Source organism: Solanum lycopersicum, chromosome 1 (genome assembly GCF_036512215.1).
Source record: "Solanum lycopersicum chromosome 1, SLM_r2.1".
NCBI classification, from domain to species: Eukaryota; Viridiplantae; Streptophyta; class Magnoliopsida; order Solanales; family Solanaceae; genus Solanum; species Solanum lycopersicum.
The window spans coordinates 89304153-89439611 of NC_090800.1; the positions used below are offsets into that span (position 1 = coordinate 89304153).

The window sequence follows — 135459 nt, forward strand, 5'->3', positions numbered from 1 at the left end:
TATTAAATTCAATGACTTGAAAAATATAATGGAGAAATAATTACAATTAATGATAAGGATAAATTTGAACTAAATATAAATTTATTCATTTATTTCATAAAGTGAAAAAATATTATTGAATGAAATAAAATAGTATAATCGATAACTATTATTAGATGAAAAAAATATATTCATTACTTAGATAAAATCGAATTATCCTCCTATGTATACTAGTCAATAATGGACAATAGATATTATTAGATAGAGGAAATATAAATTGGCTTCCTTCACACTTCTTGTTTATCAATTTTTTTTTTCTTGGCAAGATTACGGGCAGGTGTTTAAATATTTGATTTCGATATTTTTAAAGCTTAATTTTAATAATTAAAAATTAAAAATAAATATTAAACTAACGAATTATGATGTAATACAACTTATATAATATTATTATTATCCAACATGGTAAGAAGACATCTGAAATGACCATGGCTACCACAAATAAAAAGCCTGACACAAGATTTCTAAATATGACCTTCTGGTATTTTATTTGGTATTTTTAAAATTCTGTAATTAAAAATAAATATTAGATATCAAAATTTGATTTATACGATAAATCAAGTTTTTATCTAATAAGATCTTATTCAATTCAATGATGCAATTTTTCATAATTTAGGCCCCCTCTAAAAAATATAATTTTATATTAAAAAAAAATCTCGAATTTAAATATACAAAATTCTAAACTAATTCCAACATTTACTTCTCAAACAGAAAATATTTTTATCTAAAAAAAAAAAAAAATCTTTTGAGGAAAAAAGGAAAAGTAAAGGGCTATTTTTAACATTGAGAAACAAAACGTCATTATATGAAAGCTGTCTTACCTGACTTTCTCATACTCATTGAAGTCTCTCATTTTATTTTATTTTTTAAAAAATATTAATTATAGAAATCATTCCTAGGTTCAAGCATACTCGATATCTTTAATTAAGAATAATCAAATTCTAAAATTATTCATTGCAACTCAATTTTTACTTTTGTCTAAATCAAATCTTGCAGGAGTATTGTATTAAAAATTATTGCTCACGATATGATTCTCTTATCAATTACGTCCATTTTTCTAAGTGCATATTGATTGCAGTATATAGCACCACACAAAAAGTGGGATCCAACATATATAGTTTATTTTTTCACTTTGTATTAGCATTCAAAATATCTCTCATACATTGATTCATTTAAATTAAACTTATTTGCCTAGTCATATTAATATTTTAAAAAATAAAAATATATACGCTCTAGAATATATACCGGAATATCTTTGCTTTATTTGATCATATTGTACAATATATGAAATGATTAATGAAATTATTTTGAACATTAAGATATGAATAAATATCTTTTTTGATTGCCCTTATGAGTTGGAATAACACACGAATTAAAAGCAATACACACACAACATATCAACTAACTTTTGTTACTAATATTTAATTTATACTCTTAACTAATTAATTTATTAGCATGATCATGTGATATTGTCTTTGTTATTAATTATTATACGTACGTTTTTAAATTGTTATTAATCAATATTTAAAAATATAAAATATTAGTAAATACAAGTAAGAGGGGCAAGTGCAACATATAATTGTTAATACATTATGATTACGATGATACAATAATATCGAGTTAATCTATTCTTCAATTCAATGAATTTATCTAGTGAAGTTATTTTTTTATTTTATAATAACAAAATTGTTCAACTAATACTTAATTACACATGAATTTATACCTATACAATGTCCATCGAAAATTCAACCTTTTATTTTAAATCACTATGAACTGATAATGAATTAATACAAGAAACGTTAAATACGTACAAGCAAAAAGGTACAACAATTGTTACTTAAAAATGCATTTGTGATAAGGATAACCAAAATATTACACTCAACATTATTCATTTAGTTTCTTAATTATATGATTAAAATATTATTTAATCAAGGTAGGCAAATACTAATACATCATTGGCATCTGGCGTTATGCATATACTCGTGTCACATTCTTTTGGCGGAAATTAATCAGGTTCTTAATTATATTGCTGAAAGTGATTAGTTTGTTCTATATGTACTTTAAAAATTGCGTAAAGTCATTATCAGATTAATGACAATGAGAATTTGCTTAATCAATTAGTCATTTATAAAGTGACCCTTTAAATCCTTAACTAATCACCTCACCGACAACGTTCAAAAATGTTATTGGAAGTTTTCTATGAAGTGTAAAATAAATATAAAAACAAATCTGGCAGATGGTTTTTGTCTATTGAATTTTAATTAAATTTTTTGAAAGAAGACCAGATTCGGAGAATAGTTCAATAGCATCACGGACCAAATGGATAACAAAAATAATCATTTTTATGGTGACGCGCGGTATCTTAAAAATACGGATAAAATAATTACAAAAAATTAAAAAATATTAATTTGATTTAATTAACTTTGGATTACAAATTACAAACTCAATTTACAACTATCAGTAGAGTGCATAGTTTACACAACCACCTTTTAGGAAGGGTTATGTTTCAACCAAGTATCGAATGTAATACTTATAAGGAGCAGTTGAGTTATTTGGATAGTATTTATTATTTAAGATAAAATATTAGTTAATTAGAACTTGATCGAAATTGAAATAAATCAGTACGGTACACCGGTATCAAACCTCGATAATGTGCCGTTCTATGTCCCGATTTAGAATATTCCTTTTCATCCCGTAGACAATCGAACTGAAACGAACCACGACAATAGCAAAATCGATATCGATACATCCCATTCTGTTGCCTGGCCTTAGCGGGATTCAGTGACGAAGACATAATTTTATTATAATATATATAATAAAATAATATTATCTGAAATAATATCAAATAAATATTAAGACTATATGTTTACCTCAAAAGAGAGAAAATTTTAATATTTTGTAGGAAAAAAAATTATACATTCGATCGATGAGAATTATATAATGAATACTTTTATTCTTTAGATAAATTGAAGAATTAATAAAAGGATAAGGAACATATCGTATGGTCCTCGAGTAAAATGTCACATTGGTTGGTTACCTAGAGACAAATTTTGTCAGTGCATATGAGAAACTATAGCATGACATTTATAGACTTTAAATAGATAATAGAAAATAACACATATATTTCACTTCGAAAAAAGTGAAATACACTGTATATACGATAGTAACAAAGAGATATCTTTATTAAAATCTGATTAAATTTAGATTTATATCGTGTTAGAAAAACATGTAAATGTTAACTTTTGAAGGAAATATATTTTATCTCTTGATACAACTTAGACATGTTTATGAATAATATATATTGATTAAATTGACAAAGTGAGATGTCTAACTATAGAACAAATAACAAATAGTCACAGATATACCTCTAATGTTATGGAACAAACACTATTGAGTAGTTTTCAGTGGAGAATTATGAACCTGGTGAACAATCAACTTTTGGGAAGAATTTATATATGATTTATTCTTTCAAACTTAATTATATTCCAAATTGAAATAAAAAAATAATATAAAGATCTTTAAGTGAAAAAATTAGTGCAAGAATAAACATCTGATGATTTTGTCACATGGGAGGTAGTCCCAATAAAAAAGCTAATAGAGAAAAATCTTATGTTAAAAGAAAAAAGTTGCAAGTTTATCCACTAACCTTTTCTTTTGAATAATATTGCAGACCATAATATTAGAAGAAAAAAAACTACTACATTACTTTAATCTTCATAGAGTTTTCAATGCATGGTTTGGATCACGTGAACTTGATTGGCTTATTAAAGTTCGATTGAATTTAAATTTATATATTATAAGGTAATATTTTTAAAAATGTTTTTATTTATATATTTATCTCAAAATTTTCGATACCAAACTTAGGTAGGCCCAATATATTTAAAGTAACTTGATGGGCAGTGTATATTCTCAAACTCAATGGCCTATTCAGAAGAACCAATCATAAATCCTCAAATGGCTTCTTCACTGAAATTTCTGACCAAATTGACCCCACACACCATGCTTTTCTATTTCCTTTTTCTTTTGGAATAGTACATTTTTAGCTCAAATTAACCTTAATTATTTTTAGATGAAATGATTATTAATGATGAATGACTGTTCTAATTTGTGAGTGATATTTATTTATTCAAAAGTAAAAATAAAGTGTGGTTCACATCAATTCATTCCAAAAAAAACTGTAATAACCTGGCTTGATTCTAATCTAACTCATAATTAGAGATTTTAAAAGAAATAAATTGCAAAAGGAAACTCTAGAATCGGATAAATTGATGACAGTTTCATTAAAAACAATATATAATTAGGAGAAGGCCATATTAAACAGTTAGATATTTAATACTATTATTTAAAGCTTTTAAAGTCTAAAACATATTAGCTCATACAAAGAGTGAAAATAATTGACTAGGTAATTAGAGCAGTTGAATAAAACATGAAGATTTTCATACCTTTTGACCAAAATTTCTTCTTTTTTTTTTTCCTCCAACTAATTAATTACCTATATATAAGAAATTGTGAAGTATAAATACATTCTTTCTCCCCATTTTATCTTAGGGTGAAAGGGGGTAGGAGTTGGTTGGATGGGTGGTTAGCCAATCAATTTCATCATTATATATTTTTTGCTCTATGATCACTTGCTTCAAATGGATGATTTTACCAAATAATTATGGAGCCTTTATGGACAAGAGTCTATTTTACATATGATTTCTCCAGCTCAATTACTTTTGCTCAAATTTCGTATATATATATATTAATTTTTTTTTTGTAAAAATGCAGCTAACGTTATAAAGCTATTTGAGAATACTGTATAGCACATAAAATTTTTAATTGTGAATCTGCGTCTGATCTTAGTCTAAGAGCCTGTTGAATGGGCTTTTAAACTGATCAAACCGACTTAAAAATTAATTTTTTGTTTTATTAAATTGTTTGACAATCATCAAAGTTACTTATTTTATGTTCAAAACAACTTATTTTAAGCCAAAAGTTAAAAACTAGGTGTGGAGTGTTTTTTAAACTTAAAAGCCTTTTTATGTTGACTAAGTATATTACTTGTTTGCCCTTAATTATTATTATTATTATTATTATTGTTGTTGTTGTTGTTATTATTATTGTTATTATTATCTACAATAAGTTGCACATACAAAATTAACTTAAATAATAAATTTATATTTTTCTTATAAATAATATATGATGATAAAGAAATATGTGAATGATAGGAAATGTTATTACTTATGAATGTAAAATATAAATGAATTCTGTTTTAATTTTAAAGCATAGAAACTTTAAGTCAATCAACTTTTTATCATGTTAACAACTTTAAGGGTATTTCAGATATTTTGACTAAAAAAAGTGTTTATCAGCACTTACATGTCAAACACATCAACAATTTTTTTTCAACTGCTGCACTTTTATCCAATTGCACAACTACTTATTTTTAAAATAAATTTCAGAATAATTTTAAATTTAATTTTTTTTTTTTAAAATCAATCCAAACGTACCCTAACTCCGTGTTCAATGTATGTTCTCATAAAACTAAATATAAAGAAATGGACCACTTTGGGGACAAGAAAAGTAGACTTGAGAAAAGCTTATATGGCCCATAATTAAGGCCCAAAATTTCATGCAGGGACCCATCAGTGATCATTAAAAAATTTCATCAAGTGGATAATATGGAAAAGCAAGTATAGTGGTTATGTCTAGAGAAACAATTATTTGTGAGAGAGTGACAGTGATATTTTAAGTTTATTATTGCTTCAATCTTATCCAAAGAGGGTCCTCCATTTGCAATGATTTTAACTTGGGATGAGAGCAAACTTTTGTACTGCAAGTTTCTAAAACATCAGACTTTATCTAATGAATTTAATCGAAATAGTCGTCCATCAAGATAATAGTAAAAAGAAAAAAAAAAGAGCATTAGGAAACAAAAGGGGAAAAATACACTACACTGCGTATTCGCCCATCAAAATAATAGCTGGAAAAAAAATAATGAAGAAATAAAAAAATATATTTCACCTTTTAATCACCCATCAAAATAATATATTTCTTTCGCTTAAATATGACAAACAAATGGGGGAAGTAAAAGGAAAAACTACATTGCATAGTCTTCCACCAAAATAAGACCCAACAAATGTATGTTATTGTATATATACATAAAATATACATATTTAATTTTTGATAAAATTTATATAATCATCTTAATATAAAGAGTAAATTACATTTATCTCTTTTTTCTTTAATTACAGTAATCTCTTAAAGTTTTTACCTTCCAGATATAACTAAAGAGTATCTCGGACACATTATAACATAAATCAAATACAGAATATATAACTCGTATATATTTATAAAACAAATCGAATACATAATATGTAGCTCGGATATATTAAATACTGGCTCGGATACATTAAATACATTAGACAAAAATAATATATTTTAAAGGTTTTTAAAAATATCAGTAATTTTTTATCAACAAATATAATTATTTTGATCGATTGGACGGTATTTTCCCTTTCCCAAATAAAAGGGGTCTTTTATTGGGCCGGAAAAAGAAAAGGTAGGTGGGTCTGTGTAAAAAGTTTAGATAGTTATAAATTGGGCCTATATTTGCTGATTGTTGGGCTGGTAAGGATGTGGGCTACTTCTAAAAATTTAATGGGCTTAGATATGCAGGTCACATCATACTTGTCTTTTCCAACACTGCCAAACAGACGCAACTCACAAAGTCATAAATCAACTGCGTAGACCCTATAATGGAGAAGGTGCAGTTGAATTTAGTCTCAATAAACACTATAATGGTTTTTACTTTATTTTTAATTATTATACCTAATATACATACAGTATAAATTAACCATCATTAATTACAATAGATATTGAGAAAATTGTATATAATAGCAAATCAATAACCTAAAATAAATAGAGTAGCTAGGATTTGATTTAATTGTGCTCCATAGCAAACGTTAGCCAAAATTTGTCAGACGTCTCTCTCCCAAAAATCTCGCTCGCCGCTCTCCCTCCTCGCCTCTCTCGCTTTATACACAGAAGTGTATAAATTCTATTTCTATTTTGCATAAAGCGAGAGAAAATTGTATATACACATGTAAAAACATATATCTTCGTGTTATACACTTAATTATACAATTTACAAACATTTTACTTCAATTCAATTGTAGACAAATGAAAATTTTATACAAATATAGCAGAGAAAAAGGCCAACGAATTAAACAATTGCTAATTATACAATTGCAGTGAAATATAATTTTCTCTAACTTTATACAACATAAGTGTATATATTGTGTTTCTGTTTTGTATAAAGCGAGAGAAAAACATATATCTTCGCGCTATACACTTATAATTATGCAATATACATATATTTTAATTCAATTCGATTCAATTGTATGCAAAGCAAATTTTATAAAAATATTGCAGCGAAATAGGCAGCGAAATATACCATCGTGCATTATACAATTGCAGCAAAATAGGCCAGCGAATTATACAATTTAGGCCAGCGAATTATATAATTGTATATGTATAGCGAATTATACAGTTTTATGTTTGCTATAGAGCGCAATTATACAAACTTTGCCATAGCATACAAATATGAATATTTTGTTTTCTATATGTGAAAGTTGCCCATAGATATTTACGTAGCACATGTAAATTAACATTTTCCCCATCATAGTTAATGATTAATTAAACTTTAGTAAATGCTAATAATATCGTTGGGGGAGACATATATAATTACACGTTTATTGAGTGGTTGTATAATATATGAACATTCAAAATAATTACGATTCTTTGAATATGTTTAATTTGTATACCTAATAGCCAGACGAACATCATCATGCACGTGCACTACTTGCTTAAAGTGAAACGCCAGAGATAAAAGAAAAAACAATAATGTTTTAGGACCTAATCATCAAATTAACTTTATGCATTATGAATATAATGTAGCGGATGAAGCTGATTTTTTATTAATTAGATATTTCGGGTTGAAAGTTTGTGTATGAATTTTTTTTTAATATGAAGTGCTTCCATCCGAGTGAGGTTTTATATGATACAAATTTGAATTAGTTAGATTTCTGTGTAGATGATCAAACAAATAATAATTAACTTTATTCGTATGGACAAATAATAAATGGTGGAATTCACCGTTACTTTAACTACTCCTTTCCCTGATTAATCTTTTTATTTAATCTGTTCTAATTAGTATAACTATTTTTCTTAATTCCCTTGTTAATACTTTAAATTATCTAATTAATGTCTAAGGAGAATAAGTAACTTTGTGTTCACTTTACCTTTTTTTAATATCGTTCTTTTTTGTTAAACTCAACTTTCTTTTAGTTCAAACCATATGAGACACCTAAAATTGGAACTTGTCCTACAAAAAGAATTATAAAATATGCTAATTAAGTTGGAGTAATAATTAATTAATATGAATTTTGTCCTACCAAAATAAATATAACTAATTGATATGGACCGAATATAATTGCGGTTGTTATTCAAATTTGAATTTTCACATCACATGTTAGAGTTAAATTAAGTAGGTGATTGGTCATGTCACATTTGACCTAAAGCTAGAATTTGAAGTTTTAATTTGTCTCTTTGGAGACATTTGATAAAAATAGAATGATATACAAAAATAAGGTATGATCCTTGAAATTAGTGTTTATTTATGAAATTTGAACAAAAACTTCAGTTTTAAATTTAAATTTCAGTTTTTTCTGTTTCTTTTTTTTTTAACAGTAAATTTAAAGTTGACGCATATGTTTATATTTTAAAACTAATAATTCTAAATTTTACGAAAAAAAGAAGACTTATGCTCAATGTGAAGGAATTATATGTAACCACATGAGAGGCTTATTACAAAATAACTATTTACTACTATTGTTAATTTATTATAACATATAACTATAAAAGTTTATTTATAAATAAAAATGCGGAGATGTGTGATTTATTAATACGATTCCTTGAGACATTATCTTGTTTATGAACCATGATATGTTCAGATTGTAAAAATGTGGAAATTAGAAAAGTTTTAATAATTCTCATAAATTATGAAATTCTAATGTTTATGATAAAAGTTTTATATATGTAAAAAAAAAAATCAATATCAAAACATGACTTAAAATCACAACCAAACTAGCATTTATGGCGTACCATATAAATTAATTTATCTTATCATTCATTTTTTAACGGATTATTACTATTTATGCTCAATTTAATTTAATACATCCATTTAACACTCTTGATTTACTCGCATTATAAGAATAATGTTTAGACCTTCAAAATTGTCCAATTTGTAAGCCTCCAATTTTGACTTTTATATATATTTAACATTAGAAACATGTTGATTTAACAAAGTTGTTAATGTGTTGAAACAGTGACCATTACTCTAACACAAAGGGTCTTTGGAAAATGGCTTATCATCAAGCTTTATTGAATAGTCACATTTTATGTATCAATGTAAATACCCTTTTCTACAACATAATTATTTTAGCACTCAACTTTATGAAGCATTTGTTCTTCAAAGTCTTCACAAAATAAAAACCATAGAGAAACACACATGCCTAACTTCCCCTCCTTTTATAAAGGAAACTATAAAATGATTTGTCCCCTAATTTTGGCTTTGCTTACTTTTAATACAAATCTAAATAAGATCTATAAATAACAAAATAAAAATAACAACCAATTTTTAGATATGGATTGTGACAAGGAATATATAATTAGGAGATAATTTTAATCCAAATATACATATAATTAAGTAATGGACACATGAGTTAACAATTGATTCCCTTTCGCAATGAATAATAATATGAAAAAATAGATAAGAACAAAATTAACTCAAAGACGCTCTTATTATTATCTTCTATCTCAAATATTCTTTAACGTTTAAAAATATTCAAATATGCTCCCCCCATTTTGGACAGATTGTAGCGAATACAATTATTTAAAGTATTTAGATAAATTTCAAAAATCAAAACATATCTAAATATATTTCTAAGCAATAAAAAAAAGTTTGAATATGCACCTCGCATCAACGATAATATAAGTTATAAATGAAAAACTTTTTTAAAAAACAACTTTAAATTAAAAACACTATTTATTATGTTGATAAAAGTCTCATATCGGCGATTAATGAGATGAGTGAACTCCTTATAAGGCTTGAGCAATCCTCCTCCCTTCGAACTAATTTTTGAGGTATGAGTTAGGCCTAAGACCTAATGTAACATATTATAAAACGGAAACGTAATTAAAAAAAAAGGCACTAGAGTTGATATGGATTGTGAGTTGGAAAAAATGAGTAGGGTAATTTTTCCACAAATGAAAACAAATACATTAAAAAATTAGTTTGAAATAAGGGGAAAGTATGAGTCACAAGAACAAAGCTGCTTTCCAAATACTATTCATCCACTATTGTTTTGGCCCTACACATTGGGCGTGCGTCTTTGACTCTAACATCCCCTTTTAACCTATATATACATATCAACCACAAGATTATAGTAAAAAAAATCATTAATTTATTTCCTAATCAATAATTTTTCCCACAAAACCTTTTTCTAACTTCAACATCAATAACAATAATAACATATTTGCATAATCATATAAGTGAAATTTGAGGAGAGTAAGCATATATAAAATTGCAGATTTTATTTCTATTTTGAAATATGAAATTCTTTTTTGATAAGATGTATACGATATCTCTAATTAAGTAAAACAAAAATTATACGTAAAATGAATTGACACATAAGTTAAATACATGATAAGTAGCAAGTAATAAAGATTGACTTTATTTGTAAGAAGTAACGAAAATAATAAAAATATCTAGTATAATATATTATAAATTAAATATAGAGAAGGTAGGATGTACAGTAATTTTATTTGTATCTTTATAAAATAGAGATATTATTTTCAATAGATTTCAATTAAAAAGAAATGTTTCTAAAGCAAGATTAATATGACAATAAAATACCATGTAGTAATACACATAAAAGAATAAAAGACTACAGAACTGCTAAGTAACTCCTACCTCTACCTCTCGTATAACTCATGTTACAACTTGCTTCTTACAAAATACCACGTTCCTCTTCTTCAAATGTACGAATTATTTCAATCTCAGTTCAGTTACCTTTTCACCGTGGAGGTCACTCTCACTATGTTCAATATGCTATATTCATCTTCTAAACGTGAAGATTTTATTGTCTGATCAACTCTCCCTCTATATAACAATATTAATTTAATTATCACTTTATAAAATATACTTTTAAACCTCAACTGACATATTCATATTCTTATTTTATGTACTCTAAAAGCAACTTCCATTTCATCATATATGATCATTTATCTCTCCCATTTTTAAAAATTACTAACCCAAATTTCTTGGAAGAATTGACTTTGCTACAATACTAATTAAATAAATGAGTAGGGGTGAGAGTTCTACATATTATATTTTTTTCTCCCTATGTAAAATAAGAAACTAACTTCCTATTAAGTGAGTCTCAAAGTCTAAATAATTTAAAATAGTTTTCAAATAGAAAAAAACATGTCATTAGTTCCGAGTGGGTCAAAATTTAGCAACTGAAATAAAGAAATGCATAAAAATGTTAACCGAAACAGCACTAATTTTATTTTATTTCGTAAGTAGAATAGACAACTGCGAAAGCACAACCTTTGACCAAACATCTCTCTCTCCTCCTCTGTAACGACGACTACTACCATTCTTCACCTTAAACCGTCCAATTTTACTCTTCATTCCATAAGTTTCAACTGTAACAAAATCCACTATTACAGTTTCAATCTCCTCTGATTTATCTGCCATTTTTTTTCAATTCTCCAAGAAAATTCAAGAAAATCGTTTCTTGATCCCTTTTGCTGTTGTGTTATACTGTTTTCTGCTACTTTTGGTATTTCAGATTTGAAGACATCCATTTTCTTGGATTGGGGTTTTGATTATTTTTTTTTGACTTATTGGAGATGTGGAGTTAGTATGTGAAGATTGTAATGAGTAAAATCTAGGTTTTTAGCAAGTGGGGTTGTGGTGAAGAGATTAGGTGGGATGATGGATCAATGGGTCTTGGGGATCTTGGGGTCTGCTTCAGTTTTTCTTTGCTTAATTGGGCTGTTGCTGGTTCCTGTATATGGTAACACTGAAGGTCTGTTCTTGAACTTTACATTTTTAGTTTGGTTGCTTTCAATTAAGTTAAAAGATGTGGACTCTTTCTGTTCCTAATTTGCTTGAATCATGGTTTGTTTAACAATTGAACTTAAACTCTACATTCATTGCATTAAACAGTTGAACTGTAGTTAACTAATACTATTAGGAGCTTAATTTTGCTAATCATTGTCTGTTTGGGCTGTTGGGGGATGGTGGCAGAAAAAAAATCAGTTTGAGTATAACTAATGCCAGGAAAGTAGCTATTTAATATTCTAACCAATAAAGTGGTAATTTTAGTTAAGAAACAGCTTTAAGAAAGTGCTGAACTATTACTGATTACAGTATTCGTTTACTAAGGAGGTGCGAGGACAAGATAATTACTGATTGTTAATCACTTCATGTAAGACAGGTGATGCGTTGAATGCGCTGAAGACAACCTTGGCTGATCCTAACAATGTTTTACAGAGTTGGGATCCGACCCTTGTCAATCCTTGTACTTGGTTTCATGTGACCTGCAACAGTGAGAATAGCGTAACTAGAGTGTAAGCTACTGAAAACCTAGGTATCTCCCTGATGTTTCATGCTACGGGGTTCATTTACCAATTTTAGCTCCATTTGTCTTACATGCAGTGATCTTGGAAATGCAAATTTGTCGGGTCAACTCGTTCCCCAGCTTGGTCAACTCTCGAATTTGCAATACTTGTAAGTTACCTTTTGTGATAATTGAACTGGTTTTTTGTTTCCTTAACTTTTAGTTTTATTTGTAATTTGTCGCTATACGAATGTCATATATGTATCTGCATACCTATGTTTAGTCACTAATGTTTGTGTACCTTGAGTTGTTTGTGGTTGGATAAGGTCAAAATAATCCTAAATAGGTGTCAAGAAAATTAAAGTTAGTGCATAGCTGTTATTAGGACCCAGCAAATCTATTCACAGATCATGAATGACTCTCACTCAAGGACTGGAAATATGAAATTGAAAGAGTTCATTTCTTCATTCAATTTTCACCAGCAGCTTTTAATTATATTAAATCCTGACAATCCTTATGTTCTATTCTTCTGGTTGAAAAATTATGATATGTTAAGTAGCATTTCCTATTATGTTATACTGATGCTTTTTGTGCATTGAGTGGGTACGATAAGATACATCGTCATTTATTGAACTCGTCAGTGAACTTCGGTTTCTCCGCGGACATGATACCAAACCCCAAATTAATCAAAAATGTTCATCTTGTTTTTCTAGAGGTATAACGTTTCTAGTGGATATACATACATATTCCCTTAATGAGATGATGTACTTCGCCTATTAATATGTCCGAATCTACATGGTACTTCCTCCTTGGCAAAGTTTGCAACATTCAAGAATTGAGTTACTGCACTGATAGTCCCAGTTTCCATATATTTTTACTATTTAGTCCAAGCACTGGGAAGGAGTGGATTTATTTGACAGGAGACAGACGTTCTATTTGTCATGTTCCATTTATGCACTATTAGGCTATGTGTTTCTGGTATTAGTATTTTACATTTTTTCCAAATTCTCATGCCAATGAACCATTTCTTTAATTATTTTTTTTGAATGATGGTTGTGTCCATGTTAGCTTGTGTGCACCTCGACTATTCCATTGGATACTTGATATCTCCCACCAACACACGAGCCGTTTAACTCTGTCTACCAGGGTTTAGGCAAATAGCAGATGGAAAGAATTTACCTAATGTATTTTGCCATCACGTGATTTGAACCTGAGTCATTTCTTTAACTTTTTTGGGCATAATTTCTGTGAGTTAATTCATAAGAGCTGTGGTGTCATTGTGCTTTGAACTTCACAGTTGTTAAATTAATTTTAATTTCTTGTGCACTTTTGAATTGGTGGGCCAATGAGAGTGGATCATAAAAAACTCTCTGCTTCTGTTTAAACTGATCTTAACAAATACATATGCTGGTGATTCCTTTGAACATAAAATACTTGAAACCTTCTACATATAGTTTCATTTCTTGCTTTCTAATTTGAGAGTTGATTATACTACTCTCAAATTAGTTCAGCGACTTCTACGTTTCGTACATCATGCTGATAATCATATCTATAGATTGGAAAAGCAGTATTATGTGGAATAGCTTAGAAGTTGTATGGGTCCTTTCAAATTGCAATAAGATTTGACTCGAATTATTTTTGTTTGAGGTAGCAAGATGAGTGAGTGAAGATGTTGTAAGCAGTAATGAAATACTATTTTCATGGACAGAATCCCTCTCCCGCAGATTTTCCCATTGACAATTTAAACACATTTTGAACCTCCTTTTCTTTTCTCTCAAAAGGTGTAGCTTGTGGATGCACTTATTAATTTTTTATGTGGTACATAGCTATGTGATGACTATTGTATAGCCCTTTATTTTTACAGATTGTGTGGTCTGTAAGTTTTAGAACTGATTTGCTTACGACCTCTTTTTCCTAATTGCAGGGAACTTTATAGTAATAATATAAGCGGAAGAATTCCTTATGAACTGGGGAATTTGACGAATTTGGTGAGCTTGGATCTTTACCTGAACAAGTTAGTTGGTCCAATCCCCGACACTTTGGGCAAGCTTCAGAAACTACGTTTCCTGTATGGGCTACACATCCTTCTTCCTCTTCTATATGTTTTTTTTTTCTTTTGCTTGGCCGAGTAATTTCTTAAGCCATGAGCTTTTATTTCTGAAGATTTTCCTTAGTCAAGAAATGCTACTTTTTATTTTAGATCATGTTAGTGGCTCTGTACTCTGTAGTACTATTTCTCTTGTTTAGTTATTTGGATAATAGGGATAGACTTTGCTCCTTATTGGCCAAGTGACAGACATGAAGATAAAAAAAATTCAAACACGTGGAGTATTATTACCAATGAGACAGCATCATAATTTTCTCTGTGGCTTAAATTATTCATAAAGAGAGAGAGAGGAAGAGGAGGCGGAAGAAGAAAAACCTGAAGCAGCTCATAGAAGTAGCCAAAGTTGATGTCTTAGGGTGTCCAAAGTGCAGGACATGCATGTCTGAAAATTCAAACAATATACTGAAAGTTAGACATAGACATGCTCCTTGTGTGTCCAACATCAGTACTTGACAATGAAATTCGTCCATCATACTTGGCAGTCATTGTTCCTGATTCCCTTATATAGGTTGGCAAAAGGCTAGGTGGATTTGAGTGGTTGCTGCTCTCTATAAAGGCTCATCGGCGTGCTGTTCAACAGGATAAAAAATTTACATGCTATTCTTGTTATTATCCTAAACTCTGAAAGCTAGATACTTGTGAAGATCGTATATACAAACATAAATCTTAACCTCCTGATAGTGTCAGGAAGCTTTCTTGCATATTGAGCATGAAATTTTTTGCATCTTCTAATTCTAGTATTTCTTCTTCATTAGTCAGTATTTACTACAAGGTACACATGGGCTGATGAACTAGTCGAGTTGTCTGTTTAAGCTTGATCAAACTTTTTTCTTCGTATTGTTAATATTTTATTATTTGCTAAATTGAAGGAGGCTTAACAATAACAGTTTGACTGGACAAATTCCGGTGCTTTTAACCACAGTCACTTCACTTCAAGTGCTGTAAGTATAAAGCTGCACTTTTTTATCATGTGCTTTTTTCGCCCTCAGTATTTTCTAATTCTTAGGTACTAATGTTCATTCTTCGCAATGCAGTGATTTGTCAAACAATAAATTAACAGGACCTGTTCCAGTCAATGGTTCCTTCTCGCTTTTTACTCCTATCAGGTCTGTGAAAGCACTAAGTTTATATTTAAGTTCTGTCACTGGAATCGTGAATAAGGAAATTCTCACATCTGAATGTCTGTCTATATTTCAGTTTTGCGAATAATCCATTGGAAACTCCTCCAGTTTCTCCACCTCCACCTATTACTCCAACACCCACTTCTCCAGGTTTGTTAAAATAATTTATGTTTTATGGGTTAAGACACTGCAAACCCCCCCCCCCCCCCCCCCCAAAAAAAAAAAAAAGCTTGACTGCTTTAGGCGAAGAGACTAAACCCTGACAAGATCTTTCTTTTACAAGCTATTGATTTGCACATTATAATGACTTCTAGTAGTGTATGTGATATAAATTTACAGGTGATTTTGGGGTTATCTAATGTTTGATAGGTTTGAATAAATAGATTAGACGTACAAGTGATATTGAAGAGTGGATAGAAGTGTCCTACATCAGAAAATGCAACTGTATGCATTGAATATCGTGACTATAAAAGGACCCAAACTTCAGAATTTATTGTCATGCGTTCTCTCAATTCTTTTCCCATAGGTCTTATTTCTCACATGGTATCAAAGCTTTGGTGAGAAATTAGTTTCAGTGTATTTACCAGCAACATGCGGGAGAAAAATCTCCGTGCTGTGCAATTCTCATTGACCATGGATGCTGTCAAAATGTACCTTGCCATCTCTGAGTACTGTACATAAATCAACACCACCAAAAGCCGAATAACAAACAAGTACCGGACTGTTATAAATAAACTGAAGGATCTTTACCCTGCATCTTTTCTATTTTGTAGCACTTTAGCTTTACAACATATTCCTCAGTGTGAGTGTAAATGGTGAAACTATCATATCCCTTTCTCAAATTTTTTTGAACTACCTGTGTTACGTTTTTGTCGTCCGTCAAAAAAAGGGAATTAAAACTTAAATTTGGAAATTCCTAGGTGTGGGAAACAGTGCAACCGGGGCGATCGCTGGCGGTGTTGCTGCAGGGGCTGCTCTTCTGTTTGCAGCTCCTGCGATTTTGCTTGCTTGGTGGCGTCGAAGGAAACCGGAAGACCACTTCTTTGATGTTCCAGGTGGGAAGCCTCAATCAAACATCTGAATTAGTTTTTGTTTTCAAATTTAATTTTAATTTAATGAGTTCTTGCAATTTTACATTCTTTGCAGCTGAGGAGGATCCAGAAGTTCATCTTGGACAACTCAAGAGGTTCTCCTTGCGCGAATTACAAGTTGCAACTGACAATTTTAGCAACAAAAATATACTCGGAAGAGGAGGATTTGGCAAGGTTTACAAGGGCAGGCTGGCTGATGGCTCTTTAGTTGCTGTTAAAAGATTAAAAGAGGAGCGTACTCAAGGCGGAGAGTTACAGTTTCAGACAGAAGTTGAAATGATTAGTATGGCCGTGCATCGAAATCTACTTCGTTTATGGGGCTTTTGCATGACAGCAACTGAACGGTTGCTTGTTTATCCATATATGGCAAATGGAAGTGTTGCTTCACGCTTGAGAGGTATCTCTTAGTCATGGATTTTCCATCCTTATTTTTCTTTGCTCCATTGAGTCGAAATACATCAGATCAAGCACTTGAAAAAACTGAAAAATGATAACGCTTTTTTTTTTCAACTTTTAAGTTATGGTCTGGTAATATAAGTAATTTGGAGAAGTTACTGCAGATGTGTACATCATTGTGTAAACTTGGCATAATTGGATATTATCGTGGTTGTATTAGGAGTTAGTTTGTTATAGTTTAGAATATTCAATCCCCTAGTAAGAAGTTGTTCTTCTTTGTGATTTTACCCGTGGTCTATCAAGCAATTTCAAAAGCGTTGCTATCCTTGATGTCCTACCAAATATTAAGATTTCCATTCAAGTTTTTTGTTCTGAATTCATAATGTCAGATATGGGAAGTAATCTTCATTTATGTATGAACCACAATATATCAATTAATTAAATTCCATTCAAGCTAAAATGGGAACTTGCACTAGTTAACTTGACATCTTGAACTTGTCCTTATGGTGATTTTTTTTCTTGTAGAGCGGCCAGAATCAGATCCACCACTTGGCTGGCCTATAAGGAAGTGTATAGCACTTGGATCTGCAAGAGGCCTTGCTTATTTGCATGATCATTGCGACCCTAAGATCATCCACCGTGATGTCAAAGCTGCAAATATATTGTTGGATGAGGAGTATGAAGCAGTTGTTGGGGATTTTGGGTTAGCCAAACTCATGGACTACAAGGATACTCATGTTACTACTGCTGTACGTGGTACAATTGGGCATATCGCCCCCGAGTATTTATCCACCGGTAAATCTTCAGAGAAAACTGATGTGTTTGGCTATGGAGTTATGCTTCTAGAGCTCATAACTGGGCAAAGGGCATTTGATCTTGCTCGACTTGCAAATGATGATGATGTCATGTTGCTAGATTGGGTAAGGATTTACTAACCTACATGCTCTAGTTGTTCTACTTTCTAGCTTCTTTTTTTTTCTCTTTTCTTTATAAGTTGAACCTTTATACTCGTTACAATTGCTTGTTTTTGTCGTGCAACTGACTTCAAACATGGAAGTGAGCACGGGTGAGAGGATCCCACTTTCCTGCATGCATCTATCTCCCTATAAGCAGAACACTGTCATTGCTGCACTCAACATGGTGAAAAAGCTGATTTGTAGACCCACCACTACAAATTAGGACTGGCAAATAAGACATTGTCATGTCCCTTCTCTTCTCCTGCCTTTTCCTCTAATATTCCCAATCCCTTTCCTGTTCTGTTATCCCTTCCTTACCCCTGTACTTTACCCACATCCCATATTCTCGTTTTATATCCTCTTCCATCGATGAGAAATCTTCGTTTTATATTACACACAGTCATAGCTCTCTTTGTTCTTTACTCAAGTATCAGGGCTGTAGTTCTGTTTAAAGTAAAATGTTTTATATTGACCCCCTGTCATATTTGATACTACATCATACAGAACATTCATATTTCCAATATAATTTGATTCCTGGGACTTGTATTTGTGCACATTCTTCGTGTAATCTTTTTGTTTCTTTTTCTAGAACTTACTTAACTATCTTGCGAAAACAGTTGTTGCATTAGCTGTATTGTCAGGGTGGATCACTTTCATTATCGTCTAGTAGCAGATTGTTCTGGAATTGCTTTTTAGTGTTAATTCTTTTTTCCCTTTGGTTAGCAAAAGCACCATATTGCTATATCAGAAGATTTAGATACTTCTTCCATGCCAAATTGACTGTGGCCTTCCGTGCAGATAAAACTATCTCTTTTTTCCCCTTTGTATGGAATTGCTAATCTATTTCTCTGTATTTGCGTCGGAGAGTAGGCGAGATAGCGGATACGCTTTTCCTGAGGGGACTTCTTAGGGAGGATCCTCTAGAAAGGGAACCCACCCTTTAGGTCTTGGGAGTGCAGAAGATGGTCAACTCTTTCATTATGGTTGAAGTAAATTGAAGGTATCGAAAATTGCAAGACAAGTGACTATCCGATCATGGAAAGTAAATAAAGTGACTATCTGAACTCGGAAATTCAATATGTTCAAATATGAGCACAGAGAATCGTGCTCTCTGATTTTCTGTCTTTTCAGTCTCCCTATAGGGCTGCTTATAAAAAATCTCCTCGTAGGGCTGCTTATAAAAAATCTCAACAACTTGTATGGTGAATGCTTTCTTACTTTAATGATGAAATTAATTATTTGTTGACATGATGAGGGAAGTCTGCATACACTGATTTCTTTTTAAGAAATGGCAGTCATGTGAAAAAAATGGGTATGTACCTTATCTGACCTCAAAACTTGTGTTAAAATTTCAGGTCAAGGGACTTCTAAAGGACGAGAAGTATGAAACATTAGTAGATGCAGATCTTCAGGGTAATTATAATGAAGAAGAGGTGAAACAGCTTATTCAGGTAGCTCTACTCTGCACACAGAGCTCTCCTATGGAACGTCCAAAGATGTCGGAAGTGGTCAGAATGCTTGAAGGTGATGGCCTTGCCGAGAGGTGGGAAGAATGGCAGAAGGAAGAGATGTTCCGCCAAGACTTCAACCATGCTCACCATCCTCACACTGATTGGATTATTGCAGATTCCACTTATAATCTACGACCCGATGAGTTATCAGGGCCAAGATGATCTTTCAGCTATTCTTCCAGCAGCACATATAGGACTCTTTCAAGGGAAATCCTTTGTATTTGTAATAGCCAATTTTCATCTTTGTGCATATTTATTTTCCTTCTTTTTCATACTCTCTTTTTCTTTTTAAGATTATATTGTATGTCAGGAATTTTGATGACATCTGAATGTCTATAGTTTACTCTGGGTCAATTAAAGGATTGAATGTGGAAGTTAATCCACAGCAAGAATGGGCGTGGAAGCACAAATGTAATATTTCTTTATGGATGCATCAGATAGTAATTGTTTGTTCGGCAAATAAACACGTTACTCTAGTCACCTGGTGAGTTGTGTGTTTCAAAGAAAAGGTCTTGGTGAATGTCAGGTAAGGGGGAGTAAAACTTGCAATGGTTCAGATATCTCATATGCAGAAAACATCAGAGTTCAACAAACCATCTGTGTATCATTAAGGCAAATAGAACAATGATATCAATATATCAATCATTACAAATAATTCTACATATATAGTTCATAAAACAGTCTTGAGTGTGCAATGCAACCACAATCACAATATTCTGCACCACATATTTCTTTCCTTTGTGTTAATTCACAGTTAGATTCCATTCCTGCAAAAAAGAAAAAAAAACACTATGGAATATATGCATCAGCTGTATGGTGGTTGCGGAATTACCTCTACGATCTTTCCTCAGCAAAGTGGTTATGCCATCTTCCAAGTAACTCACAAGTCACAACGAACAGATGATTGACAAAAACAGTAATTCATTCGCCATAGCTTCCAATCGTAAATTTAAGTTTTTTGTTTTTCTAATCCGCAGATTATAAAACAAGTACCTAATGATCAACTTTGTTGACCACAAACATGTACTAATCTATTGCCTCTTTTATCAGACATGCACAAAAATCTCACAACATACTTTATCCAAATTTATAATATATGTAATATAAATGTTTGGAGGTTGCAATATTAACAGTGTTGCTATTTCCTCAAGACTCAAGCTTGAAGTAAAAAACTAACTAGTTGTATTAACTGAGGGGAAAAACAGAAAGGCAATATCAAAACAAGGGGAATAGCAACCTTGTGTGACATAACTATACATCAAGGATTTGGCAGCTAACCAGCTCTGCAGATCCACCGCTTCTCAAAGCAACAACTCTCCACATATTTGCTTCAGATCCTAAAACCGGCTCTGGAACTTCGTGTAGGTTTTTTTGTAAAGAGTTTGCTGAGGTTGATGGAGAAGGAGCTGAATGATTTTGCTTATCAGCCTGCATGACCATGATATTGTGATTTGCATCTTTAGTGATCACATGGAGCTTTCCAAGAAAACCAGCAAGAAGATAAGGAGACTCTGAATTGTCATTAATAGGTATATCTCCTTCAATCACCTTCCAGGTGTCATTTTGATGATCATAAACTTTTATTCTAGCACTATCTAGCGTACTAGAGGGATCCAGTGCATACAACTCTCCTTCAACAGTGACACTCAACTTTGTTCCTGCCTGCCTAGCAGGCCAGCCATCTCCCATGCCAAGTGGCATTTCAATCCATGCATTTGTTTCGGGATCGTAAACCTCTCCTCCAACATCAACAAAAAAAGGCCAGCAATACAAACTTTGAGGAACATATAGTTTACCGCGATAAGATGTCATCCCTGTAGCTATAGGCTTGAGTAGATCAGCTAGAAAAGCAGTGGGTAGCATCTGAGCTTTTGAAAACGGCATGCTTGGGACTTCAGACCAGATACCAGTATGAGGATTAAATACTTCTGCAGATTGAAGGGGAGTAAGTCCCCCACGATCCCGAGTAACACCTCCTACTACATAAAGCTTTCCATTCAAGACACCTGTCTTGCAATAAGCTCTTGCAGTAGACATAGGACTTACTTCATTCCAAGCATTTACAATGGGGTCATATCGCCAGACAGATCTCATGGCTGCAGCTCTGAAGAATCCCCCAAGGGCATAGAGGCATCCATCGACAGCTCCAATAGCACAACCACAAAATGGAACTTGATCCAGAGCACTTTTCCTTCCAAGCCAACCCCTTATGGCATCAGCAATTCTCATACTTGAACCTGCCATGTTCCATGCCCGAAGTCCAGATAAACCACTTCTAGGTTCATCATTGACCGCAATTGCCGGCATTGGTGGCAACTTTTGCCATCTCATGGAGATCGGATCAAAAGCATACCACAAAAACTTATCACCTTCAGTCTTTGTCAAAAGATAGAGCCACTCTTCGGTTGTTCCAAGTTCTTTTCTACACCTATAAAGTTCTGGACTCATAATAGCAGCTTTCCAGCTCGCCGAAACTAATTTTGCATTTAAGTGGTGTGTTCTAGGAAGTCTGGCGAGGATTTGAATAGATATTTCATCAGGCAGGCTTGGAATTAATCGTGGGCTATGCTCCCAGAAGCTATCTGATGTCCTTTGTCTCTTGCATGATGCACTTTGGGAGCCCTCAATAAGATCCCCCACATTAGAGTTGTGGTTACTCCGACTCAATATGCCACCCATTAGTCTTTCCCCTATTATGCTGCAACCTTGATAATCTGCACCTACCAATTCAGTGCATGCCTTCTGCTAAAATGCCCCAAACCCATAAAATCCAGCTAGCCACACATCAATTCAGTGCGTACCTCCAACTAAAAACCGCAAAACCATTCAGCTAATATCATAAAGGGGAAAAAGAAAAGAGGAAAAAGATCAACTGAGACTAAATTCAAAACTAGGCCAACTGAAAAGTAATTAATCGGAATAACAAGCTCTTAAGGAAACGATCTCCTAATCACAGGTTACAACTTACAATACATAAAAGTACATGAATTGCAAGAAATTTAAATTTCAAGATGAAACAACACAAATCTTCACTGATAACACAGAAAAACGGGGGAACTTACTAGTATAACATATACTCATCAATTCATCAACAAATTCCTCCAGATTTTCACAGTTACCCAACAAACAAAAAAGGTACCTAAACAAGTAAAAACCTCAAAATTGAATATTTCACAATAGAATCCCCAAAAGCCCCATAACACCCAAATTGAAAAGGGGTTTAAGGATCCTATCCATACATCAAAACCCACAAAGGAAATCTGAAAATTACCATAAGTAAGAACAGTTACCTATTCAAAGATGAAGAATAAGTTAAAAGGCGAAAACTCATCATTAGGGCTTTGCCGATGAGCTTTGAAGGAGTGGTGGGGTGGGGTGGGGTGGGGTAGGGTTACAAGACTAAAGGGTCCCGAAGTGAAAAAAGTCTCAAAATTGTTACCTTTTCTGTGTTCTACAGCCATTGCTTCATTGGCTCTGTAATAGAGACAACGCTTGTGGTAGTGCTGTGAGCCTGTGACACTAATAACACTAATGAAAAACAAAAAATTATTATCATATGATGTTTTCCTTTTTTCCACCGCGGTTCCGTTTGAATCCGAATAATTTTAATTTTACTAATGGGTACGAGGAATACAAATAAATAGTAATAGTATAAAATTTTTATTTTTAAATTATTATCACGTTTGAAATAATTTATTTGAATATTTATATAATAATGATCTGATAAGTAATCTCAAAATATTTTAATTTGCTCTTTTACCAAGGCTGTTTCATATATTAAGTAAAAAAATTATATATTCCTAGAATACATGAAGATAGAATTGAAAAAAAACTCTGTACGAAAAAGACTCTGTGCGTAGATTTTTAATTTGTCACGCATTTAAATTAACGTCAAAATATCATTTGCAATTTGGTTCTTGGAAGAAACTTTACGTTTTCTTTTTTTATTAGCTGTTTATTGTAGAACTTTGCATTATATTTAAGAAAAGAATCCTTAAAGCTTTAAAGTTTCACTATTAATATATATAAAAATATAAACAAAGAAGTATAACAAAATCGAGTAAAAAACAAAATATGGATTAGTAGTTCGTCATTCGTTAGAATAATGTAATGAAAACGACATACTTTTATTATTACTTTAATATAACATAAAAATTACGATAATATTAATAATCAAGGTATCTGATTTAATTTAGATATACTTCGACTAGTTAACAGATACATGTATCAACTTTCACCATCAATATAGATCAAATAGGTCCATTTAACAAGACAAAACAAATAAGAAGAAATCACCTAATATTTACTTTATATTAAATGTGGCATTTTGCTCACAAACTTTTTTCTTAATCTTTAAAAATGATTTTTTTTAAAAAATAAAACAAACAAATTAACGAAAAAAATTCTGGTAAATAATGTATTTTGCACCTCTAAAAGCAAGGCAAATAATTATATATCATTCATTGCTTACAAATTATTTGTAAAGAAGCATAAATTTTCTGAGTAAACTACCGATATCACCTATATATAGAGCTAACACAAATAAAAAATTTTTAAGAAAAGGCTTAATCATAGATTTGCCTTTTTGTTAAAGGAAAAAGGATAAATAATATTCCTCTTCCATATATTTTATAACTTTGAAAAATAGGATTATTTATAACTTATATTATAAGCTTACTATTAAAAAATTATCTCAAATTCATATTTAATTTTGACGGAGCTTCAAGTAGAAAGGCGAATTTGAATTACTTTTCCTCAAAACGTCTTCACACGTAAAACTCAATTGGTCTATAAAGAAGTTTTGTTAAAATTATCTTGTGTTTAAATATATGATATGGACTGATAATTTTGAATTTGTATTTGAATATATAATTTGAGATATTTATTTAAAATCCAAATTATCATAAGTATATGAAATCGTGATTTCACAACTTTTTAAAATATAAACTTGTCCCATAAAATTATAGCATTTTATTTTTAAAATATGATCAATTGAGAATTATTTTTTTCGTAGTATTTATAGTTGAGTAATTTTCACATACAACAAATATAAAAATCATATTTGTATGTTATAGTTATTGTTTGCATAATTGTGTTTCATAATAGTTAACATATATAAAAACAGTTGTATAATTCGTTATACATATATAAAAGAAAGCAGTTGTATAATCTGTTTCAGTATACATATATAAACGATTAATTGTATAATTTGTGTTTTTATAAAACGAGAAAGACAAAAGAAAACTGTGCAGAAGAATATTTCTATTGTATTATCATAAGTGTATAGGACGAAGATTTATGTATTTGCATGTGTATATGCAATTTTCTCTCGCTTTATACAAACAAAAACACAATTTATACATTTATTTTATGTATGTATAAGTGAGAGAGACGAGGGTGACGAATGATATATGAGAGAGAAGAACGAAAATATATGTATATATACAATTTCCTCTCGCTTTATACCAACACAAACACATTTTATACATTTGTATTTATATAAAAGCGATAAAGGCGATCCAAACTGCCACTAAAACGAGAGTGACGAGGGAGATTCCACCAGAAAAAGAGGCAAAAATAACAATAGTTAACTATAAGGTACAATTAAACCAAACTATATTTATAATATTTAATTTGAATTTACATTTTGCAAATTATATACTACAATTTTTCCTATATAGTTTGTATATGAAAACAAATATAATCTTAAAATATCAAAATTACACAGTCCAAGAGTACAAATAGTTCCCTTTTTCTTTTTTCCACTCATCTACTACTGAAGGATCCCATAATTATCATCCCGCCTAATTTCCTTTTGAAAGCTTTGATTCCCAGAATTTCAATCCGTGTATGGTGTTAGGAGAAGCACCAAAAAAAAAAAAAATGGTTGGAAAACGAAAAGGCAAGATTATCAAGAGAAGAGGTACCCATTTGCCCTAATTTTGAATTTTGAAGCCATTATGTACTTTTTTTGAGAATCTTTGTGTTTTTTTTTTTCCAGTTAAATTCAAAGAAAAATGGAGAACCAAGAAAGATGAAGGGGTTAGTCCACTTGTAAAGAAGTATTGGGTCCAAAGATATGATCTTTTTTTGAGATATGACCAAGGCATTAAGATGGATGAAGAAGGTTGGTTTTCCGTTACACCAGAGAAGATTGCCCTCAGGCATGCCAGCCGCTGTGGCGGTGGTGTCGTCATTGATGGTTTTACTGGAGTTGGTGGCAATGCTATCCAGTTTGCCACTATGTATGTTGTGTTTCTTGACGAATTTCTTTGTGTTCATTATTTAGTAATCCCTTTTTCTTGCACTGTTATATTTCTCTATGAAAGATTTTATTGAAGTTCTGTGAAGAAATTGAGTAAATTTTGTAGACAGGTGAATTTCTGTGACAGCATAGGTGTTAGTCTAATTGCTTATGTCTACAATCTCAAAGAATTAGTAGAAAGAAACAGTAAACCATGCTATGCATTTTAGGCCTGCTTTTGAGTTTTGAATGCATTTTACTATCTTCAAATTTTCTTACTTTGTATATATTCCCATGGTTTAAGAGGAGCAAAGGATTTCCCTTACTCCGTTTAATTGGGAATGGAACATTGCCATGTGCCAAAACTGTGTCCGTAAATTGTATAATAACTGCATAACCTAAGATATATTCCTCTTTGTAAGAGTTCATATAGTAGATATGATTGTTAGAAGTTGGAGTGTTGAATCCCAAAGGGATTTTTTGTTACTATTATTGTTCCAACTCTCTTTGCCACATTGAGAACCCATCAACTCACCCCTTCATTGCTACGCCAAGACTTTGGCTTTCTCAGCCCAGTGTTGAACTTCATATAGTAGCATGTCGCAAAAACCAGCAACAGTGATCACCACAACTTATCTCCCTTCTGTATCGCCTTGCAGTTGGATTTGGTCCATTTCTTTTGCCTTGCATGTTGTAAGTTGTCAGTTTGTCTTTGGATTAGGACAAAGAAATCTCATCTTGTACATCTAAAATGAAAGAGTGGGCAATGAATTTTTATATGCGAAACTTGTAGAAATAAACTTAGTGCAGAAATGCATGTGGAACCTCATTTATATTGTTGTCCGAATAGTGAACTGTGTGGAATATAAAATTGTGCATTTTGCTGCTGTGGGTCAATCAAGAACTTGTCATTTTGATTTCTGATGTTTCAATCTATATTAGTAGCAGTAGACTGATGTCCATGTTCTCGTACATAGGTGTCATCACGTCATTGCTATTGATATTGATCCTAAAAAGATCGCACTGGCTTTTGAAAATGCAAAGATATATGGTGTTGAAGATCATATTGAATTCATTGTTGGAGACTTTTTCCAACTGGCCTCGTCCTTGAAGGTACATTTCCTCTCTCTCTCTCTCTCTATATATATATATATATCAATTGATTGATTGATAGTAGGTAATGCATATGTCCTCTCTGTTAGTAGCTATAATTTCTTTATCGAGGTGAAGCCAGTAGAAGTGATAACCTGGATCCTATCCAATACTAGTTGCCTCATATATTATATTGGTGGTTCATGCTTTCACTTTGTTAGAGTAACCTTCTATCTCTAGCAGCTTTTAGCTTTTAATGATTTTCACATTTGATACAAGGTTCTTGCTGCATCGATATTAAGATCTTACAAACCAGTGTGTGGTTTTCAAGATTTAGCTGATAGCAGCATTAAGACTTCTGCATTGTGCAGTTTGCGAATTGTCAAATGTGTTAAGCCTTTAACCATGGACACGAGTGAGGCTGTTTTCATGCTTCAGGCAATTTGGTATTTAGATCGATAAACAGTTTTGATTCAGTCTTTGTAAACATGATGACTACTGATTCGGAACTCTTGAATTAGAGATCCAAGTAACTTCTGCTTCTTGTTGGCAGTTGAGTACTTGAATAACACTTGGCTGTAAATATGGTTCTACAAAAATGATAATCATGGCTCAGATTAATGAAATTTTTAATTTCTGGTATCTTTAGATTGTACTCCGTCATGTTAGAAATTATGTCCACACCTAGTTTTACAATTTTGAAAACCAAAATGATTTGAAGAAATTTATGTCTAGCAACAAATTTGAATTTTGTCGTAGGCAATAACAAGGTATTTAAGTGGAGTAGGGTAGAGGAGCAGGCAATTATCCACCGAGTACCGCAGCATGTGCCTCTTGACCCTCGGTGTTTTTTTTATTATCAAAAAAAGAAAAATTATGTCTATCAAACTGTCTTTTAAAACATACAATTGTGGCAAGGCTAAACCCTAAGCTGTTCTGCAAGTGATTGGTACATCATGGCATTTGAAAGTAAATGACACAGCATCGTGTTTTGTCTAGTGATTGTTGTTTCCATGTTAAATATATGGTTTGATTACAGATTTGTCTCTACAAAAGGTTGTTAACTTCTGTCACTTGAAGGAGCCTAAAGTTCTATGTACTATTGTGATACCCTCTGCTTACTTATTGCTGGAAGCAGCCTTATGTTGCATAAAATAATATGACATTGGATGTATACAGTAGTTGCCTTAATCACGTAGACTTTGATGATAGATAGTACCCCGTTTCTTAAGTAGCAGATAAAACTTATAAATGCAGAATTCTGACCTTTACTAAAGAACATCAGTTCATCTTCTTAAAGTTTTGAACTGTTTGAGGAATTTCGACTACTGGGTGATAGATTTTACTTCTTGTTATGCTATTGTTCCACTTGTGTTGGAGTTGCGTGAAACTAAAGCATGTTAGATCTTTACGGGTTGGATAGCTGCATATTGGATCATCGATTATGTATGTTTGCTCCTTCACCAATCAATATGTTCTCAGCAAAGTAATGGTTTTTTGATTTCAAAAAAATGAGGCCATTGCAAGGTTTTTCCAGTATTGCATGTCCACAAAATTCAGGAAAACAGAAATGTAATGCCCCGTGAGGGACTCCTATTCAATGCAATTTTATTTTGCTGTTTCTCTTCCTAAATGTTGCCATCATCTTTTTACTAGGGGAACGTAGTATTTCTTTCACCACCATGGGGAGGTCCGTCATATAGCACAAAGGAATCTTTTACTCTTGACTTGCTGAAGCCAAAAAATGGGTATGTTCTGCATTTGGTAAACTAATTGTTTATATGTCACTCTGGCTCATGCTATATGGTAATTACTTTCTTGTCTTGTGTATTAAACCTATCAATCATCATCGGTTGGATTATTTAGTAAGTACAATATCTACTCTCTTTTCAGTTTTCACTATGTAAGAATATTTTTCCATTGTTGGTTATTGGTGTGGCTGAAAATCAACTGCATACTTCAGAACTGTAACTTCTTTTTTTTCATCCATATCATTTCCCCTTAGATTTGGTCTTAAAATTACCTCAAGAACTTTTCTGTAGATGTAAATATGCCAAAAAGGCCGGTACAGTTAAAAGGAATTATTAAGCTATCTAGAGCTTGATTGTCAGGCTTTGACTTATATAAAATTTCCCTGATCCGGTGTGAGGTTGAGAAGTGGGTCTAGGTGGGAAAAGGAGGATTTAGATGAAGAACATAATTAATCCGATCTTCAATTTCTGTCAACGATTTATCAGACCAACTCTTTTATCTCTTGTTTCATCATTAATCTGAGTTTTCATTCCTTGTGCTCTGCCGTTGTGCAATTCTATCTATATAGTTCAGATTCACCTTATTTCTGTCAAATAGACAAGTGTGTGCTTTGTTGACGAGACCCTTTAAGTTACTTATTGTGCAGTTATTCATTATTCCAAGTTGCTCAAAGCGTAGCTCCAAATATCATTATGTACTTGCCTCGTAATGTTGACTTACTGCAAGTTGAAGAGCTCGCTTGGTTGTCTTCTCCCCCCTTGAAAGTCGAGGTAGTCTTCTTCTCTTTGTTGCGCTAGCATTGTCTGTTATACAGTTATACTAGAGCTTGCTTGCTTCCTTCCTTATGCAGATGGAAGAGAATATGCTTCATGGAAGGTTGAAGAGCATAACTGCTTATTTTGGTGACATTGCATTCTCAGACGTCAGCATGTTTCAACTCTAACCAGAATCGTTACTTCCATGCATCTCTTAATCTATCAAAGTTTTTATTAATACAAGATTAGAACAGTATGTACATATGGATACTAGTGACCTCTAGTTTACCCTGCTGTTTAAAAACATCATGTTGCAATGGTTTAATGTTGTATAGCTGACTAATGAAGATAAAGCTACAGATTTGCTTTTTAGTGGAAAAAGAAGCATAAAAAAGCGTTGGCTCCAATTGTCATTTTAATGTACAATAGTAGATTTCTTTTTTCTGTGGCCTCACTTGTGAGATTTTTACTGGTATGTTATTGTTGTAAAAGTATATATATTCCTTTTCTCCTGGCTAGAAGATGGAAAGAATGGTCCTAAGGGGCCGTTTGATATAAGGGATAACAATTCTGTGATAATGGAGAATTATATTATCCTCCGTTTTGTACGAGGTATTAGTTAGTGTTTACAAATATGTTAAAAGGAAAACGATGTGTGTATTAATCTTAAACCAACTAATAAATATTCATGGACATGAATTTTTAAGCATGGGTTGTTATCACGGACCACCTAAAGGAACTAGCTTTTCTGACTTTGGGAGTTGCTGCTTTCTGCAATGCCAATAATCCCTCAGTAAAGAAGGAAAGTGATGCATTAACTTTGGTTGCAATAATGTTAGGTATCACTTAATAATAAATATTATTGCAGCAGCCTTTACTAAACTCCATACTATGTAATTAAAATCACGCTGAGGTGTTATTATTTCTATAGTTTTTGAGAAAATAAAGTGGATGGAAGATGTAACACTATTACTAGGAAAATATTCGAAATCATTAATGAAGAAAAATAATAGAATGTAGGTATGTGGTTTTACAATTTAATGTGATAGCTAAGTTCAATTAGTTAAGCATTTGTGGACATTAGAGGAAGGGGAAACTTTAGTACTTGAGATGAGAGAGAAGAGTGTCTAGGTTAAACTACCAAAGGCAAGACAATGAATTAATATGGGCAATGCAAATGCAATAGCAAAATCAATGATTAATTAATGCAACAGATCAAAAAGGTTGCGGTAGAGTGTTAAATACTATTCACTTCTAATTAGAGGCTCAAATTCGAGTACTTGAAATAAAGTTGTCATTGATAAAAGAGTAATTTTTACCACCTAAAACAATGATGACATTCATCGAGTATTTTAATCCGAATTAGCTAGATGGAAAAACTAGTATTAGACATCGAGTTTAGATTAACATAATAGTCTAAAAGAATCAAAAGCTTGAAATGGTCTGAAATTTGCACTTTTGTACTGTTCTATCATGTTGGGCTCCATTAACAACAAAAAATTTCAATCTCTGAAGCCACTGATCAGTTCAGTTGTACACTTGGTACTGTTTTTTTCTTAAAAATCTTGACCTTTTTGTCATCATTTGATCATCCAAATTCAAATCTTATTATATATTCAGTAACAAATCTTCTCTGCTAATCATCATCATATTAAAATGTGAGAATTATTTTTTCCCATTGGTATCCAAAGATAGGGAGTAATAAACATTTGATGACACCCTAATAAATATAGTTCTCTAACTAACTTGCTATAATAAATTACACACTAATATAAGATGGAAATTTATTGTAGAAATAGTGTGGAGTATACTACTCTGCCACTAGCAAGCCCCACCGGTTGCTAAAGTCATTAAGAGTAGCATTTCCTTTATAACTTCATTTTTTTACTATCTTTTAGATAGTACAAGAAAATAGTAAAACGAAAAATGAACTACAAGAAATTAGGAGGATACAAGAAAATGAGAGGATTTATGTGCCATCCTCAATTCTCAACTGCAGTGTGTTTGAGTTGTGATTCAAGGTCAGTTGTCGTGCCTGCGCCGCCGCGACATAGAATGTCGATGGAAGAACATACAAAATTAATTAACAAGGGTACGAGGTTAGGGGATGTACCTCGTACACTTGGTTCAATGCCTATAAGCAAGAGATCAAGAAATGTTGTTGCTGGTTCCTCTGTTTTGACAATGCCTAAGAGAGATCAAGAAAATGGTTGCAAAATTGTTCCTTCAATACCCTATTCAGATAACTCCTTCCAGGTTAGTACACATTTATTTTATAATATGATGTTTTAATATTCTTAGAATTGAAAAAGAAAATTTTATTTATTTATTTATTTATTTATGCAGGTTGTTGTGATGAGAGTGTCACTTCATTGTCAAGGCTGTGCTGGTAAAGTGAAGAAACATCTCTCCAAGATGGAAGGTATTTAGAACATTGTTTTAATACATTTTTTTGTTTTTGATAGAGAGTTTAACAGAAATAATTCTTTTACACCATAAACGTAAGAATAAAGGTCATATCGTGTTATTTGTTGATTATGATCTTAAATACAACATAGATGTGACAGATTAATATAGCCAACTCTAATTTATGTAGGATTCAGACACAGTTATTGTAGCCAAATTTTAAAATAACGTAATAATATCAGTTCAAAATTTATTTAGAAGTAATAGGACGCTTATATAATTAAAGTATCGATGTATCGTTTTTTCTTTTATATATTTTGTTGAATGAGCAGGGGTGACATCTTTCAGCATAGACTTGGATAGCAAAAGAGTAACAGTGATGGGACACTTGTCACCAGTGAGTGTGTTGGAAAGCATATCAAAAGTGAAAAGAGCTGAATTTTGGCCTATAAATAGTTGTTGAAGAAGAGAAATGGCCATTGTGTTTTTTATTTACATGAACAAGAAAGAGTGAAAGAGAGACTTATTACATAAAAAAAAAAGTTGTTTTTGGCATTTGGCTTCTATTTAGGTAGAGTTCTGCTTTAAATCCTATGGTTTTATCATCATTCACCAAAAAGATCTGTTGTGCAAAAATTGTTGAACTCTCATCATGTGAACAATGCTAGTACTGATGCTGATTTCTTTGTCCCACTTAAACCAATTTTTTTGTACTTTTATTTTTATGGTTTATTGTTTCCAATTATTCTCAACGGAGAAAAAAAAACATTTTAATAGATCAAATCCGATAAATGTGAGTCATAACTCAATTCGTTTAATAAATAATTCGACGTGCATTCGCTTTGTGTGGTTACTAACAGGAGTCCAGTTTACATATTAGACCACTTGTTCATGGGCTGTTTTCTGCAGTTTATGGGCTTTGTTTACAACTACTTTATGTTAAATCAAAAAAAGTTTGTGCAAATGAAATGGCTTCCGTAATTTTTTTATTATAGGCATTTGTCACAAATTCTAAACTCTTCATTCTTCCATTGACTGATAGCTAAGCAAGGCCTCTTTTCAATCTTAAAATAATATTTTTGTTTGGAATTATAAATATAATCTCAACTGCAACATGCCTAAGGTTTTACAACTGATTGAGACTTATATTTCAAGTGATAAATTCTATAAATGTAATGTATACTTGAAAATGTGTAAAAGTTCTCCAAATTTGAACAGCAAATGTCTATCAAAATTACTTTATCGATCATGTATTAGGCCTTTACATTGAAATTATTTTCTATCAGCTGTTTGATTCTAACACATTAATATGTGTCGAAGAATTTTATACGTAAATATTTGAGCACGTTAGAATCCAAGAGAGTTAATACTGCAATGGTGGTCCTGCTAACAAATACAGGCAGGCCTCGTTTGACCTTCACAGGGGAGGGCCAAACAAGAAAAAAGTATTACTGACATTATCATACACATATATACTTTACTAAAACGTACAGTTACCAGACCTTCAAAATGTAGTAAATAAAGAAAATGGAACTGTATACTTTCAGTAGTACATGAAAAAGGCAAGCTAAATAAGTACCAAAATTCACTATAAAGCCTTATAATAACCAAACACAAAAAGGAAAAGGGACTAAACTTTCACCATAACACGTTGACAAATATAAAGGGCAAGTTAACAGAAAATTTGCCAGAATGAAGTAAATAACTAATGAGCATGATAAACGAAAACAAATGTAATAAGATTTGAGAAAAAAAATATATCATCCAAATAAGAACGTTATCAGAAAACAAAGTGATCCCTATTTACGTGGTCTCACAAAATTTACCTACCACTCTATAAATAAAATTTCGAGTACACCAACTAAGCAAAGTTTAATGACAAATATCACAACAACAAATCTGTGCGTGCTCCCAGAAAACGCGTGATTAGAACCAACACAAAAATATGATCCTAAAACCAACAGAAAACTGCAACCACTAGTGTCAAACCCAATTGTCCAATGGATAGAGCTGCCAATGTAGTAGAATCGGAGGTTCCTGGAGCTGGCACTGGAGTGACCGCATTCACACCCGCGGTTGTGGCTGGAGCAACTGCTGATATGGTTGGTGATCCAGCAATTGGAGAAAGAGCTGTATCAGCAAATAAACACAATTATTATATTTATGAGAGCAGAAATCAGTTTTGTTGAGAAATAGATTCTGACTCTAACTAAAACTCGAGAAGAGGAAGCAAAGATTGACCAAAGCCTTATAAAGATACCACCAATCTCATTAATCACCTATGTCACACTTTCTTCAGAAAAAATGTATGTGACATTAGAATGGTACATCACACACATCCCCACAAGAAAAAAGAGCAAATAGTAATCAAACTTTTGACAAGACAAGTTCACTGAGCGCTTCTAAACTTTTAGGAAGATAAGGACAGGTAGAAGATCTTGTTGGAAACAGTCTCCCAAGGTTGAAGACACATCCTCCCAGACCTGACTTGTGAAATTACACTCATGCGATACATCTTGTTATTCAGGATATCTTAGTTAAGCATGATCATAAAATTAATCTACTGATTACATTACATCAGTTCTGTTATCTAAGTTTATTTTGTTTTTTTGAACAAGAAAGACCACTTAGTGATCAAACTAAGACCATCTCCCACTTAACACCTAATTTTACACCAAATAAATCCTTTTTTGGTGTAAAATTTAGTATTTTGGAGCTCCAATCCAATACCAAATTTCACTTTATTGAATACTTTGATATTATTTCATTATAGCGTTTTAATTAAACATTATATAAATTGTATGTATGTGAATTGCTACTTTGTTGAGTATTTATTATTTTCGGTTATTTTTAAGTACATTGTATTATTTATTTAATAATTTATATGTTTGTATTTTTAATTTTTGTGAAGGTTAATTATAGTTATATCCAATTATAATTTATCGTAAAATTACCATAAATTTAATTTCTTAAAAAAGTCATATATAGAAAAAATAATTTATAAAAAAAGCTAACTTTTATAACTAAAATTAATATTATAAAGATATTCTATAAAAATAATAAAATATACAAGAAATTAAGTGAAAACATATCATTTATACCATGTTTATAATAAAATAATATTAAAATATTCAATAAAGTGAATTTCGTGTGATGAAAGGTGTTAGACCAAACACTATTTACACACCCAAAATGTTATAAAATTTGGTGTTCGGGTTGGCTCAATCAATTCAATAATTGTGTGTAATATAATTTTAAAGAAATAAACAAAATGAACATTTCATGAGATTCTTTTCTTCCATCCTTTGTATTTTTTTGGTAGGTGGATTGCAGTATTCAACTATAGGTTCAGATCTAGGGACAATACACATTCATAATTTTCTTTATGTATTAGTATGATATTTAAACCAATTTTAAACAAGTAAAGAAAATGAAACATTTAATCCAAAACAGAGACCACAGTCAAATAAGGAACTAAAAATACTATTAAGCGCCAGATCTGTACGTACCAGGCGCCGCGCCAGTGTCAGTACTCACTGTACAAATAAAAAACAAAATTAAAATCTTCAAATTACATAATAATATTACTGTTTTTAAGTCTTAATAACAAAGTAAATGTTATTAGTAAGAATTTACAAGTAAAAAAACTCACATCCACAGTTGCTGACAGAAGGAGCAGATACATGGCAAGCAGCAGGAAGAGCCATAGCTTTAGTGACATTAAGAACAACACCCAACTGAGCACTGTTTTTAAAACCCTCACAAAGGCATTCAGCGTCAGTTTTCAATACCATTTTAAGGCCTGAACAGCAAGTACCTTCTGGTTTCTTCTCTGTACTTCCATTGGTAACAAAAGATAAACAGTCAGCCAAGTTCAATACCAAGTTATTGCAGTCTACTGCCGGAGCAGGGGCAGAACGAGAGGCTGATTCTACACTTGTACAAGAAAAAAACAAAATTGAAATAAGGCAAAATAGAGCAAATGAGTTCATTTTGGAAGTAGACATAGTTTCAGGAGAAAAAAGAATGGAGAAAATTTTCACAACTTTTCAATTTTGGGGTTACAGAATGGAGAAGAAAGGTTGGAATGAGGGTATAAATTGAGTAAAAAGAGAATGGGGCAGGGTAATGGTTGGGTCGGGTTTCTATCATTTTTAAAAAAAATTGAAAAAGTTTTTGGAAATAATATTTATAAAATTAAACAAAAATACATTATTATGTTACGTAGTACGTGGGTGTTATTTATTTTACTTTGTATTCAAACTTGAAAACACAACATCGATTGAATCAAGTTAAATGATATATTTATATATGATATATGATATATATATATTTAAAAAATTATATAAAAAATATTATAATTTATAGTCATTAACCACTTTAAAATATAAAAACCACGTAAAAACATTTGAAATAAAAGTTAAATGCGATTGACTGGTACATAAATAAATCGACGGAAAATAAACATGAAGAGGTCACGCGTAGAGAACACTGAATTAATGTGTCTTCTTTTCTACCGTAAATTTTATTTTAATATTTATTGCTTTAGTCTATTTTTATTTATTAAATTTAAATAAATTTATTTTATTTGAAAACTTCAAAAATATTTTATTACTAATTTGCTTTTATTATTTTATTAATTGATTTTTAATATGTCATGTTAAGGTAAATGTGGATAAATAAAACTGAAAGAGGGAGTATACACTGGATAGAGAACTCTATTTTTTGCATTTTTTATGACGTTTAATTGCTTGTAAACAATATATGCTAAATTACGTGACTACTTTTCACTAACTATTCGTTTGCCTACAAGATTTAGTATTTCGATACAGTATTTTGGCACGTAACAAATTTAAGAGATGGATCAATTTGACAGTAACGGTTACGATACGTTAAGATTTCAACTAATTACACTACTTGTAAATACGTTTAATAACCAAAATTATTGTTATGGAATACCAAAATTCCAAAGACTTTTGTGAGGGTGTTTTTCTTTAGTAAAGAATTGAAACTTATAGAGGAAAAACATAATCTCTATTCCATGTTAATTGTTTGTTTTTAATTTTTTGAATAAGTATGACAACATGAAAGTGAAGAGTGTTATTTTATATAGTACAAAATAATATAATAAAGATAATTTTATTATATTACCTTTTAAATATATCAAATTTAATATTTTAAATTTTTTTTAGATATTAAATAATGGATATATTTTTTTAATTAAACAAATATTATTAAATAACTATTCTGTTTTAAAGTAGTCCGCATACAAGTAAAGATAAATGATGAAAGGAATTTAGATCTCCACTAATAAAAGCAACAACTTTAAAATGGAGAAAATGTTCTCTAATGGGATATTATTATGTCAGTATAGAAAATTTAGGTAGTTTAATTGATTAGTAATCTGAATTTATATTCGATGAGAGTTTGATTTTTTTATCGATACAATTCTGTAAACCTATTTTTATTTACTCTCCCAAAGGATATGATTTTATTGATTTTGGGACCCACAATTAAACTCTTAATTTGGAGAGAAAATTGACTAAGGGTCTGTTTGGATAGGCTTAATAAAAATAGCTTTAAAAAAGTATTTTTGAAAGTGCTGAAATTTATTTTTAAAATAAGCACTTATGCGTTTGGATAAAAGTGCTGAAGTTAAAGAAAAAGTTGTTGGTGTGTTTGGCAAATAAGTGCTGATAAACAGCTTTTTAAATCAAATTGTCTGAAATACCCTTAAAAGTTGTTAACATAATAAAAGTTAATTAATTTATATTTTACAGCCATAAATAATTATATTTTACTATCATTCACATATTTCTTTCTCATCACAAATTATTTATAAGAGGAATATAAACTTATTATAGATTTTAAAGATATATAATTTGAATAGATTAAAGAACGATTTAAGATTTTATTTTAGTTTCATCCATAGGTAATAATAATTGTCTATCATTCACATATTTCTTTATTATCACAAATTATTAATAAGAGGAACATAAATTTTTATTTAAGTTTTATGTGCAACTTACTTTACATTTTAATAATATATAATTTAAATAGATTACTTGAAAGATTTAAGATTTATTTTATTTTTCATTCATTAGTAATAGTAATTGTCTATCATCCACACATGAAAGAGATGTTAGGATTATGTGGGTAATTTGGAGATTGTATAAAAATATTAAGGGCAAAAAGGTAAAAATGTGGTCAACTTAAAACAGCTTATAAGCTGAAAAAAGCACCCCTACCCCAACTTTTAGCTTTTGGCTTAAAATAAGTTTTTTTAATTTAAAATAAATTATTTTGAGTATTGTCAAACTGCCAAATAAGTCAAAAACCAACTTTTAAGTCAGTTTGATCAGCTTTTAAGTTGAACCAAACGGACTCTAAAAGTTGGAAGAAGTCGAATGAACTTGGGCAACGGCTAAAAATGAAAAGGAAACGCCGTATATCCCTAAATTTGAGCTGAAAAGGCCAAAACCTCTGTTTTGTTGTGTATGTCTGGCAGCGAGGCTCTCAATGTTAATATTAAATATATTATTTAATATATATTTTTAAGTATTAACATAGCTATAATTCTGTTGCTGGAATAACGTAGGATGAATTTTTCAGATGGTTAAAAATAGAAAGAATAAATATGATTTTTAATACTCTATTTATGTACAATTATAAAGTATCAAGCATTCTAATTGGATTAGATTAATATCAATGCATACTTTATCAGTCATTCATTGAATCATAAATATTTAAATAACAGAAAATCAAAAGAAAATAGTAACAAGAATGAGTGGAAAGGTGAAAACAAGACCAGATCAAATTTGATCATTATGAACAAATTCAAAATCTTTACACCAATCTAGAAGATTAAAGCCCAGATAGTTAGAAAGTTTTGTGATTAGAAAATTCAAGTAATTACTATCACCATACTTTGATAAAGTAGAGTATAAACACTACAACTCCATTCATTGGCAAATATCATGTACCGTGGAATGGAATTAGAAAATAACAGCGGGTCTTAGTTCTTTTCACGAATCTGTAGCAAGAAAACGCAGATATTTGCCGATTGAGGAAAACCTTATATGGCTTCAAACAAGTGAGAAAAACTCTTTCTATTTTATTAGTCAAGCGCCCTAGCTGCAATTAAAAAACAATTATATTATTTCAATAATTTATAATATATATAAATTAATAATTGACGATTATTATTAGACCGACACACATATGAAGTACCAGTAAACACATAAACAAATTAATTGGAGTATAACTCACTGACCATTGTTGAATTTTTCTAATTTTTTCTGGTGTCCTTCCAATAATACTCTGACGACATGAGATCTAGTGCTTGTTACGATTAAAAAGCATCATCATCCATGCGTAAAAGTGGAGGGAATATTTGGAGACAGCTACCTAATAATAAATAGAAAATGAATGACTTCTTTTATTTGATAATTGTCACCTCAAAAAGACCAACCAAATATTCCTTGGCATGCAAATACTACTATGATGATATTTGATGCACCATGCATGCTCAATTTCAAAGAAATATAGGAGTTACATTAAATTGGACTAGTTTCTTTTACATTTGATAAGGATAGAGTGGGACACTTTTAAGTTTTAAAAGTTCGCAATTGTAAATATTAATGTTGATTATTTGAATTTTTATTTTGTTACCGAGGATTCTGTTCTCACGTTGTCATTTCTTTCTTTACCCCAGTCTTTTAAAAATGATAAAACATGAATGGGACCCACTTTAATTGCCTCAAAATGATTTCAAATACTTCTTTATCTATTTCAATTTAAGTATTTTAATTTTATTGGATACAAGAAAAATAATTGCATCTTATGATTCTAAATTAAAAACGTGTCACTCGTATGATCCTTTAAATTTTGTGTTTATGAAGTAAACTATTTTTTCAATATATTTAAATTGAGAATGAGGAGAGGGACTACTCTCTTTGTTATACGATGCCAGATATTATGCGGCGAAAAGTTGAAATTGCATTTTCAAATTTGGTCAGCCATTTTTAAAATTAAACTTTTCTAGTGTTCAGTAAATGCCACACGTCACATCTTGCCTACTTCCACTCACTATACTTCATAATTGCATGAGCATGTGAATTTTAAATTTTGAATTTGTACTGTGAAATTTTTTGAAGTTAAAAGATGTGACATAATTTATGAGTCCCCCCTCCAAGTGCTTATGCAATTATAAGCACATTAGTTGGAAAGAAAAAAGTAATTATTACTGATAACAGCATATTTCTCTTTCAAAGAGCAGGATTGGTAACTTTGATTAATTTTTTCACAATTGTTAATTAATCAAAGTGAAGTCCACTTTGAGTTATATATATTGTACGTACTGCTTTTTTATTGACCGGTTGTTGAATCAGAATAAAGTTCTTTTGGATTTAAAAAAATATTTACAGTCAGTCATCGCTATGATTGATTTTGTGACAAAAAAAAATAAAAAGTGATGTGTGAGTGGGTTGTGGCTACTTAATTTCTTTGTGTTGCTACTCCCGTGATTGGTGATGCCTTCATGGTCCCCATCAAATTTGTATCGCATTTTTTAAAATAAATTTTATACAATTACATAAAAAATATTATAAATCATAATAATTAATAATTTAAAATATTTAATTTATTTGAATCTCAAAATCTAAAAAGTATTATATAAAATAAGACGAAGGGAGTAAATAAAAATGGAAAATTAACTTTTTGGTATATATAACGTTTGTGTGTGGAATTGGAGTGTAGAACATTAGCTTGCAGTTCCAGCAGAAAGATTTCATTTTTTTAAAAAAAATATATACCTTTACAAGGAGAGGGAATAATTTTTAATCCCAAAAATGATTTGGTCCACACAGGTTTGGGAATAAACTTACTCCCTATAGTCAATAAAAGATGTTCAAATATATCAAAAAGTGTGACTTTGAGGTTCTTTGGGACCAATCCAACTCACATTCCAATCATATCACAAGCATGCCTCAGGGTTTAATTGAGTGAACTTTAAAAGTAAATTTCAAGAACTGCATATAATAACATTCGAGATATAACTTTTGAATACCTAAGCCTTGATAGACAGAATTATTCAGTAGTACCGATACATGTGCTTGTGGAATAGTCCAGATATGTGCAAGCTGACCTTGACACCATAGTTATAAAAAAAAGATTGGGAAGGATCTCGTTAAGAACACATAATGATTAATTAGAATCATTCTAGAGCAGCCATGATGGTGTAGAAATAGGAATCAGATGCCATAAATTTACATTTCAATGAAGCTTACTGAACCCCATCAACATAGATGTTACAGTTACTTTCTTTGAGACATCAAAAAACTGCTTACAAAGTGGAAGGGAAACATTAAAGAATTTACGTGGAACTAGGTATATACATGTATGTATATACCGCGGTGTTACTAGTTGTTATTTGACACGATTACCTTTTGAACTACTGATACAATGGCAGCCACATCATCGCGCTTGCCACCAGTATACCCAACATATCCGGCTGCTTGAGCTGCATCAGCAAATGGACTTCTGCCCGAAGCAGAACTACCCACTTGTTGCACTCTTGTTGCCAAAATCTCCGCAATCTCCTAAGGAAGAAAAAAAGATCCACTGCATTACATACTAGAAATGTGATTAAATTACACGATGGATTTTGGACGAGTTCTCCTAAACTGTATCTGAGAGTCTATAAGAAGTTGTACCCTTCGGATAACTACCACAAGATAAGAAAAGAGCAGTAACACTTCATAGAAGGTAAGATAAGAAAATGTAAACAAAAATAGCATAGGCACCTGAGGACTTTTGTCGGCTTCCAGTGACCTTGAGGCGATTGATACTATTTCTTGATCATATAAGTTGTCAAAAAGTGCATCCGTTGCAGTAACAATGATGTCCCCCTCATCTAACTCTATCTTGTATTCCTGAAGCATAAGGTGAAATACACAAGAAATGGAGTAATTTCTGAATACAAGCTTGGATACATCTCTCAGACGGATTGCCTCATTAAACATGTCCACATACATACCTCCAGAAGTTGATATGGATCATCGCCTTTCTCAATTTGTATGGGCAAATTGAATTCATGAAGCATGGGTGATGACTTCCTATAAACATTGCCATTCCTTACTATGATAAATCCAGAGTCGCCAATATTAGCCACATGAAGAGCCTGTTAACGATAAATTTTCATTTCAAAGTATGTTCATGAGTGAGCATTGGTAAATATTTATTATGATCTTTTCTGGCGTATAAGAAAATTGATGAATTGAAGATTATTCCAGTAACATGTCAGCAATCTATATCTTAGAAAAACATTCTCACTGTATACCAGTAATAACTTCCTGATACTGTTTACTCTTATATTTTTATTAAGTGCACACACATGCTAATGATATCTTTTAGATGAAAACATTTAGCAAGTTTTTGAATGAAAAGAATGAGAAAGGAAAGAGCAAGATAACATAAAGAATTCAAATTGAGACTCCAGCTTAATTTATTGAAATCTCAATCCATTATGAATTTACAAATGTATTGGTGTGTGTGAGCTGGAAGCGAGCCTTGGAGCATCAGTAAAGCTGTCTCCATGTGACTTATAGCTCAAGGGTTCGAGCAGTGTAATCAGCCAATGATACCTTTATTTGTATCAGGGTAGGCCGCCTACATTGCACCCCCTTGAGGTGCGACACTTTCTCGAACCCTGTGTGAATGTGGGAAGCTTCTTGCACCTGAGATGCTTTTATAGGTATGTGTGAGCTACGGGAACATCCTTCTTTCATATGCATGTGTGAGCTATGAGAGCATCTTTCTGTTTCAGGAAGGTACTATAATTGAGGTGTTTTGTAGCATAAGACATATTAATTTGGTAATGAATATACCTTTCCATCAAAATGAGCAATCAAGACTGTTGAAGATCCAGGGGAATCTGTTTTTGAGACGCTCAGATTAAGGACTTGCTTAGGGTCATTTATTGAATCCTTGTCGCACTGAGAAACAATGGATTGACTATTTTGCATGAGTTCTTGGGCATATACTCCTGGATCACTCCCTGAGTAATAAAAGGCACATTCTCTTAAAATAGATATATACTAAAATGCTTCTGGACTTGCTCATCATTCAGTTGGATAATATCACTATGTGCCTCTAACCTTCTAAAATTCCATGGAAGTTAATTCATGAATTCCAGACTGAAACTCAAGGCTATACAGGTGCCATGCACGATAGGAAAACGAGTTGGAGAAGTTTTACCTTCCAATGACCAGGAACCAACTGCATCGGCTACCCCTAGCCACTTCCCACAAGCAATAAAATATGCTTCATGTCCACCTGCGAACGCCTGGTTTATTTATTGTTTTTCGAATTTCTTACTCATAAATCAAGATGTTTTATTTGCTACAAGAAAATAACAATCAATATCTTCTGACATATATTCCACATTCAATTTTTAATGAATAAACATTTATTTCATCTGGAAATTCAAAACTTGTGAGTATATATACATATATTAAAAAGCCGAACTACCTTTTTTGTGCATCTTAATAGCAAACATACCATAAAACTCAATTCAACCTCATGACTAAGTGGTAACTTTTAACTTCAAAAATTGAAAATTATAAGGCATATCTGAAATACCTTGGAGGGATATTGCAATAAAGTAGCACCAGAAGATAGAATTAGTTCTGCTGCTGCTGGCGTAGCTTCCTTGCTGTTGAAAATGTGACATAAGATGTCAGATGTATCAAGAGCAGAAAATTTGTATTCAAAAGGGGGTTTGGGTGAAGAATTTTTCCAAAATAAACTACTCCTATTTGTTAAGGGATTAAACATGTGTGTTTCTCTACATCAGTATAGTACTGAAGAAAAATGTAAAAAAAAGAAACTCTAACATCACCAATCTTTAACAAGTTTAGCAACATATATATATAAAGAATTTAGAGAATATGTATACATTCTATGTCCAAGAAAAATAAAACAATTGCAGTAATTCTGAAATCGGTAAGGTCCAAGATATTAGCAAGATTACCTGCTGACTAAGACTTCTGAAGATTTATCCTCAACCACTTCATGACCATACACTTCCATGATCTCATTGTTTTCTACATCTTCTTTTCTTTCTTCTTCCAAGGATAAGCTAGGCAAATTTTCATCTGACTGAGAGAAGTGTAGATCGGGATTAAAAAAAATGGCAGTTAATTATAGATTGGGATAAAGTGCTGGAAGAACCAGTTCATTTTGCTCCCAAACAAAACACTCAAGCATGTAACTATATGGAGAGGTGCGCGTGGAATCTTTCAAGTACCAATATGTTAGTATAACCAAATCTTTAGGACAGTGATCAGTGTCAAAGTAGCATAAGATGGATAACTACTCTGTGAATAAGAGAGCATCAAATATGATAAATATGAACCAGGTAATTGCTGATGAATTCACTTAGTTGATGAAGCCAAAAGTTCTAAAGAACAATCCAAGTGAAAGTTAATAGCTGAAGTAAAAGCTTTTGCAGCCAGGTTTTGACCAACTACTGAGCCTGACAGTCACCCAACTCTCGTACTAATAGCAAAGGTAAAGAATAACAGACCACTGTGTTGGAAACTAGAGAAAGAAGGGAAAGCTACCCATTGCTATTTTAGATTGTATGAAAGAGAAGAGGGATGCTTAAGTGTTTCCCCATAGCAGCTTCTTTGATGACACATATCCATCATACTTTTGTACATATGACACTATAACATCATATAGTAATGTGCTTAACAGTTCCAATTCCATCTTGTATAATATTATGTTGAGAAAAAAAACTAGGTGTTACGTTAATTAACTACGAGAACTCCCAACTTAAAGATGAAAGAAACAGCCATGACAAAATATCATTTTTGATTCTTAAATCACCACAGTACTGGAGGAATAATAAAGTTTTAAAGAGCCAGCTCACTAAATGCTGCACGCCAACAAACCCGTAGTAGCATTTAAAAACAGGTTTACCATATCTAGTTGAGCTTGAGGATCAGTCTTATGTCTGCGAAACTCAGAGAGGAATCTTGCAAAGGGGCATGTTACATCCCTAACTAGAATAAATATGAACATAGCTCTAAATTTGGGAATAGCCACCTATTGCACAACATACATTATTCTGTAATAAATGCCTATTCTCTAATAGACAATCACAACATCGTCCAGTTAACATTTGATACACAAATTATTAACCAACAGACCTAAATAATCTGCTTAGGTGGCTTCATCTGATTGACAATAATTAATAGCAAGCAGAGCACTGTAATGATACACACATAACCTTAAAGATAAGTGGGTAAAACTCACCGGCAATGGACTTTCACTTTCATTAGACTCTGATATTATGTTGTGATCAACTTCCTCATCAAAAACTGGTTCAGCCTCCAGCTTAGGAGAATCAGGCATTACTTCAGTCACATCACTATCCTTGAAGGTACTATTTCGGGAAGCCTGATCTTCTGTATCTACAGACAAATTACTCAGCTCGGTTTGTTCATCATTTTCAAAATTAAGGACTTCGATACTCTGGTCTTCAGCATCCATAGACAAATGCCTAATATCAACATTCTCTGGACTAATTTCATCAACAACAGTTTCAGTATTCCCCAGATTAATTCCCCCTAGAGCATTCTCTGGGCTAATTTTGTCAACAAAAGTTTCAGAATTCCCCAGATCAAGTCCATCAGGAGCATTCTCTAGACTAATTTCGTCAACAACAGTTTCAGTATTCCCCAGATCAATTCCATCGAGAGAATTCTCTAGACTAATTTCGTCAATAACAGTTTCAGTATTCCCCAGATCAATTCCATCGAGAAAATTCTCTAAACTAATTTCTTCAACAACAGTTTCAGTATTCCCCAGATCAATTCCATCGAGAGAATTCTTTAGACTAATTTCGTCAACAACAGTTTCAGTATTCCCCAGATCAATTCCATCGAGAGAATTCTCTAGATTAATTTCGTCAACAACAGTTTCAGTATTCCCCAGATCAATTCCATCGAGAGAATTCTGTAGACTAATTTCGTCAACAACAGTTCCAGTATTCCCCAGATCAATTCCATCGAGAGAATTCTCTAGACTAATTTCGTCAACAACAGTTTCAGTATTCCCCAGATCAATTCCATTGAGAGAATTCTCTAGACTAATTTCGTCAACAACAGTTTCAGTGTTCCCCAGATCAATTCCATCGAGAGACTTCTCTAGACTAATTTCGTCAACAACAGTTTCAGTATTCCCCAGATCAATTCCATCGAGAGAATTCTCTAGACTAATTTCGTCAACAACAGTTTCAGTATTCCCCTGATCATTTCCCTCAGGAGAATTGTCTGAACTAATTTCGTCAACAACAGTTTCAGTATTCCCCTTATCAATTCCCTCAGGAGCATTGTCTGAACTTATTTCGTCAACAACTGCTTCAGTATTCCCCAGATTAATTCCCTCCGGAGCATTGTCTGGACTAATTTCGTCACCAACAGTTTCAGTATTCCCCAGATTTATTCCCTCGGGAGCATTCTCTGGACTAATTTCGTCAGCAACAGTTTTGGCATTCCCCAGATTAATTCCTTCTGGAACACTCTCCGTGGACCCTTCCAATATACTTCCAATATTTTCAGATATTTGTTCTATCTGTTGTACAATCTCAATATCATTGTGCGCTGCCTCAATATCAGCAGAAGCAGCACCATTTTCCTTCGAATGAGTTGAATCATAACAGCAATCCTTGTCACCATCATTCTCTGTCAATTGACTTGAACCTTCTCCCTCAAATTCTTCAATTTCCTTAGTGTTTACTAAGTCAGAATAAACAGGCATTGCTGTAGGTGAACTTAAAACAAGTGATTTGTCATCATCCAATTCTTCAAATGATTCATCACTTGTTTGACCCATCATTTCTTCCTCAACTTCCAAAGAAGTAATAGAATTCTCTGGTGGTGGTGGAACTGAAGCTTCACTATCATCTTTCTTTTCGAAAATCTCCTCAACATGTACTGCATTCTCAATATCGACTTCAGCTACAGATTCATTTTGAATTCCTTCAGGTGAAAACGAACCAATTTCAACCGCAGAATCTCCAAGAAAATTTTTACTCAATCCAGTCTCTACTTCGACAAGATCATTCCTTCCATTGCCAATTACTACTGATTCAGAGACACCAGCATCAGTGACCACAGTCACAGCCTCGCCCCTGGCTTCCCTCTCTACTTTCTTGACAATGACTTCTCTCTCATTATCACCATCTAAAACCTTCACCACACTAAATTCCTCCTCACTATCCAAAAGGGGCTCCTCCAATTCATCCTCTTTCGCTATCTCTCTTGGGTCCCCAAACCGAAACAGTAAAGTGCCATCAGAATGCTCTGCCACACCCCAAAAAAGAAACATCAAAACCCCACCAAATTGGTAAAAGAACAATTTTTTATCACACAAGAGAAAGATTCAAGCAATTTAAAAGGGAAAACATACCATGGGTAGAGACAACATCAAGATTTGTGGAAATGGGTGTGGAGCAGAAAGCAATGTGAAGTGATTTTCTTCTTCTTTTTCTTCTGACAAGAGTTGGGAAAAGGAAGGGTTTTTGGGCAGAAAAATAGGTGGCAAAGAATTGAGAACCTGTTATGCACCGACCATCCAAGAACTTGCACAAAGAATCAGCCATAACTACAACTTCTCTAACAATTTTTAAAGATTATTTGAGTTGAAGATGTGGATAGAAGTTCATGTCTTTTCTTTTCTTGGGAATTGATGATCATTATTTTCTGTTTGGTTTTACCCGGGAAATGGGTTTTTGGCTACCTAATAACTCTTAAACAGCACCACTTATTCTCAATTGCTATATGGGCCGCAAACCCAAATGAGATATTTCCCATTGCTTTTGTCTAAAATGGTCCTATTCTACTAGTTAAAATCCATCTTTCAAGATTATCAATTTAACTTGTTATAAAACCGCATCCTTTTCTCCCTTGTATTTTTTACAACTTAATTCTTCCAAGTTCATGGGTTGCATCTTGCAAGTGTCATCATGAGTGATGTATCATAAATGTATAGACACTAATTATAAAAACTATTGACTGTTACAAATACTAGTAGTCTAGCTTCATAGAACTTGGTAAAAGCTATGATACTCCATACTATCTTAAAATCAACACAACCTTTTAACGACAATTACCGCCACAAAAGAGAACAGCAAAATCTGTAGTTAAAGGATTTCAGAAGTTGTGTTGTTTTTTTTTTTGGGGGGTGGGGGGGGAGGGGGGGAGGGGTTACAGATCATGTATGCATAGAGTACAGAAATAACAACTAAGACAGAGAATCAAAACTAAAGGAGAAGGGAGTGTCCACGTGTATGGTACAAATAAGGGACAGAGATGTAACTCAACACCTTATTGGTCCGAAATCTATCCACCAGAGATCATTTGCAGATTTCATTTATCCTACTTGGCTCCTTACAAGGTCCCCTTTTGATCTTATAAACTTATATCTCACTACTTCATTCATAGAAGAGACACAAGAAACAACCATCCATATCTTTGCATATTACTATCATTTCCATTCTTAAACATATACAAAACAAACATGGCTACAACATCTGCTGCAGTGCTGAATGGTTTGAGCTCCTCTTTCTTGACTGGTGGCAACAAAAGTCAGGCCTTGTTGGCTGCTCCCCTTGCTGCCAGAGTTGGCGGTGCTGCCACTCCCAAGAGGTTCACTGTGCTGGCTGCTGCTGCAAAGAAATCTTGGATTCCTGCTGTAAGAGGTGGTGGCAATCTGGTTGACCCTGAGTGGCTCGATGGCTCGTAAGTTCACTTTATATCTCCAACCCTCAACACCTATCCCCTAGAGATGAATCTAGGATTCAGAATTCATGTATTTTTTCAGATCATGTATATGTGGTTCGAGCAGAAAGATTGAACCCTGAACTTGATCTAGACTCGTCTCTGCTCCTTTCCCCTGTTTCGTTCTTTTGCAAAGGCATAACTATATTTGAACTTGCAGGCTACCTGGTGACTATGGTTTTGATCCACTTGGTCTAGGAAAGGACCCTGCATTCTTGAAATGGTACAGAGAAGCTGAGCTCATTCATGGCAGATGGGCAATGGCTGCGGTATTGGGCATCTTTGTTGGTCAAGCATGGAGTGGCATTCCATGGTTTGAGGCTGGTGCTGACCCTGGCGCTATTGCACCTTTCTCTTTTGGCACACTTCTTGGTACACAACTTATCCTCATGGGGTGGGTTGAGAGCAAAAGATGGGTCGACTTCTTCGACCCTGACTCTCAGTCTGTAGAATGGGCCACCCCATGGTCCAAGACTGCTGAGAACTTCGCCAACTTCACAGGCGAACAGGGTTATCCCGGTGGCAAATTCTTCGATCCTCTGGCATTAGCTGGTACACTTAACAATGGAGTTTACGTCCCTGACACAGAGAAGCTTGAGAGATTAAAGGTTGCTGAGATCAAGCATGCTAGACTTGCTATGTTAGCCATGTTAATTTTCTATTTTGAGGCTGGGCAAGGGAAGACACCCCTGGGAGCTCTTGGTTTGTAAGGGGTTTCGTATTAAACATTTCATTGTAAAAAGTCACTGGATGTAGAAAGAAGAAATCAAAATTTGGTTGTCCCCTTTAGAAAATTCAAGATCTCCCCTTGATACAGTTTATGATCTTACATAATCTAATATGCTTCAAGAAAATATTTAATATTGGTCTGGCCCAAGCAGGACAGTGTAACAGTTGTAACAATGCAGAGGCGGAGATATGGTAGTTAAAACTCTAATCAAATGATTCAAGAACAGTGACTTCAAACATTTGAATACCTAGTTCACTGATAAGTATAATTTACAGTCACAAATAAAAATATGATCATAAATCATAACAGCAGAAACCTTCACAAGAAGATAACTCAACCAAGAAGGTGGCATTTTCAGTGAGTTGCTGCCTTCTGGTTTATATGACCAGAAGCTCATACAATCAGAATAAGGATTATCATACCAATTCACACAAAGGTACCCTAGCTCACAGATATAGGTAATATGCATTCATTGAGAACCATTTCATTTAGCCTTGGCAAGAGAGAGAAACCAAAAATCTCATAGAACTACTCTTCAGATGATCTTATCTATTAAAAAAAAATCCCTAGTTTAACATTAATGGGGGCAGATGGAGGGAGAAAGCTGATCAAGGTGCCAGAAAGTTTCCTAGTAATAGACTAATACATATGCCCTGTTACTCACTGCCTGTAGCCGTCAAGAACTCTCCCTTACAGAGCACATCCCTCCCCTACTACATATCTCACTCCTTCCATCTTTGCTATTCCTAATCTTTTTTGCAGCTTGATCCATGCCATTCACATGGCCAAAGCATCTCCAGCCACCACTGCCTTCCTGAACCTTTGTCTATTACAGCAAAAGACGTTCTCATTGAAGCCTCGCACTCCAGGTTACAAGCATAAAGAATTTTATTTATCTTGGTATATACCACAAAGTACAAGGTGTAGATCTCTTAAAACTTTTTCCAAGACCAAGAGAGAGTATCACTTATTGTCAACAGTTCCACTTCTTGTTCTGGATATGTGGGATATCTTTGCGTCCTAATCCACTTAATAGGCTACCAACTACACGTAAAATGCTTGTTCCTGTAATTTAGAAGAAACCCAAATAAGACTTTTTCCCAGAGAAAAAAGGAGAGAAACGAAAAAAAAAAAGTGTCCAACATTCTAACAGACATATTTTCCTCCTTAAATAGACGTAAGAACAATGTCTCTGACAATCTTGGATTATGGGATCCAGTTACAAGAAATACCTTATGCCTGAGAGTTACATATCAACAAAAAGAACATAAACCATACTAATTTAAAAAATTCAATTAAATGGGCGAGAAAACTGTTATATCACCTTAATGGTTGGGTCCATGTTTATGTTCTATGTAATATACTTAGACTAGGAAGATATGGCTAACTAATTTCTATATCAAAAATCGATATTTGCTATAACCATCTTTTCTGTTGTTTCGTTGTATGATATGTTTATAATTGTCAATGTTGTAGAATTAAAATATACTTCTTCTGTTGTACCAATTCTCAAAATTTACCGTGCCAGATCATATTTTTCACATCCAGCTTCCGGCTATCTAATTAAAAATGGATGGAGGAACTCACATTGTATGAACAGCAATATAACTGTACCCTCTAGATAGATGTTTTATGTAATATGTAATGTAGAAGAAAAAACTTCCTTCTACCTACAATGATTGATCAGTGAACCCAAAAGAGTTGCCAATTTTCAATGCTGATCTTAAAGTAGAAATTCCATTTTCACATAACAGATAGACATTTATATACATATAATATCCAGTTCAATCAACACCAACACAACAACTCAAGAGAGATAATACCATAAGTCAAGGTACCTCAAGAGCTTTTTCTCTATAGAAATTCCTATGTTGAGGGGATCCTAGTCTTCATCACTAGCTGTCTCTGCATCAGAAGTTCCATCGCATTCATCAGTCAATTCAATCTCTTCTTCCTCAGTCAATTCATTCTCTTCTTCATCAAGCACGTTGTCCAGCTGCGGCAAAATGTCCACTCCTTTGCTTCGGTAAATTAACCCAGTCCTCATAACATGGTGAAACTTATCCCTGTGGCGTGTCAGAGGATGTGCATTTACAAGTCTTCCACGACGGTACCCTTCTCTCAATGCCACAGTCGTTGTCTTGCACTTGAGAGAGAGGTAAAATATTCCTGGATACCTAGTAAATATTCGAGTAAATCTATCTGGAAGGTATAATTCCTTTCTCAGGCTCCTCAAGTAATTTCTCTTTGTTTTCTTGTATAGTGTCAAGCTCAAGAACTCATGTAAAACCCCAACTACTCTCTTTTCCATAAGATCACTATTAGGGTCGATTCCCCTTGAATCCTCGTAAGGTGAGATGTAAGGCAACTTCTGAAACTCATCCATCCACGCCTTGACCTTTTTCTGTGCCCCATATCCCCTTGGGAAACTCATGGGAAATTCTAATGCAGCTTTGCCCCTTTTAAATTCCCTATACCCCGTCGGAGGGCTGCTATCATCATTCATCTTTTGCAACTCTGACACAGCATATTTATCTGGCCACTGAACAAGCTTTAAGCAAGCCAACCCATTAGTTCCCTTAACTATTCTAAAATGATCTGGAAATCTCTTATCGAAATCATCAGGCAATCCTAAATCCCATTTTAAAGGATGCAATGATTGCAGCGCCACCTGCAAATATTCAAGTCAAATTTGATAAATGAGAGAGAAGAAAACAGCTCCACATAGAGAAAACGAGCAGTACTGGAACTGTATATTGAAATTCACAAAAATGGCATTTTATCTTGATACTTAAAAGCTTCATCAGGAAGTCTTTACAACTTAGCCAAAATGATCCAATTTTCTGCACCACCAACTACCATATACCAAAACCACAATCTGATACAAAGCATTTTCGAATTAATAACAATCCACTAGCTTCTCTACATTGGATACGTGATGGGTAAAATGCATTAACAGAAGTATAATTACGTTCAAAATTGGCAATAATCCCAAGAAACGCCGTCTTACTACAGTTCTCATAGAATACTTAGTACCTTCTAAAAAAATCTTCAAGAAAAGCTCGCTCTTTAGCAACAAACCAAATGATCGAAAAAAAAAAAAGAATTACCATTCTGTTGGTTGTCATCATAAGTACTTTGGAAAGCCTTTCAACCAAATCAGCATGGTTATCTTCAAAGACCTTCAATTCTTGATCATGAAGAATTTTAGCAATCTGGGTAAGCTTAAAACAAGGCAAAGATTGGTACTTTGGGTGAGGAAACTCCTCAAAAAGAGTTGGGTATCTTCTAATAAACCTAAGTGTAGGAACTGTAAGCCCAAGAAGTTTTTGGGAATCAGCAAGCGACTTAGCAGTAAGATACCCAACTGGTGAACGCACAATGGCGTCTTTTAGTAAACAAGCCGCTTTAAGATCCGTTTGCACATCGATTATATGGTCCAAACCTCTGTTTTTCACCCATTTCAAACGGACTTTCACTATGGTTCTATGTTGCTGAAGATTGTGATAATGGGAAACAATGTTTTGGGTGGCTATGGATTTTAGGGTTGACAATAGAAATTTATCTAACAATTTCATAAGTGTGTTTGTGATTGTGAGTTTGAAAATTCTGTTGCATATATGGTTTGGGGGCTAGGGCAATTGACTGTGGGTTTTGCACAAGGGGAGGGAATGGGTGAATTAATGAAAATATTAATTACACTAAACACCTATTATATGACTCAAATTGCCAGGGTCATGAAAAAAAAAAAAATTTAGTAACTCAGTTTATCTTCCTTTCTGGCTTAGCCTGTTGCGTAACCGAATGAGTGTAACGAAAAGATACGTGAGTTGAACATAAAAGCTCTATACTTTAGTTGGTCGATTGTTTTATCTTGTCCTAAATGAGCAGATATGGATGTGTTTGTAGGTTCTTGATGAAATAGGATATATATTTAATGATGACATGATTAATTTGACTTGTCCTAATACTTAAGTCCATTGGTCACCTTTTGCAAGTTGATTAAGTTTGGAGTCAATAACTACAAAAATAGGTTTACAAATTGATGGTTTAATATTAAATTATTGTGCCTACAACTTAATGAAAATGACAAAACAAACTCAGTATTTAGAGTTTATGCATTAGGGTACAAGGTTAGTAGATAGTTGAGTGTTCTTTCTTTTTATCGGATAAGCTTTCACTACTCTTATAGTTTCTTGAACTTCAATTACGGCTTTCACTAGTTTGTTTTGGCACCGATTATTGCATTATTTAGTTCTCATTAATACTCTTTCTCTTGTTTGTTGGGTGTAATACTTTTCACTTCATATTAACGGTGTTGATGTAATTGTCCCATATGCATCCCCTTCTTCAAATTGTTTGGCAGGGTTCCTTTTTAAGCTAAGGCTTTTTGAGAACACTCCCTCCTTCTCTTCAAAATAAAGATGTGTATACACTCTACCATTCTCAAACCTCACTTTTCGTTTTTAGCGCAATGTTGATTACAAACTTCTTTTTTCTCTATTTTCACTAAGATGTCATTTTCTTAGGGAACCCAATATCTTCTTATTAGAGAGAGGAGAATTACAGAGAGGTGTCCACGTGTATGGTTATGAATAGGGGACATAGAGATGGAGCTCAACATCTCATTGGTCAGAAATCTATCCACTAGATTTCATCTGCAGATTTCGTTTATCCTACTTGGCTACTTACTATTTGCCCTCTTTTGATCTCATGACCATATAACCAGGAATCTCACTTCAATATTCAAAAACAGAAACTTCGTATTTGCAGTTTACCACTATCCAAAATAAACATGACCACCACATCTGCTACTGCAGTGCTGAATGGCTTGAGCTCCTCTTTCTTGACTGGTGGCAAGAAAACTCAAGCCTTGTTAGGTGCTCATGTTACTGCCAGAGTTACCACTCCCAAGAGGTTTGTTGTGGCAGCTGCTGCTGTTGCTCCAAAGAAATCTTGGATTCCTGCTGTAAAATCTGGTGGCAACTTGGTTGACCCCGAGTGGCTCGATGGCTCGTAAGTTTACTTTTACATACACACAGTTTATTTCCCTCATCTCCTCTTGTTTCATTCATTCTGTTGCAAAGGCTTAACCTTGTATTTTGTACCTGCAGGCTCCCTGGTGACTTTGGTTTTGACCCACTTGGTCTTGGCAAGGACCCTGCATTCTTGAAATGGTACAGAGAAGCTGAGCTCATTCATGGCAGATGGGCAATGGCTGCTGTATTGGGCATCTTTGTTGGTCAAGCCTGGAGTGGCATTCCATGGTTTGAGGCTGGTGCTGATCCTGGCGCTATTGCACCTTTCTCTTTCGGCTCACTTCTTGGCACTCAGCTTCTCCTCATGGGTTGGGTTGAGAGCAAAAGGTGGGTCGACTTCTTCGACAATGACTCTCAGTCTATAGATTGGGCCACTCCATGGTCCAAGACTGCTGAGAACTTTGCCAACTTCACAGGCGAACAGGGTTACCCTGGTGGCAAATTCTTTGATCCTTTGGCATTAGCTGGTACACTTAACAATGGAGTTTACGTCCCTGACACAGAGAAGCTTGAGAGATTAAAGCTTGCTGAGATCAAGCATTCTAGACTTGCTATGTTAGCCATGTTAATTTTCTATTTTGAGGCTGGACAAGGGAAGACACCCCTTGGAGCTCTTGGTTTGTAAGAGATTCACATTAAACATTTCACTGTGAAAGAGCCGTTGAGTGTAGAAAGAAAGTAACCAAAGCTTGAATTTGTCACTTCAAGCTTTTTCCTCTTGATACAGTTATCTTCTTTATGCTCTAGCCCAAATGTAACAGTATATAAATTTTAACAATGCAGAGGTAGCAATATGGTAGTAGAGGTTCCAATTAAATTACTCAATAATCATAACTTAAAATTGAAGAAACTGGTTCAAGAACGAGTATAATTTGCAGTCACAAATGTAAATTTGATTAAAATGATGCACAAACCCTTCCAACTAAATAATTCAACCAGGATGGCAGAGTTGTCAGTTATTTGCTGCCTCCTGGATTTTAAGATGAAACATTTTCATATAACCAGAATCATAATTGTCATAACAATGCACTCAAAGAGAAAGGGACCTTATCATAGATACAGGAATTCGCATTCATCCTGTTTATCTTTGGCAAGGAAAGAAGCAAGCTCATAGATTGCAACTATTCTTCAGATAAAGAAAATAATGAGATAATCTCCTAGTTTAACATTAATGGGGCAGCTGGATGGAGGAAAAAACTGATCTAGATGCTAGAAAGTTTCCTAGTAGTAGCTTTCACAGCATTATTCACTGCCTGTAGCCATCAAGAATTCACCCTCGCAGACTACATCCCCTCCTACATATGCCTTACCTTCCATCTTGGCAATTCCAAAACGTTTTTGTAGCTTGATCAGTGTCATTCTCATTACCAAAGTATCTCCAGCAATCACTGGCTTCCTGAACCTTACTTTGTCTATACCAGCAAAGAAGAAGTTCTGTTTGGAGCCTCCAACTTCAGGTTGGAGCATAACCAAGCCACCAACTTGGGCCATTGCCTGGATTGACAGAAACAGACACTCATCAGAGTTTCATAAAATTAAAACTTTGCAGCAACAAAGGTAAGATAACAAAACAAGTAGAAATTTAGACCCATCTTAATAAGTTAAACAGAAGAAGAAATAAGTGATGAACTTTGCATCAACATTGACGATTCTGCAATACAACTCATCCTACCTATACCATTAACTTCCCTTTTCCTCATAAATTTTTATAATAGTTTTTCATGTTAAATTGAATTCTAGAATTTCCTTCTACAAAGAAAGGTTTACATTGCAGTTCTGCCTTTATTTTGTAAACCCAAATCCTGATAATCTAATACTCTAGGATTTGGGATTAGACTGATATGTTAGGAACAAATCTGAAAAGGCTGAAGATTAGGACTTCCCCACTGTCATAGAGAATAGGTGCATTGAAAACCTGAAGAGGTACAGCTTTAGCAGTAACTAATGTCATTTAGCATTCTCTGAGGCCATTAAGGTGTGGTCCTCTATGCTTTTTGTACGATAATAATGGAATCAAGCTATTGCCTTTTCACTTAGACTTACTCTACTTCCACTTCTATAATCCAGCTTCAGAACAACCTGCATATTGCTAGAATTAACGCACATAATCTTCCATGTTATAATGACATTTGGTTCAAGAAGCTCCACTAGAGAAGGTTCCAATAGGGATATATGATAATAGTTAAGGAGGAATCTGGTGTCTAAGCACATGGCGATTTAAGCACTTTGTAATGGATATCACAAAATACTGTCTTTTTCAAATGTGAGACAAAAATTGGTGTGCTACACTACTATACTGTGGTGTGAGTATGTGATGTTTTAAAAGCTTCCCTTAAAATCCTACTATTGTAATAGCATTTCACTCGTGTTCCAAATTCACAAAATGCCAGGAAATTCTTCCTCTGAACAATTTGGTCATAGTGAAAAATGCCGTAAAAGATTCATTCATTATAAGAAAAAATTCCAGTCAGCACAATATAATACTATTTACTTTCACTTTTCTTTTTGATAGAGGATCAAATTTCAGCTATCTTCTGGCTCTCACAGTTTTACTTGGACCAAAAGACCAAGATGGGAAAAGAAAGTTAATTAGTTCAGGTAGAAGAGAATTCTGAAATGATAAAAGATCACCTAAGAGATCAAAGAAAAATCCGGTTTAATAAATATGTCAAAAGCTCAAGTCCAATTCATCCAGTTAGCCCCATTTTCTGAATAGAGTCAATTATGTCGTGAACTTTCATAACTCATTAAAAGCCCTCTTCGGACTAATATTTAAAACCAAGCCAAAAAAAGAGCAACTCAAAGTACGGATTTCACTTATCTGTTTAATAACAACATGAACCAACATGATATATGGAAAAGTTTAGACATTAAAATATGAAATAGGGGATAGGAAACTAATTCATCCAATTTTTTACAGTATTGAAAAGCTATACCACATTCAATAAGAAACCAAAATGATAGAACAATCAACTAATGCAAATGGAAATTCAGTCAGAAAATTCATAAGCATACCTCAACCATGAGGACACCAGGCATGATTGGCCTCTCAGGGAAGTGTCCAGGAAAGAAATTATCATTGATAGTCACATTCTTGATGGCCACAGCCGACACTCCTGGATTGTATTCAATCACTCGATCCACTAGAAGAAACGGAAAACTGAATACAATGCATCTCTCATCAGTAAAGTAATCAATCAATTATGCCTCAATCCTAAACTAGTTGACTGTAAGTCCTAGCCAAACCAATTCACGTTCATTCATACCCCAACACTAAATAACTTATCATGTGAAGTCATTAATGAACATTTACACAAACAGATAAACAAAATGCATACCGATGGGGCAAAACCTCGCGAATCTGATTGATATCCATCACAGTAGGAAATGCTGGGTACCCTGTAAACAAATCAAGATTCCAAACATTAGAACAAGCTAAAGCAAAACAGAAAAGCAAATAAACGCACTAATTGCATACTCAATTCAATTGGGGTTTCAATTTTGGAATCATTGTCTGGAGCAGCACAGTTGGTGATGACACTATTCCGTATCTTCTTGCAATGGGTGGATAATGAGTGAGATCTGAAGGTAACAAGAGATTGTTTGACCATAGATGAGGGCAATGGAAAAGAGGCATTCTCAAATCTTTGAGAAGTGGGAGTGGAGAAGACAGATTGGGATAGAGCCATAGAAGCCATTGAAGAAAAAAAAAGGTTTTTTGGAGAAGAAGAAAGAATTGGGAGCGACAAAAACGAAGTGTTTTGGGGAGATTTGAAGGAGAAGAATGGAGTGGAGGCGGAGATAACAACGTTGATGAGACTCGGAAAAACCGAACGACCTTATTAGTGTGACCAATCTAATGCAAGGAACTACCAATGAGTTGTCTTTATTTGGCTAATTTTGATGGGATTAAAATAAATTAAATTAGTCTTTTAATTTTTATTATGATTTTATTTTTATGTATCATAACAAAGTTAAAATATGTCTTTTTAATTATATTTTGATAGGATTTTCTATGAATAAATATATTAATTTAATTTTTGATTAAATAAAATAAGTTGAACTACTAGATAAACGGTTCAATTACCCATCCAAGCTTTGAAAGATTGAATGAGTTGAATTTTGTTCGAGTCATGTGAATCCTCCATTTATAACATTATATGTATTTCATCAATAATTTTCAATTTAATAACAATTTTTTGAAGGCAAAAATAATTTTTACTTCTAAATATTAATTACTTATCAAGGGGGAATTTGATTTTTAATTGAAATTTTGATTAAATGGAACATTTTTTTTTGTTATCGCTGTTTGGGATCTAATTATTGTCTTTCAACCCATAACCTATTCTGATCTTTTAGCGATTTGAATCCTTACGTTCCAAAACATAGCCCCCAACATTAAAAATAAGAAAATAAATTGAGTTGAATTTCTCATAGATATACGAAAGGTTAATTAATGCATGAAACAAGGTTTCAAACAAAAAAATATTATCTGATTTTATTTATCTTAAGCTAGCTTTCTCGAATGAGTTAATCAAATCAAAATCAATTGCATTTTAGTAAAAATAATAATAATTAAAATATATTCTTTATGTGAAATATATAAGACGTTTATGGGAGAAAGTTCTTGATCAAACATGAGTCGTTTAGCTTCATAAACGAAAACTACAAGAAAAATATCTATTAATTATGAGAAATTAGTCCCTAAAAAATCTAAAACTGGTTCTTAAAAGCAAGTAGTGGTAAGATAAAAAGAAAAATAATTAACTAAAATATTAAAGATTACATATTGCTATGTCTAACAACATTTTTTCGATTTTAATCCCTACAATCTAATCATAAATTCTCATCATAGGCCCAAAAAGTTCAAATTTTAGTTTAAATTTTGGATTCTCCTAAGCCCACCCCCAAGTCCAAGCACTTTTAAAAGGGAGAAGGAGTGAGAAAAATGCAAAATAAAGGCAGAATTAAAAAGGGATAAATTACCAATTAAGTCATAATTAGTAATATAATTAATCAAAATAACAATAATTTAAAATATTTATTCAAATTGTCATAATGAAAATATTTTTATAAAATAACATGTATTCATATTTTAGTATTTTAAATTAATTTTATTTATGAAAAGAGTCATTTATAGGACGAAAATACACAATGATAACCGTTATAAATTGGAAAAAAAATTAATACAATTTACCTTTTTTCATTATTAGTCACCTTTCTTCCCCATATTTCATGTTTCCTCACCATATTTCACCTTTCAAATTTAGATTCCTTCAAGGTGCTAAATTATTACTCATCAAGAAATTCTTTATAGTTAAAATTAAAATTATTTATTAATTCAAGAAGATTTCTCGTTAGCAAGGTAATTTTCATCTTTCGAAATTATTTTTTTGATTTGACGTTTAAAGCATCGATTATATACATTACGGATTTTCAGTCAAATTTTTAAATTTTCATTTGATTTTGTTTAAATATTCATCATATATTTTCAGTGATTCTCTTTTAGTTTTTTCGGATTTGTAGATTCTAGAAATTCATATATATGATTATTTTGTTTAATGTTGAGTACATTCTAATATTTTGAATACATTTTTTTAATATGATGTTGAATACATTTATATCATATTACAAAATACAATATAAAAACTAGAATGAACACAAATACAAATAATATATCTATCAGAATGAATACAACTTAGAAAATGAAGCATAATTTTGAAGAAAAAAATAAAATATACAATAAAAAAATAAAATGAATACAAATATGTTTCTTAAATAACTATAAATTCATTTGACATGTCTATTGCAATGAATACGAACTAATGAAGAAATACAAGTTTAATTATACAAAATACAACATGAAAACTAGAATGAATATAAGTACAAATGACATACATATTGGAATGAACACGATTCAAGAAACGACACAAAATTTTGGTAAATAAAATAAATATATTGTGAGAAAAATATGTCAATTAACATATGAAAATACAACAAGATTACAAATACAACATATATATTGGAATGATACGGTTTAAAAAAGGACACAAAAATATGGTAAATAAAATAAATAAACTGTAAAAAAAAGTATGTCAAATAACATATAAAATTATAGGTGTTTAAATTTATAAATTTCAAAAAAAAAACAATTTTTTTAATAGATAAAACTCTAAGATTTTCATAACAATAAAATTTTGAAATATAAGGACAAATAATGACCTTTACGAAGAAGGAAGAGGCCACCTATTTTAGTCTCAAATCTTTTGTAAATAAAGTAATAAAGATTTTCAGCAACTTAATTTAATTTTGAAATATCCTTCCCTGATTTTCTCTAATTTGTCATTTTTAATTATATTATGTTAAATTAAATAAAGAAAAAAAATACATAAATCAACTCATAACAAACTAAAATATTGTCACTTTTAATAAATATTGAAATTTTAGAAAGGAATCTTATTATGTCAAAATATTATTATTTAAAAAATTTCCTATTAAAAAGAAAAGTTTAAAAATATCAATGCACATGCCATGATTCATTTATGTTTTTGAGTTAAACTCGACAACTTGCAGAATTTTTAACAACGAAAGATAACCAAAAGTATTTTTATTTTATTTTTTCACTCTAAATCGCTCCTAAAAATTAAAATCAACTCTAATCTTTAAATATTATTTTTTACTTTGAAAATAAGAACTTTTAAAAAATTATATAATGAATAAATATGGCCAAACACTTACTTATATTAAACTTGAACTCTTTTTTTTTTTTTTTTGGTTTCCAATAAACTTCTCTAAAATCTCTCCTTTTTTTTCTTTAGAGATTTCTGTTGCATAATAAAATATTGCATGCTTATTTTCTTACAATTTCTTCTTTCCTCATTTCCCGTATTCTTTGTTAGCTAATTCTTTTTCGGGTAACATATTTGATTTTATCTTTTTATATCTCAATCAAATTATTTACTACAAAATCATATCGTAAAATTACTTTCTTCTCTTATCTTATACCTCTATATATTTATGGCGCCGAGAAACTATTTGACATGATAAAAAATAATTTATTTTAGAATGGAGTTACTATATCTTATTTTGTGTTTTTATCGTTAAGATGGATGTATTTAGAGTTGTTAATTCAATTCGGGCTTAACTCATATAAACTTGGACATTTTACGGGCCAAGTTGGGGTAGCTTATTTTTTATATGGGCCAGAAAATGATCGACCCAACCTACAAGTACGTGGGCTACAGGTTTGCCGGGTCATTCCATTTTTTTAAAAATTATTTATTTGTTTGTAATTATTAAATTAAATTATAATTTATACTTTAAAAATATTATTATAAGTATCAACAAAAATAATATTACATGTTAATGTAACTATTTATTAATCAAATCCATAAATAAAATTGTCTTTATAGTATTTATTAAGTTTTTTTTTCAAGTAAAAGTAGAAATATTAACCTAATTATTTTTGAATTTGGACGCTCTTTAATTTTAAATTTTAATATTATATTATTAGGAAAATTGTATATAATAACAAACTATCAATTCAAATTAAATGTTATAAATATACTTTGATTTAATTGGACCCTACAACAAACTATTGCTATTTTCACCTCGCTCCTTGGTGGAATCTCGCTCTCCACTCTCGTTTGGTGGCATTCTCGCTTGCCTCTCTCGCTTTTATACAAATATAATGTATAAAATGCATTTGTGTTTGTAAAAAACGAGAGGAAATTGTATATATACATATATTTACGTTCCCCTCTCCCAGATCTCGCCACTCTCCCAGTTCTCACCCTAAACCTAAACCCGTTCGCCACTCTCCCGAATCTCGCTCGTCACCCTCATCTCTCTCGCCTATACAAACAGAAACGAAATGTATAAATTGTATGTATATATACGTGAAAATAAAAATACCTTCGTCTTATACACTTATAATTATACAATACAAATATTTTCCTGCCCCGTTTTCTTTGTCTTTCTCTCTTTCTCATTTTATGCATACATAAATTTTACAATTGATCTTTTGTATATAACTACTTTCTTTTTATATATGTACAACGAGTTATATAATTGTTTTCTTTGTATAAGTATAGCGAATTATACAACTTTTTTTTAATATGTATAGCAAAATATACATATTTATGTTTGCTATGGAGCACAATTATGCAAATTATAGCTATAACATATAAATATGATTTTATGTTGCTATATGTGAAAGTTACTCTATATTATATTATATTTTTTAATTAATTTTTATTGGCCAACGATCGATCCTATCGATATTTCTGAAGCCCTACAAATCAGCAGACTTATTCAGGGCAGATTAAAAGACTTTTTTTTTTAAAAATGGACTCCAAAAATCTTAGTCCAACCCAATTAAATTTTGAATTAGGCCAGACCAACCTAACGGGCATAACCCATATTAACAATTCTAAATATATTTAACACGATTTATTTAAGATTTCACAAGATATTCTTTTAGTGATTAGAGGGCGAAATCAAAATTTTCATTTATTACGTGTAATTCAAAATCTAATTCCCCAACCAGCAAATAATTTTCTATCCTTTTTCTCCTTAATTTCAAGAAAGTAAATGGGAACTGTATTCTTCATTATCAAAAGCATACAATGAGGTGCACCTCATACACGTGCTGTTTCTATTAAGAAAATTTTAAAAATGTCTCTCATAGTGCTATCTTTTTTAAAATAAAAGAAATGTTTCTATTTCATGAAAAAAAAAAAGAAGAAAAAAAGAAGGTATTGCATGTCTGCATGTGCCACAGAAAATAATCAATTAACTGAATAATGTAAAATATTGACTAATTAATGTAGGTATGTAAGGAACGTGTAGTAACGTATTACTTTCAGTTTAATATATTTACATCTTTTTTAGAATGTAGCAAATAGCAATGCACATACACGTAGGTTCACTAGTAATCCAGTACAATTCGAAGATAATACAAGTTAGTTGCAATAAAAAAATGTAAATAAAGTGTAGTTATTCTAGAAATTTGATCCTAAAAGTCTTCACATCTCAGCTATTAAGCCTTTCATAAAATAATTGTCCTCTTTATTTTTATTTTATAAATGTTAAATTTTATCACAAGTTTTGGCCTAACTTAGCAGTTCCATTGAGAAATCCACTATCAGGAAAGTGGTGCTAGTGATATTGGGAAAAGGTTTGGTGATAATAATAATAATAATAATACATAAAATTACACGTTTTGTTCTTTAAATAATCTTGTCTTCAATTTTTGTTATTTATTAATAGTCGGGGGATCCTCAGTAGTGGTGACCCTTTCACTCTTCCACGGACTGATACAACTTATATCAAGTAGGATGAAGTAAATAAGTTTTTATAGAAACTAAAGTCATATCTGATCATAACTTATAAATATTATGATTTAAAAATATAAATTTGTCTCTTCTTCTCCAACTTCTCTCCAAAATTTTTAAAAAAATCGCTATTATTAAATAAAAGATACAAGAATCAACAAAAAAAATTTAATTATCATTAGCAAGTTAAAATCAACTAATAGTGCACTTAGTAGAGGTGGATCCACCTCTAAATAAAATTTCTGGCTCCACAACTGACTGGCGAGTACAAGTTAGAGGATCCATTCACGAGACTTAGGTTCAAATCCAACTAGATATTTTTTTATTTTATTTTGACAGCAACAAACTATTATTCTTCAACACTCTAAATAAAACGCCAGACTCCGCCACCGATGGGTACAAGCTAGGAAACTTGGATTTCAAATTCAACTACAGTATGAGCCAAAATAATATTAATACATCGAAAATCTTCGAATTTTAATATCTTTGAATCCGTTAAAATTAGGGGCAATTTTTTTGTGCTATTTTGCATCATTGACCATCTATAATTCCAAGTAATGGAGCAAGTAGAGTGGGATTTGGATATTCCAACCTAATATTTAATTGCATTAAATCTTCTAAGTCCAAAATATACTACTTCCACTACATTTATTTTGCGTTCCAACTTTTTTTCTTTCAAACTAAAATAGCTAACTCATGTGCAATTTCCACGTTGCTCCATAGCTTTTGTCTGGTTTTTTAATTTAAAAAAATGTTAAACGGTACTTTAGTCAAAGTCACTTTAATTTTGGGATTAATTTATAAAGATAAAAAAAATACAGTAGCAATATAATACTGTCACGTAACGGATCTAAATCAAGTTTTAAATTGCATATACTTATCTTATTAGTAGACTCTTTTTCCAAAATAATCAGTGAGAATACTTACTAGAATTAATAAGCTTAATCTATCGTACTGTTAAAACGAGTTTTTCCTTTATGATTTATAATTATATAAAATGCAATTTCTATTTATTTGAATATTTAATATTTTTTGAAATTTGATTAGTATAAGACTAGAGAGTATAGAAGACACTAACCAACCTAATTTTGTTTCTACATGAGAATAATAATGAACAAGGAATATTCATGTTAAGATGGAAAAAAAAATTCATAGATATATTATATAGTTGAGTTCTCTTTTATCTTATATCTCAAAGGTATCAAATCAATATTTGCTACTTAGAAAGTCAGGCGTTACTCAATTACTTATCCAATTATATGCTGGCAATTTTGTAACTGAGCTACCAAGTCAAATTAATTTCTTCAGTGGTGGCTAATAATCATGATTAATAATAAACAATCAATCAATAGTACTAATATGCCAAATCATTGAACAACTTTCTCAGAGCTCATTTGTTTTATTATCTATGTGCTGACTGCCAGTAAATTAAAAAAATTGAGTAAATTAACTAGCTAGGATTCCCATTAATTAATAAATTTTATGCATGGCCACTAATTTGTTAATTCCTTTCGCATTGGAGAACTTTGATTAAAATGAACTAACATCCACCATTGTGCATAAATATAATAATGTTAATCTATGGTGTCTTTTAGAGTTTCTAGTTAAAATTATACCTTGGCTTATTTATAAGAGTAGGTCTATTTTGGTTTTTAAGTATGGAAAAGACTCAAAAATATTTCTAAATTATTTGAAATAGCTCATATATATTCTTAAACTTTATTTCGGCTCAAAACTATCTTTCTGTCATACTATTGGGTCAAAAATACTCTTCTTATTAACGAAAGTTGTTAAATGCCACGTGGATGCCATATGGATGCCACATTTCATGCCAGTAGGATTCCACTGTCACGTAGACTAAATAGAAAGGGTCAAAAATACCCTTAAACTATCCAAAATAGCTCATTTTTACCCTTAAACTATATTTTGGGCTCAAAACTACCCATTCCGTCAAACTATTGAATCATAAGTACCCTTCTTATCAACAAAAGTTGTTAAATGTCACGTGAATGTCACATTGCATGTCAATAACGTTTCACTGCCACATAGACTAAATCCTAATTACTTTCCCCCTCATTTCATTATTTCATAAATGAAATCAAGATTTAGGGATTTAGTCAATACGACACATGTGGAATTTAACAACTTTTGCCAATAAAAAGGTCAATTTTGACCCACTAGTTTGACGGGAAGGGTAGTTTTGAGCCGAAATATAGTTTAACGGTAAATATGAGCTATTTTGAATAGTTTAAGGATACTTTTGGGTGGTGATGATAAGGGGTGGGGGTAGTGGTGGTGGTGGTGGTGGGGGCGCAGAGGGAGGAGGTAGGAATGAAAAAATAAAAATTTGAAGTTGATAGTATTTTTAAAAAATAAAATTAATTTTTTGGGGTTGGTAAGGGTGGGTAGAGGGCTGGCGGGGGGGGGGGGAGGTAGGAGCTTAAAAATAAAAATTCGGAGTTGAAAATATTTTTAAAAAGTAAAATTAGTTTTTTGGGGAGGGGGTGGTGTTGGGGCCGGGGGGGGGGGGGGTAGAGGGGGAGGGTGGTTAGAGATCGGTGAAAAAATAAAATTTTGAAATTGAAAATATTTTTTTAAAATTTATGTTTTTCCAAAAAAAAATGTAATTTAAAATTAGAGGAGAGCTTTGGAAAATGTTTTCCTTAATTTTTGAAGGGAAGTCGTTTTCCTTAATTTTGAGGAAAATGAGTTGATTTGGAAAATTTTTGCCCCAACCAAACATGAGAAAATTGGAAAACATTTTCTAGAAAACGTTTAAAGGGAAGTGGAAATTTATTGGGGTGTCATGTGGCATTCACATGACATTTAACAATTTCCGTTAATTAGAAGGACACTTTTGATCGAATAGTTTGAAGAGAAGAATAGTTTTGAGTCAAAATATAGTTTAAAGGTATATGTAAGCTATTTCAAATAGTTAAAAGGTATTTTTTACCCTTTTCCATTTTAAAAATAACCTTTGAACATAGTTTAATTGGTCCCTTTAACTTGTTAAAAGGAGAATGTTTGGTCCAACTAACAGAACTTAAATTAATGGCGACTATTAAAAAAAGAACTTGTAAAAATTGATCGACAAAATAATTAACCTATTCGATTAATTTGAACTCAATTCTTTTTGATAAAACTAATTGAGCTTGGTCAGTTTTATTTGGGTCAAAAACCAAAACTATAAAATACTGATATAGCTTAATTAATTATTCTGCGAAAATATTGTTAGTACAACTAATCAGTCTTGGTAAGTTTTATCTAAGAATAAAAGAGAGTTTAGAACAATTTGATTTCCGGGGGCGATTTTTTATTTTTCCATTTTCTGCGCAAAAGCAAACAACCAAAGCTAGTCGATTTTATTTATTTATTTATTTATTTATTTTAAAAAGGATAAAAACCGCCTAATTTAGTCGGTTTTTGCTCTATTCAAATGTCGGTTAATTTTTATCATGCAATTTTTATTTTTTTTTGTAGCTATCATTAATTTTAAAGATTTTCAAATATTAAAGAACCAAAATAGATCTACTTTCATAAAATGAGAACAATTTTTGCGAATAACTTGTATAGAATGAGGAAGATATTGTTTGGTTTTTATTTTTATTTTTATGAATGTTTGATCTGTCGAAATTTTATAAATTATTAAATAAGTTGCATATTTGGCATTTTTGCTATTTGCCTCCCCTTCACAATGTTATTCATTGTTTCATACTTTTTCTATTTTAAAAAAGATGATCTAGTTTAACTTGAAACGAAGTTTAAGAAGAAAAAAGAAATTTTTTAATCTTATGATTCAAATTTTAAGTAATGTCAAATGTATCAAAATGCTCTTTAATCTTGTGGTCTTAAACATGTCACGTGGAAAATTAAAGTTAAAATATTACCAAAAAAGGAAAAGGGTCTTTATGAAACGAACTAAAAAGGAAATAGGGCCATTTTTTTAAACGGAGGGAGTAATATATTGTATTGTATTATACTCTATTGTATGACAGATACAATGTTTGGCTAGACTGTATTGTTTAATAACATTTTAATTGTTTGGTTTGATCATATCGTAATGTATAGTAATTTATAAATTTACTAAAATTTCCTTAATTATTTTAGAGTAAGAGGTTTGACTAGATTTAAATAATTAAGAATAAACGGTAAAATAATATTTTGAAATATTATGTAAATATATATTTGGAAAAAGCAATTAAGTAACAATGGGATTACATCAAATTGGTTGTTCTATAAAATAATGATTTTTCAGGGTTACGTAGCAACGAAATTTAACAATACAATACAATGCATTTTAAGTAACAATCAAAACAAACATTATAGGTATAGTAACAATACAATACAATACAATACAATGGATAACAATTTTTGTTTTTTACTTCAAAATTTTTTTGTTTATTTTTTAAAAAATCAGAAGAAAAAATAGAAAACTACTTTTTAAGACGAGAATTTCTCTTAAATATATACATATTTATCAATATACTTATTAATTAACTAACGTATCTCATAGATTTGATTGATATTTATTCAAGATTATTTTTTAAAAATATAATAAAAGAAATTATTTTATTTATGTTTTATATTATTCTACATGATGTTAATGTTATTACTTTTTAATCAAATACACAAATAAAATTATTTTTATGATATTTGTTAAGTTTTTTTTCCAAATAAATGTATAAATATCCAAATAGAAATATTAACCTAATTGTTTTGAATTTGGACTCTCTTTAATTTTAAATTTTAATATTATATTATAATTCTTAATTTATTTTTATTGGCCCGCGGGCCGGCCCTACCGATATTTCTCAATCCCCATAAATTAGCAGGCTTATTCAGGCCGGAATAAAAAACTATTTTCTGCTCTAAAAATCATAACACAATCCTATTAAATCCCGAATTATAGGTTTAGCCAATATTAACGATCCTAATTAAAAATTCTAATAGCTCACTTAATTTATTGTTTAATTTCTCATATTATTAATAAAAATTAAAAAATTTCTCATATCATAAAAAAGAGAAAAGAATCCTAACATTTTTGGTGCTCACTCTTTGTAGACTGGGTAGTGGCGAAATCAGAGGGAGACGGTATCATTGGGAGGAAGCTTCCTCGTCTGGTGAATGTATCTTTCACTCATCCTGATTAGGTCAACGTTGACTTTATGCATAATTTATAAATGATTATTATTCACTTTCGTGATTTCGAGAAATTATAAATAGAAATATAATATTTTTATATTACTCTTTAAATATATTTTTTCCGTCTGTAATTAATTATCATGATTTATATTTTTAAAGTTAAATTATAAATACTTTGATTAACATTTTAAGACATGTATTTTTTTCATCGATATTAATATGTAAAAGATTATAATTTTTTAGAATTTTTATATAATTTTTGAATATTTAAATTTTTTGTTTAAAATATCGAATTAATGTAGTCTAATTTAACTTTGGAGATTAGTTAAATTGACATTCGAAAAGTTAAATATGACAAATAAAAGTTGACAGAGCTAGAGAGTAATAAATACAATATTTTAATGTTAATAGAGAAATGACTATAATTAATTAGAAATTAAAATACAAATTATTTATTAATTTTATAAAATAAATAAATATTTTTAAATATTATAAAATAATATAATGGACAACTATTATTGAAAGGAAGAATTTTTCATCAAACTCACGTAATTCATGCAAATCGGCTAACTATTTCTCAAATGTCAAGTGGAATGCGCTCTTCACCTAACTAATGTGATGACATTTCAGACACGACTTTTCAGCTATTCATCTATTTATTAGTTTTGGTGACTCAATTTTTGTGATATTTTATTTTTTATTTTGTTAAAAAAATTACATTTTATTAATTAAAATATTTAAATTTATAAATTCTCATTCTAATGTATTAGAATAATTCAATTTATAGTAACATTAATTATAAAATTTGTTATAAATCATAAATTTAAAAAATATTTATTTTTTTAAAATCATTCTTATGTCAATTGAAACTTAAAACTAATAATTCTTTATCCTTTTTTGGATTTTATGAATCTTTAATGTATAATGTACTACTGCATTTTAATCAGCGATGGTACAATTTTATCGAATTTACATTGAAGAAATTAATAAAAGTTTTCTATGTACAACATACCGATGTGGTTATAGCCTAGATGCCGCCAATTCAAGATTCACTAAGCTTCATAGGTTTGATTATTTAAAGTTATAAAAATTGAATTTATTGTATTTTTGAAAGTATAAGTTTACAGATCTAACATTTATTGAAATCGTAGTGGAATTTCACGTATAGATAATTTCCACCTTAAAATATTCCTACTGTGATATCTGTGTAATAAAAAATATCCAATTTGAATAATTCCTATTCTAAAACAGCGTCATTGACATTGTAGCGTAACGTGTAGTGCCTACTTGGAATAGTTGCATACAACTTGTTTATATATTTATAGTTTTTGTAAGATATTTCTATAAATGAAATTAATGCTTCTTGCTTACTTCTTTTTTCCACCTTCGCTGCGATTGTTAAGTTGATTGATTTAATAATTTTTTTTGACTTCAACTAATAATAGATTAATACAATGGAACACAGAGAATTCCATCTTAATTCCAATATTAACCTGATCTTTAGGATAACGTTAAGTACTTTCCAATAATATAATATTAAAATAATTAAGCGGTAATTATGAATTTAATCCAAATCATAGACATAAATAATTTACCATTCTTCACACGCAAGACAAAACAAACAACTACACCAATAATTTTTTTACAAATACTTTTAACCGATAATTATTCCTTGTTGAATTGAATATAGTGGACTTTAGAGTGTTCATTGATATTTCTAATTCCTTCCTCCAATAATTTATATGTCTAAAAGATATTTTGAATATTTTAATTTATTTTTTTGTGTGTGTTTTTTTACTTTTGAAACTCTACTATATAATTATAGCTGATCACTTCATTAAACTTTAAAAATTTTAACTGATATTTGGGCTTATCCAAGGTCCCTTCAACATCGAATTATCCATTTCCAATTATTATTGTGATTTGTGGGTCGTCCTCTTCTTTTTTTTTCCAAATAAATCATTAGTACTCAATTTGAATATATTTTGATATTTCTTTGCAAGTGACGTGATAACTCCTCTGCTCGTATAAACATGTAATTTTGTGTCAATGACACTAAAGTCATGTTGTTAGATTGATACCTTAATTAATACTAATTATGACTATTGACTAATGTCGTCTATTTTGTCGATTTTAAGTTAAACAATATTTTAAGATTTAAAAAAGAAATAGATTTTATTTTTTCTAAGAGAAGTGCTAAATAGCCAGAAAATTTTAAAAACTATAATATTTTTTAATTTTATAATAAACAAATCCTTTTTTTTCATTTTTTAGTAAAAATATTACGGCTAAAAAAATAAAAGTATTCTTAAAAAGTAAAATTACATAGAAAAAATCTAAGACCAAATTTTCTGGCCAAATTTTTTTTCCTTGTTTCAAAATCATTCTTACATAAGAATTACGTAGTACAATTTAGTTTCTCTTTGATTAGGGAAAAATTAGTAAAAAGTAAGAGATAAGTGTCAATATCAAATATAAATTATATTTTTTTTTTGAGTTTTATATATAAACTATTGAAAGTTTGAGTTTCGTACCTAAACTATCACTTTTTAGTTTGAGAAACACACCTTTCTCTTTTATACTGCTCTCACCATGGTATGTGTAATACACACTCTCTTTTATTTTAAAGAATTTCCACATCACACTCCTCATGGATAAAATATTCAATCTTGACAAAAAATGAATAAATTATTAGTATTAGTTAAAATTAAAAATTAAATTATAAAAAAATAATATTTTCTTTATGAAATAAAATGTAAAATATTTTTCTTACCCCACGACATTTTTTAAAGTTTTTTATTTTGTTTAAATTTCTTTTATAAAAGTATTTCATTTTTATTTCATCTCCTTTCCCTCATCAAGTACTAATTTAGATATTATTTTATTTTCTTAAAAATATAATTCTACCCATCCCACTTATCCCTTTGCTTTCAGTTTTTTTCTAGTGTTTAGATATACATCGAAAATATTTTTTACTTGCCGCCACAAGGTTTTTTATATTTTTTAGTTGTTTATGTTATATTCGGTACACTAGTATAATTTTTTTACCTAAAAATATATGTACATGCATATCTAACACAAAATAAAAAAATAAAAATTAGGAGCGAAAAATTAAATAGGATGGGGTAGATTTATAAATAAAATAATATCAATTTCTATTGGGGGGGGGGGGGGGGGAGGGGAGGGAGGGAGGATGAAATATGAAATTTTTAAAAATATTTTATAAATAATTTTTTTTAAAAGGATGGGGTTGTCGGGAGGAGGGGGTACGTGGAGGAGGTGGTGGAGTGAGATAAGAAAAATAATTTAATTTTTTTATATGGATAGTAATCTTTAATTTTTAATTAATATTAATTTTTTATTATTTAATTTTTATCTAGATAGAATATTTTATTTATGTGGAATGTTATGTGTCAAAGGTTTTTCATATAAAAGAGAGAGTGCACTATACACACCACTGAGGTGTGTTTTTCAAACTAAAAAGTGAATGGTTTAGGTGTGAAAATCACACTTTCAATAGTTTAGATATGAAATTAAAAAAAGTAAATAATTTTAGATATGTTTTTGACAATACTGTATTCGTTGCTATTATGTCAATCTTAAGAAACTATGTAAATTTATTATTGTATCTTAATTTAGTAATATCTTAAAGTTAAGTTTCCAATAAATAAAAATAGATTGATTATTTTAATAAGTTTAATTAATTAATATATATGAATTAATTATTTAATTTTTATTAAATCTATTCATATTTTAAAAGTTAATAATTATTGAGGATAAAATTAAAAAAATAGTGCAATTATGCATTAATTTTGTAAAATTGTCAGTAGAGTATTAAGAACATTTATTTTTAACAAGGACACATGAATAAATGAAGTACTTATTTTCTAATAAATGAGTAGTTTCTCGAAGAATGTGGTTAATAAAAAATGTCAGTAAAAGTTACCATGGAACCATGCATAGCACTGAATAGGGAGCCGTCGAATACCCTAGCTACGCCTAAAACTTCACTAAATTAATATAGGGGATCATTAAATATTATTATTTTATAGATGATATTATTTAATTGATAAATTAATATTATTAATAATTTAAAAAGTATTTTGCGAAAACGTCATTCATAAACTTGAGGTCATGATTAATAATGTCAGTGCAAAAAAATTTATGTCAACAACCTTTTGAATTACTCAAATGAAAGTGGTACATGTTTAAAGGTCCTTTACTTAGAATAAATTGTACATGTTTAAAGGTCCTTCACTTCTCTATTTGCTTTAAGGAGCCTGATCATTGATGTTGGTTACGATCAAATTTACTAATTTTAATTTTATATTTATATTAATAATTATTAAATATAATTTTAAACTTCGTAACTTTGAAACTTAAATTTATAAATTCTAAATTTTGGGGTGCCCTACCAATTTGCAATTAATATTACAATTAAATTATTGACACTACAAAAAAATAGGTATAAATTGAAAAAAAAAAGTTAAAATTGACAGTCAACGTTGGTTTTTTTGGTATACAATCGACCCAAAATTAATGAATTTGATTACATCGGAAAATTGTGGGTTCGAAGAAATGTCCTTCAACTCAATAATTGATGTATAATATTAAAAAATAACGTTGAAATCTAGATAAATATCTTTAAATAATGTGAAAATGAACAAAAATATTTCATTAATAGTTTAGCATTTGCTTCTATAATGCTTTTATTGTTACTTTTTAAAAAATTATTTTTCTTAATAACTAGTAAGCAATAATTGATTAATAATTAAGAAGCTCAAAAGAAACCAAAAAGAACAAAAATAACTATATTAAGCTGAAAAGAGAAAACAAAAACAAAAATAAAAAATTAACTGATAATTCCAAAAATACCCTTTGCTACCCCAAACTCCTCAACATAGTCTCTAAGGGTCATTTGATAGAGTGTGTTACAAAAATAATGAATGCAATAACTTTGTGTTAGTAATATCTTGTTTGATATATTTTTTAATGCTGTAGAACTCTATTGTGTATCAAGGTGTACTATTAATATCATCAATTTTTTTATATTGGTAACGAGAGGAGATTAAATGCATACATTAACCTGATTAAGCTCAAATACTTTTGTAATAATTGTGAAGAATATTTTTATAATTCTTTTACGCAATACATATAATTTTAAATAATCTCAAATCAACAATGCATAATAAATGTGAATATAACTAATATATTCCATGTAACATTCTTTTTATACTTTTTATTGGACGATCCATAATATATTCCAAGTAACATTATTTTTATATTCCTTACCAGACTATCCATTATATACATGAGAATACTATAAAGTAAAGTGGAGTGGTCAATTTATTAGAACTATGAAATCTTATTTGCACATTTTTCTTTTACAATGTGTCACTTCTCTATTTGCTTCGTGGTTTATTCTTTTTACATACCACTACCAGACCATAAACGCACTAAAACAATGTCCTAATCTTCGACGGAGCTAATTTATCGAGTGCAAGTTTGATTAAATTCATTTTTAATTTAATATTTATATCGAATGACTATTGAATAAAAATATTTAAATTCTAAATTTTAACGTGCCCTACCGATCTGCAATTAATATTATCAATAGCAACATGTATTGACGAATTCTTTTAATACATGGAACCGAAAGTAAGTGTGAAACCCACCAATTATTCTCTCACAAATTGAAGATACGAGTGCTCCTTTGAATAATTCTTTTTTTTTTTAATTTCTAACATGATCTCATACTTTAGTACTAGTAAAGAGTAATCCCTACCTTTTCTTTAGTCAACATTTCACATTATTAGCTTATCACTTGTGACACCCAAACACCCTACAAAATTCACTATTTTATGCCTACAAATTTACGTGCAAATCTCATATATTATGAATACGTAATATATAAATATATTTTTTAACTTGACTTTATTTTATATTTGTATTTTTTAATTTTGAATGTGTATAAGTAGCTATTTAAATCTATACATAGAGTTGAACAAGTAGACACATGAGTCCGATGTGACATACTACACGCAGAGCACCACATAGAACACAAATTGTTAGGTAGGATGTCACGTGGGACGTATTTGTTTATTTGTTCAATTTTATACAAGTTTGAATGTCTACTTATGCATACTCAAAGTTGGACCCCATAAATGTAAAATGACGTAAAGTTAAAAGGGCATATTTATGTATTATGCCTATATATTAATTACAAACATGAGCTAAAAGAGACGAGACAAAACAAGGACGCTATTTTTTTTAAAAAATCTCAATTTATAGAACATTTTATTTTTTAGTCTTTATAAAATGAATTATATAATTCTATATTTAGTAAAAGTTTTATTTTAAAATGATCATTTTAATAAAATGATTTGTGGTCATACAACATCTGTAACTTATTTTAAATTATATATTTTAAATTTTAATCTTTTTTTCGTAAATTTTATATCAAAAAGATACTAATCTATATCACATAAATTGAAACAAAGAGAATAACGGTTAGTTGCTTGCCAACTCATGACCACAAAACAGCGTTGAATTCTTGATCCACCACTCACCTCACCTCAAAAAAGCTTTAAAAAACAACAACAATTAGTAATTTTCATTAATAAAGAAGAAAAAAAATAAAATCAAACGCGTATAGGCCCCATATAGTCATTTTCAAGTATTGTTAGCCACCTTTGCTTACTCGTAGTCTCTTACTCCATTGATCTAGCTACAAAAGTTGCATGTATATCCTTTATTTACTTGTGCCTATAAATATATCCAGGTTTCTTATACAATTTCAATCATTAAGCAACGTAACGAAAACTAAAAGAAAGTAGAATTTTATCACAGTACGTACATAACACCAAATATGGCGTATTACAATTACAATTTAATCAACAAAATGGTTACAATTATTTTTATTCTGGTGCTAGTAATTGTTGATGTGACTATGGTATTCGGCCAAGGGACTCGTGTTGGATTTTATTCCAGTACGTGCCCAAGGGCCGAATCCATAGTTCAATCAACGGTGAGGTCTCATTTTCAGTCTGATCCAACAGTGGCACCAGGATTGTTGAGAATGCACTTTCATGATTGTTTCGTACAAGGTTGTGACGGTTCCATCCTCATTTCTGGTACTGGCACTGAGAGAACAGCTCCTCCGAATTCCAATTTGAGAGGATTCGAGGTTATTGACGATGCTAAGCAGCAAATTGAAGCTGTTTGTCCTGGAGTTGTTTCATGTGCTGACATTCTTGCTCTTGCTGCTCGTGATTCCGTTCTCGTGGTAATTATATATACACACACATGGATATTGCATGCAAGAACGTAGTTTTTTTCTTTGGACTTTTTGGTTATATATATGGTCCCATGCATCGGTAATAGAGTTTAACTTCAAAAAAAATTGATACTATCAGATCACCTAAAAAATAATTATACGTTACATGATGTTACCCCTTACCTACTATAACTAGTTTAACATATACTTCTAGTAATGTAGTATTTTTTTTGATATTATCGGTGTATATAAAAATTTAAGTCCTTCGTAACAATATATAGTTTTGTTGATGCAGACTAAAGGATTGACCTGGTCTGTCCCCACGGGACGCAGAGATGGACGAGTTTCAAGCGCATCAGACACATCTAATCTGCCAGGTTTTACTGAATCTGTTGATGCTCAAAAGCAAAAGTTTGCTGCAAAGGGTCTCAACACTCAAGATCTTGTCACCCTTGTTGGTAAGTCTAACATAACATTACTAAAACAAATAATTTTGATATGAATAGTATTTATTATCAAATACTCTGGAGACTTTAACGACTCTGAATGTAACTTTTAATTTTGTATGGTCAGGTGGGCACACAATTGGAACCTCAGCATGCCAATTCTTCAGCTACAGGCTATACAATTTCAACTCCACTGGTGGCCCTGACCCTTCAATAGATGCAACCTTTCTTTCTCAGCTTCAAGCATTATGTCCACAAAACGGAGATGGCTCGAAGCGTGTGGCACTGGACACTGGAAGCGTGAACAATTTTGACACCTCGTATTTCTCTAACTTGAGGAATGGTCGGGGAATTCTGGAATCAGACCAGATATTGTGGACCGATGCTTCGACCAAGGTGTTTGTCCAAAGGTATTTAGGCCTCAGGGGATTTCTTGGATTGAGATTCGGCTTAGAATTTGGAAAGTCCATGGTTAAAATGAGCAATATTGAAGTTTTGACAGGGACTAATGGTGAAATTCGTAAAGTTTGCTCTGCATTCAACTGATGCATATATGTATATACTAATTAGTTTCGTTCAGTTAGCGCAAGCTGCAAGATGAAATTGTTAGTTATATCCAATATCAATAAATAAAAGCATTTACCCACTGAACTTATTGTTGCTCCTGATAAAAGAGGTTATATATACTTGTTAAATTTTCTTTAGGTATAATTATAAGCAAATATCTACGACAACATCAATAATATCTATCATTACCTGTTAAATTAGATTTATAGTGTCTAAACCTTTCACATTGTAAATATATATAACTTACTTTAGAATTTTAATTTGTTAGAGTGCGTACTCTATATTTAGTTTTCTCCTACAATTATTTGTACGAAAGAACTACATGCATACCAAACATGGAATGGAGAATAGATTAAAAAAAATCAAAACAATTTTGGAGTGATAGTATTAGCCTCAAACATATATGTTAGGATAATTAATTGTGTTAATAGATTCATGGAATATGTACACATATTTGGAATTCAATTATTATTATTCCTATTTAAATTTGTCATTATAGAATTAAAAATTTATAAAATTAAAATCTTAGCTTCGCTTGTGATGGTAGGTGAGCAAGGACAACCTATAGCCACGAAAGAATGCCATGAAGTAGCTGGTGAAGTAATTCTGAAAGCGAATATAATATTACTTGCATATTTTTAGCACTACGCAATTTTTTAGAAATTTGGGAAGACTTCGATAGATTTTTGTTTGGAGGATGCTACAAGAGTACCTAGCTAGAAAAGTCAACCAAGGTCCAAGAGTACGTAATAGTCTATAGATAAATGAAATTGAATAAGACCATGCACACCAATAATGGTTGTGAGTGATATTTTAACCGAGAGATATCGGATACGAGTCTTTTGGTTATAAAGTCGCTTTTGTTAGAAAATACTTTATCTAATATGAGACTTTATGACACAAATTAAATCTAATTGGACTTCAATATAGGTATCAGATAACGAAAGAAAAAAAAGAGATGTAAAACAATGAAAATTCACGTGATTGATTAGTAGTTCAAAAGGAGGATTTGATTAAGATTAATGTGACAATTGGAGAGGGTAGGCTTTCCTAGTGGCACAAACCTTGATTAGATGGACCCAATCCAACAGACTTTTGGTTAAAAGAGTTGAAAATAAAATTTATTTTGAAGCTGGCACACGCGACTAAGTCTCTGATGACATTGCATGCGATCTTGCAAATAAATGATGGCTGTTATATTGTCTATATTCTATATTATATACAACCTATTAAAATCAACAGTAATATTTGCTTTGGCTCAATAAACCTTATGGTTTGTCTCTTGTGCTAAGCCATCATTAACCCAAAAAGGGGCATATTATCCTTATTGATACCAATGTTAGATTTGTCTGAATCATTACTTGTCAGCCTCCCAATACTTCTTGTTGGCCTGTCCTTTGGTGTCACAATACACAAACATGTCCTTTTTCTTGGTTTACCTAATATTGGGTCGAAAATATGGGTATAGCTCATGGTTGATCTCTTTATATGGTTTTGAACAATTTCTCATTTGGCCTAATGTTTATTTTCTCAACATGGTAAAAGTTCTAATTGTTGTCTATCGACTGACATTAGGGATGGACAATCTCTACTTCTACATAGCAATTGCATTAGATTTTCTGGATTTCGAGATTCATTTCCTTGAATGGATTTTAATGAGCATGAAGAAATCACTCGTGACTATAAACGGAAGTATACCTTCAATGCTAAGAACCTTATGAATTAAACCCATAGAACACATTGATTAATAAGATAAAAAGAGCTTGTCTTGCGGCAAATTCTAAGACAAAAACACTGTCACGAGGTTTCCCATAATCAAACCTATCTCCTATGTACCTAGTACTACAAGTTAACGAAGTAATTAGCTGATTTCCTAGTATTCTCAGCTGTTAATTAATACAACTAATTTCTCGTAACAATCGTCCTTGTTTTCTTCTCTCAACAATGTAGCTGTCAATTACCTCCCCTGTTTTTTGAGCCTTATTTGTGTGCATTATCTCTTTGCCTTTTCACAAACAACAATGGGTTCATCTAGTCTCTTCATCAAGTACTATGTTGTTTTGATTTTCATGATGAAATTATGTACTGTGTCCATAGCCGAAGAGGGTTCTAGAATAGGCTATCATGGCACAGAAAGGGATGCTCTTTTGGCGATTCGAGCTGAATTCAACAATCCTAAATTTCTCCAAAAAAGTTGGAACAGCCTCATGTGTTACATGAATAACACTCCAAATTGGTATGGTATTAGCTGTATCAACGGTCGAGTCACTGGACTTGTGCTAGAAAATCTTGGCCTTACTGGGAAACTCAAGGCAAACGCACTTGCCAATCTCACTCAATTACAAACACTTAGCTTCAAGAACAATTCCATATCAGGGAACTTGATGAACTTCTCCAACAACCAAAATTTGAAGAACATTGATTTATCTGGTAACAGTTTTGATGGAGAAATTTCACCTTCTCTTCTAACACTTCATTCGTTAGAGTCATTGCAGGTACAGAACAACAAATTGAACGGTCCAATCCCCGGTTTTAATCAGTCAACTTTGAAAGTTTTCAATGTCTCAAACAACAATCTTTCTGGTGAAATTCCAAGCACAATAGCTCTTCAAAAATTTGGTCCATCCTCGTACTTAGGTAACCATGATTTATGTGGTCCTCCTTTTACTAACACAACGTGCACCACGATCAAGGATAATGAGTCATCTACACCAACTCCAAGTGATAGTTCACATAATGAATCTTCAAATAGTTCAAAATTATCCATGTTGACACCAATCTTGGTAGTAATTAACGTTGTGGGCATTGTTGTACTTTTATATCTAGTGATTTACTACTTCAGAAAAACAAAAAAGCTTAAGAAAATGCTGATGAATAAGGATACAAGATTAATGGAGGTTGATAAAATGGAGATTAGCAAAACTGAGATCACAACAACGCCAACAGAAACCAGGAGCGTCGAATCAAGAAGTTTGGCATCAGAGGTTGAATTAGAGAAAGGAAAATTGATATTCTTAGGTAGTGAAATAAATTTTGAATTAGATGACTTACTGAGAGCTTCAGCAGAAGGTTTGGGAAAAGGAAATTTTGGAAATTGTTACAAGGCAATGTTGGTAGATGGACCAACTGTTGTGGTGAAGCGTTTGAGGGATTTGAAACCTTTAACAAATGATGAATTTGTGAGACAAGTAAGAGCTATTGCTGATATAAAGCATCCAAATTTGTTGCCTATTCTTGGTTATTATCATACAAGGGGTGAGAAGTTGCTTCTCTTGAAATCTGCACCTAACGGAAGCTTATACAACCGCATTCACGGTATGTTACTATGATCTGCTTTACTTTTTAGTCTGTCCTATTAAAACATTTATAATTACTCAAATACATTAGCTATTTTTTTTTCATCGTTTGTTGAACAATAGGAGGAAAAGGGACGAGAGGTAGGATTCCATTTCGATGGAGCTCAAGATTATCCGTTGCTCGTGGTATTGCTCGAGCATTAGAGCATCTACACCTGAACGCCAGTTCCTCCCAATTCGTTGTTCCCCATGGCAACCTAAAATCCACCAATGTTTTACTCGACGAAAATGATGATGTTCGTGTTGCTGACTTTGGTCTCACTTCCCTTGTTGCACTTCCCATCGCTACTCAACGAATGGTTTCCTATCGATCACCCGAATATCTGGCTTCCAAGAAAGTGTCCAAGAAATCTGATATTTGGAGCTTTGGTTGCCTTCTCCTGGAATTGTTAACAGGTATTTGTTTTTCTTGATTCATCATTATTAGTTATTTAACGATGTATATCTTTAGAGTACAATATACATATATTTTAATGATATACAAAAGTAAGATTTACATTATATTGATCACATTGTTGCATATCAATGAATTTGTATATAGAAAATGTACCAATTTTTTCAACGGATCACAATCTTATAATCAAAGCCACTTATAAATCAAATTATAATAAGAGAGTTATAATTGTAACAGGTAGAATTTCTTCACATTCTGCTCCACCGGGGGTGACCGGTGCGGATCTGTGCAGTTGGGTTCACAGGGCGGTCCGAGAAGAATGGACGGCTGAGATTTTTGACACGGAAATATCTGTTCAGAGAAGTGCCAACTCAGGAATGTTGAAATTGTTGCAGACTGCTATAAGCTGTTGTGATAAGTCGCCGGAAAAACGGCCGGAGGTTAGCGAACTGTTGAGGGAAGTGGAAAGTATTAATGGGGTGGTACCCGAATCCGAAGACGAAGATGATCTCTCCTTCTCACTGGATCAATCTATGACAGATGACTCCCTAGCAACTGCAACTCCCTCTCGATAATTATTTGAATAATTAGTAACTAATTTGGCATATTGTACCATGTTATTAATTTGAACAATTAGTGTCTATTTATTAATTTGAACAATGCTCTCAATTTATCGTAGAACACATCATTTTCATTTGCGTGACAAGAGGGATTCTAAAATTAAGTTTCTAATTATTAAAAAAAACACTTTTTCAAAATAGACTAAAATGAAAAATATACGGAAACAATTAAGCGATAATCATTTTCAATAAGCCCGTGCAGCATAATTCTCTTCATTGTATAGTGAATTGGTTTACTCCGTTGTCAAAAGTAAGTAATGAAATAAGGTTAATTTCATGTAAGTTCATCAAATTATCATTGCTAAAAAGTCATCACACTAATTTTATTTTTAATAATATAATTTATAATTACATAAACAATTTAAATTTATTTTAGTATTACAAGTTTAAATTTTATGCTCAATTAAATGCCTAAAATAAATTAGAACATCTAACCAAACGAAGTTTCATACTTTTCCAAAGTCAAAAATCAAAAAGAGCTATTTACAAAAGTTTCCCATTAATTTTCCAAAGTCAAAAACCAAAGAAATGGCTATTTACCACAAGTTCCCCATAAATTCTTGATGGGCTTTGGCATTAGGCCGAATTTAAAAGGCCCCAATTTTAAACGGGGACTCATAGCTCACGGGGTGGAGTTGTGCGTTTGGCGGGTCAAATTTCGCCGGTAAATGAGAGCGGCTGAGCAACCAGTACTTGCTGCCGTGAAGATCATGCTTGCAATAAGCAAACGCATGAAAAACTCTTCCATCAGATCTTGGGGCTTCATTTTCAGGCCTTCCGATATCAATTGCGTCTCAAGGTACACCTTTACAGACACTTTTGTACTTAGGGTTTCTATTTATTGACACTTGATCGTTTCCTTCTTTTGGTTTGGAGAAAGAGGCTGCGAGTCAATTTACGAGTTTTATTCCGCTTTCTTAATGTATTTAAGCTAATGAGGCACAAGAAACGACCATCTTTCAATCATTCTATCCGAAATATTTTGAGTTCATAGTAATCATCATATAGTTTTCCTAAACTGCACGTCAATTTATTGAAAATTTCACTCCATTAAAGAATGATAAAAGTTTCATATCGGTGGTTAATGATATGAGTGGACTTAATGCTTGGGCAATCTTCTCCCTTTGAGCTAATTTTTGCGGTGTGAGTTAGGCCTAAGACCTAATTTCACATGGTATCGGAGCAGACCTGTCTCATGCAAGAGATGCTAAGCACTGGGCGTGAGTTGGATTGTCCATGCAACAGATGCTAAGCACTGGGCGTGAGTTGAAGTGTTAAAGAATGACAAAATTCCTACATCGGTGGTTAATGATGATGAGTGAATTCCTTATAAGACTTGGATAATCCTCCTCTTTTTGAACTACATCGGTGGTTAATGAGATGAGTGGATTCCTTATAAGGCTTCGACAATCCTCCTCCATTTGAACTAGCTTTTGGAGTGTGAGTTAAGCCTAAGACCTAATTTTGACACACTCTTTGTCCAAAATTTAGAATTACTATGCGCAGGCTCTCTCTATCTAAAACTTATTTTAGAGTTTCCAATAAGAAATATTCTTCATTTGTCAAATGGAAGTGTGAATTTTTTTTCTCTTTCTCTTGATTAGAATGACACAGTTAACATTTCAAATTGAGGTTATTCAACAGTTTAGGTTGTTACAAATTGATGACGTACATTCTTACATCTTCTTTTAGTTTTTTCTAAGCATTTTTGTAAGTTATTCGCTGATTGGTTTTGTTTTATGCAGGGAAGCTCCTCATATGTTTTGTTACTCTGGACAAAGTGTTCCAAATCCATATTTGCCTAAAGCTACTTCCCTTATGCGTTTTCTTGGTCATAGCAACTCCTCAATTTCCAGAAACTATCACCAAATGAGATTAATTCCTAAATTATCTCGTGAAGATCCTGCACTGAACACTTTGCTATTGCCAATTTCATTAAGTTCTGGATCTCGTGAGATTGTTTTGAAATTCCTTCATGCTAGGCGGTTCTCTAGTCCATCCATAGAGTTGAATACAGAGAAAGGTGTTGTCAGATTTAGATTTGGTCAAGAAATTGGAAAAAGAGGTGGTCAGACACAGGTTAAGCGTGTCGTGAAGAAGTTTAAAATGTCTAAAAAAGCAAAATTGAATGAACTAAGATTTTACCGACTGAAGGCAAAGAAGAAAATGAGATCTCCAAATCCTGAAGTTAGGATCAGATACAAACTTGAGAAGGTTAGATCCATTATGGCTGATGATATCTATGTCGAAGATATGTTGAATATAATACTTTCCCTCTGTATAGTAATTGTCCAGTTTAAACTACCAAGCATTTCAGTGGTCCTGATTTATTTATGTGAATAAGCTTATGTTGTGCTGCATTCCCTGTTTTTGGTCCCTTTCCCTATTGGCTTATGCTTTCTTGAGCAATTGAGCAATTTGGATGGGATAGGGGTACATAGAAGTAATAAATATTATCTTTTCGTTTAAACAAAAAAGAGGAAATTGGTATGCCATCATTTTTGACATTGTTCTTTTGCTTGCTCTGACTTTTGGTTTTGAAATCTTAGAGAATCATTTATCCATGTACGTACATCAAGTGAGTAGCTTTCGTGTGTTTGCGACATGCGACAACTAAGTCACTTTCTTCGGCAATGCTCCAACTGATGAATAAAGAAAAAGAAGAGTGATGAGATCTAACTTTTTATGTTGGTTATTGCATGTATATTGTGTAGGCAAAACGAAAGGAAGCTTGGTTGATCGAGAAATTGAGAAATTTTGAGGTACCTAAAGCTCCAGATGAACCACATGATCCTGAAATTTTAACTGAAGAGGAGAAGTTTTACTTGAAGCGCACTGGTGAGAAAAAGAAAAATTATGCACCAGTTGGTAGACGAGGAGTATTTGGAGGGGTGGTGTTGAATATGCATCTTCACTGGAAGAAACATGAGACAGTTAAGGTTGTATGCAGGCCTTGCAAGCCTGGGCAGATTCATGAATATGCTGCAGAGCTCACTCGGCTAAGCAGAGGGACTGTTATTGACATTAAGCCAGACAATACCATAATATTTTATCGTGGAAAGAATTATGTTCAACCAGATGTTATGTCTCCTCCAGATACTCTATCTAAAGATAAGGTAATGTATGCATTTTTTTGTTGTGATATCATGGCTTGAATCAGCTTGATCATAAAAATAAAAAGAATTTTATATTCAATTGAAGATTTAGCTTGTTGTCTTGTAAAACTGCAGGCCTTGGAGAAGTATCGATATGAGCAGTCTTTGGAGCATACTAGTCAATTTATAGAGAAAATGGAGAAAGAATTGGTAGAGTATCATGAATATCTTGCTCAGAAGAGAAAACAAGAAAATAGTTGAAGTTAAATTATGAGGGTGTGCATGCAATTACAAAATGTTTCTACCTCTCCAAGCAGGCGATACAAATCATTAATTTGTCAATTACATTCAATTTTTAGTGAAGCTTTAGTGCTGGTTGAGTCTTTTGATTATACCCAACACTTACCTTCATTGAGCGACTGGTTTGATGGCCCATCGAAGTGGAGCTTAAAGAGGAAGAGAAAAACATTTACCTAGCATGGCAAAATGAGGCAGAGTTTAAACTCTGAACCCCTCTGAAGTTGAATGAAAGGAGTCAGATCTCTCTTTCACTCTCATCTGGTCACATTTGGGAGAAAAAATAGATAGCCTTGGTACACCAACCCATTTCCAATCCTCAAACCAAGCTTGGTGTAAGGTTCACAATTGCTGCTTTCAGTTTACTACAGATAAACCAACTTCAACCTTGGTATGAATAGTGGATGTTCCTTCAAGTGAAAGAGTCGATGCCTCGAGATCTGTTAGCGGAATTGTTCAGTGTCTACATTGACTGCAAGAGTTAAGCTGGGGAACTTCAATGGTAATAATATTCGTCAGTGAAAAGCAAAGGCTTCATATTCTCATGTTGCGATCAGAGGAACTTTGGCTGTGTATTATCTGACCCCAGTCCATTCAAGTATACAGCCTAACAAGCAGTTGAAAAGCAAAGACGCTTTGAGCTGCCGTATTTTAGTGTTGCAATAAGTTTGAATGTTTGGAGACATGGATCCTCTGATGGCCAATGATGCCATCTCCTTGAATTCAGTTTTCAGGTTGAGTGTTCATGCTTGTATTCCAGTTAACATATATGGTAATAAAACTTGCTCCCTTGACAAGAGTTTCTCTTGCAGTTTTATTGAGTTATTACTACAACAGGCAATGGTATATTGGCCCCGAAGGAGTTATTTAAGCTATGTAGGAACTTGAATTAATACTATGTTATGACTGCGGACACAAATAGAGCCGGGGGACAGAAATACAATCACCTTAAATTCAAACATATAGAGTCAAAGGGTGGGATTTCAGGCACTCTTAAATTTGAGTCGTTATTGACACACCCTTGTAATCATGTAGATAACTAGATAGATAGAAATGAATGTAATGGATTGTACATTCGTCTTTGAATTGCTTGCATCAATGTGTATTCAGTGTGATCCCAAGTGGGTTTGGAATGATAAGATATATGCTAACGTTACCCTACCTTTATGACCTATTCCATGGTAAACGGGATTCAGAATTGTGACAAGAAGGAAAAACCTGTCTTCAAGTCTTATTTTCAAAAATGTTAAAGATACTAGATGAAAAAGCTTAGGTTACCTAACAATATGTTGCTGTGGTGTAGTGGTTATCACGTCAGTCTTACACACTGAAGGTCCCCAGTTCGATCCTGGGCAGCAACATTATTTTTATTTTATATTATTATCATTTTTTTTAATGATCCTGGGCAGCAACATAATTAATTATAGAGAACCAGCAGCAGCATACATCATTATTATATTATTTTCACATTAAAAGCAGAGAGTAAATTAGCAACCTGCATGCATAGAGAACAAGCATACATTATTATATTATTTTCACATTAAAAGTAGAGAGAGTAAATTAGCAACCTGCATGTACTAAAGTTGGTTTTTAGTTTTATTTCACAGCAAATTAAGAGAAGCATGTACGTTGTTTAGGCCGCATCTAAAGCCAAAAGTTGTTTTTATTTCTTTGAGTATTTTGACATGGTATATGAATTCTTCATGAATCACAGTTTCAACCTACCACGAGCTTCGATAAGCTAAAACTTCTGAGTCACTTCGTCTTGATCTTTCTTTTTGTGGGTTCGCCCCAATCCGTAAATGCAATCAAATTATAAATACAAAGCAAACACTTGACAGAATTTCACAGGGCAAATTGATGGTCCGATCAGAAGTATATAAAATTCAGGCTCATGTTTGACATCTAATTATACAATCAATGTGGTAGCACATTGACACAAGACAACTTGTAACACAAATTAGAATTTACTCTGTTACTGGGAAACATTCGGCTTGCGACTTTTTCAACAATACCCAAAATCGTTCGTCTAAAATATGAAAAATGGAGCAAAATGATGCAGAAGTTACATAAGTTAGTCATATTCTGCAGTTGTGGAGTTCAGCCCTTCTGAATGTAATTTACCCTATGAAACTTGATGCATGTCTTCCTTTTTGTTGGGCCGAGTACAGATGAACAAGCATCAGCACTATGCAGTAACTGCATCAAGGGTGATTAACCAAACTTCCCGAGTTCCACTTTCTTCTTTATGGCCTTTTGACTATGATAAATACATGCATCTAATATTCCAGCAACTGTGAAAACACCTAATGAAGGACAAGGACAGTGCTATAAGTATTATAAAGGTTGTAAGGAACAAAAATTGAGAAGAAAAAGATATTACTCATACAAAGTTATCTAGAAAAATGAATGTTCATTACTTAGTGACCGGATAAAAGCTTATTGTCACGGGTACCGCACTTTACAACATACTCACGATCTTTTAAGCTCAAGTAAGCCCTTTGAAGCTAGATCGCTAAGAGAATGCAAAGAAAGATTTAGAGAGCTTTGGAACAAGGCTTGTTGTATGGTTTGGAAGATTGCTGACAAGTTGAGTGATGCCTTGCAAATGAATGCCCCTCTATTTATACTACAACCTAGAGGGTTAAAATGTAAATAAAAAAATCCCCTACAATATTCACACTTTGGTCCCTTTCTAGAATTCTCTAGATATTCTAGGAAATTCTTAAGTATTCTTGAAATGTCTAATGGTTCTAGAGTTCTCATAAGCCTCTCCATAACTCAAGATTCTTCTCCCCTATTCCAGTGTCGAATTTGAACTTCGAATTTGAATTGTGAAGTGGCGGAACATGACATACTGTAGATTTAAAATAAAATTGCAAAGCAAAATTTGGATAAACAAAGTTGTGCACGGAATTTTGTTTGATACTCGCAATGAAGTGTTACCAAAGCAATGTAACTTAGTCAAGCAGTCGAGCTTAATGGCAAATCAAGCATGATTTTACAATGATGGGAAAACTGATATCTGGAGCTTGAAAGATCTCCAGATTGCATTTGGAATAGATGAGCAGCTAAAAAGAGTTCTAATGGTCTAGTTTCCCCACCCATTCTTTCATTGGAAGTCATATAATCATAGAATGAGATACTCCTCCAACAACCACAAGTAACATCAATACAAAAAAGAATCAGATTAAATAATTTATAATACAGTAAATTACCTCCTATAATTGCACAAACATTGGTGAGGAAATGAAAGAATGACACATGCTCCTCTGTGAAAGTCACCTGCAAAAATAAACCAAATTGGAAGAATAAACCATCTTGCTCCAGTACAAATTTAATCATCTTTCGTTCTTCTCTTTTTTATAACCAAAAAGTAAGCAATTTCCATCTTCGAAACTCGATTGATAATAAGTCCACCTGCAACCCGTGATCACTTAAATGCCAGACAGCAAGATTTAAACTTGTAATGTGACCGACCATATATCCCTTCTTGTGCTACTTTTGACATTGGTATATTTCAAATATTTAGTTCCATGGGAAGTTTTCACCTTCATGCTTGATGTTTCATGATAGAGACTACTATCAAATTGTGATATCTAATTGATATAACACAGAAGGGAAAACCCCTCCAACCCATATTTTAAATCCATCACTTGCACATCTACTTGTATATAAAAATTTTTTTAAGACAGTAGTGTCTGGGCCCAGCTTTCCCGCACCTCAACTAATTCGATAGGATACCTGCCACCTCCCACCAGCAACAGGTACCAGGTGACTCTGTCCACCAAGGCTAGGACAGATGGGAAGAATCATACTAATATATAATTAATTAAAAAAAAACAGAAAGAGGAATAAAGGGGAAAAAATGGATGGAAGATTTCACCTTGATAGGAGAGAGATCATAAAAGAAGTAAACTCCAGTAATTGATTGGAAAAGACCCAAATCTGAACCCTTGAAATGCTCAGTCACTGAGAACTATACATAACCAATGTCCTTTCATATTAGAATGATATACAAAAACTTCAAGAGAAAATGTTCATCTAAAAATGGTCTAAGAAATACCTGATTTGAATCAATAGTACGGCCTCTAACACCTTTAAATATTGTAGGGACCACCTGAAACACCAGCAGACACGTTGAGCAAATTCTTATTTTCTCACCTTTGAAACAAACATAATGTTTGATTCTTGCCAATTGATTCCTAACTAAATCACAAGTATGTTGTGTCATATTTTTTGTTGTAATCAGTACTTTGTGGAATTATGCAACAATTGGTGTTCATTTCAATGTAACATCTGTCGCTGGCAAGACAATATTCCAGATCATGAAGCTTAATTTTTGTTTCTTCCCCCGAAAGCAACTAAGATTGAATTTTTCTAATCAGTAAATTAAGCTTTTATTAACAGATTTAGCTAAGCGCCAAGCTCATGCTGGACATAGCAGCTAAGATTGGCGGCCAAGGGGTTAACTAATGATTTAAAATTAATACCATAACAATGACACATTTAGCAGAGAATTTACAGAGCACTTCTTGGGCTTAGACGAAGATTTCCTTGTGACACACATTCAACCTGGTGGAACTATTTTTTGAGAAGTACTAGATTGTATATGTATTTCTGAGTCCCACCACAGCTTTACCTACACTTACATGGAGGGTGTTAGATTCATAGAAACTTGAAATTTACAGTTGAGTTGCTATGCTTCTCCTGTACAGGTCCTTATTTTCCCTTTAATCATATTACTTAATTTCCTTCTCTGCAAGTCAGGAGGAGAAAGTAACAGAAAGGATGAATACTATGTCTACAGACACTTACTTTGATAAAGTACTGATACATTCCATTCTGTGCTTCCTGCGTCCATTGAACCCTAAAAAGTAATAGAATCCAAAAAAACTTAGGCAATATACCATTGCAAGAGACTAAAAAGAATGGAAATATGCACCCAAGGATGTGACCTAGTTGTCAATGAAGTGGGTTGAAAATTATGAGGTCTCAGGTTCAAACCCTAGCAGAGACAAAAACACTAGGTGATTTCTTCTTATATGTCCTTGTCCTAGCGTTGGTGGACAAAGCTGTTTGGTACCTGCTTGCTGGTGGGAGGTGGCAGATATCCCGTGGAAATAGTCGAGGCGGGCACAAGCTGGCCCGAGCACCACAGTTATTAAAAAAAACAGAATGGAAATACTATGTTCTCCATTTTTCCTTTTCCCTAGGGAGAGGTGGAAAAGCAGGGAGGATATGTGATACACGTAGAGAAAATACAATAAATATAGTTGTTCAACAAGAATCGAAAGACAAATGTGCCAAATCGCAATTACACGGACAAAACCAATATTCTAAGGGCCCGTTTGGATTGGCTTAATAAAAGCAACTATAAAAAAGTACTTTTGAAAGTGCTGAAATTTATTTTTAAAATAAGCAGTTATGTGTTTGGATAAAAGTGTTGAAGTTAAAAAAAATGTTGTTGATGTGTTTGGCAAATAAGTGCTGATAAACAGCTTTTTAAATCAAATGTCTGAAATACCCTTAAAAGTTGTTAACATAATAAAAGTTAATTAATTTATATTTTACAGCCATAAATAATTATATTTTGCTATCATTCACATATTTCTTTCTCATCACAAATTATTTATAAGAGGAATATAAATTTATTATAGATTTTAAAGATATATAATTTGAATAGATCAAAGAACGATTTAAGATTTTATTTTAGTTTCATCCATAGGTAATAATAATTGTCTATCATTCACATATTTATGTATTATTACAAATTATTTATAAGAGGAATATAAATTTTTATTTAAGTTATATGTGCAACTTATTTTATATTTTTTAATACTATATAATTTGAATAGATCACTTGAAAGATTTAAAATTTATTTTATTTTCATTCATTAGTAATAGTAATTGTCTATCATCCACACGTGAAAAGGGAAAAATGGAAGAAAGAAATGTTAGGGTTATGTGGGTAATTTGGAGATTGTATAAAAATATTAAGGGCAAAAAGGTAAAAATGTGGTCAACTTAAAACAGCTTATAAGCTAAAAAAAAACACCTCTACCCCAGCTTTTAACTTTTGGCTTAAAATAAGTTTTTTTTCAACTTAAAATAGGTTATTTTGAGTATTGCCAAACAGCTAAATAAGTCAAAAACCAGCTTTTAAGTCAGTTTGACCAGCTTTTAAGCTGAGCCAAACAGGCTCTAAGTTGTAACTATGATTTGGTATAAGTTGGAAAATGCATGTTAAACTTCAAAACAGCAAGTCAACCTTGACCTGTATACAGAAGAACACACACGAAGAACCATAGCAAAGTCAGCAGAGGGCAAAGAAATTACCCATCAAGTGGATTTACAACTCCGGGAATAGAGTCGCCAAAAGCTAACTTATTTACCCTGTGACTTATCTGCATGACACAAATAAATGTTAATTGAATGTTAGCCAACATTTCTAAATATATCATGGTACTAATAACAATCTGTTTTTAAGAATAAATTATTATAAAAGGCATCTCACATTATAAGTATCCGATTGTAAGGAAATCAATTCGAAGAGTTGAAAGGTTGACTGGTGAAAGCTTTTGCCAGCAGCAAAGTGAAAATTTCCAGCCACTTTATTGACCTCTAGAGATCCATGAATGTTACATCCTTCACCTTCTTCATCCTTGATCTTCTGGACAAAACCTTCCCTTTTACACTACATATTAAAATATTGAATTAGTAACACCGCTATAGCAAGAAGAATGACAGCAGAAGAGCAAGGTTAATAACATTGATAATGAGTCAATATACTTCTGCCAGAAATATATACAATACAACAATTAGCACATCCTCTGCTACTTACCAATTTATTCATCATTTCTCCTATGCGGAATAGGAACTTCTACCTTCAACACTATGTTGTGTTGAATAATAGTACTGTATACTCCCTTTCACTACTTAATTAAACTGTCTCCAACTTCCCCCGAACCCCTCACGGAGTGGTTAGGCAACAAGCTAATACAAAAGAAATTGGTTGAAATATGATTGTCAATGTCCTTGATGACATTAACCCGACTAATTTGTAAGCAATTCTTTTTCTGCGTTAGAAGTCAACAGCACATGCTAATAATAGTCAACAAGCAATTGAATGCACCTTCTCTTTTAAATGTACTTAATATTCTGAATTTCAATTAAAAAAATGAACATGAATGTAAACCTGATCGATTAAATCTGGATTTGTCATCCCCCAACCTCTCTTTCGATATGCTTCACGAACTTCTTCACATGAATTACAACATTCATCATCTGCCTGCAAAAGACATGGGAGACATAGATGTAAAATATATGAAATGTAGTCTTTGGCACTATGTTCGTATAAGGGATTAATTGGTGATCTGTTGATGAAAACAAGAGTTCACGTTCACCAGTCTGGAAATGTACATTTGGATGAATTCCGAATACTATCAATTAAAAGCAGCAACTACCTTTGCTAGTTGAAGGACAACAAAGAGAAGACTATTGGAGATTGAAAAAGTACCGTTTCTGCACCAAAGCATGAGCCGCAGTATGTTTCATTGTGTTCAAGTCGACCACCATGTCTCTGTAAAGGCTTCTCAATCTATACCGAAACAGAGAAAAAGCGAGAATAAAACGCGGTTAATGAAGCATACACAAACAGTAAATCAAAACCAGAACGAAACAAAGAGGGCAATAAGATATCTGAATCACCAGGCTAACACAACATGCTTCCTCTTCACTACAAGACCCATGGAAGGAAATTAGGTATCACCATGCAAGTAATCACTATTCTCAAAACATTAAGATAGCTGACACCATAAAAATGCAGCAGTCTAGCATTTCCGGAAGTCGGAAGTCCATAGAAGAATCATATGGACTAATAAGCAGAGGAATATTGCCAAACATTCATGAACGCATGGGCCTTCAAATTTAAATTAAATAAATATGCGGAGTAATACTTCAAACACAGTATCAATCATCAACGAACCTTAGGAGCACCAATTCCATCTTGTCTGACTTCAATAACAGCACCATGGGAGTCAATCCTCTTTTTGAATATATCATGTCGCTGCGAGTTATTTGAAGAAGAAATAAAAAACAGTTTTCACGAATAAAGAAACACAGCGACGTAATGACTACAGCAGAAGCAAAAACAAAAATATAATATTATGTGGATTCACATACTATGTCAAAATGTTCTTCTCCACTAATATCCCTGGCGTCAAGACTGAGCAGTGAACATGGAACAGCTGGAAAAGTGATATCAAACTGCGTGAAGACAAGAAAAATTAAGTCTACATCTATAATTACACAAAAATCAAATTTCACAGGCAGAAAGTATACTGGTCTGAAAAGACACTTTAAACCTTATGTCTGCCAAAGATAAAATCAGCATTCTCATAGAAAGCATAAAATCTTGAAAAATACAGGGATCAGAAAAAACTCTCAGAGATCATATACTATGGATGATGCTTAAGAAGGCAGTGAGCTTTACATGTATATGTAATTTTCCTCCCCTTGAAGTATCTACTACGAGCTGTGTTTCAGTATAACTGTGAATATATAATCCTGCAAGTCAAGAGGTGGAAAAAGATCATTGAGCAAGAAATTCTGGTTGTCATAAAAATTGAATATGTAGGGGATGTTCATTCCTTGAAGCAACCATGTAGCAGTTATATTGACCATATGAACATTAATTGTAGCTATACTATGATATATGCCTTTTGACTTCAGCAGTCAATTAACTCTAAAAGTAAGATCTTCAAGCCCAAAACTGGAACAAACTATAAACCATGGCAAGTTTTTTAGGAAAATATTGCATTTTTTGAAGAATCATAAACTTACAAACAAAGATTAAACCAAAAGAAAAAATTTATGAATTAAAATCGGTTACAAATGCACTTACACATATAAAACAATAGAAGATGCAAATGAAATACTTCTTCTAACAGGGACAATAAAACCTTTTGCAAATTCAATAAAACTCTGTTCTTACCAACAAAAAAAGATTCTTTCAGATCCTAGCATGTTTAGTCCAAAAGTAGTAGTTCATCCCCAAAAGTTAAAATCCCCCCCCCCCTCCCGGCCAAAAAAAAGGTAAGAGAAAAAGAAAAGAGAACATCTACATATAGAGTTGTCAGGAACTGCTATCCATGTATCCAAAAGTTCTTGAGCTTAAAGCCGAGTGGTGGTAATCCCAAAGACTTTGAGACTACAATCCCTAAATCCTTAGAATAAACTTTTCCTTTATGGAAGACTTCCAATCCTTTTCATCTCTTGGAACTTAATTACTTAAATACCGCAACCATTGCCCATACTTCCAGATGATGGCTGCATCTTTTCTAAAAAAATATTTTGATAATTCAGATTTGACAGAACAGAATCACTGTATTCATGATCTTCATTCACAAAAGTAAGCAACTCTTTCTTCTTTCTTAGTTTTCCAAGCAAGCCAAAGTATTATTTACATAAACTACAAAGCACTAAGTCGGCATTGAGGATTACAAAAGAAGGGGTCCTCTTGTACAAAATATCAATGATGTAATGAGCTAGTAAAGTCTATCATAATATTCCCTCACATATATCTTTTAACAAGCACCAAATTCCACTAAACATAAGAACATATAATAATTAATATGTAGCGCTATAACTTTTCCCTCAAAACATTTGATTACTTTCCTTCCGTAACACCCAACATGAACATGCTGGAATAGTTCTCAGAATCTTTCTCAGATCTGTCTTTACTGCAGTTACAACCCATCTAGAAGCAGAAAAGATCTCCAACTGATAGAGATATCACTCAATTGACCCTAACTTGCACAACAAGAAGTTAGTGTTTTGGACGGCAACAAGGGTCTGCCTCGCCACAAGGCGAGGCAAGCAGCAGGGCGCTCGCCTTTTGATGTGCGGCACCAATTAATACCAAAAAATTAAAATAATTAACAGCATATGTAATAATCAAAATTTCAATAGCAATAACATATAAGCAAATATTTCAATTCAAAACCTAAAATCTAGAACTTGAATGATAAAAAACATAACAAAAGTCAAAACAAAGGTAGAAGTGACTCAGAAACCTCAAGAAGGAAAATGAAACAATGGAAGAAGAAATCTGAGGAAGAAAAGAATAAAAATGCAACAGTTGGACTTCGGAGTTGCCGGAAAAGTCTTGCTGGTCACTGGAGAAAACACTAAAATTACCTTTTAACTTTTTAAAACCTAAAGTGATAGCCCTTTTTTTTTTAAGAAAATACAAAAGAGGACGGCCTTTCTCGCCTCGCCTTTTGTCGCCATGGCGTCGCTCGCCACATAGTTAAAAGGTGATGAAGGGTCACCTCTCGCCATTGGCAACAAGGCGATCACCCTTCACAACACTGTCCCAAGTTGCCATCAAGTGGAATATAATCAGCCGATCTCATCAAAACCAACTAAAAGTGATTTATGTTTTCAATCCTACTTGATGCAAAATGATGCATACTCAATAGGAGGTCCTATATCTTATTTAGCAATCAAAACTTAATAATGGTGTAATATCATTCAATCACTACAATCTCGCAGAGTAAGAATTATTCTAGCGTCATTCACATAGCATCTTGTACTTACATTAAACAAACTCGTTTTTTAACCTGTCTAAGAGAGGTGGTGGGAGGTCTAAGAATAATCAATCATTTCCTCTCCTTTATCCACAATTACCTTGGCTCTCAATTTATCTTAGCCTAGGCAAAGATGCCATGGCACACAGGACAAACAATATACATGTACCAATCTCATTATCAAATAGTAGTTTCAGAAGTTTCTGCAGCCACCGAAAACAAAATCAATCATTGAACTACACCTCGATACAAAACTAGCTAGGCCGACTATATAAATCCTTTAAATCCATTCCATTCTAGTGTCATTCCAGTCAATAAATCAATAAAAAAAACGAACTTTTGAGATGAGAATGTAGGAAACATACCAAGCTCGTTGACGAAGAGAACGAGCATAATAACGGAGGCGACGAGGGTAATAATACCACCGGAAAGCGTGCGGTTATAGAAATCCTCATTGATTTTAGGGTAAGCGTCCAAATTCCGAAGCTTACTGAACACTCTCTCCATTTTCACCGCCTACCTTAATTTCATAACCAAACTTGTACAATACAACGCAAATTCTCGAAATCTTGAACGCACCAAAGATGTCTCAGATTCAGATGAGTTCGTACCCCGCCGGCGCCGGTGAACAAGATCGTTGCCTTGGGTTTAACGATTGGGCCGGGGCTTAACACGGGCGCCCAAGTTTTTATTAAAATAGCGTTGCAAGATTCTTTGGATTCAACAATTGTTTTGATAATAGTCAGCTGGTCAATGCGTCCACATTCATATTCATATTTACTTACTATTTCCTTTGACTAATTGCCAAGTGGATTGGCCTAAACTTAATACTCTCTTCATTCTAATATGTGATATTAATTCACTTTCGTTATTCCATAAAAGGAAATGATCTCTAAAAATTTGAAAATATTTTATAACGGTTTACCTTAATGATAATCTTTTATTACCGGTATATATTTTATTTAAGCAAAAAGATTTATTTTAATTTTAAATTATATATGATGTCATTGAGATTAAGCAGCACTAGGTCATACCTTCTTGAGCGGTTGATTACACAGTCAAATCAAACATGTGCACAAAAGATCTAAGCTAAACAAATACTATATAATTCGAGAGATTCAAGGGAGAATAAAACTCAAAGTATTACTTTACGCTTTATAACTCTAGAGGAAGGACATTCTCACCTATCTATGTTGAGAATCCCTTCACTGTTCTAGAGATGATTTTGAAGTGAGAGTAGACTTGTACATGAGTAAGTGAATGACCTAAGAGCTAATGAAGTAATGTTGAATAGGAATATCATGTATGCCTATCTTTATCTCTTTCACCGTGTCTTCGATTCTCTAGGGAATTACTCAAATATCGATGGTACAGTTCAACAGCAATAAAGAATTTACCTTGATCATGATAGAACTGAAACTATTAACTCTGCACCATTTCAAACCAAGAAGAAGGGCGAAAATTTCAGCTTAGTTGTTGGCTCCATGGCCTAGGTGCAATAAAGAGTGATCACACAAACATTTGGACATCATTACACAATTGAAATTTTTTTTTTTCTTCAGTAACGTACCTTATCAAATAAATTTACGTTAACTTGAAATAGGAAAGCACTAGTACTAGTATGTTATACTACCTATGCCCCAAACAAATTGTCAAATATTTTCTAATTTAATTTCTCTTTTTACTTGTCAATTTTTGACAAAAAAAGAATGGACAATTTTTTTTCACTACATCCTTAATTTATTAAAGTTGAGTTAAATTTCTTTGGAAAATATAATAAATAAACATATTTGAACCCTATCAATTAATAGGTTTAAAATGATATATTCATCATATCAATCTTATTCTTTTAATTGGTGTGTGTGTCAAGTTAAAATTTTACAAGTAAAAAGAGACGAAGAAAGTATCGAATAGAATACAGAATTCTCAGACGAGATGATTGGCTATCAAATTTAGTATTACAATTTCTGATTGACGTTACAGTATAAAGTGTCAATTATACTATATACATGTTTCACATTGATATTGGGAGGCAACAGTCTTTTTTTAATAAGAAAATATTTTTTGAAAAATTAAATGTTTGGCAACTCCTTTATACTGTTTTTAAATGAAAGCAAAAATAATTTTCTACAATAGGAAACAAGCTAAAAATTCTACTTTTAATAAAAAGCAAAAAGCAGAAAATTATTTTTTGAAAACTAAAATATCCCTTACAGATATACATATTTACCATATATCTTTTACTAATTAATTAACATATCTCATAAGATTGGTTAAGTTCCATTCAAAAATTTAATTTTCATTTCTATGATAATTTTTAAAATTTTGTTTTATGTCTTTTTTAGGTTATTATTTATATTTTATTTATTATTTTACCGAATTAGAAATAAAGGTAACAAAATATTTTGTAGGACTAAAAAAAGAGAAAAAGTAACAACTAAAGATTCAGTCCTAAAAAAATATAACAAATAACAACATTTTCTTTTTTTTGCTTATGTATTATTTTGTTTTAATTTTCATTTGTTAAAACTTTTAGAGTATTATTAAAAAAAAGGGAATTGTTAAAGATTAAATTGTTTTAAAAATGGTAACAAATAACAAAATAAAATCATATTCAATATTTTTCAACGATATTTATCTATGTATAATATTGATTGAAACTTTGAATATGAACATTTTAATTAATTAAAATAAAAATATAGTTACAGTTTTGGTATAATTAATTAAAATAAAAATATAGTTACAGTTTTTTGTATTAGATGATTAAAATAGTTACTCTTTGTAAAATAACCTTAAGATTAACAACACATTGATATTTATCCTTTTTCATAATTTGTCTCTTACAGTAACTTTTTTTTTAAAATTAATCAAACACAAAGTATTTGTCTCTTTGTCAGTGTTTGGCTAAATGTTCTTTCTTTTTCAATTGAAGAAGTGAAACAATAACAGTTACGAAATTCCTAAATGCAAGCTCAAGTTATTTGACTTCTTTCATTTTACATGCAATAATGTCAAAATTCTTACTTGGATAATATTTATTTCTCACACCACGAAACACTTGCGATAGAGTATGTGTAGTCATTTCCACATGAAATTCTTTTTAGGGGTCTTGAAGTCTAATATAGACTCCAGTTTGCCTCTATTATTTTTTGTTTCTCTAACCAAAACTAAATCAACAATATGAGAGTTCCTTGCATTGTCTTAAAAGTGAAACAAACATGAATATGAGCCCAATGGAGAAGGCTTTGTATGAGTCCAATACATATAATACATAAATATTGAGAAATGAGAAATCAAGTCATGGAGCAATACACTTTACACACACAAGCCCATATACATGATTATTCAAGGTCGAAAGCACACGAGGTGCCAAAAAATGGATGATATGGGAAGGTACATCACCTCATCCTTGTGATATTTGACATGCCTATATAGCCTTTTCTTAAAATCAGCCATCATAATCCCAACATTCACTCTAGGCGGCGTGATGGATGTGAACAAAAAGAGTGGCGTAAACCACTTCCAAATACCTCTGCACTATCCAAGGTACACCAAAGAGGACTACCAGCACATGCCTGAATGGATGATCGACAAGCTTCTTGCTGAATATGGTTTACCTGCTGAAGGCGACTTGGCTAACAAGCGAAAATTCGCTATCGGTGCATTTCTCTGGCCTCATTGCTCATCAGACCGTACTTCCCATCTCACTACATCTCCCCACCCAGCATAAAAATACATGAGCAGCTCTGTTTAGAATAACTACACAAGTATCCGTCACCACTCACCTCTCCTTCGGAAAGTACTGTTTTCAAACTACTCATTTGTGTAACTGTGTAAATAAATATATATATATATATATGCATGCTAATATGATGTTCATATTATTGTGCTACTGCGCCAAAAAGCGTTCAACTATGCTTTCACATCGTTTTTAAGGCAGGAAACGAACAGACATCTACTCATGGCCAGAAGAGGCAACTTCCTCAAGCATTGAAGAACCCTCGTTAAAGGCTAATTTGTTGTGTAACTGTTTTCACTTGACCTTGTTGTTTCTGCCCTGGCATCCTAAACAACTAAAAATCAATCGAAAGATTCAGATACGCTTCACAAAAACTTGACGCACGCAATTCATTTGCATTTAATACAAGGCGATTGTTCTTGTATTTCGATCGGTTAGATTGTGTAGGGTAAGTTAAATTATGAATTAGCTTTAAGGGGAAATAAAGGGAAAACAAAAGACAGGGGAACAGGTCATGAGCTACTACAAGACTTGCAAGTATCTTCTGGAAAATTTCCAGGTATTATCTACTTACAAACAACAAAAAAAGAGTCAGTTGGTTTGATCTACGTATACACAGGAAAGGTAGTTTGTGTATGCCTTCCGACTGAGGAAGGGTTAGAGTGAAACAAATATAATTTGATTGTGAAAGCTCATACAAGGATATGTTCTCACATGGACCAGAAACCAGTTCCAGAGAAAACATTCAAAACATAAAGGTTCCTTGTATGATCTTTGATCATTTCTGCATGTGAAATTCCCCCCACAAACTGGAATTGACTTCTTAAATAGTTATGGTCAATCAGCAACTTCTCCATCTGTTTGAGGTGCAATTTCTCCATGAGAGATCACGTTATCACTCATCACTGGTGTGCTAGACAACGACCCGTGAATCTGCCCATTGATTCTTTGCATAATAAGGTTTCATATAGCATACTGTTAGACATGAATATAGGAAATAACTAAAAGCTTACCATGGAAGGCGACTTCAAAGTCGAGGAATCGCGGGCAGGGGCAACAGCAGAATCCGAAGGCCTGTGGAATAGCAAATGAGCAATAGATCGATCTATGGGATTTGTGTCTGTCTCAATGTCCACATATCCTGTGCACCTGAAAATACAACCAATTAAACATTACCAACCAAAATGATGCGGAAAAAAATGAAAAGAATTTGCTACATGTGCTGCTGCTGACCTCCCCAAAGGAGCCCAGCAGCCCTGCCAGAGTCTGCTTTCAAAAAGGTTCTGACTTAACATATTATCCCAGGTTTTACCAAATCAGTATAGTCGTGTATAAACTGTCATGCGATAATTCAATGACTAAAAAAAATTTTAAAAAGGGATATTTTCAGACAAAAATACACTCCTTCAGCACCTTCCTGTCAATTGAGATGCCGTGCATAACATCTTCACTTCATTATGTCATCTATCGATTTTTATAGGTACTTTATGTACGCATTTACATCCTACAGTTGATATAAGGAATTATAACTAAAAAAAATTCTATCATAACTTCATGTACCACAATATTATTGTACCACTTGACATATTAAATATACCAACTCCTTACTGCGTTAAATTCTTACTTCTGCTGTTAAAACATGTGAACTAAACACAGACTTGTCACCTTTCAGGACTTTTAAGTAGAAGTGAAAAACACCAAAGATGTGTAGTACTAAGACAATTCCACTCCATACTATTAATTTCACCCTTATCTGTGGCTAATCTCGATGACTTAACTAGTATAGACAAGACTTTTGTAGAAAAATATAATTCAATGGGCAAACAACTCTCAGAAGTACTAGACTTAAATCAGGATATTACTACTTAGAGTTGGACTAATATTCAACCACTCAGGGAACATGCCATCAGTGAACTACACAAGATCAAGCTCAACAATGATGCAAATTAAGCAAACAATCAACTATATAAACCAATACTAGCTGACTAATTAACAAAGCAAAAAGCAGTATAGGAGGAGCGATATGAGAGAGCCAAGACAACAAGCTATGCAGAAACCAATGGCGTATAAATGTAGATATTGAAAACGAATCCATACTTGTTTGTTCCTTCGGTAACCAGTGGTCCGCTGGTACCTCCATCATCTCCAGAGACAATATTGAGATTAGCATGTCTATGCCTTTGTTCAGCACTCCGAGCCAACCGGTACAAGCTATCTCTTATACATAGCTTCGTCCTTATATCCAACTAAAACAAGAAAGTTCAACATCATAAAATTTATAGAGGCAAATATGAGAAGTAAATTTCAACTACAGATATAACATTGAAGACCCACTTTCGGCACATCTGATAACAAGCCCATTCTAGCCAAATTGTACTGGACCAACAAATGAACAAATATCACACGTACGATGGTTTCTGCATTCAGCCAAAATATGACTGTAGCCTGGTGACAACATATATGACCACCTATATATACTGGATCACTTGACTACCTCTTGCAACAGTGACATGCACGAAAAAGGTCATCCAGAAGTATACACAAATCTACAAGTGTGTAACTGATATATCCCACCTTTCTAAAAAAATCGATCAGTCACCTTAAGTATGTGTGAAAAATAACAAGTCTGTTCTTGCCTCATATTTACAAGAGAGTCAGCAGTAGATTTTGGAAAGGTATAAGTTACAAATTTTACAAATTTTGCAAAATATGAGAAGTCAACATAGTAATTGTTCTGATTTTTTAGAAAGGTGTGATTCATAATCCTTTGAAGTATGCTTAAGTTAAAAGAGAGTGAGCAGTAGATTTTGGATATACTGCATCCCAAATCAAGTATAATAAGTTGAAATACTTTAGAATATACGAAGTATAGATGCATGAAATGAAATGTTTTTGGAAATAATAAGACACCAGCTCACGATAATATCTGCTATTAGCACCAGAACCCGAAGACTGATTAGCTAAGTTGTGTGGACTCTTTACTTTCGATGCCACACGCCCGTCAGATTCTCCAAAATACACTACTTTTAAAGAATCCGACACGCACCTGCTGAATTTTATGAAGAGTCCAAGAAACATAGCTGATTAGCACATAATCAGTCTACGTAGAACTAGTGACGTATGCAGAACTTTTCGTAAGCGGTGTGGACATTTAAAGAAGTGATCAATAGATCACTATAACCCGTGACCAGTGGTGGATGTATTCTTAGTGCTATGGGTTCAACCAAACACAATATATTTAACTATATATAAATCTCTATGCGAAAAATAATAAAATTTTGACAAATACTAAATTCTGAACCCAATGAACTCATCAAGTTAACATAAGCAACATCAGCAAAAACGGAAGAATATTTTTTTTTATTTCTTTTTGTGAAAAAAGGAGTAATGCATTCCAAAATCTTGGGGTTAAGTTACTTATTTATGATAGCATTCATAACCACAAAATAATCATGGTTGAATTGGCTTTAACCATTTCTATTAGCCCAGATAAAAGCAGGGATCAATCCTTACATGCTACAACCTCTATCCTTTCTCACAACAGCTTTAAAACAGTTGTGTGCAAAATGCAAACATAGAGGTAAGCGAACTGCCGACTTCAAGCATGAGAACTGGAGCTCTGGACCACCAGGCTGTGCGACGCATGTCGTTAATTGGTGTCATTTGATCATATCTATACTGTTTCCGACTATTGTTTGTATGTATATTAATTTAAAATCTGACGAAGTGCTGCCGCATGACACAGTTTCAATGTACATGCGTCCGTCCCTACCTTGAACATGCATATAAGGGTATGCCAGATATGCAAAGTTGAATTAACTCTTTTGCAGCGTTACTCTTATTGAGTTCATTATCAATGAAGATGAAGATCATAATACAGTTAATTTCATAGTGAACTGACTACCTGTTCCATGACACGTTGAAGCTGATGAAAACTAGCTGCTTCTTCTGAAATTTCATCCAAGCCAGAATTTATAGAAGAACACTCCTGTACAACTGAGGATCCTAATTCTGTGGGAGCTCTTATGCCAACCCCTTCAAAATCACGTTTATTTTCAATCTTAACTCCTGACGGATGGAATAACTTCTCCACCTTCTCCTTTCTTGTCATAGCAGCCACCTGAAAAGAAGGATCAGGAGAACCCTCCATGGACTGTACCTGATTTGATGCATAAGAGTCCTTGGGGGAAAGAGACACGAGACCGTTACTTTCATATTTTAAAATTGGTAGAGTTGGATGGAGAGCACTCCCATCGGAATGACCGTAATCTGAATCCATGTAAGAGAAGCTACCACCCAAGTAGCCAAAATCAGGATCTTGAGCTTGCTTTTGCTGCAGGACACCTGCAGATGCGAAACTCACGTGAGTGCTTCCGGTCCCAGATGGCAGCTTCTGCTCCTCTGGAAGGCTATCAGTGTAATTGAGTGTGTCTCCATTTTCTAGATAACCACATTTTCTTTTACCCTCAGAGCGATTCTGGTGCTTGGAGTGTTTCTTTTGCATGCTATCCTGGAAAGAAGAAACGATAAGAAAATTAAAAGTGGGAGGAATAAAAACTCACATGAGGATCTATGTATGTAATAGAATAGCTGAAGATATTCAAAGTCATTATCATCCAGAAACTCAGGAATTGTTCCTTCATCTTCACACCAAAACTTGAAGAGGAAATGCACCTAAACTGGAACTACCCATTTATTCTTTACTCACCACTATATTATCGTTGATTCTTGGTTGGTTATTAGATATAATCTCGACCTGGACTCCACCACCATGTACCTCAGCCTTCTTCAAAACAACCACCTTCCAGGTAAGCTGATGCATGATATGACTTTAAAGAATAAATAAATTGACATCGCACAGAAACATTACCTTCTTATCAGGTACTAACTTGCACTGTAAATTACTTGATCCATTTAAAAAAGGCATATGACCCAGATTTACAGATTCATTTTTCTCGGAGGACCACGAACTGCTATTATAGCCAAGTGATTGATTCTCAATGCCAGAATTATCCGTTGAAATGTTTGTTTCCTTTGGCTTTGAAGTATCACAACTGGCGGATGTACTTCCAAGCGCATTGGATGCTGGACATGGAAACTTAAAACCAGACGTCAATCCATCTCCAGATCCTTCAATAACATCTGATGATGAAAGCCAACCTAGGTCATCTTCACTACCAGGTCCAAATCCAAATGTCGAATCACAACTCCTGAAATGCATTACAATTATTGATGTCTTTAAACGGACTATTCACTTTATCTATATTCACAACAAAAGATGACATAGATGTTATGGGTAAAACTCTTTTTTCAAAATTTTGTTCACATCTCTCCCCCCTAAAAAGGATGAATTGAAGAATAATGAAGTCCACTTGACTGAAATAAGGAAACCCATTACCTGAACATCCGGTCAACATCCTCAAAGTTCTCTATCTCAGGCCAGCTATAATATAAGAGATCATTAGAGTCTTTATCCTCACAACTATTATCAAGAAAACTGAGATCATTATCAGCCTGAGATATGGGACCAAGTGGATAGCTATAAGAGTTCTCCCCCACAGAAGCATTCTTGTCATCAAGATTGCAACCATTAGGACAAGGCTCGTTCTCAATGGAGTCTATGTTATTACTTTTGATGCAATGATCGGATGTCCTGGTACTTTCAGATGGTAAACTTGAAACTTCTCCGACTATGGCTTTTTGACGTGGAGAAGAGAATGCACCATCAGGTGCATCGGCCCACGAGTCCTCTTCCAGCATTTTGGGGCTTCTATTACTCAACACTTGCTCCTTTTGCTGATTAGCATATTTACCAGTAGATTGATCACCTGCATTACCTGTTAAACCAATTACTTCATGGCGAGGCTTCTTACGACTATCATTCTGGGGGAGTGGTTCATTGGTGCGTCCGCTACTTGGATGTGGCACTATATGATCATCATTGTGGCAGAACTCATCCCAAGATATATCGTCAAGCTGTTACACCAGTTACAAAATTTTAGCTGTAATAACTTCATAGGGTACTTCAACAAAATGAGCAACTCAAATAAGAACTTAAATATGTAATATGAGAAAGGTCAAATCTCTCTGTCTCCTACAAGGATATAAGTGAGAAATCACCAAAGGAACTAGCTAACATTCACCAAACTGACCAAAAAATGAAGTCACAAATGAGGCAAATGCAGCTTACTGCGATGACAGAAACTCTAATATATATCGGTGCTGACAAAGCCAACTTATCACACCTCAACTATTCCACTAGGTATGTGCATGCTTCTATCAGTGCAGGGTACACGGAAACCTTTTTTTTCAAAACAGAGAGAAGGGATAACTCCGCCCACGAAGATGAAAAGAGACCCCCCTAAACAAAGGCGGATCTAGGATTTTAAGGTCCTGGGTGCAACATTGTTCAAGTAAGATAAGCGGATTGGTTGCTTTAATTTTGAGTTACAATCGAGTTATTTATCCTTTTTCGATCTTTATAAACAAATCGATCGAGCATGTTAGTAATATTTTCTTTTAGATATTATGAAATTAGAGCTAAGTAACAATTCAATTTTTATTTCTTTTTAGGAATAAGTGGCCTTACTAGCTGAAACTTTGAGGAAAGGAGAGCTTTTTCACATTAAAATCTGAGTTTGTATAAACTATCTAATAGTGTAAACTCAATATATTCATATTCCATTGACTTTATGTGTTGTTGCAAAATATAACAAAAGAGAATACAAATTTTAGTTTCAATATAGTGATCTTACTTAACAAGAATGTTGGTGAAGATCGAAAGAACCTTCAAATTAAAAGAACTCTAATAATAATATTCATCATTTTTAAAATTTACATTTTTTAAACTACTACTTAAATATATTCTTAATAATATTTATGTCACGTTCATAATTTAATTGATAAATTATAAACACGCGACACTCATATCAAGAGATTAATAATTAGTGAAAGAAAAAGTAAAAGAACCTAAAAATTAATTATGGTGAATAGGAGTCAATTTAGATTAACAAAGAATACTTGTAAATAAATAAGAATGAACGGAAGGGGGAAAAAACTCACACAATAATTATTATTTTTTAAAAAAAAAAGAACAATACAAAAGGAAAAAAAGAAAGAAAAAACTTTCAAAAATTAATGCTTCCAACGAGGTTCGAACCGGTGCTGCCTGTGTGGCAGATTGCCTATTTTGCCAATTAAACTGTTAACCATTCATTTAGTGGGTGGCAAAGAAAATATATATTCGTTTTCTTAAACATGTATACATATATACAAAGTTTTTTTCCGAGATCAGTGGGTGCTGTGGCACCCCCACGAGCACCCATAGATCCGCCCCTGCCCCTAAGTATCTGCTAACTGTTCTCTAGTTACTTGTCGTTGAGGAGAGAGAATCTAAGATACTCACAAAGCATGGAAGATAATAGAAAAGCGAAGCAGGTTAACTGAGTAAAAAGAAGGACGACATTGTTCAGAAACCTCTTCATAAGGGTAAAAAAAAACTAATTTTGTCGTCATAGTAAGACTAACAGAAGAATTCAGTATACTCTATTTGATGATGCAGGTACAAAATGGAACTAAAGTAACATTAAATACTACAGTTCTTTAAGATAATACTGTTGTCTGTTCATGCCACAAATTATCTGATTTGTTCTATCCTGTATAGTACTTAAGTAGTTTAGGAGTCTTCTCATCTGACTGTTGTTATCTTACTGGGCTTCGTTTTATCGGGAGAAAAAATATTGTTATTTTACAGGTTTTTTAAATCCTCAGGTGCATGTTTCTGTATTGTTTTAGGACTTCTCTTATTTTCTTTAGTTAATTTCTCAAGCAAGAAAAATCAGGAACTCTGGTTTGTTCAGTACTATAACCTTTATGGGTTCTATTTCTTGTAAGTAGGACTCGGAAAAACTTTGCATATCCCCTTCCTATGATTAACGAGGTTCTGCCTTCTGGTTTTCATATGCTCTTCAACAACATCTTGGATTTACTAGAACTAGCCCCTACATAAACTTTTCCTTGGTGTACATTTATACATATCATTAGCCACACTAATATGCTATAGACAGACATCCTTTTGGGGGGTTAATCAAGAAATCCTGGAGGGCCAGAGGCACATGATTTGTAATTTGGTAGGTGACGAGTTTGACTTTCTACCCTTCTCCACTTATACCAGGCCTTCAATATGCGGTAGGATTCGAACTCGTGACATCCTTTTGATCCACACATCTCTTGCTGGGATCTTATGGTCTTACACTCTTACCACTAGATCAAAGCCCTTGGAGAGTGCTATAGACAGACATATATTAGTTCATTCGCCAAAAAAAAAAATCATATTCCTTCACATCAGTGACTTGATGTCAGGTTCGGGGTTCGGGTATGTACCTTTGTTTCAAGAGCGTGGTGTTATGTATCTTGATTGGACAAAATAAAATATACGAGCAACATTCTTAACTGGTTTTTACTGCACCAATTTACAACAAATGCAGGTAATATTCCACATTTTCACTGATAGGACGGTAAAATTTCTCTTTGGAAATTCATTTGGGGCACATCTCCACGACCTATTTCCTGAAACCTTCACTTACATTTTGTCCAGAAATTCCTGCCGGAAAGCAAAAGCATTTGCGGGGATCTCCAGAATCATATCTTCCTTGTAGTTCATTTAAAGAATTAATACATGTCTTCTTGTATCCCCTATCCACTAATTAAGCCAACCTCAGACATTTGCAGGCGTTAAAGGGGGCAAACAAAGATGACTCTGTCTTTCTTATATCTTCATATTAATAGGTGAAAAGTAATGAATTGCAAAATCAGAGAAATATTCCATGAATTTAATGTGTTCAACAAAAGAAGCAAATAACTTAATAGTACATATTTGAAAGAGGACAGAAAAAGTGTCGAATTAAATGCTGTTTGTTTGACCAATCCACAGAGATCATGACGTCTCATCTCCTAGTTTAAAGATTTTCATTTTCATCTGAACTTAAATGTAGTAAGCACAGACGTAAAATATTGTACTCCAACTACTCTGGCATTTTGGCTCGAGGAACTCATGAGTATCCAAAAAGTAATCTTTAGTTAGTAGAGGTACACTCGACAAATTGAGTTTCATGTACAACATTCGATCCTCATATCTACTTTCCTAAAATAAAATCACACTGAGCTGAATTAAATGGTAAAGAAAGCCAAATATTTACATTCTAACCACATTCATTGGGATCTAAGTATCCAACTTCTCCATTTGCCCATCATTCATCATCAAAATAATACATATATAGACTGAAAAGATCTAGTATCTGTGGCACGTTCAAAATCAATGCACCTGCTTGCTAGCCGCCAGAAGCAAAGTAAAGAAAGGTATCAAATAATAAAAATACAGTCATCAGAAAGTAGAAAATCTTACCCCGTATAACTGCAAATCTGACATTCCTTTTGAGTTGTTTAACCAGCACTCAAGCCACATGCAACACACTGATCAGATTTCATATTCAAATCCCAAATCCTCCCTTTATCTCCATTCACCAACCAGACATATGAAGAAATGAGGAAAATAAAGCATTAGAAGCAATTGAAGAAAATCATTCTCCTGCTCCTATTTTTTTAAGCATCCTAAACACAATCGCTGTTAAAAATGATTTTCGCGCAAATTTCTCAAAGCTTCAGAAGACCCGTGAGTAAGTAATAAGAAAACTGTAAGATTTTCTGTAGATTACAACTTGATGTAGTAAATTGACTTTTTTTTTAAAAAGAAAAATATTCAATCAGTTCAGATGCTGAAAACTCTTATCGCTGAAGTTCAACCAGTAAGAAGTTGATAAAGAGGAGCACAAATTAACCAAACAAATATCACTTCACAAAAGATCCTGCCGGAAAACTCACCTCAAAACCGATAAGTCGCCGGAAAAATCTAGAACTTAGCCAAAAACCGATACTTGAACGGCACAAAGACAGCAGTAGAACCCTAATTTGATGCTCGGAAAGACAAATCTCGGAGTTTCTGGATAGAGAGAGAAAGAGAACAAACAGCTTTGAAAAATTTTCAGGAATAATTTAATATTTTTTATTATTTTATGTAAATAAGTGTCAGGCGTTGTTGACACCTGGCAACGGGGATCAAATTTGCGGTCACATTGCTTTGAGAGTGGGTATCAGAATTCGTGGTCGAGAGGAAGGGTCGCGATACGATCCGTTTCCCTGACCCGATTGGTCCACGTCAGATAATAGACACGTGTCAATAGAAGCTTGATGCCCTTTCATATGTGCAAAGCCACGTGCCGGTAATATATAGCATTTGCTTTCTACTTCCGTCTACTGCTTTTCTTAATCCTCAATTATGCCCATTATTTTATTCTTGTTATACCGCACTAATTGATGACAAAAGGCTTAATCATAGTGGTTATCAGATTAATTAACATTTTTGTGATAATGACTCAGTGGTTTTCCTTTTTTAAATCTAAAAACAGTTTACTTAATGCTTATCAGGAATATGTTTAGTGGAGCAACAAGAATCTGAGAATTGAGAGTGGCTATTAAATAAAGCATGTCTACATTTTCATTTGATTGGTGTAATAACTGCATACTTAATTAACTTGCTTGATTAGCCGTTGTAGAAATTCTTGATAAACTCATGTTATTATGTCTCCTTGATTTCTTAATTTTCAATTTCATTCGTACTTGTTATTATTTTACTTTAATTATCGTATTATTTGTTATTAGTTCTTTTTTATTGTTATTATTATTTTTAATATCACTTCTTATTTATTATATTTTTCTATAACTATTTTGATATATTTTATTTAAGCTACATGTTTATGGGAAATAATATTTCTAACTTCACAATCATAAGATGAAAGTAAGACTTACATACATATCACATATTCGTATTTTTTGCTATTTATATTATTATATTTATTGTAATTATATATTCTTTCACTATTTACCAACTAAATTACTTCTTACTCTCTATCTCATATTATGTGTGCACTTTTTCCTTTATTCATTTTTCATAATTATAAATTAGAAGAATTTTTATTGAGCTTTTTAATATATTTTATTTATCCTATTTATTGGTATCAAAATTAAAATTGAAGAAACTTTGTTTTCATTAAAGTTCTGCAATATCTATACTATCAAGTTTCAAAAAAGAAAAATTTATGGGCAAAATTCAAAAGGATTTTATTTTTAATTGGTTCTATCACGAGAAGTAATTTGAGATACATATATTAGTCGTGTGGATGAGTAATATAGAACCGCAAGTAATATTAGGAGTATGTGAACTCAAACATGCATTAATTTAAGGGATTCCTTAATTTAAAGAGAAATTATTATGTCAAGTATTTCCACAAAACCTTGTGCATCTCTTTGTTTTGAATTTTGTGTGATTCTGAGTGTTTCAATGTTTTAAATTTTTATTCAATTCATAAAACTTTTTGCTAAACTTATACTCTATTCGTTCAATATTATTTATCATGATTTCTATTTTTAAAATTAAATTATAAAAAAGTTTATTTACATTTTAAGATATATTTTTTCATCATATTAATATGCAAAAAAATTATAATTTATAGTACTTTTTATATAGTTTTAGAATATGTATCTTTTTTGTTTGAAATATTGAATTAATGTGATCCAATTTACCTTTGAAAAATTAGTTAAAGTGACTTTCAATAAGCATAACATGATAAACTTTTCCGGACAGTGGGAGTATTATGTCCCTCCTGTCAACTTGTAGTCACATTGTCTTGTTTAATGCTCCCACTTGTGAGGCTTTACTCTATCAATATGGATTATGGTGTAATAGTGGGATAACTTTACTTCTAATTAGAGATTTCAATTTAAATTTTAAATATGAAAAAAATTATATTGGAGCATAGTACTTCACAATTCAGATTCAATCAGAGATCCGATACACACATCAAACATCTAATGAGAATACAAAAAAAATTGTTTTAAAATAGTAATGTAACACTAGACTCTATATTTATTCTCAAAATTTACTAATTATATAAAATTAGTGATCTCTATTATGATTTTTCATTTCCAATTATATAAGTTGATCATACATTAACGAAAAAAGTGTGAATTTAATACAATAAAACCAGAAACTATTTTAGCAACGTACTTTAATTTCTACCATCAACGAATAAGTTTAAAACAAATGAGTTAATAAAGCTAGGGATCAGGAAAAAATTAAATTAAAACTAGGGAACAAAAAAATAATTTCAACTAACTTTTGGAAACTACTATAATGAAAGAGCTACTTACCGCCGTTCATTTGGTAAACGGCCAGAAAATCATTGTCATTGAACAAGACAATTGACTTGGAAAAGATTAATTAATGCTAAGGATGTGCTCTAGTATTAATTACTCGTGAAAATAGGTTAATTATACCTTTTACCATTTAAATTTTAACAAAGAAAGTGACATTGTAAATAATTAAAATATTTCTTGGCATGTTAGTTTTAGGTTATTTTTTTTATGGATAAAAATAAAATAAAATAAAATAATTTAACTAAAAATAAGTTTATGAAAAAACTACCAATAATATATTTTCCAAAATTGTGGACATTGCTTCTTCAAACACAAGTTTACGCCGCTATGTTTGACTCGCATTTTTGATTTGTCATTTCTTCATTTACATTACTGGATTGACTATTGACAATTAGAGGGGATAGAATTGTTTTACAAAAATATAAATTTCTTTAAATTTGGGTGAATTATTGTTCCGTTTACATTGGATTATTCATGGAAGAGACTTTATTTTAAGGCGATTTTTAATTTTTGCTTTTAAAAATTATTGTTCTTCAATTTTAGAGCTTTAAGTAAACAAAAATCGAATATGCCTCTGTGGCTCTAACAGTGTAAATGTGAAGAACTTTTGGACGATTCATCCATTTAAATTCAATTTAGTTAACTTGTTCATTTGATTTTTAAATACAATACAAACTCACCATATATTGTCCAGCCACTAATTATTCGAAATAATAAGGTCGAATAATTTGCTCAAGTCCTAAAAATTCTTCATATTCAATATTAAGTAATTAAGATTGTGAATTTAAGTAAAAGAATAAGTAGTAGAGAGGGATAAAAATCAGACAATGTAATACAGAAAGAACAAAATGTACTTGATCACTAATTAATATATTTCTTGCTTGAATTTTTAAATGCAATAATTTCTATTAAGAGCTAAAATAAAAATTCACAATTTCATGTCTATGTCAGAATTATAAATTCCTTTGATTTCAAAGGTAATGATAAAAGACTTGATTTTAACACCTCAAATATAGTACAACCATAAGCTTCGTAGACTTATAAACCCATAAAATCATTTTCTTATTAAAAAGGTATAATGTATTGTGATAAAAGAAACAATTTAATCTCGTGATATTGATGATACAGATTTATAATTTTTTGAAAATTTGTCTGTTCTTATAAAAATATTGTATTAAGAAAAACATATTTCAAGTCCACTACCATATTTATAATCTTTTTACTCTCTTAACATTTAGAATTAAATCGAAATACAGTAAATTGTGAAATTAAAGTTTAATGAACCAAATACTATTTTGTTCTTCAAAAAGTCCTATAAAAAGTTCCTTTCGATTTGCCAGTTCGGATATAATTAAAAACCCAAATATCATATACAATTATTCAGAAGTTGCCGAACCTGGATTCGACTTTTATCTTCTTCTTTTTCCTTTCATTAATTTATCTTCACCAAAACTGCTCTTCTTTTTTTCCCAAAATATTAGCCTTGTATTTATAACTTATAATCCGATGAAACGTGTTTAATTTATAAATATAACATGGACATATTGTCAATGTAAACGAATAAAAATATGCTAAGAATAATTTATTGTTTGCACATAAATGTGAATCTGTGTATGTCAGCATGTGTTATTAGCAATAATATGTAATATATATATATATATATGGAAACTGGTACGTCAAAGTAAAATAAAAATATAGTATAACGAGTTTAATTATACTTAAAATATAGTAAAAATATATTCTAACGAGTTTAATTATACTAAAAATATAGTATTAAAATTATTTACCATCTCAAACTCCCAAGAGATAAAGAAAGCTAGGATTAACAAATTGCATTTTCTTCACTTCCCACGAACTTGTTTCACAGATAAAATACAACAGTTATACTATACATTAAACATATATCTGAAACCAAAACCATTATATAAGTCACAAAAACACCTTCGAAATATTTACATATATATAGTTTACATTATGGTCTACAATTTATAATATTTTAGATAATTATCTTAGTTAGAAAAAATAATATCAAAAATAAAAGTAATTTTCTAAGATCTATAATAACTGTTAATTGAGTAACTACGAATATTCAATTAGTTGAGAAAATTTTCTAGCTATGGTTGGTGCATATTCTTCATGAAATAGAATGAACAACCTTGTGAAAAGTGCATTCATCACAAGGCAAAACAATTCCCCTGTGACTCTGAAATCCAAACTCTTGAGCAGCTTCTTCTAGCAATTTCTGGAAGCAAGGGTTCTTCAAGTAAGACATGTGAAGAACAAATCTCTTCAATTCTTCACCCACGTAGACTACAAAATGGCCCTTTGGAGTTTTTCCCTTTACTTGTTCATGATCTCTATGTGTAGTCTTCATGATTCTTCTGATGTTTGATAAAAAGTTTGTTGATACTAAATTTTATTTAAAGTTAGCACATGTATGTCACAAATTATCAAATGAGATATTCCATGTCTATTTATAGAGGACGTGACATTTTCAAAGTCATCGGAAAGGCTGCACTAATTATTACTGTTTGCATTTGCTGACAGTGACAATAATACTGTTGACAATGGTAACTTAAAATTAAAGTTCAAAATCAAATTAAGTTGTATAGATTTTGTCCGACTAAAAATGAAAGTTGAATGACTTTTTTATGAAAAAAAACACTCATATAATTGAATGATCATTTCAAATATTTACTCCGTAATTTTCCATTTCTCTCACTTTTCTCATTTTCCTTCTCGGTCTGTTTAAAAAATAATGAAAAAACTAACTCCCTACAAAACTGTGTAAGATTAAAAAATTTAAGTACTAAAAGTAACATTTTTACATACTTTCTACATGTGTTTGGTTCTAAAATCATAAAATTTTAAAGGATTCATTATTTTTTGAATTTTAATCTCTATGACAAGTCAAATTTTACATACTGCACACAAACAAATTCATGAAGCAGAGGGAGTATTTTTTAAGAGCATTGTCAAGTAATAAGCATGGGTAAGTAAAATTAAAAGGGATTAGAGATAGTACTGTATATATCTTATTGTAAGTATCAATGCTGAGGATTGATATGGAGGTATGAATATAAGATCCTTTCGTGTAGCAAGAGATTAATTTTGAATTTATATTTAAAAGCTTGTTCTTTAATATATGAAGCGTGTACAATGTGAAATTAAAATAATTAAAGTTTTAATGAATATAAATATTAAACATCGGATAAGAAATTTAAAAAAAAAATACAAAAAGGTTATTGTAACATGGATTCTTTTAATTTGGGAGTAATCGGTATGATGCGACTACTTAGCGTGTTGTATCTAAGGAGAAATGATGTCTAGCAAGGAAATTTAACCTATATGTAGGCTTTCAATATCTATATAGTCACATGCTCTGATCTGATTAAATAGTTTTTGGGACTTTACACGAATATGCACGTAAATTTTATTTACTTTTAAATTGATATAGATTATACGTTCTTTATTCATTAATAGTAATATTTACTTTACTTTTTTTAGATGTCAAATAATAGTTGTTTGCTTTATAAAATTAATGAAAAATTGTATACTACTTAGTTCTTAATTTAGAATCATTAATTACAATTATTACTCGTTATTTATCAATTACATATTTATCAAGACATTGTATTTATTATATCTAAAGGGTGAAAAAAATAAAATTATCATTCTATTTGTAGTTTTTTAAAAAATATGCAAACTCAATAATGGCCAAATATTGACGGATAGATGAAATATATGATTAAACACATATATTTCTTGAATATTTTTAGTTTTATTAATTAGGTGAACGACTATTTAAATTATATATCTATTATTATATATCATTTGTCTAACTCACTCCTTTTTTTATTATTATGGATAGAAAAAGGAGAAATGGAGGACAAAGTTACAAAATGGTAAACCAATAATATAAATACATTCAAAGTAGAAATAGTCAATTAACTGAGCTGTTCAGCACAAATTTCCTAATACTCTTTTTTGTTGTTAAATCCATTGAACTCAGCCTCTGTATAGAAGATAAAATAAATGTGAATCACATGCTCAAAATCCATTAATTAACAGAGAAAAATAATCACGCATAGAAAAGGGATATATCGACGGGTCATTTCGGTGCCAAACTTGAAATGACTTAACATTAATTCATTAAACGGATTTGTGATAAGAAATAGGCACTTAATTTGGATATAGTGTTCAACAATTGTCCTTCAAAAAAAAAAGTAAGAAGTACATGTTACGTTCATCACCCTAAAACATGAATTTCACTGCCTTTCATGCAATAAACCAAACCAAACTATATACTAGTATGAGAAACGTGGACTTTTCGTTACATACATTTGAGTAATGAGGGGTATTCAGAGGGTCTAACGCGGAGATATATTTTTGAATTTATTAGTTTTTATGTATACATAAATAGTTTAGTGTAATAAATATAAGATTCGAGCTAAAGCTAATGATTTTTTTTGAACTAGTAGAATAAGTTTGTAACTATATCTTGTGTACCAACTGGTGGAGTGATAACTTCTCCTTTATTCCTAATTAGAGATCTATATTGGATTTTGGGTCTTTTTCCCTTCCTATGTGGATAAATAAAAGCGAGAGAAAAAGTGAGAGTGTATATTTTTGCACAAGCCCTAGTTGTGAATTTCAAATCACAATTTCTGCTTCGGCCCTTGTGTGATTGAGCTGATTTTTGGAAAACTTGTTCCTTCAACTTAATCTTTGATTGGAAACTGAGAGGGGTGGATTTGGAGTCATGTAGCTCTAGATTTTAGCGAGTGAACAATAGTTGCATTTTGAAGATTTTACTTCTTTTACTTCTCTAATTTTTGATGCTATCTGTTAGGTCCGGAAATAAGCAGGTGTAAACGCAGAAGCTAGCAAAGCAAACCTCAAAAGACCACGAGTAAGAAGACAACGAGAAATATACCAAAAGACACAAAGATTTAACGTGGTTCGGTCAATTGACCTACGTCCACAAACGAGATGAGCAATCCATTATAAATATGAGAGTACAAAATACAGAGAAAAACAACCTCAACCAATTTACTCGGAATACATGGGAGGTTCACACAAGTGATAACCTATCAAGCTTGTAACCCATAAATTCTCATCCCTAACCAAAACTCTCAAAGTCTTTAAGACTACACTGTGAATGCTGATTAAGTTAGAATTCTAAACATTTTCCTACCAGAAAAAGGATTAGTCAATTCAAAACCTTTTCCTATAAGAAAAACCTATTTATGGTAAGAAATTTAGGGCAAATAAAAACCAACATTATCTTGTAGCTGTGTTGTTCATTGTCTAACACTTTGTTGGTCACCATTTTGGAGAATACATTTGTAATCTTGTTGATTTTAGTGGAGGTTTGGCCTTGTGGTGTTTACTCTTCACCCCGAAGAGATTTTAAGGTGTCGCATGTATAGATTTTACATTATGATCTTGTTTCTTTGGTTGATTAGATAGCTAGCCCAAACAGTATTTGCTCTTGCACTAGTTTATCTTCTCTTGGGTCAAATAGAAGATAGTTGTTTGCCTTTCCCGACAATCTCATGTTTGAGTCCCTCTAATAGAGACCTTTGCTAGAAGGTGTTTTACCTTTTAATATTTAATCAAGCTTCAATACAAATAGCGAATATAGCAAACACCGAGCGAGTATAAGGTGAAGGCAATGAATGAAAAGTTCCAAGATTCTTTTGTCCCATAGTTACATTTTGTTCTCAAGGACAAGAAACCAGGCAAAGAACTTTCTCCTTCTAATAATAGTTACTTAGTTCATTTTTACTTGTCCTGGATGGATTTTGTAAATAATAATAATTAAACTATATATTTTATACACATAATATTCATGATATTAATTGATATATAATTTAAATGTATTTGGAAATATTTAAGGATTGAGTAGTTAATTTCAAAATGCAAACAAGAAAAGAAATCTCTTAGTTTTTGCTAAACTTGATAAATAAAAATGAAATTTTATTTATTACGTTGAATTGAATGAAGAGGAGGCCCAATTAACCATGTACTAAATCCGCCTTTAGTTATTTTGCCTAATCTTGCACTTGGATGCAAAAATGAAAAGGAGCGTCTAATATATACTCGATACACGTAGGTTAGGGGGAAAAAAACTTTTATCTTTTTCAACAGTTATTCATGCATGTTTTATTATGGGTTAGAAATAACAAATATTCTACAAAATTGCAGATAAACTAATCTGTGACATCATAATTATAATATTATGATGCTCCTACATGTGACCTTGGCTGAAAAAGTGAAGCCAGGGCTTGTGCAAAATATATTATTCGTTTATTAATTGAACATGTTAGATAGAAAATGTAAGGATGGAGATTGAAACTAAATTGGCATCTATTATGTGTATTAATAGATAAATATTGTGGATGCATATAGTGTTGCTATAATTGGCCAGTCAATCCTTGTGAGGTTGGCCGGTTAACTCACTTTTAATATAAATTTTTAAGCAATAAAGAGGTGATTAATTTATTGGTTGTATAAATTTGCTTGTATGCATTTGATTAAATATTCTTAATTAGTGTTTTTATTTTATCATCAATGTAAGAAAAAGATGAAGAATCGTTCTCTTTATAATGTTCAGAATATGGTAGTTTGGAAATAGTTATTTCTGCGATTTATTACGAAAAGAATCAATATACACACATCAACTAATTATGAAAGAAAAACAGCACACATCACTAATTTGTTCGTAGTAATTTGAGCAGGGATGTTGAGGTATATATTAGGACGATTTATTTTTAGGGGTGAATTTAGAATTTTAATTTAGTGATTTCAATTTTTTAGGGGTTGATTGATCACTTGATCCATTATATTTTTAAAATAGTTAATTTATCGATTATAATTTGTTAATTATTTTACAATTTATTGTTGAAATGTATGTGTACACTTGTGAGTCAAGGATCAGGTTCCTTGACCCAGCAAGAACAATAACTAAAATATGCGTTCACTTGTTTCGATGAGATCAAGTCCTCAACACAGTTACAATGACGAATAGTAAAATAAGTGCTGAAAGTAAAGATTGAACAAACAATTTTAAGTGAAAACCTCCTTGCTCAAGGGAGTAAACCACGATCTGTCTCAACAGGACTTTTCAAATGCTTCCACTAATCTTCTCAAAGCAAAGCGAAAGCCAGTTAACAAATGAGATTAGCCTACTAATCTCTACACTAATAAGCAATACCAGCTATTACTTACACAAGACAGAGCAAATACAACACTACCCACTAAGCTATTACCCTACATAACTTAGACTTCAACTAAGCGGAAACCACACCGCGCACTATACTAACCCAACTGATTAATATAGACTTTTACAGTATGACACAAAGTTACTCCTAACTATGTTCTTACAAGACTCAAACCAGGTTTGAAACGTTTCTAACAAACAATGAAACGAATCCTACAAGTTTAGTTCAATACAAACATTCAAACAGCATGTACGGAAAACACTTCTTCTCTTGATCAGGTCCTTGTTGTATGTATTCTTGTGCTTGAATTCTTCCTTAAAGATGGTCTTTTCTTTTAAGCATTTTGAGTTTTAGTTTGCCAAATCTTGAGTTTTTGTTTGTTGGAAAGAGATAATAAATCATCACAAACTCATTGAGACCATCCCATTGGCTGAAGGCCTGCTGTGAGAAAAGATGCGTACATACCACATCAAAGGTTACAACATTTCTAACGATTGTCTTGTCACCTTTTCATATCGCAATCTTGCAGGGACTAGGTCCCTTGGAAACTTCTTTATGAGTTCTTTGAATGACTTGTCGGCTGACTTCCATCTTCGAATGAATGAACTTATTTGTTGTTTGGCATATTGACTAAGTCAACCACAAAGAGTTATTGATCGTTAGACAAACAACTGCGTCCATTTTAATTAGTGTAGTACGCTGACGCCTTATCAACCTCTGACAAACAACTTTATAGTTGTTCCCAATAATGGATCTGGACGAGAGAACTTAACAAGGGACCGTGTCCCTTTGTTTGTGAGACATTGAAATAGAAAATCTTGTCCGCTCTTTCTATTGGTGTAGGACACTGCACTTTTCACCTACCACCTGACATAACAACTTCACAGTTGTACCTCATTTGAATCTGGGCAAGAACACTCTGCTAGGGACTAGGTCCCTACATTTGTGAGGATCATCAAAACACCTAGAATATAACATTTTTCCCCTTTTTGATGATCACGCAAAATTCCTCACACTGATTTTATTAAATCATTTCACTATGAGCAGTTTCACTAACAAAGATCTCATTCGTTCCTTATTAGATCGATAAGTTTATTAAATCATTAAAATTTCATATCTAATTCGAACTAATATTTCATATCAGCTTCGAATTAACATTTATGCATATATAGTTATATTTTATTAAAAAAAAAGTTGGGTTCAATTTAATCCGTTTAATCATATGCGACATACCACCTCCGCTTATTTTGCTAATTTGTATTTGAATGTAAAAAGGAAAAGGTATGATGAGTGTAGGCTAGTAGATATTTATTTTCTTTGACTATATTTATAGAATGAAATTAGTTTTTAGGTGGACAGCTATGCAAAAATCCTACAAAAAGAGTTGATGCTTTTTCATGCAACATGTTATTGATCTAAGCACTTTCTTAAAATAATCATAGCTAAATTTGAATAGAACGAATCAATCTTAAAAAAGTAAGCTTCCTTGTCTAGATTGAATCTGGCTTCTTTGAGCCCTAAATCAATAATAAGCATTGTCTAGATTGAATTTGGCTTCTTTGAGCCCTAAATCAATAATAAGCATTTTCTAATATACATATTCGATACATGTGATCTCGTCTGAAAAGTAGAGTCAGGCTTGTGCAAATATAAACATTATTTCATTAATTGAAAATGTTCTAATTAAGAAAATATGTGGATGTGGATTGAAGTTTGCATGTACTTATATAATTATAGATAAATTTATGTGGATACAACTAGTATTTCAATAATTGGCTAGTCAATCTTTGTGAGTTTGGCAGGTAAACCCACGATTAATATAAAATTTGAAGCAAAATGAAAGTGATTAGTTGTCTACGTTTATATTTAGTTACTTACTGTCCACCTAATTACGAATAATTACTTTAAACAACATATTTATTTGTCTAAGTAAAATAAAATTAATTAGAATTTTCCATTTTACTCCTATAGTTGATATCTTTTAAAAAGCTAAACAACCTTTTCATTACTTCATTAATTTTTATATTACTTCGATTAATATCAATTCATTGCACTTTTTATTTTATTTTTTAAATTAGGAGTATATATGAAACTAACCTTATTACTCTTAAAAGTTATACATTTGACTATAATATATTATGCAGTTATTTAAGTATTAAAGTAGTATGAATTTTATTTTATTAATTTTTTTACTTGCTTCCATGAATAAGAAATAAAATATCTATTTTCTTAATGAGGTTAACTGAAATAAAATAAAAGGAGTAATTATGCAAAGAGAAAAGTATTGAAATAAACACAATAATAATGTTTTAGAGAACATTTTTCATCTAATTAATACATTCTAAAAGTAATCAACTACAACTCCAGTTCAAATGACTTGAGTGAGAGAAATGATCATTTTATTATCCTTTCAATAAAAATATATTTTTTTATTAGAGCTGTTAAAACTTAAATGGCATAGCTCATGGGCAGGTCCAACTCAATTTGTTATTAGGTAGAGTTTGAAATAACATTTTTCAAGTCCATTTAAAATCAAGGGTTATAAGTTCGACACAAATAAGTTCTTGGTTCTTCATGCTTGTTTGAGGTCGGTTCATGTGCCAACATTTTTTAATCGATGGTAAATTTCAATATAATATATAATCTAATTACTTAAATATATGCTATGTTGTAATATTGTGAATCTTATCAGAATTTGGTACGTTCAGATACATATTTTTCGAAATATATGAACTCAAAATTAGGTTTATTTGTATTAGATACATTTTTTCCAAGTATGTTCGTATATATCTAGGATACATATACAAATATCACGCCCTCACTTTTCTTCTATTCTCGCTCGCATATTTGGTGTGCGGGATATATGTTAATTACACTAGATTTTTTATTAGTGTTATCGAAACAACACCATTGACAACACCACTGTTTGCCATATTTGATTTGAAAATCTTTTCATTTTCTTGACGTTGTAAGATTATTTGTAGAAAAAAAAAAGGGGGCTATAGTGTAATTAGCTATAACTATAGTTTATATTATTGCACCAAAGTTTGCTACGGAGCTAGTGATTTATATAATTCGCTATACATATACAAATGACTATTAATATGTACATTTCGCTATACATATTTGAATGACTATTTATATGTATAAATCTATATACATATGCGAACATGGTTATTAATGTGTATATTACGATATACGTATACAAATCAATTGTATATCGGCATTTGTCTAAATCGCTTTATATAAACAGAAACATAGAGGTGAGTATACATATACGAATCAATTGTATATCTGCGTTTGTATAAAACATTTTATACAAACAGAAATATAAAAGCGAATGAGAGTGACGAGTGAGATCTGATAGAGGGGAGAGAGAGAATATATATATATATATATATATATATATATATATATATATATATATATATATAAAATTTTATTTCACTGAAAACAAACAAAAACACATTTAATACATTTGTATTTGTATAAAAATAAGAGAGACGAGGGAGAGACTGTCGAGAGTGGCGAGCGAGCTTCACTATGAGAGAAGCGAAATAACAACAATTTGTTACAACGTACAATTAAATCAAATCGCAATTATGACATTTAATTTAAATTAATAATTTTTTTATTATATATAATTTTCCTTTTTTTGAAAACTCTATTTTTGATATTTGGTTGCCAGAAATAACTTTTTTTCCCCAGAAAATATGATGGTCGCCTATTGTCAACAAATTGGATTTGTGGATCAATCTATAGTAAAAATAACTCAAGGGACCAAAGAGGAAGTTGCTCGAACTAGCGGGTCAACTGTGATATACTCAAGGATCCAGCCCCGGTTCGGAGAGAAAGAGGGGAAATGGAGGAGAAGGGGAAAGTTGGGAGTGAGAGATGGAGCGCTGCGATCGGAAATCTATCGGAGATGACGTCCAATCTGAACTCACTCCAAAAGCTACTTGTGAAGAAAGCAGTGTTCGTCGACGACGACACTTTTGCCAAAGTTTCTCTCACCTCCGAACAAGCCCGCACTATTAAGGTTCATCTATTCAATTAACTTAATTTTGATGACTTGTTTATATCTGACTAGCTGAGTTTTGTTTTGAGATGGTGAATTGTTCTGTCTAGTTTGTTGATTTTGTTTTCTGGATGTAATATTGAGAGTTTGATCAGTTGGAAAAGGCAATCTGTTAATGCCTTAATGGTGAATGAATCCGAATATCAATGAGCTCGCAATCTCGCATATAACACTAGTTTATTTTGTTATTGGTGCATGAAAATTGTTATCTACTGATTGTCAATTTTTTGGGATGCCCTCCATAATTGTTTTAATTAGACATAAAGAGTCTGATGCAGCAAGCCATATACTCAAATCTTACAAAACTATGTTAGATTCGTTTTAATTCAGAGAGGACCTGCTCGGAACTTTTGTTATAGCAGACTTTAAGTATAGTGATGGATAAGAACAAAAGAAAAAGAACTATGCAAGAGAAGAGTAGGTGCTTATCTGAAAAACTTTGTTTGTGTTTATGAAGTGCAGAAAGTTAGCATGTAATACATTTACTTCATAAAAAAAAAAAAAAAAGTTAGCAAGTCTAGGTCAACTAGGAAAATTCCTGTTTTAGCGTAGTCTAAGATCCTGTGCGAGGAATCTTCTTTTATGTTTTATTTTCTAAAGCTTTTGATTTGTCTCTCCATATCCTTTTGATAATATAATGCATATACGTAGGAGTATGTTGGTTGGAATTAAACTCTCATCATAGTAAATTAGCTTAGAAATCAAGCTGAGTAGATGTCTACAACCCGCTGTTAGATCAACTCTTCTGCTAGAGGAAATGGCTGCCCTTTTTTTTTGTACTATTGAGCTGTTTCTAGTAGACAAACAGAGGAATCTTATGTTGAGCTACACTGAACACAAGAAACATAGTGCAACTTGAGCACTAAATCAGATCATTAAGACGCTAACTAAAAGGTTGAAGAAAGCTCAGTACAAGACTCTTAAGAACTATTAGATCTTGATTTAAGACTCCCCTTCACTAGTCAAATCTTATTATAATGCAAGTTACATTATCTAAGCTATCACATTAGAGTCCCACTGAGTAGTGTGTAAATATCTAGACATTTTGGAAACCGTGAGCAAACATGTTATAAAGATTTGGCGCTTAAAAGGAAAATGACCCGGAGACTTCAAAAATCCTTTTAGCTCCACTAGCTCCAGATGGTGTCTGCACCTTTCCAAGGCATCCTAGTGTCCTAAATTGACAACTGCAATTGTGACTTTAATATAAGCCAAAATGTGGGCACAAGAGGAAACAGAAACATTTGGATAACTTGGGTCCCCTAGTTGAATTTGAATAGGTTGTTGGATACCATCTAAGCTGTTGCTTTGATTTCAGCGTAAATGAACAAATTACAAGGAAACAACTATTTCATGCAAGAACAAAGATAAGAAAGGCAAAGTGTCATCTATTTAAATGAGAAAAAAAGCTTATTCATTTAAATTACCTACAGTGTCAGGTTCAGCTTTGATCTCGAAGTAATGTCTCCGGAAACTGAAAGAGATGCAATGAAGTTGAATAGGAAAACCAGGAAAAGCTTAAAGTCGGTGAAGAAAAGAAGGATAGATCAGCAGGCTGTATCTTATTAGATATAAAAGCAAGCACATTAGTGAGTTCACCTTGGAACTATTTCTGTGAAAATTACAGCAAGAGCAAAGGAACTATTATTGTAGATAGAGGAGAGGGATCGAATGAGGACTGACGCCAGCCAGATTTTGAACCTCAAAGTTTTTGCTTGTCTTTCCTTGCTACTTTCAATCAATCAGATAAGGAGGATTGAGCAGTGGCTTGGGAAATAAGACAGCACTTGATGGGAATTGGGGAGTAGTAAGGGATAATAGAAGCTCAGGCATTGATGACAATTGCACGGGGTGGAAAATGAGTGCTGAATTAAGATTCTGTTGATGCTAAAATGAGTTTGCAGTAGTATAAGATCAGATACGACTAAAAGTGTCCACATTTGCCCGCAATCGCAAGTAAAACCACATCAAGGATAAATAAGAGGAGGTCACTTGAGACTGTTTGGTCATATCCTATGTCGACCTCTAGATGATACTAACCTAAAATTAAGTGAAGGGAAGCTGTTTTTAAGGATTTACAAGCTCCTGAAATCCTCGCAGACTTAGAGAAAGACAAAGCAAAATACACAACATACGACATACCCCGTATAGTTATCACAAGGGGTATGGAAGAAAATTATTATATAGATTATACCAATTAGTTGAAATTATGCTCTATGTATATCAATACCGTTAGTTTAGGTTGTATGCTTTGTAGGATTTTCTTAGCTCACCCAGGAAATATATGCTAATAGAAAATTTCTACTAACAAAATAAAAGGAACTTTTATCAATTGTGTTGGTTTTACATTATATTTAGCTTGAGATGAGTTTAAATGGAGAAACATTGAAAATTCATTTTGTTCGGGACAGGGCGTAAAATGTTGTTGTATACCTGCTCCAACTATTTTAAAGTTAATGACTATTCTATGGCTACAGGTTCTTGAACAAAGAGTTCAGACTTTAGAGCGAGAATTAGATAATGCTATTTCTGCTGCTGCTCATGCACGGACTGAGAAAAGACAGGTTGAGGTGGCTCAGAAAGCTGCTGAACTACGTGCCCAAGAGGTTACAAAAGAGCTTGAAAATACCACAAGTATGTCTTATCTGTCTAAGACCTAATTGGTTTCATTTGGTTGTAAAACAAGAGTGAACATTATAATACACAATCGTCATTTGGAGTTATCAGAGAATTGGGTCTTGTTATTTCCAGCCATGTGCTCACCAAATGGATTTGCACTTACGTGCTCCTCTGTGGTTGCAGGAGTATTTGAGCTGCACATGGAAGAGCTGCGTGCAAAGCAAGAAGAGATATCCAAGCGAGACAAGGAAATTAAACTTTTAGAGGCCATTATTCAGACACTTGGAGGCAAAGGCTCCAATTCTTCCGATGAATGAGTAAGGAGGAGAGTCTATGATGATCGTAATTACCATGTCATCTTGTACCATTTCGTTGTATATTAAACAAAATTTTGTTTTCTAATGCTGTACCTGAAAGTAGGATATTCAGTAATTCTGCTGTGGCCAACTTTTATGTTCTGCTTCTTTTCTTCATTCAATGGTACAATAGCAGTACCACAACTAACAACCAAATATATCTTAGATATCAGTTACAACCGTCTTAGGACCCCCATTTGTATTTATAGCTTCAATATCAAGTCTTAGGATATAAATGGCGTGTTTTATTATCTAATTTATTGTGATCCTTTACCCGATCCTCTCTTCTGGATTTTGCAAATCAAAGCCGAATTATTGTGACAAAACATTAATACGAGTCACCGATTGAACGACCCAAACAAAGGCTGTGACAACTTCATAATTTTTGACATCTTGATGTGGTGTGCAGTCCATTAGTTTTAAAGTATGGTGAGGAATATCCAAACCATCAAAAACATTAGACAAATTTATACTCAGTAGCCCTAAAAAGTTCTCAGCAATAATCTGTACAGCCAATGCTAATCTTGGAGTTAAGAGCCAAAATTAGATCTCGACAATAAGTCATGACACTACTAATACGTATCATATCATAATTACCCCTTTCTTGCTAACGGACAGTTCATGCTTGCTGGCCTTCTAAATTACACCCGGTGTCCTTTTTTACTTGTCAGATTTTGACTTAGCACAACTTATTAAAGAAATGTTGATTGGTATAGTGAATTCACTATTTTAACCCTATTAACTAATAGATTCTCATATATATTTAGTCAAAAAGGACATCAAATTAGAAAATATTAAAAAGTACATTAAGACGGACACAGTCTACAAACCGGGATGGGATGCCTTACAAATTATCATAATAGGATGACGAATACTTCCGCTTCAACGCTAAATGCTAAACACTCTCCTTCAATTATAAAGAAAATCACAATAAAAGAAAGTTGTTGCATCATACATTCCGTACCAAACAAATTAGGGGGAAGTGAGCAAATAGCTGTCATTTGTAGACCCGGATAAATGGTATTCCATGTCCTGAAATATTTAACGTATAAATTCTTCTTTTACACGAAAATAAAATATATCCAAAATTACTACTACATGGAATAAAAGAGAAACACGACATAATTCAAAGCTTTTTTTAAAGTTAGAATCAAACACCGTGAACCAACTACAGGAGAACTACTCGAAATTTCACTTGCTCCATTTGTGCTGCATGGTATATTCATTCAAATTGAATTGAAACGTGGCCATTTCCCACTATTCCCAAATGGTCACCAAATATCACTAACAAGCAGTTCAAAAGGTGGTCATCGAATTTAATTTACACAAATTTAAGCTGTAAGGACCCACATAAGTTAATAGCTAACAAGCAATATTACTCTAGAGAATATAAATATAATATTTGCTTTTTTCGAGTATCGGACGGTAGAAAACATGTCGGAAGGTCGAATAAAGTAGATTGAAATAAATTAAAAGCAGAGAGACAACCAGAGATCCATACTCAACATACTATTTTCCTAGTGGAAATGGTTTTCTCCAAAAATCAGGGACACATACCTTTCCCAATATGAGCACCATACGACCAACTGACATTACAGACTACACAAGATATTCAGATGTCTAATCAAACCCAAAACTATAGCTATACACGGTCAAATAAACATGCAACTGCAAGAAATGGAAGCATAGCTATACACGGTCAAACTGCACAATGGCAAACACTACTAACCACAACTCAAGCGGCAACAGTAGAACGAGATGATGCTGGATAGAATCCGCAGACAAAATCCACTCTTTTGGATCAATATTTTACAGCACTACAAAGAAGTTGTAAAAGTCGACCACAGCTTTTACCTTCAGCAATGTCCAGTCACTGCCTATTGTGTATATTATTACTAATAAAAAAAACATTGAGATGCACAAAACACATAAGTAGTACCAACCTCATCTATATTCAACTAGGGATTCTTCAACCAACAAAGTCATTGGTTTTTACGGTTTAAAGATAGAAGCTGCAATAACCTTGACTTGGTAGAGCAACATTGAACACCACAAACACCAAAAATAAAACGCACTGAAGCTGAATCACCAAGCAGACCATCAGCCACATATAGTATAACATAAGATCAAGTGAAGTTCTGGAAGATCAGAGGCACCCAGAAGCTAAAAGGATGTTTGAACGGACAATGAACCTGCCTTTCATTCAGCTACAATCACGATCAACGAGCAAGAAAATGTCAACAAAAGCATCACAACAAGACATGATCATCTGACTGGTTAGGGTATGATATTTTTCATCAGTCATGCACGTTGGGGGCAAAATAGACCACATGCCAGCATGTGCAACAACTAGCATCAGCTTTGCTAATGGGACACCTCACTAGCAGCATCAGGCACAGAGGTAGATTCATCCTCTGTCCATCCTACATTTCCAGTTGCGTCCGATCCCTTTTTAGAGACAATTTATATGCACCAAACTTAGCAAAAGACTACCCAAAAAAAAAGGAAAAGAACTAGCTAGAAAGAGAAGTTACATTCTTTGGGAAAACTAATCCTTGGATGAAGCTTATTTTTATACTTAATATAAGAACGTGATCAGCTCCTTTTCTATGGATGAAAACATGATGAGACTTGTGAACTCTCGACCGGAAAAAAAGTCTTACCCAATAAATTACACACGGGTGCACAGAGAAAATCTCCAGCCAGCATCTGCTGTTCAAGCATTGCAAATACATTTAACTACAAACAGCATCAGAAGCTGCATGTCAACAGCTAAACCATCAGCACTGTCAATCAACACACAATCTACCAATCAGCCTCCTCAAATTTCACGAACTAACTATAGTTATGAGGGTTGGCAGCCATATCACCATCATCATCATCTGATATCAACCTCACCAACCTTCTCTCGATCATAACTATAAAACCCAGCACGAGTTTGGTAACAGAGTTAGTACACCCATACGAAGAATACTGTCTTATAGTGAGAAGTACAGCAGTAAGAAAAATATAGAGAAGCAACAGTGCAAAAAGTGTTCCATCAATATAGTTTCAGCATCACGACTCATTTTAAGTTCACAACCTAGTACCATAACATTCAAAACTTAAAGATAGCAAAGGCATGCAGTTCATAGAGTACAGAAACATTTAACACCAGGAAACCAGTCCTACCAAAATGTCAGCTAATATTCTGCCTAGAAATTGCATCACATTTTGTGTTTCAACACATTCAGAAGAAAGCTAAAGTTGTTGTTGATGCACTTGTTTGCTTGTTCTCATATTATGCCACCAGAAAACTAATCCTGAAAATTTGAAAGAAAAAGAAGAGCATAAATGACCTGCAAATAGAATTTGATCAGAAAATAGGATCCATCAGACCAAAGCTCGTGATATCACCTCATCAACACGAGGAGAAGGGCTTCGTGAATCCATTGCTCGACCTGGAGGCGAACGACTTCGAGGAGTTGGAGAGCGTTCATTGCGAACACGCCTCACAGGACTTCCTTTTGTGGGTGATAAGCTTCTAGGAGGAGACTCTTTCCTGTGAGGACTGGGGCTACGCCGAGATGGGGAGGCACTACAATAGATTTCACAATAACTGCCTGAAAAAATGCAAACACAAGACGGTAAACATTGTATATAATAAGATTAAGTGAACCTGTCAACTGATGGGCTCCGCCTATAATGTTTTCTGTCCCGTCTCCTGCCACGATCTCGATCATAGTCTGGACTTAAGCTGCGGCTCCTGGACCGATGGCGATAGTCCCGCTCTCTCTGCCGATACCTATCACGCTCATAGCGATCAACACTTCTGCTCCTACTTCTCCTGTATTCTCTATCTCTATGATAGTCATCACGGTATCTGTTGAAGGTGAAAACCAACTCATAAACCCAAGATCAATCACCAGATGTACATTAAATGAACATAGCTGTCGGTTATTATTGGACCAGAAGATAATTCAACTAAGAGACCATCTGGACATAATCTACAGACAAGCTTTTCCCTAGTACAGTTTTCCGTGTGTGTTATCTTAGCAACACAGTATTCAGCTTGCATTTTGAGCTCATAAGCTAGACTCCAGGCAAAACTATACGAAATAACAAACAGCACACTTCTAGCTTCACCAGATATGCAGGTCAAGCACTTGATGAGCATAGAAATGGGTTTTTTTTTCCTTCTACAAAGTAAATTATGTTTTGAGAGCATCACACGGTCTCCCTTTCTACTCTAAGTAAGGTATTTTATTATCATATAACGAAACATTCGTATCACCTAATGGCATTTTCTTGAAGTCTTCCATGGACCATACAACTTATGAAATAAAAATAGGTTTAAAGATGTAAAAAAGATAAAATGAAAACATAAGTAGAGTGGACTGTGAAATCTTAAATGTTGTTTGCCTTCAATATCTAGAGTTCCTTACTTCCCACATGGTCCATATGACTTCTATGCATCGGCTCCGCCAGAAACATCTAAAGCTCTTACACCTTTTCCCCCAAAAAAGGTGATACCAAAAAAAGATAAGAGGTCGAAACAGCTTGAGGAAAAATGCATGCAACAACCAAGCAGGAGAAGAACATCTTAAAAGGTTTTACTTTAAGCTAATATCAGGAAAATTGCTGAAAATAAAATACTGCAGCACACCACCAAAATAAAATACTTCACATGGTTAGTTCTTCTGTTACTACTTTTTATTAAGACGTGCAAATTATTCATATAATTTGTGGTCAAGTTTATCACAAAAACTAATAGACAGTACACATTACACTTCCAAGAACGCTAAAGCAAGAAGGAAGGAACAGAAGTCAAGCTCTGTTTAGATGGAAGATTGTCCCTGCATTCATTTCGTGGATAGTGTGGAAAAAAGGGAATAGGAGATGTTTTGAAGACAAGCAGAGTAACTTCCAGGAGTTCAAAATGAATTGTTTAGCTCTGTTTTTTTTTTTGGTGTAAATAGAAATTAATAGATCAAACAGAAGATATTTTAGCCGTTTTAGACTATTCTAGGAACAACAGGTAGATGTTCAAGCTGTGTAAGTTGTAATACTTTTGAAGGGGGACTACATATTTTGATAAGATTATCTGTTACCATTCTCAAAAAAAAATCGAGCACGGTCATACGCAGAATGATAGATAATCACCATATCCTGAAAACAGAGATTTTCACAAAACCTCATATGACGTAATATCTATTCCTCTTAACTCTTTGCCTACTTTTTTTTCCTAGGAAAAGGTTCATCTTCTCCTCCATTATCTTCCTCTTGCTCGTCACTGAGATATTCAACCACCAAAGGGTTGAAAAGATGAGTAACCATAAAATACAGCCACGAATTAGCAAAGAAACTAGAATAATAACTGTGAGTAGACAATGGTAACAAAATTAACTTTCTACATGTCAGACCCACTTTGACAATTCCAATTTAACCAGATGCATGACCACTTTCTGTAAACTCAGTTTATGTAACGAGTAGTACCATAACTAGGCGACCTAAGGTTAGCATAAATTAAACATAAACCAACACTACGTCTACCAAATGTAGTTCGTGAAAAGACGTATTAATAATCCCTCCCCCCAAAGTCAACTTCAGTCCTTCCTATGTCCATTGAATAGTGCCAATTGTCCAGTCACCAATTTTTCGCTACCTTTGCATTCTAGTAAACCTATTTACCAGTGTTGGTCATGATGTAGTAGACTGTGCCTGCTTACAGCATAGTTGCCTTCCTGTTCCCCATGTAAGTAACTGAACATCTGGATATAATTTTAGCCTCATTTACTTTTGTCTTTTCCTACATATTTATATTAAGAGAATTATATATTAGAAACAAAAGCAAAGAGAAGTAGCCAGCTAATACTGAAAAAGCACATCCACTTGAGTAAGTATACTTCGACCTAATATTTTGTAATTGTCTTATCTTATAAGACCTACCATGTCAACTGAAGTAGTCAAAACAGGCAAACAAAGGGCAAGGTCCACAATATTTTGAAAAAACAATCAGCGGATGATAATCAATAACTTCGCAAATATCTATACAAAAAACACGGTGAGTTCAAAGAACGACATGGTAGATACAGTTGAAAAGGGCGACCTTCTACGAGGGCTTCTGCTTCTTGAGCTTCCCTTGAAGCCAGGAACTTTCTCAATGATCCTCCCTTGGTGACTGAGATAAAACAAAAGCATGAGATCAGAAACATAAGAGAATCCATAAACAAGACATCAAGGGGTAAAGTCAAATTATCCCAGCGAAAGACAGAGGTCCTTTAAAGTAATTAAAAGAGAGAGGACAGGACCATGCAATTCATTCAAACCTCCGGTAGAATATGCACAATAGAAGATTTGAAGCACACGCTTATGATATACATGCAAATGAACCAGTTACTCACATTCGTTCTGCATTTGGCCCATATTTGGCGAATTGAACAGCCATTTCCCGTCCATCAACCACTCTTCCTGCCAAAAAAATCACACAGAGACTTGTTAACATATGTATCTCTAAACATAATCAACAAGATATAATGCAATCAAAACATACAAATAGGGTTGAAAAGAGATCTCAGTTGCCAAGACAATATGCAACTAATGTTGAAATTTAGCGGAGGAATCACTTTGTGCACCATCGTTTGAACTATGAAGCACTAACTTCTTTAAAGAGCGTTACTTCACCAAAAGAAACCCTTAACCACATTGGTTCCTAACTTTGAGCAACAAAGAGTGTGATTTTTAACAAATATAGTTGTTAAAAATTAACACATTTCAAGGTGCTACCAAATAGGTACCTTGTATCATCTAAAAACACAGGGAGTGGGTGAGGGAGTTACTCACACAACATTCAGAGGTGGGAAATTTAACATGCAAATTAAACAAAGAACACTACTTTTCACATGTAAAAAGTAGAAAATAGCCAACCAGACCCTATCTACTAACAGCTTCAATCGCTATTAATCTCATTAAGCCCAACCTATCTAACTACACCCCAAGATGTGCATCCACCAACTAATTCAGCCACTGTTATTGGAAACAAGAAGTTTAATTTGGTTTACATGCTCAGAAGTAAGAACCTAGGTAGTTCCAAGTTTAAGAGATCACGTTTTCTAAATTCAGATTCATCACAACCTTTGGATTTAAGTGTGAAAACCTAGGTAACTGACATGTTAAAAATTGCACATCACATGAAACAGGAATGTGTTTCCAATGGCATATAAATTACAGACCTCAAAATTTTTCACTCTGGAAGATGTTAATAACAATTGTCTCTTAATTCGGTCAAACTGCGATAATGTTTGACAAATTTCTATCTTCTCACCCTCACAATTTTTTTCCACCACCATCAAAATTTCCCAGCAACCATGCTCTGCTGGCTGTTAATCTAAGCTAGAGACATTAATCTCAGTAATACCTAGGCTTTTCATTTGCCCAGTTATATGACCCGACTAGTTAACTCAAGTAAACAGCCTCCTTCCTAATAGAGCTTACTACAGGATTTTCAGAACACCATGCAAAATTTAAAAAAGTCCCAGTATATGTAGAGCGCAACTTCAGAGGAAAAAAAAGGTTAGTGAAGTACCATCAAGCCTATCTACAGCCTTTTGTGCTTCCTCTGCATACTTGTAACGAACAAACGCAAACCCACGTGACTCACCGGTCCTGTTACAAGACCACATAAATAAAATAAATATGGATAAATGACCATGGAAATTTAGAAATCAGTCAACCATGCACACATACTGAGTCGCACAGAACTTTTGAAATACAATTAAGTGATTCTTCCATGTTCAAATTCTTTTAGTTCCCATGGTGTGTCACGGGGAAGGTAGAAGAATCTTTGGCAGATTAGTACACCGCAAAACAACATTTTGAGAATTAAGTTCATCCATCATTCATGTCCATTGAAGAAAGGCTGATAAAAAACATATTCGTACTTGTTCATCTTTTTCTGTTCTTTATATGATAAGACTGCACTAACAAATGGTTTAAGGTCATCCCTGGAATGACCTCTTAAATTTAAAAACAAATCTATTTATTTACAATTATGTAAGACACTACAATTAATTTAGTCCGAATACTAATTAACTCTTTTGGGCAAGCGTCCTAAAAAGAGCAGAATGAATAGTTTCATAGAGAATAAAATACACCTAAAAAAATCCAGATCGATATTAGTTGATCCAGGAAGAATAATAAGTCAGTTATTCTGTACCGAATTTAAAGTTATTTAATTTCTTTTCCTAAGTATCGAATTTAAAATTCTTTAATTTCATTTTAAAAAACGCAAAAAAAGATTCAAGAACCTTCTGTCCCGGGGAATGAAGATATCCACAACCTTCCCATACTTGTCGAAAAGAGGAAAGAGATCATCCGCCGAGGTACCTATTAAACAAGAAAACGATAAACAAACAAGATAAGAACGATCGGAAATTGAGGGAAATCACTCAAAGGGAAAAAGAGGAAAAGCTTACGGAAAGTGATGTTGAGTACGAGGAGAGAGTAAGTATCAGCGATGTCCGGCGGGCCAGTTCTCCCGAAGTGCGACATTTTCTCCGGCGTTCTATTCTTCGCTCGATCTGATTAGGGTTTCGTCACCCCGTTTGTAATGTTGGGAGGTGGTTTTAGAGCGTTCAAGAACCTTCTTGAAAGAAATTAAATGGGAACCGAGAAAGATATATAATTGCCATAAAAGATTCCCGATTTTACCGAACTACCCTTCTAGTTTCCCTATCTGACAATGGACCAGCTTGTTGTCATATGATTAAAAAATGAACAAATTTTACAAATAGCAAAAAGTCATATTAGTGTTCTTGCAGTTTGTTATTGGGTTATAAATCACAAGCATCTAATTTATATAATATTGTAATGTAATGATTGTATATGTTTATCAGTGAACTAATCGTACATGTATAATTAATAGGAAAAATTATATATAATAGCAAACTAATAACTTAAATTAAATGGAATAGCTAGGGTTTGATTTAATTATGCTCCATAGCAAATATTAGCTAAAATATGTCAGCATCTCTCTCCCAAAAATCTCGCTCGCCACTCTCCATTCTCGCTTGCCTCTCTCGCTTTATACACAAAAGTGTATAATTCTGTTTCTGTTTTGTATAAAGCGAGAAAAAATTGTATATGCACATGCAAAAATGTATATCTTCGTGTTATACACTTAATTATACAATTTACAAACATTTTACTTCAAATATTGCAGAGAAAAAGGCCAACGAATTATATAATTGCGAATTATACAATTGCAGTGAAATACAATTTTCTCTAGCTTTATTCAACAGAAGTGTATATATTGTG

At 32.5% G+C, this 135459-nt stretch overlaps 17 protein-coding genes, 2 long non-coding RNA genes and 1 other non-coding gene across 39 annotated transcripts; 10 read left to right on the top strand and 10 right to left on the bottom strand.

Moving 5' to 3' along the window:
• Positions 1 to 2429: 2429 nt before the first annotated feature.
• Positions 2430 to 4746, bottom strand: LOC101250932 (uncharacterized). Its single transcript, XR_182386.5, has 2 exons — positions 4479 to 4746; positions 2430 to 2866 (listed from the first exon to the last, which is right to left on the bottom strand). It is a non-coding gene; the product is annotated as an uncharacterized lncRNA (long non-coding RNA).
• A 7333-nt stretch (positions 4747 to 12079) lies between these two features.
• SERK3B (somatic embryogenesis receptor kinase 3B) lies at positions 12080 to 20054 on the top strand. Its single transcript, NM_001246942.1, has 11 exons — positions 12080 to 12176; positions 12588 to 12720; positions 12809 to 12880; positions 14635 to 14778; positions 15687 to 15758; positions 15852 to 15923; positions 16015 to 16088; positions 16859 to 16993; positions 17085 to 17426; positions 17951 to 18345; positions 19737 to 20054. The coding sequence occupies exons 1-11, from the start codon at positions 12080 to 12082 to the stop codon at positions 20052 to 20054; spliced, it is 1854 nt and encodes a 617-aa protein (NP_001233871.1).
• Positions 20055 to 20968: 914 nt separating this feature from the next.
• Positions 20969 to 23499, bottom strand: LOC101253432 (F-box/kelch-repeat protein At1g22040). 8 transcript variants are annotated; one of them, XM_010316781.4, is made up of 3 exons: positions 23183 to 23388; positions 22955 to 23031; positions 20969 to 22699 (listed from the first exon to the last, which is right to left on the bottom strand). In XM_010316781.4, the coding sequence occupies exon 3, from the start codon at positions 22569 to 22571 to the stop codon at positions 21144 to 21146; it is 1428 nt and encodes a 475-aa protein (XP_010315083.1). In that variant the 5' UTR covers positions 22572 to 22699; positions 22955 to 23031; positions 23183 to 23388; the 3' UTR covers positions 20969 to 21143. The 8 variants fall into 8 exon arrangements, with proteins under 8 accessions (XP_010315083.1, XP_069149037.1, XP_069149039.1 ...); XM_069292936.1 differs by having other exon boundaries at positions 20969 to 22722; positions 23183 to 23340; XM_069292938.1 differs by having other exon boundaries at positions 23164 to 23212.
• A 2079-nt stretch (positions 23500 to 25578) lies between these two features.
• LOC101266167 (uncharacterized) lies at positions 25579 to 30142 on the top strand. Its single transcript, XM_004230574.5, has 6 exons — positions 25579 to 25815; positions 25894 to 26137; positions 27114 to 27249; positions 28885 to 28976; positions 29627 to 29750; positions 29831 to 30142. The coding sequence occupies exons 1-6, from the start codon at positions 25743 to 25745 to the stop codon at positions 29921 to 29923; spliced, it is 762 nt and encodes a 253-aa protein (XP_004230622.2). The 5' UTR covers positions 25579 to 25742; the 3' UTR covers positions 29924 to 30142.
• Positions 30143 to 31500: 1358 nt separating this feature from the next.
• LOC101246479 (protein SODIUM POTASSIUM ROOT DEFECTIVE 3-like) lies at positions 31501 to 32840 on the top strand. Its single transcript, XM_004230593.5, has 3 exons — positions 31501 to 31991; positions 32082 to 32157; positions 32474 to 32840. Exons 1-3 carry the CDS (start codon positions 31662 to 31664, stop codon positions 32602 to 32604), a joined length of 537 nt encoding a protein of 178 aa, XP_004230641.1. The 5' UTR covers positions 31501 to 31661; the 3' UTR covers positions 32605 to 32840.
• Positions 32841 to 33859: 1019 nt separating this feature from the next.
• Positions 33860 to 36204, bottom strand: LOC101244718 (non-specific lipid-transfer protein). Its single transcript, NM_001346435.1, has 3 exons — positions 35794 to 36204; positions 35651 to 35677; positions 33860 to 34271 (listed from the first exon to the last, which is right to left on the bottom strand). Exons 1-3 carry the CDS (start codon positions 36146 to 36148, stop codon positions 34093 to 34095), a joined length of 561 nt encoding a protein of 186 aa, NP_001333364.1. The 5' UTR covers positions 36149 to 36204; the 3' UTR covers positions 33860 to 34092.
• Positions 36205 to 39039: 2835 nt separating this feature from the next.
• LOC138340771 (uncharacterized) lies at positions 39040 to 39739 on the bottom strand. Its single transcript, XR_011213604.1, has 2 exons — positions 39415 to 39739; positions 39040 to 39275 (listed from the first exon to the last, which is right to left on the bottom strand). It is a non-coding gene; the product is annotated as an uncharacterized lncRNA (long non-coding RNA).
• Positions 39740 to 41325: 1586 nt separating this feature from the next.
• On the bottom strand, positions 41326 to 48441 carry LOC101266075 (probable protein phosphatase 2C 62). 2 transcript variants are annotated; one of them, XM_004230484.5, is made up of 9 exons: positions 47619 to 48441; positions 45462 to 47512; positions 44173 to 44300; positions 43782 to 43854; positions 43398 to 43485; positions 43028 to 43197; positions 42178 to 42321; positions 41945 to 42073; positions 41326 to 41740 (listed from the first exon to the last, which is right to left on the bottom strand). In XM_004230484.5, exons 1-9 carry the CDS (start codon positions 47809 to 47811, stop codon positions 41561 to 41563), a joined length of 3156 nt encoding a protein of 1051 aa, XP_004230532.1. In that variant the 5' UTR covers positions 47812 to 48441; the 3' UTR covers positions 41326 to 41560. The 2 variants fall into 2 exon arrangements, with proteins under 2 accessions (XP_004230532.1, XP_025883759.1); XM_026027974.2 differs by lacking the exons at positions 41326 to 41740; positions 41945 to 42073; positions 42178 to 42321 and having other exon boundaries at positions 43062 to 43197; positions 43298 to 43485; positions 47619 to 48325.
• Positions 48442 to 48651: 210 nt separating this feature from the next.
• Positions 48652 to 49782, top strand: CAB-10A (Chlorophyll a-b binding protein CP24 10A, chloroplastic). The gene is made up of 2 exons (NM_001309395.1): positions 48652 to 48949; positions 49149 to 49782. Exons 1-2 carry the CDS (start codon positions 48729 to 48731, stop codon positions 49696 to 49698), a joined length of 771 nt encoding a protein of 256 aa, NP_001296324.1. The 5' UTR covers positions 48652 to 48728; the 3' UTR covers positions 49699 to 49782.
• Positions 49783 to 50238: 456 nt separating this feature from the next.
• On the bottom strand, positions 50239 to 53660 carry LOC101251628 (protein WHAT'S THIS FACTOR 9, mitochondrial). Its single transcript, XM_004230601.5, has 3 exons — positions 52829 to 53660; positions 51557 to 52389; positions 50239 to 50783 (listed from the first exon to the last, which is right to left on the bottom strand). The coding sequence occupies exons 1-2, from the start codon at positions 53294 to 53296 to the stop codon at positions 51601 to 51603; spliced, it is 1257 nt and encodes a 418-aa protein (XP_004230649.1). The 5' UTR covers positions 53297 to 53660; the 3' UTR covers positions 50239 to 50783; positions 51557 to 51600.
• An 812-nt stretch (positions 53661 to 54472) lies between these two features.
• LHCP (chlorophyll a-b binding protein CP24 10B, chloroplastic-like) lies at positions 54473 to 55569 on the top strand. Its single transcript, NM_001309362.1, has 2 exons — positions 54473 to 54734; positions 54833 to 55569. The coding sequence occupies exons 1-2, from the start codon at positions 54514 to 54516 to the stop codon at positions 55380 to 55382; spliced, it is 771 nt and encodes a 256-aa protein (NP_001296291.1). The 5' UTR covers positions 54473 to 54513; the 3' UTR covers positions 55383 to 55569.
• Positions 55570 to 55673: 104 nt separating this feature from the next.
• LOC101266461 (uncharacterized) lies at positions 55674 to 58641 on the bottom strand. Its single transcript, XM_004230575.4, has 4 exons — positions 58236 to 58641; positions 58096 to 58156; positions 57773 to 57917; positions 55674 to 56251 (listed from the first exon to the last, which is right to left on the bottom strand). Exons 1-4 carry the CDS (start codon positions 58453 to 58455, stop codon positions 56000 to 56002), a joined length of 678 nt encoding a protein of 225 aa, XP_004230623.1. The 5' UTR covers positions 58456 to 58641; the 3' UTR covers positions 55674 to 55999.
• Positions 58642 to 76032: 17391 nt separating this feature from the next.
• On the top strand, positions 76033 to 77607 carry cevi16 (peroxidase). The gene is made up of 3 exons (NM_001247041.2): positions 76033 to 76519; positions 76806 to 76968; positions 77084 to 77607. The coding sequence occupies exons 1-3, from the start codon at positions 76103 to 76105 to the stop codon at positions 77500 to 77502; spliced, it is 999 nt and encodes a 332-aa protein (NP_001233970.2). The 5' UTR covers positions 76033 to 76102; the 3' UTR covers positions 77503 to 77607.
• A 1254-nt stretch (positions 77608 to 78861) lies between these two features.
• On the top strand, positions 78862 to 81974 carry LOC101265180 (probable inactive receptor kinase At2g26730). The gene is made up of 3 exons (XM_026027984.2): positions 78862 to 80838; positions 80943 to 81275; positions 81511 to 81974. Exons 1-3 carry the CDS (start codon positions 79545 to 79547, stop codon positions 81846 to 81848), a joined length of 1965 nt encoding a protein of 654 aa, XP_025883769.1. The 5' UTR covers positions 78862 to 79544; the 3' UTR covers positions 81849 to 81974.
• Positions 81975 to 82325: 351 nt separating this feature from the next.
• On the top strand, positions 82326 to 86084 carry LOC101258700 (uncharacterized CRM domain-containing protein At3g25440, chloroplastic). The gene is made up of 4 exons (XM_004230548.5): positions 82326 to 82692; positions 83639 to 84107; positions 84608 to 85009; positions 85124 to 86084. The coding sequence occupies exons 1-4, from the start codon at positions 82562 to 82564 to the stop codon at positions 85247 to 85249; spliced, it is 1128 nt and encodes a 375-aa protein (XP_004230596.1). The 5' UTR covers positions 82326 to 82561; the 3' UTR covers positions 85250 to 86084.
• A 489-nt stretch (positions 86085 to 86573) lies between these two features.
• On the top strand, positions 86574 to 86646 carry TRNAV-UAC (transfer RNA valine (anticodon UAC)). Its single transcript has one exon. It is a non-coding gene; the product is annotated as a tRNA-Val (tRNA).
• A 482-nt stretch (positions 86647 to 87128) lies between these two features.
• Positions 87129 to 96703, bottom strand: LOC101248429 (uncharacterized). Its single transcript, XM_004230510.5, has 13 exons — positions 96243 to 96703; positions 93780 to 93853; positions 93470 to 93553; positions 93273 to 93353; positions 92805 to 92885; positions 92484 to 92576; positions 91803 to 91982; positions 91625 to 91692; positions 90104 to 90155; positions 89352 to 89405; positions 89172 to 89264; positions 88504 to 88570; positions 87129 to 87591 (listed from the first exon to the last, which is right to left on the bottom strand). Exons 1-13 carry the CDS (start codon positions 96382 to 96384, stop codon positions 87500 to 87502), a joined length of 1161 nt encoding a protein of 386 aa, XP_004230558.1. The 5' UTR covers positions 96385 to 96703; the 3' UTR covers positions 87129 to 87499.
• Positions 96704 to 100117: 3414 nt separating this feature from the next.
• On the bottom strand, positions 100118 to 109753 carry LNK1 (protein). 5 transcript variants are annotated; one of them, NM_001365328.1, is made up of 9 exons: positions 109496 to 109641; positions 109020 to 109122; positions 105015 to 105592; positions 104487 to 104826; positions 104325 to 104399; positions 103521 to 104126; positions 101714 to 101862; positions 100630 to 100765; positions 100118 to 100549 (listed from the first exon to the last, which is right to left on the bottom strand). In NM_001365328.1, exons 2-9 carry the CDS (start codon positions 109077 to 109079, stop codon positions 100454 to 100456), a joined length of 2040 nt encoding a protein of 679 aa, NP_001352257.1. In that variant the 5' UTR covers positions 109080 to 109122; positions 109496 to 109641; the 3' UTR covers positions 100118 to 100453. The 5 variants fall into 5 exon arrangements, with proteins under 5 accessions (NP_001352257.1, XP_010315089.1, XP_019067381.1 ...); XM_010316787.4 differs by having other exon boundaries at positions 100132 to 100549; positions 104325 to 104402; positions 109020 to 109128; positions 109496 to 109753; XM_019211836.3 differs by having other exon boundaries at positions 100132 to 100549; positions 109020 to 109128; positions 109496 to 109740.
• A 13065-nt stretch (positions 109754 to 122818) lies between these two features.
• On the top strand, positions 122819 to 126241 carry LOC101245002 (uncharacterized). Its single transcript, XM_004230588.5, has 3 exons — positions 122819 to 123151; positions 125668 to 125824; positions 125993 to 126241. The coding sequence occupies exons 1-3, from the start codon at positions 122975 to 122977 to the stop codon at positions 126124 to 126126; spliced, it is 468 nt and encodes a 155-aa protein (XP_004230636.1). The 5' UTR covers positions 122819 to 122974; the 3' UTR covers positions 126127 to 126241.
• A 686-nt stretch (positions 126242 to 126927) lies between these two features.
• Positions 126928 to 134800, bottom strand: LOC101257217 (serine/arginine-rich splicing factor SC35). 8 transcript variants are annotated; one of them, XR_011213609.1, is made up of 11 exons: positions 134619 to 134800; positions 134451 to 134529; positions 133730 to 133809; positions 132549 to 132615; positions 132254 to 132325; positions 129824 to 130027; positions 129562 to 129742; positions 129337 to 129467; positions 128829 to 129083; positions 128109 to 128588; positions 126928 to 127197 (listed from the first exon to the last, which is right to left on the bottom strand). XR_011213609.1 is itself a non-coding variant. In XM_010316793.4 (8 exons), the coding sequence occupies exons 1-8, from the start codon at positions 134692 to 134694 to the stop codon at positions 129462 to 129464; spliced, it is 765 nt and encodes a 254-aa protein (XP_010315095.1). In that variant the 5' UTR covers positions 134695 to 134800; the 3' UTR covers positions 129190 to 129461. The 8 variants fall into 8 exon arrangements, 1 of the variants encoding a protein (XP_010315095.1); XR_011213607.1 differs by having other exon boundaries at positions 128109 to 128613; XR_011213610.1 differs by lacking the exon at positions 128109 to 128588.
• Positions 134801 to 135459: the final 659 nt, after the last annotated feature.

Bases quoted from the DNA above. Each gene is read 5' to 3' on its own strand.
- SERK3B (NM_001246942.1), top strand. From the start codon at position 12,080: ATGATGGATCAATGGGTCTTGGGGATCTTGGGGTCTGCTTCAGTTTTT. The intron at 12,721-12,808 runs GTAAGCTACTGA...TCTTACATGCAG, and splicing joins GAGAATAGCGTAACTAGAGT to TGATCTTGGAAATGCAAATT. The intron at 14,779-15,686 runs GTATGGGCTACA...GCTAAATTGAAG, and splicing joins CTTCAGAAACTACGTTTCCT to GAGGCTTAACAATAACAGTT.
- LOC101253432 (XM_004230528.5), bottom strand. From the start codon at position 22,571: ATGGGTGGCATATTGAGTCGGAGTAACCACAACTCTAATGTGGGGGAT.
- LOC101266167 (XM_004230574.5), top strand. From the start codon at position 25,743: ATGGTGTTAGGAGAAGCACCAAAAAAAAAAAAAATGGTTGGAAAACGA. The intron at 25,816-25,893 runs GTACCCATTTGC...TTTTTTTTCCAG, and splicing joins CAAGATTATCAAGAGAAGAG to TTAAATTCAAAGAAAAATGG. The intron at 27,250-28,884 runs GTACATTTCCTC...TCTTTTTACTAG, and splicing joins AACTGGCCTCGTCCTTGAAG to GGGAACGTAGTATTTCTTTC.
- LOC101246479 (XM_004230593.5), top strand. From the start codon at position 31,662: ATGAACTACAAGAAATTAGGAGGATACAAGAAAATGAGAGGATTTATG. The intron at 31,992-32,081 runs GTTAGTACACAT...TTATTTATGCAG, and splicing joins ATTCAGATAACTCCTTCCAG to GTTGTTGTGATGAGAGTGTC. The intron at 32,158-32,473 runs GTATTTAGAACA...TTGAATGAGCAG, and splicing joins ACATCTCTCCAAGATGGAAG to GGGTGACATCTTTCAGCATA.
- LOC101244718 (NM_001346435.1), bottom strand. From the start codon at position 36,148: ATGTCTACTTCCAAAATGAACTCATTTGCTCTATTTTGCCTTATTTCA. The intron at 35,678-35,793 runs GTGAGTTTTTTT...TTATTTGTACAG, and splicing joins TTCTGTCAGCAACTGTGGAT to TGAGTACTGACACTGGCGCG. The intron at 34,272-35,650 runs GTACGTACAGAT...TTGCTGATACAG, and splicing joins TGACACTGGCGCGGCGCCTG to CTCTTTCTCCAATTGCTGGA.
- LOC101266075 (XM_004230484.5), bottom strand. From the start codon at position 47,811: ATGGCTGATTCTTTGTGCAAGTTCTTGGATGGTCGGTGCATAACAGGT. The intron at 42,322-43,027 runs GTATATTCATTA...TATCGTTAACAG, and splicing joins TTGCTCATTTTGATGGAAAG to GCTCTTCATGTGGCTAATAT. The intron at 41,741-41,944 runs GTGCCTATGCTA...TTTCTTCCTTAG, and splicing joins AAGCCGACAAAAGTCCTCAG to GAGATTGCGGAGATTTTGGC.
- CAB-10A (NM_001309395.1), top strand. From the start codon at position 48,729: ATGGCTACAACATCTGCTGCAGTGCTGAATGGTTTGAGCTCCTCTTTC. The intron at 48,950-49,148 runs GTAAGTTCACTT...TTGAACTTGCAG, and splicing joins CCTGAGTGGCTCGATGGCTC to GCTACCTGGTGACTATGGTT.
- LOC101251628 (XM_004230601.5), bottom strand. From the start codon at position 53,296: ATGAAATTGTTAGATAAATTTCTATTGTCAACCCTAAAATCCATAGCC. The intron at 52,390-52,828 runs GTAATTCTTTTT...GAATATTTGCAG, and splicing joins TGATGACAACCAACAGAATG to GTGGCGCTGCAATCATTGCA.
- LHCP (NM_001309362.1), top strand. From the start codon at position 54,514: ATGACCACCACATCTGCTACTGCAGTGCTGAATGGCTTGAGCTCCTCT. The intron at 54,735-54,832 runs GTAAGTTTACTT...TTGTACCTGCAG, and splicing joins CCCGAGTGGCTCGATGGCTC to GCTCCCTGGTGACTTTGGTT.
- LOC101266461 (XM_004230575.4), bottom strand. From the start codon at position 58,455: ATGGCTTCTATGGCTCTATCCCAATCTGTCTTCTCCACTCCCACTTCT. The intron at 58,157-58,235 runs GTATGCAATTAG...ATTTGTTTACAG, and splicing joins TGAAACCCCAATTGAATTGA to GGTACCCAGCATTTCCTACT. The intron at 56,252-57,772 runs GTATGCTTATGA...CTGTCAATCCAG, and splicing joins CTGGTGTCCTCATGGTTGAG to GCAATGGCCCAAGTTGGTGG.
- cevi16 (NM_001247041.2), top strand. From the start codon at position 76,103: ATGGCGTATTACAATTACAATTTAATCAACAAAATGGTTACAATTATT. The intron at 76,520-76,805 runs GTAATTATATAT...TTGTTGATGCAG, and splicing joins CTCGTGATTCCGTTCTCGTG to ACTAAAGGATTGACCTGGTC. The intron at 76,969-77,083 runs GTAAGTCTAACA...TTGTATGGTCAG, and splicing joins AGATCTTGTCACCCTTGTTG to GTGGGCACACAATTGGAACC.
- LOC101265180 (XM_026027984.2), top strand. From the start codon at position 79,545: ATGGGTTCATCTAGTCTCTTCATCAAGTACTATGTTGTTTTGATTTTC. The intron at 80,839-80,942 runs GTATGTTACTAT...GTTGAACAATAG, and splicing joins CTTATACAACCGCATTCACG to GAGGAAAAGGGACGAGAGGT. The intron at 81,276-81,510 runs GTATTTGTTTTT...TAATTGTAACAG, and splicing joins TCTCCTGGAATTGTTAACAG to GTAGAATTTCTTCACATTCT.
- LOC101258700 (XM_004230548.5), top strand. From the start codon at position 82,562: ATGAGAGCGGCTGAGCAACCAGTACTTGCTGCCGTGAAGATCATGCTT. The intron at 84,108-84,607 runs GTTAGATCCATT...TATATTGTGTAG, and splicing joins TCAGATACAAACTTGAGAAG to GCAAAACGAAAGGAAGCTTG. The intron at 85,010-85,123 runs GTAATGTATGCA...GTAAAACTGCAG, and splicing joins ATACTCTATCTAAAGATAAG to GCCTTGGAGAAGTATCGATA.
- LOC101248429 (XM_004230510.5), bottom strand. From the start codon at position 96,384: ATGGAGAGAGTGTTCAGTAAGCTTCGGAATTTGGACGCTTACCCTAAA. The intron at 91,983-92,483 runs GTTTACATTCAT...TTTAATATGTAG, and splicing joins ATCCAGATTTAATCGATCAG to TGTAAAAGGGAAGGTTTTGT. The intron at 87,592-88,503 runs GTAATTTACTGT...GTCCTTCATTAG, and splicing joins TGTTTGTGCAATTATAGGAG to GTGTTTTCACAGTTGCTGGA.
- LNK1 (XM_010316787.4), bottom strand. From the start codon at position 109,079: ATGTGGCTTGAGTGCTGGTTAAACAACTCAAAAGGAATGTCAGATTTG. The intron at 104,403-104,486 runs GTAATGTTTCTG...GTTGTTTTGAAG, and splicing joins AGTTAGTACCTGATAAGAAG to AAGGCTGAGGTACATGGTGG. The intron at 101,863-103,520 runs GTAGTCAGTTCA...TTCTTGTTTTAG, and splicing joins TTCAACGTGTCATGGAACAG to TTGGATATAAGGACGAAGCT.
- LOC101245002 (XM_004230588.5), top strand. From the start codon at position 122,975: ATGGAGGAGAAGGGGAAAGTTGGGAGTGAGAGATGGAGCGCTGCGATC. The intron at 123,152-125,667 runs GTTCATCTATTC...CTATGGCTACAG, and splicing joins AACAAGCCCGCACTATTAAG to GTTCTTGAACAAAGAGTTCA. The intron at 125,825-125,992 runs GTATGTCTTATC...CTGTGGTTGCAG, and splicing joins AGAGCTTGAAAATACCACAA to GAGTATTTGAGCTGCACATG.
- LOC101257217 (XM_010316793.4), bottom strand. From the start codon at position 134,694: ATGTCGCACTTCGGGAGAACTGGCCCGCCGGACATCGCTGATACTTAC. The intron at 132,616-133,729 runs GTACTTCACTAA...TTTTTTTGGCAG, and splicing joins GGCTGTAGATAGGCTTGATG to GAAGAGTGGTTGATGGACGG. The intron at 129,743-129,823 runs GTTCACTTAATC...AATCTATTGTAG, and splicing joins CGGAGCCCATCAGTTGACAG to TGCCTCCCCATCTCGGCGTA.